The following is a 144179-nucleotide window of genomic DNA, read 5'->3' on the forward strand; positions in this document are numbered from 1 at the left end:
ACCAAGTCAGGAATATGACAGTTGTTTTCCATTCGTTTGATGTGTTTGGTCTTTTTGGAATTTTCCTTGAAGTTCGGTGTTTTTGTTATTTTACTTTTTCCTACATTACTGTTCTAACGACTTTATGTATTCTACCATTTGTTAACCGCTAACATGTGCCTCTCACCCTTTATAACATGCACTTTTATGAAGAAAAAAATATAATTACATTGTTTTTATTTTGATCATAAAAGTATTAAATTGACATATCAGTATAATACTTCAATAGCTTGACTGACCTTTATTTTTTAATGAAGATAGCGTTGGTACCTAATATAACCAATAAAAGAGTTTTTGTTGTTGTTCAAATTACATTTTAATGTGTTAGCGAGACACAGTATTACAGTATGTAATAATAACACGCTGAGACAAAATACAAAAATCATATTTGATGATACCTGCAAATTGGCCCCATGTCATTTTGAACGAAATTAATTTAACTCAGTAACGGCAATTCAGACTTAATCAACATTTCAAGTTCACATTTTAGATAAGTTAAATTATACCATTTAAACTAAACGGCCAATAAATAAAATGTAAGCTACTGGATAAACAGAAAGTCACATCTTACTTTGTTAACTAAGCGTTGTCTTAGTGCATCTTTATCTACGGACAGAAGGATGAATGTTATTTAAACATTGATATGAACTAATAAAATATGGATCTCATTTCAAAATAATTGATTTTGTCGATTTATTTGTAACAGATCATACATCATTTTGTTGTACATTCTTCGGATAAAGTCGAACGGGTTTTTTTTTTTAAATTTTTTGTTGTTCATGAACTATTTAATTTGTTCTGAATAACATTTAATTGATAATAAAGAACATTAGGCAACTTATGGCAACCTACATGTGTAGTGAAGTAAAGATGTGATATCATCCTTTTAAGTATCGAAATAAGCAATACTGTACTACATTTTATGTTGTATCGATAGTCAACTCAAAATCATATCAATTATAGATATTATAAAGGTGCACATCATCATAAACCATTATGAAATGATAAATTTAACTTGTTAAGTTGTAGTAATTGCCAGATTTATTATTAATATCTATATTTCAGGCCTATGTCACTTTCTTAAAAGCAAATTCTAAATGTCATTATGACCTAGGGATTAACTTTCACAGCTGCATTCAAACAGATGAGATATCTATAAAAACCCTTGAAATAAATTGCAATATATATTAATTTTGGTGCAGAGATATTTATGTTGAGAATTTAGGTTAAGTTGTCAAATAGGAAAATACCGATTTTGGATTGTATTCTGATGTCGTTTGTAAACTACCAGGGGTTCTCCTTATTGTAAATTTTTCATATCATTATCAGATAAGGTATTGATGTTTTCTTTGGTCTCTCATTTCTAACTATTCAAATCTTAAAGTATTCGTACGAGTTTTGGCATGGCAGTGCGTTGCATTCCTTGTGTGTATATTTTAATTTCTAGTCTTTCCATTTCTGTAGCTGTTAATGAATGTGGAAAGGGAGTTAATTTTTGTGATCTTGGAATGCATTTACTATGGACAGGGTGCAAGAGTCCTTGTGTAGGGATAAGAAAAAGGGAAACTCTAATGTGCTGTCAACAAAACAAGCAAACTTCTTTAAGTAGAAACGATTGTTTAAAAATGTGTAACAAGACATTACAAGACATAGTGGAGGAAAGACCTTGTGCACAAAGGTGTAAGCATGGTACTTACGACAATAAACAAATATGTCATTGTCAACAGGGATATGGTGGTCAATGCTGTGAAACAGGTATACATTGTAAAAAAGTAACTTTATTGAATAGAAAAAAATGAATAATTTATTAAACGTTAACTATTAGTGATAAAATTTTACTCGAACTTCATGTATGTTTTGTAATACTAAATACTAAAATCAATTGCATTCACAGCATTAATGTTATCAACAACCAAATGTCGCAAATTTGTTCAGTTACAATTAGTTTTGACAAATAGTTCTTGTATATCTCTTTTTGTGCAATTTTCTAATAACTGTATTTTTTCTTATTTTTTGCCAGGACTACATATGTATGTGTGTATTCATTGTACAGGATTTTTGGAAATATTTCGTGCCTTTTTGTAAACGTAGTATTTTACAAGCCAAGAAAAGAAACGATACAAGTCAATGCTTTTACCATTAATAATGCAATTGGTACACGGTACTCGATTGAAAAAAATGAAAAATAGGTCTTGTTTTCTAATCAGAGCCATTGATTTCAGTAAAAACGAAAAATGCTATACACGTGATTATTTTGTTAAAAGAAAAGAAATCCCACAAAATTTCAGAAACCGATTTTTGAACTTTAAACTTGTAGCATAGACATGGTCTGAATAAAATTTTAAAATCGTTCGCAGATATTTTGATACTTTATTTTCATCTCCGAAATACAGTGTCAATTCTAGTTATCCTTTTCCACAAAATAAATTTGACGTCTTTGTTCAATAACACGGTAATTTCTCTCTTTCCGATTCGGTCTGATTTTTAGAAATATATGCAAACACTTTGCAGGTGCCTGTTGTTCCTCCTTGAATTTGTTGCCCCTATATACTAGTCAAGTAACGTCTAGAGAGGTAACAGCATATAAGGAAATTAAACTTAAGATGTGAGCAGCGCACATACATGTACAAAATGTATTATTAAGTTTTTGAAATATAAATCAGCTGATGTGGAGGATTTAATATGTTGTATATATTCTTTTAAACTATTATATTGGCCGGTATGTTTTGAAAAAATGAAAAAGATTTCTAGGTCAGTAACGTTCCTGTTGAACTGTATGTCTCCGTGGGTACTATATGTCCAGTAGCAAGTACGTTAGTATTGGCATGATTCACATGATATATTTTGACTTCATTTTTCTATTGCTGTTCTTAGTCTTAATATCACAATGAAGCTTTCAACGCGGATCAAAAGCTCGCATCTCACTGCAACTTAATACCGTCACTAGCAATCAAAATTATGGTTTAAGCGGAGTTATTTCATTGATGTCGAAGACTGTTTCTTGAAAAATACTGGGAAGGGATTAACAAAATTAATATTCATTATAGGCCAAGAAATCCGAAATTTATTCATAATTCATCCTATAGTTTGACTGTACAGTACATAATCAATACAAACCTTCAGTCAAGTACTTGGCACACGAAGATATTTGTGAGAGAACCCGACAGGAAATCTTTTTATGAAAAAGATAACTATTTAAAGTTACTGAATGATATGCAAACGAAAGAGAAATGAAGAAGTACACATAGGAGATGTTACCTCAAAAATAAATACTTAATGTTAAAATTTGAAAGTGTGCACCTCTAGAAGATGAAACTTTTTACGGCCTTCATATAAAGAGATAACGTAACGTTAAGGAAAGGAAGTATTATTATAGTATATCAATTCATGACAGAAATTCCCTACACGCACTTGTAAAAGCCAAAGATCATTGCTGTTCTTCATCACATGGTTACAGAGAGGGTTGTGAGGCCCTACTGGGTTTGTTGTTAATAACTGTCTTATGATTTGGGCCTACCACCTTTGGTCTCAATCTATCAGTTGACAAACGAGTCGTATTTATATTGAAGTCTCCCTCAAACGTTTATTTTACATCGTTGTAAGATGATCAAAGTCTGAAATCAATTCAATTATGTTTTTTATAGAGAGGTGAAGTTTCGCACATTCCATGCAATGTTTTACTTTATGAACTTCAAATTGTTTAAAAAAATATATATAGCTTATTCTGATTTCTTATAGAAATGGACAGAAATTGGTGACTTCACTAAATTATTAAAATAAAAACGAATGTGAATCGTTCAATATAGACAAATAGCAAAAATGCTAAGAAGTTCACATTACCCCTTCTCAACCAAAAAAAAAATGACATGGTTATATTATTTTAGTTTTTTGAGGCAATACTCTTCGAATGAATATTTCATATTCCCCAGGTCAGTGCGGATTGTGTACTATGAAAATAAGGAGCTACAGTATGATTGGGAATGAGACAACTATCCACAAGAAACAAAATGAATGGATGTCAGCCAATCTGATTAAAATTCAAATCTATATTAACTCGCATGCTCGTACATATATGTATAATGAAATCGGAGATCTATATTTTAATTAGATTGGATGTAAGCAACTATGGGTCATCGTATGGCCTTAAAAAATTTGCAAAAATCCTGAACCGTAAAGTAAGCTATAAAAGGCCCCGACATGACAAAGTATAAAACAATTCTGGCTAATGCGAAAACCTAGACAGTTTAAGTTTTAAAGCCGTCTTTGTATGTGTCCTAATTTCATTTTAAATGTGCTTTCTTAATATTGTAAAAATCAATTTGGAGAGGACAATGATATTAGTTATCATAGTTGTTTAGAAAATTCAATACACTCCAGTAAATGGGGTACACTTCTTAATGGTTGAACAGTTAACATTTTATCTCTGTCATACTGTTTTTGGAAACTTTCGTTCGGTTTCTTAGAATTTTGTATAAAATATCCTTAAGCTCTTCTCTTTAAACGACATTTTCTCATTGAAAACGTGAGGAATAAAGTGAGCATTGTCATGACTATTTTGACTTGTGTTTTATTTAGGAATAAATCCTCGGATTTATGCTTCAATGACCAACACGACCGTTGCCACATATGGAGAAGGAACTGCTTACCCTTTCAAAGCACATGAGTTCTCCCCAGGTTTTAGGTGGGGTGTGTGTTGCTAAGTCTTTAGTACTCTGTGTAGTGTTTTATGGACATGTTCGTGTTTTCTTCGTTTATCGGTTTTAGCCTTGGTGTAGGCATTTTTTCTTCGACTTTTGAATTTTGAATGTCGCTTTGGTATCTTCCTCTTCTTTTTTTATATTCAGAAAAGTTTTGATTATAAGTTTATTTCATTATGAAGTAAATAAAAATAGTCTTAATATAATTATCTTAACATATATATATATATTGCGTCTTTTTACTCGGATGACTTTAAGGAGGTCATCCGAAGTAATGCTATGACAGTTTCTGAGTGCTCTTTTAACCACGCCTTACAGCGTAATACTTATTTGTAATCAACATGTTTTGTCTTGAGAAATATATATCAGTAACAATCATGAATATCATAATAATGAACAGGTACCTAGATAAGATGTGTCATCCTAGTACCCATAATGCACGCGGATGAATTTATAAGAATTATGTATAACAATATGACGGAAGTAATTATACAGAGTTATCAACCTTGTGAATTATACAAACTAGTTTTGTTACATTTAAATCCAGTTTCCAAGAGTTGTAGTACAGTCAGGATTTTACTTCGTCAAAATTATCTCCCCATTACGCCAGCTAATTTTTATAATCGTAAAAATGGAAGCCATTGTAGTGATGACGCGCTGTCAATTTAGCTCTTGAAAACCGATAAATATATCCACATAGCATAATTACGATCCTTATATGCAAGTTGTATTTTAAAAGATAAAAGCATCTACTATCTATTTAGCATCATTTAATGCACTTTTATGCAGCTGATCAACTTAAAACTTTTATCTGATCGGTTGTCAGGTGGAATTTTCGAAAGTTCAAAAATATTAAAAAAAATTCTAACTAAATATTTCGTGGAAGGGCAGACTAAACATTTTCAGAGGTTGAAGACTAATTATCCTAGATAACACACACAAAAAATGAAGTTTTTTTTGAAGATATGCATTTTTAAGATCCAACTGAAAAGTCTGTCGTCAAGTACTTTTAGTAAAAATTTGTTATTCGAACACATCTATTGTGCTGTTATGACTCACTAGAAAGGTATTTCACTTGACCCATATATTTTATTTTTTAGTACTGTAAATTTTTAATGTTATTATATCAACCTAGAGCCTCAAAATATAAAATTAATAGAATCTGAAGCGAGGTCATGTATGAAATATTTTTCTTTTATACGTTTTCAAGTCATAAAAGTCAACTCAAACACGCCTAAACAAAAAAAAAGGTGTACTCGACTTTCTCTTTTTGATGAAATTATTGCCCATTTTCGGGTTTTTTTTCCAAAAAACTGTCGCAGGGGCCAGAGATGCTAATTGCTGCTTTAAAAGGGTCAATCTGTTATCTTTCTTTGGAATTTTTTTCGGCGGAATTCATGCTTATGCACAAAAAAGATCCAACTGTATTTGCACCGATCACAATCGACTGTTTTGTTAAAAAATTTTCTATTATTTAAAAGTTTACAAATATCTCGAAGCTCCATACTATAATTCATGTAAAAACACGTATGTAAGATGCATAAAATCCTAAATTATGCACCTTTATTAAACTTTTAAAGCCCATAGAAACAGATGTAAACAATTAAAATATACCAATTTTGCTTTTTTACCTTCTCTAACAAAGAGTTCCATTTCTTTTGTTTAATTTCAACTGGGTTTCCGCCTGTAGTAAATCACGACTTGTTTCAATTATATTTATTTATCACTAATATCACGATGCCGTATTGGTCATACTAGAATAACAAAAGAGTATCTTCTAGAATATGAAGATGAACCACAATGTATACCTTGCAACTGAAAGTATACTATTAAACATGTTTTAATTAATTGTATTGACTTTGCTGATATTGGTAGGAAGCATTTTAATGTCAATAATATGTATGATTTATTTGATAGTGTTCCAATTACAAATATTGTTTCATTCTTAAAAGAAGTTGGAATATATTATAAAATATAAAAAAGTTGTATAAATTTAAAATGATTTTAATTTTTATCACGTTATCTTAGTGTTGAATTTTATTTGTAAATAAGCAATTTTGCTTTAGACTTGAGTTTTAGTATATTGAAGGACATTTTGTCTGATTTAAAAAAAAATACTTTAAATTGTAAAAATATTTGAATTAGCTCTCGCCGCGATATAGCATTTTTGCGCTAAGGCGGCGTAAGGCAAACACCAATCAATCAATCACTCACTGATATCACTCTCTTAATTTATCAGCATTATATACTCTCATTTCATGATTGTACATACATGTAATTAATATCTGTTTATTAGCATATGATATACACAATACACAGAGTACAATACACAGCTTGTTTATAATATCATTTTATAGAAGGAATGTTTGATAACATAAATAAAATAATTTCAAGTAAACGTTAAGAAAACAGAAGTAAAGCAGTATCACTTTCCTTATTTTGTTTTTGTCAAATGCTAGTAAGGATTAACAGGGGCGGATCAAAAATTTTGCTGGGGTCGTCCGCACAAACGAACTTTCAAAACATTTCAATTGTTTAGTTGATATTAAGGTCATTATAAGTAGTAACAAAACAAATGGTAACACATGGTTTACAAAATTGATTTTAATAATTTTATTTTTCTCTGGTCGCCTCGTGGTCTTTTTGTAGCGTGCCCCGAGATGAAAAATATGAAACAATTCAATTGAGAAAACTAACGGCCCTAATGTATAACAAAATAATTTGCGAAAAACAAATATAACAGACACAAACCAACGAAAACAACTGAACTTGTTAGTTTTTTTCATTTTTGCAATTTAAAAATTAGATTTTTTAGTTTTTATTCAAAACATGTTATTTCACTTTTTCTTGAGACTTAACCATGAAATGAAGTAAAACTATGTTACTGCAATCAAACATTTTCAGTTTCATGTAATTGAATGTAGACATTTTGGCATATAACCAGAGCTACCATTATTAAGTTTTGACGTGAGGAATAAATTGCCCTAAATTATCTGCCCTTTGTTATTTTTATGAGACACTAAGCAATACTAATTCTATTCGGCTCGATTCTTTTCTACATTATGATAAATACCAACTTAAATGCAAGTTTATCATAAGGATTGGAGAGATACTTCAATTTTAAATTAAATCGTTCAGTAGAACGAAAAAAGGAACTGATAATAATAGACAAATGTACTAATCACTCAGATAAATAAAAGTATAAAATGTAATAAAGTGATGCGAAATGTAAGTTTGAAGAAAAATGTCATTTTGATGAACATAGCATTAGGAGTGAATTAGAAAAAGCATGCACAGAATTATGTAAGTAATACCCTTCAATGTAATAATCTGCTTGGATTTCGTATGTATGCATATAGTAGAATTTTTTAGACATCCTCACTTGTTCAAGCTTTGTAAATTATTATAAAACTCACTGAACACAATGTCATATTCTCTGACTTAGTTTATATTAGTTTTAGATCATGAGTTCAATAGCTTGCTATGGATTTTATGTTTAAAATTTGATGTTACACTTTCGGGACTGAAAAGATTTAAACTTTATTCTGTTTACTTTCTCAAATTGACACACATTGGTAATCTTAAACATCATAAATACTTATCTGAGTCGTTCAATACAGAAAATAGGATATTCACAGATTATATTTACTGTTTTACAAACTGTTGTGAACCAAAAAAGAAACGAAGAGTAGAAAATAATGAACAGTTTTAAAAAAACATAATAGTTCGAAAATATGCAAGTCCCTGTCTTACTGATGCCATTTATTAACTATCCTTTCGATATCATGTTTTGGCATTATACGTCTTGCTTTCCTCATACTGTTTATGAAGCATTTACACTGAATCACCTGTGTACTGATTACTACTTTAGTCTGGGAAACATGGCTTTATCATAAATCAGGGAGTTGGTTTTCTCGTTTGAAATGTTTTACATGTCATGTCGGGACCATTTAAAGCTTACTATATGGTATGGGTTTTGCCCATTGTTGAAGGCCGTTCGACGACTATAGTTGCTGACTTTTATTTCATTTAGTCAAGTGGATAGTTGTATATTTATAAATCGTACCATATCTTATTTTTATATTATTTTGACATACCTTTCAGATACTACGAGTACTCTTAGATCGGTACTTTGTCTTTTGTCTTTTTTTTATTTGTCTTTTTTGTGCTAGGTGTCGATCTGATGAGTCATTTACTTTTCAACTGATTTTAAGCTTGTTCTACTGTTGTGCTGTTACACCACTATTACAGGTTGGCGAAATGTTGAGCGCTCGCAAACATGTTTAACCATGATATTTTCTTTTATGACTGTCCTAAATCAGAAGCCTTAAATCAGCGCTAATATTTTGTTTCCGTGTGTCAATTTGTTATTCGTTTATGGTTTTAGCGTATTACCTTGTGTTGCTTTTCTACTTTGAATTATTTCATCTTGTCGTGTTAAAACCCTTTGCGGGAAGGGTTTAGCTCATTGTTGAATGTCATACGATGACCTGCAGTATTCTTTCATCATTCACGTCCTTTGGTCTCTAGTGGCCAGGTGTTTCATTAGTTATCATACCACATCTCCTTATTTTTATAAACAGTCTCACAGGAGTCTGAATCGCTTGTTTGACAAAATATGTCAAATCAAAATTCACTTAATAATTGGGATACGCTTTTTTAATTTGTGAACCAAAAGACTAGATAAACTAGATGTGACTGAAAAGCTATTAAAAACATAATCGTTCGACAAAGATAGTCGCACTGATTACACTAAGAAACTAGAGACTCTTATGAGCCTGCAAAGCTCGTCTTACAAACATATGTCATAATAGAATTAACGTAAAAAAGAGGATAAAATACAAGTCCCTACCTCCTAAAATATTTGGCAATTTCAAAAACGTGTTTTATAATACAGACACACGGTGAAGTTACGAGAATCTGGTGGAATTTTATTAAAGGTTCAATTAAAAACAATATGAACTTCTGTGTTGACATGAATTATCATTGATATGGTCATAATTATAAATTTACTGTTTACAAAACTTTACATTTTTGAAATACTAAGGCTTTTCTACCTCAGGAATAGATTACATTAGCTGTATTTGGCAAAACTTTTAGGAATTTTTGGTCCTCAATGCTCTTCAACTTCGTCATTTATTTGGCCTTTTTAAATTTTTTTTTATTCGAGCGTCACTGATGAGTCTTGTGTAGACGAAACGCGCGTCTGGCGCAAATACAAAATTTCAATCCTGGTATCTATGATGAGTTTATTATGAACATTAATCCGTTAGAAAAAAGGGTCGGACCATTATCAGCTTTGGGGGAGCTAGGATTTTAAAGTTGAAGGTTCACTTTTTTATCGAAAAAAAGATTAAATGGCTATGAATATTTGCTTTTATGTAAGAAAAAGGCTGTAAATCCTCCACTAAGAAAGAACTCTTTGCCTTTTTTGCTATTAAATACATAGACATTCTGTTGTTGCCTTTTTAAGTTGAGTATCAAAATGCAAGGAACGATGTCCATGTATCTTAAAAACATAAAATTAAGATTTATTCAATATAAGCAGAAAATGTCAATGTTATACAAATATTTTAACATGCTACAGAGTCCAGCCCAGCAAATGCCTTCAAGAACTTTTGGGTAAAGATATTGCATAAACTGACATTGCAATACAGCGTGGTATTTCTGACTGATCGGGGTTTTTTTTGTGTTTAATTACGAGCTTTTGGATAATAAAAACGCAACAGGTAACAAAAATGAGTGAGTTTTGATTGAAAAGGGGTGGACTTTTCCCATCTGGCCGTAGAACCAACTCTACAGAGAGGGTCACTGCTATGAGGGATGCATAAATACGCAGCCAAATACGATCGGAATGGGGGCGTTAAATTCGATGACACATCTACGGACAGTACACGTTCTCTGTACGTTATAGAATTTTTACATGGAAATGTTTGATTGTTCCGTTTATGGTCGGTTGCGAGGCAACATTACTGTTCCTATTCAATACACTCGTTTTCCATTGCAGCCAACATTTTCAACTCCAAATCCCTGTCGTAGAATTTAGTAAAAAAAACCTACGTATCAGATTTATTTTTAATTCGTTCTTGTCTCAAATATGCCTCTCATTTTTACCACTGCACGTTAAGTAAACAACCATCATTAACCAATACCCAATAGGTAGGCATTTCAGCCCAATCGAAATTATTTAGCTTATATATTTTAAATATTAGATGTCAGTTATTTTTTATCATTATATAATTTAGAATGCAATATGCATTTATAAAGAACCTTCAGAATCTTTACTGTTTCCAGATTTTGATGAATGCATGTCTTCTCCGTGTAAACATGGGTCCTGCAAAGATCAGGTGAATAGTTATTCATGCACTTGTAAGGCCGGATTTACAGGACAAAATTGTGAAATTGGTAAGATATGCTATTTTCACTTAAGAACAGAATAAAATATATTCTAAAAAAGAAATACATAAATCTTGAAACTTGTCAAGATCCGGAGAGAATTTAAACCTTAATATATGGACGCTTGTCAATCGTTGATAACTTTTAAATTTCTTTCCATAATAAATATATAAGTCTAACGTTTTGTGCAACGAAACTAACGATACTCATCTCCTCATTATCATGCACTTTTCCGTTTTAGAATGACGCGCAATGAATTCAAAACCTCATAAAATACAAAGAATTGCTTTTCTCTCTAACAAACTGACACAATGTTCTATCGCTGACAAAAATAACGTTTACAAATACAGAGATCAAATATGTCTTAATCAAGTTACAAATATATAACATTTCACGTTTTAGATATCAATGAATGCAAATCATCTCCTTGTCACCAAGGTACTTGCCAAGATAATATCAATGGGTATTCCTGCACATGTAATCCTGGATACACGGGCACTGACTGTGAGCTGGGTAAGTAGTTGCTGTCGTAGAATTTCTATTTGACCCTTATCAAAGTCAAATATGTCAAATTTAATTTCCAGATAAACTACATATATCAAAAAGTACGGATTTCTGCATTTTGGTACTGTAAAATATCATAGTTAATAAGGCCTGGATATTTGAAGTCAAAAAGCTGTGATATGAAATTTTTCGAAGAGCTGTCTATAGTAGTCAACGCTTCTGTGCTGGCATGAATTACTAGTACTTCTTTTATCTGTTAATTAACAAGCTATTAATCAGATGTTAAAGTATTTCAAACATTAAGTTCTTTCTACGTTTGGCAAATATAGTCTTAGTCACATAGACACACAGGAACCTTTTTTAAATTTTTTTTTCAGTGCTCCTCAACATCGTTATTGATTTGGCCTTACAACTGTTTTGATTTATTCAATTCCCTCAGTTTTTGTGTGTTACCTTGATTTGTTTCCTACATCTTCTTATTTATATCGGTATACTAATGTTTCCGCAATGTATTCTGGGTTTAAGGCAGGGCTGTTTTTCTCCGTTATGGTAAAAATAGCGGTGACCATAGCGAAATGATAAACTTTTTTGTCGATTTTATGCCAAAAATTTATAATTTTTTTTCAAAGGAAAATACGCCTTCCACCCCATCTGATTCCGTCACTGTCATAGATTGCGATAAAGTCCACACTTTTGAAAGCAACAACAGAAATTATTAATGCCATAGAAGAACTAATATTTCAGAACCCAACCACACTGTTTGTATTCAAAGTAGGAACCACAATCAGTGACATTTTGTGGGATATGAGATTATTTCAAGGATAAGAAGAATCTTACAAAATTCTGTTTGTGATGTTTGATGGAAGGGTATATATAGCTTCATTCATTGTGAGATTTTCTAAAGTTGCTATCATGAGTTCGATATCCATTCTTATGCACATTTCTGTTTTAGCACGACACACAATGATTTGAAGAACTCATGTATACAATTCAAAAAAGTATTTGTTTCTCAATCAAACTGACACAATGAAAATAACATTTAACAAATACAGAGATCATAGATGTCTAAATCAAGTTAGAAATATATAACATTTCACGTTTTAGATATAAATGAATGCAAATCATCTCCTTGTCACCAAGGCACTTGCCAAGATAATATCAATGGGTATTCCTGCACATGTAGTTCTGGATACACGGGCACTGACTGTGAGATAGGTAAGTAATTGCTGTCGTATAATTTCAATTAGACCAACATCAAAGTCAAAATATGTCAACTTTAATTTTCAGCTAAACTACATATATCAAAAAGTACGGATTTCTGCATGTTGGTATTGTAAAATATCAGCTGCGAGGCACAGCATGAAGCTTTTAGTGATCGCATTGAACTAATTTGTTAATAAGGCCAGGACATTTGAAGTCAAAAAGCCGTAACATGCAATTGTATTTAGGACTGTGTATAGTAGTCAGTGCTAATGTTCTGAATTAAATTACTAGTACGTCATGTTCTGTTAATCAATTATTAATAAGATGTTTAAATTATTTCAAACATTAAGTTTTTTCTACTACTGGCATATATAGTCCTAGTCACATCGACAAATTGACATCTTTTTGAAATTTTTGGTTTTCACTGCTCTTGAACTTCGTTATTGATTTGGCCTTTCAATTGTTTTGATTCATTCGATTTCCTCAGTTTTTGTGTGTAACTTTGATTTGTTTGTATCTCCTTAACTAGTTTATGAGATTTGAACATCGGTATACTACTGTTGCCTTAATGTATTCAGGGTTTGAGGCAGGTCAGTTATTCTCCGCAATGGTAAAAATAGCGGGGAGCATAGCGAAGTGATTTTGGTTTTATGCCGATTTGATGCCAAAAAAATACAGTTTTCTTTCAAAGGGATTACGCCCTGTACGCCCTACCGGATTCCGTGACTGTCATTGATTGCACTAAAGTCAACACATTTTAAAGCAACAACAGAAATTAATAAATTTTTTTACCGATTCTATGCTAAAAAATGATAGTTTCTTTCAAAGGGAAATACGCCCGTCCCATCTGAATCCAGCACTAATTGATTGCGATAAAGTTTACACATTTTGAAGCAACAGCAGAAATTATTAATGCCACAGTAGAAGAAATATTTCAGAAGTCATCCAGACTGTTTGGTTGCAAAGTAGGAAACCACAATGAGAGATATACATTGTATACGTAGCGCAGTAATGTTACCGGGGGTAGTAACCATCTTTCTCTTAAATTCGAAAAATAATACTAAACCCTCACTAAAGGTAAAACCCCAAGCCAAAATACTCGCCACCCCTTCAAAGTTGATGGATCCACCGCTGAATTAAGGATGTAGGACTATTTCAAGAATAAGATGTAACTTACAAAATTCTGTTTGGGATGTTTGATGTAAGGATATATATAGCTTCAATCTTTGCGAGATCTTCTATAGTTGCTATCAGGAGTTTAATCTCCATTCTCATGCACATTTCTGTTTAAGCATGACACGCAATGAATGGAAGAACTCGTACAATACAGGAAATTCTTTCTTTTTCAATCAATCTGATACAATGTTCTATCATTGAAATAAAAATAACATTTAACAAATACAGATATCATAGATATCTAAATCAAGTTTAAAATATACAACATTTCACGTTTTAGATATAAATGAATGCAATTCATCTCCTTGTCACCAAGGTACTTGCCAAGATAATATCAATGGATATTCCTGCACATGTAATCCTGGGTACACGGGCACTGATTGTGAGCTGGGTAAGAAATTGCTGTCGTATAATTTCAATTAGACCATTATCTAAGGTATATGTCAAAACTTTGATTTTCAGCTAAACTGCATACATCAAAAAGTGCGGATTTCTGCAAATTTGTACTGTAAATATTATCTGCGAGGCACAACATGAAGCTTTTAGTGATCGCAGTGAACAAAGATACTTATTGTGTCGAGGGCAGCTAGTATTTTAAAATTTCAATGATATGACGAAATTTCTAAAAATTCGATTAGTCGGTTGTATTTGTGTGTTTTTTACAAAAGACTGGTAGGGACATTTCGTTGATAAAATTTCTCAGTTCAAAGTTGAAATTTCTCAATCATTAACAGAACGGGTCATTGTTAATAAGGCCGGGATATTCAAAAAGCCATGATATGCAATTGTATGACGAGCTGCGTATAGTAGTCAGCGCTTCTGTGGTGCAAGAATTACTAGACGTGTAATACTAATATATATACTCGACGCTGAGGTTGACAAATTAGACTTTAAATGCGGGTATCGTATCAAAACACAAAAGTGATTTCAGATTTAAATTACCTGTGAATCAATTGAATCTTGTGTTTAAACTGCATAGTACTGATGTCCACGTATATTTGTTCCTTATAAGTCGTCCCTTTGATCTCTTTATTATGGAGATTTCATTATAGATATTCATTATGGAACAAAAAGTCTGTAACAATAATTCCGTTAGGAATAAAAATGATGAATCCCATAATATTTCTTCTTTTGGAATACTAGCAGCAGGAGGCAAGAGTTTTATAGATTCTATAAAATCTAGAAGAAAAGAAAGAGACGGAAAGACGAGAAAAAGAAGTAATAGATGAGAGAAACAACCCTACCCCCCCCCTTCCCCCGCTAACGACGGACCATTTAACTTAAAGGGGTGTTTACCCGAGATCAGAACTTTTGGACGGGTTGTTAACAATGCAGAACTGACTTATTTTATAATAGGATGACGGAAGTCCAGCGGGCGGACGTACAGGCGAGCGGGAGAAGAGGGTACCCGTTTTGAGTAATAAACTCATAACGTAGGAGCTTCTGCCGCGGTATTTATATACATAGGAAATGTGCAACTCCTTTATGGATTCATTTTGGATATAGTTTGCTTTTTTTTGGAAGGTTGAACCTTCGTGAATGTTTGGCAATTGTACATCATGCATATGACCAACATGACACCTCTATAGCCTGGCTTGCCCTTATTAGATATTGGGAATGATTTTATAATATTATAATCTGTTAATGCCTACTCAGGAAATACTTAATTTCCTTTTTTTTATTTCCATGTAAAATGTTACTGGTTCGACCCAACGAAATGAAAATCTTTGGAAAAAGACATCCTTTAAATATTCAAGCAAAGTTTCAAAACATTTCGAATTGTAGTTTTGAGGTCTGAAATTGTCTTACCCGTTTGGCCAGTCTTTCAAACAGTCCGAAAAGCCTTAGGCATGGTGTTTCGCGTAACGCGTACGGGGGACATGGAAATACCGGGCGTCCGTCCGTGAACGTCCGTCCGGTCTTGTTAGCGCTCTCACGGGTACAATTCTTGCCATATTTTTATAAAACTTATACTATAGGTTATTATCAGCAATATCTCGGACAAGTTCTATGATCGTTGCCGATCGACTTTTTTTAAAAGAGTTATGCCTCTTGGAAATATTAAATTTATGGAAAATGGCTTCGTTAGCGCTCTTACGGGTACGATTCTTGCCAGATTTTTATAAAACTTATACGATAGGTTAATGTCAGCAATATCTTGGACAAGTTCTATAATGGTGGACGATCGACTTTTTAAAAAAGAGTTATGCCCCTTGTAAATATAAAATATGTGCAACGCGGGGGACATTGGAACTCTGTTCTTCTATTTATATTGTATTTATATTGTGTCCTAGATCACGAGGGGGGTTTTTAACAACATTGACTACCCATGAGGGTCTTGGACGGTCATAGATCAAACTTATTCGTTCAGTGTATATTTACTTGTTTTTATGCCCCACCTATGATAGTAGAGGGGCATTATGTTTTTTGATCTGTGCGTCCGTTCGTCCGTCCGTTCATCCGTCCGTCCGTCTGTCCCGCCTCAGGACAAAGTTTTTGGTCAAGGTAGTTTTTGATGAAGTTGAAGTCCAATCAACTTGAAACTTAGTACACATGTTTCCTATGATATGATTTTTCTAATTCTAATGCCAAATTAGAGTTTTGACCCTTAATTTAACGGTCCACTGAACATAGAAAATGATAGTGCGAGTGGAGCATCCGTGTACTATGGACACATTCTTGTTGTGTATATGTCCTTTTGATCGAGTTAAGCCATCCCAATTGATATTTTATTGTGTGTCTTTTTTTGTTGTAAAGTTACACCACAGTCGCAGATTAGGTGAAGGTTGGCGCCTGTTAAAACGTTTAAACTCGCTGCAATTTTATGCACCTGTCCTTAATCAGGAGCCTGTTGTTCAGTGATTGTCGTTTGTTGGTGTGGTTCAAAAGTGTTTCTCGTTTTCTCATTTTTTATATTGATTAGACCGTTGGTTTTCCTGTTTGAATTGTTTTACACTAGTCATTTTGGGGGGCTTTATAGCTTGCTGTTCGGTGTGAGCTAAGGCTACGTGTTGAAGGCAGTATTTCGACCTATAATTGTTTACTTTTTACACATTGTGACTTGAATGGATAGTTGTCTCATTGGCACTCATATCACATCTTCTTATTTCTATTAAGATACCGATTCTTTGTGAAATCTATACACTAAATACTTCTAAGTCGACCGTAGAAAAACTGCAACAACTATGTAGCTGGTTGCATAAAATGCCTACAGCGTTAGGGCCAATTAACGGGCACAATTTTATTCCAGATACCGGCATTGCATACACACGCAGGTTTTTGTTGACAATATATTGGAATCATATACATTATTTTTGTAAAATTCACATGCAGTATTTTTCCAGGACAACAGGATGATGTTCAAAAGTTTAATTTACTGCCTTCAATTGACCAGTAATGGAATTAGATTTCCCTAAGGATTTAGTTAATAAAAAATACCGCATGTCGTTCTCCGCTCGTTACCCTCTATAGACGTCATAAACTGAGAGCTACATGTAGATCAAAAAGAATATAATGTAAAAAACGAACTTGCGATTATCGTTCGGGTGTCGGGTATATGTGGAACTCGCTATTAGGCGCTTAAAAACTTTTAAAGTCAGTGGAAGCCTATGGAGACATCAGAAAAAAAAATCAACTAGACCAGACTGTGGAGCTTTGTGCGGGTTTAGTAGAAATTGATTGATTGTTGTTTGTTGTCCGTCCAGTGACAAATGTTTTATGCATTTTCAGGACGATGTAACAGTAATTATTATAAAAAAAATCAAACTGGCTTGTTATGGGATTTTTTATCAGATCTAGAAGTGCATAGATATAAGAAGAAGTGGTATACCTGAATTACCATCAACCCCCTCCCCTGCTTACACGTACACCTTTCCCGCCCTATAATCGTAAGCAATGATATCAGAAAATAATCATTCTAAATTAATATAATCTTAAATGAACCTAGAAGTGTGTAGGATACATGGTTAACATCACGCAAATTGAATTTGACCGGTTTAAATCAATAATCAATGTTTTGACACAGTCCCCACATTTAAAGTCTAATTTGTCAACCTCAGCGTCGAGTATATACCTTTTTGTAACACGTCTACTAGTACATCATTGTCTGTCAAATATTAATACGATGTTAAAATTATTCCAAACATTAAGTTCTGTCTACACCTGACAAACATAGTCCTAGTCACATCGACACATTGACATCTTTTTGAAATATAGTATTTTTTTTTATTAGTTGTTAAAATAATTCCAAAAAAATGTATATTGTTTTTTTAATCAAAAAAGAATTTTTTCTTTCTAGCCGATTGTAACCGGAGAAAGCAGTGACTGTGAAAATGTCAACAATTACATTTGTATCCAATATCCTGTTTCTAAGAAAAAAATACGGCCTTGTTTATATGCAATACTATAAATACGGTATAATATCTTGTGGGTGTAATTATTTCAAAAATAAGAAGTATCTTACAAAGTTCTGTTTGGGATGTTTGATATATAGAGGATATCATTTGGCTTTTTCAATATCACATCCGTATTAACCCGAGACTCCAATATAATCCCAAGAGCTCTGCTCGAGGGATTATATTGGTTGAGGGTTGATACGGTGTGTGATATTGAAAAAGCCATATCATATACACTTTATTATAAACATATACCTCACGTAGATGTTTTTTATGTGACATGACTTCATACAGATAAGGATGTTTGAAATGACGTCATACAGATTAGAGGTTTGATAAAGCCTTTGCAACAGTGACTGCAATCGATGACGTGACATCATACAGATTAAAGGTGTGATATAGCCTTTGCAACCGTGCTGATATCGATATCATCACGGGTGGCTGATACAACCCGCTTGCCCATGATTGTATTACACATACAATTTATCTGTATTTACTACTAAGTACATAATAAAAGGATATATAAAGCTTCATTCTTTGAGAGATCTTCTATAGTTGCTATCAGGAGTTCAGTCTCCATTCTCATGCACATTTCTGTTTTAGCATGACACACAATCATTTGAAGAACTCATACAATACAGACATGCTTTCTCTTACCATCAAACTGACAAAATGTTCTATCATTGAAATAAAAGTAATATTTAAGTAATACAGAGATCATGTATGTCTAAATTAAGTTACAAATATATAACATTTCACGTTTCAGATATAAAAGAATGCAATTCATCTCCTTGTCATCAAGGTACTTGCCAAGATAATATCAATGGGTATTCCTGTACATGTAATCCTGGATACACGGGCACTGACTGTGAGCTGGGTAAGTGCTGTCGTAGAATTTCAATTAGAGCCGTATCTAAGTTATATGTTTTAATTTTTATTTCCAGCTAAACTGCATATATCAAAAAGTACGGATTTCTGCATATTGTTACTGTTAAATGTCAGCTGCGAGGCACAACATGAAGCTTTTCGTGATCGCAGTGAAGTAAATTACCAATTCTGTCTATAGCAGCTAGTATTTTAAATTGTCAATGATATGACGAAATCAAAAAATTCGAAAGACTCGTAGGGACATTTCGTTGATAAAATTTCCCAGTTCAAAGTTGACATTTCTCAATTATTAACAGACCGGGTTATTGCTAATAAGGCCGGGGTATTTGAAGTCAAAAAGCCATGATAGCAATTTGATGAAGAGCTGTGTATTGTAGTCAGCGCTTCTGTGCTGGCATGAATTACTAGTACGTCATTTTCTATTAACTAACTATTAATAAGAGGTTAAAACTATCATAAAACATATTCTTTCTACCTTTTTGAAATGTTTGGTTTTCACTGGTCCTCAACTTCTTTATTGATTTGGCCTTTCAATTGTTTTGATTCATTCGATTTCCTCAGTTTTTGTGTGTAACTTTGATTTGTTTGTATCTTCTTAACTAGTTTATGAGATTTGAACATCGGTGGACTACTGTTGCCTTAATGTATTCAGGGTTTGAGGCATGTCTGTTATTCTCCGTAGTGGTAAAAATAGCGGGGAGCATAGCGAAGTGATTTTGAATAATGTCATCATAGATGGAGTTTGTTTTGCCGATTTTGTGCCAAAAATTAGAATTTTATCTTAAAGGGAAATACGCCCTGTACGCCAAAAACTCGTCATTGTTAATTGTTAATGATTGCGATAAAGTCCACACTTTTTAAAGAAACAACAAAAATATTGATGCCACAGTAAAAAGAATATTTCAGGACTCAACCAAATTGTTGTATGCAAAATAGGGGACCACAATGACTGACATACATTGAACACGTAGCGTCTACAAAAGACTCATCCGTGACGCTCGAATAAAAAAGTCAAAAGGCCAAATAAGTACGAAGCTGAAGAGCATTGAGGACCCAACATTCCGATCATTTAGAGGTATAGATTTCAGAAAGACAAATACGTGATTTGTTACAAAATGACATCGATCTCGACAGAGATAAATCAAAGACAGGGAATACAAAAATCAGATCTAAAAGGATTTGAAATCAAATTAGATGGAAAATCTTGCTCGCTAAAAACATGTCAATTGGCAGACGATACTCAATTGTTTTTAAAAACACGCAAAGAAATAAGTATAGCCCTTAATATTATTGAAACTTTTGGAAGCCTTTCTGGACTTAAATTGAATAGAAATAAAACAGAAGGTTTGTGGCTTGGGAAACTTAAACATTCAAAAGATAAATTAGAAAATACAAACTGGAAACAAGACCACATTAAAAGTTTAGGAATATATTTTGGATACAATTATCAAGAATGTCATAAATTATCACAGAAAAGCAAATAGATAAATGTGAAAAATTGATTCAAGGATGGAACAAACGAAACTTAACATTATTAGGAAAGACAACTGTAGTTAAGTCTTTAATTTTACCAAACCTAACATACATTGCATCAAGTATGATAATACCACATGAAATAAAGCAAAAGTTCAAAAATTTAATATATAATTTTATATGGAGTGGAAAAAAAGATAAAGTTAAACGTACTATATAATGTAAACCATATCTTGACGGAGGATTACAAATGATTGATTTAGACTGCTATCTAAAATCATTACAAATCGGATGGGTTTTAAAACTAATAAAAAAGGAAAATGATAACTGGAAAATTATTCCAAGATTTACCTTGATAAATTTGGAAAAGATTTTCTTTTATTCAGAATGAATTTAACAAATGTTAATTTGCTTAATAAAACAGATTATAAATCTTTACCTGAATTCTATAAACAATTAATTAAAACATGGGTAGAAATAAAAGGAGGTCAAACAATCATACCAAGAAACTTTCTTGAGGTTAAAAAACAACTTATATAGGGAAATCATCTTATCAAAGAAAATGGGGAAATGTCTGTTCTTTCAAAACTGGATTAATAGTAATATTTTGTACATCAATAATATATTAGATGAAAACGGATACATCTCATCAAAAACTGTACTAAAAAAATTAAAGAATAAACAAGACTGGATTAGAGAATTTTCATTAGTTAAAATTAGTTGATAAACCAACAGGAGTTTTAATGTGGGAAAGAATTCTTCATAAAAAAAAATGACTACAAAATTGAAGTCCACATTTAACTTTATTTTTAACTACCTTGAAAACAACAAATATAAAATGTTTAAATGGAAAATAATACATTATATATTAGCCTGTAATGATTTACTTTATAAATGGAAAAAAGTACCAAGTGGTTTGTTCTTCCGTTGTAAGCAACATGATGATTATAAACACTTCTTTTTTTCCTGTTCATATACTGTTCATTTTTGGCATAAAGTTGACCAGCTATTATCATTTTTAGGAATTGATAAGCATATACTTAGTCTTGAAAGTTTAGTAACCGGCTATAAAATTGAAGATGAAGCTTATTTTGATATGAACTATCTATTAACTATAATTTTCTTTTCCATCTATAAAGCATATTATATGTCTGACAAGAAAGATAAGGTCATTGATATCTTCAAAATCTTCAAAAATGAAATCTGGGACATTATTAACATAAATAAAATCAGAAGCAAAAAAAACAAGAAAATAATAATTAAAACATGGGAATATTTCGAATTCCTTGAAATGAAATGATAATTATTAGATACAGGTCCTAGCTGTGACCTCATTAATACATAACATTAATACATAAACTGTAAAATTGCTCCCTTTATTACTTTAAATTTGAATTTTCCTTAGAGTTCGGTATTTTTGTTATTTTACGGTTTTTTGATGAATCTGGGAAAACTTTGAATCTATCCCATTAGATCTAAAAACATAGTTTGGTACTTTCTGTCTTCTATTTTAAAACATGACCTTGTTTGATGATATAAACAATACCATTGCCTTTTGATCATCTTTAACAGCTTTACTACCACTAGGAATTGAATCAAATCGGCTGGGTTTTTTTCAGACGTAAATTTGCTAAAGCCTAAAAATGGGGGAAACAGACATTTCCGTAGTTTTGAAGTCTAAAAAATCTAATAAGTTATACCAACTCTGATGTTATTTCAAACATTACATATACTTATATATTAGCCCAATGATTTTATTTAAAGATATTGATGAGTGTGGTTCATCTCCGTGTAACCATGGTATATGTCAGGACCAAATAAATGGATATGTGTGTACTTGCACAAAAGGATACACAGGAGACAACTGTGAGACAGGTAACTGGTATGGCTCTATAAACAGTTAGATGCTAAAAGTAATTCCAACTGTCTTCCCTTGTTTCACTTTTTCAGCTGCCATTCGTTTCAAACACTGAACATGCTCAGCACAATCATCTCCAACTAAGGTTGAAAATAAAGGTTGTATTAATACAGACCCAAAAGAGGTCCAATCATTGTCTAGCTAGACAAAAAACAAACCAGCGATGATTTTAGCCTTTTTTTTACGAAATTAAACCAAATTGTCTGCTAATAGCGACACTATTTAATTATACTATTCCCGATTGTGACATTTTTACTAAGTGCAAATTCACTTGGCGGGTGATAAATGCATCGCAGGAGAAGCTTACCTTGCCAAACAAAACAAAAAATGAGTAAATAGCATGAACTCTAAAAAGAGTGAGACCAGGTGCGTCAACAGGGTAAGCGTCCCCTGTTATGCATGTATCACCCGCTATGCGTATTCACAGTCAGTCAAAATATTGTAATTGGGTATAGGACACAATCGACAATATTGCAGATTATTACAGATATTACAGACGACTATACTGGTATCTAAAGATCTAAGACCGCGAAAACGCTAGTTGAGAAATCGTCACATCGAATGTAGTGTCGATGTCAGTCGTTTTTCCTCATAACTCTGTTGGAATAGTTTTGTGTAAAGAGCACACCCCTGTTACTGTAGTTAGAACATGCACGAACGTAACGTATTAAATGTCATCTATAAACGCCATACGATGGAGCAGAGGGTATGCTATACTGTTATGTAAATTCATACTTATTTTTAAACTAGTATTCCTTATTACTAGGTGCTAAAAATTACACGTGTTTTTTTGTTGTTGTCAAAATTGAAGTCGATCAGTAAATTAAGTGGTGAGAATACTTTTTACTACACTGGACTTCATTTCATAAAAACAAAAATGTTTTTCACCTTCTAGTCACATAATAATGATTTATGTTATGTAATACATACAAAATTTGTCAATCTGAAGCTTAAAATTAAGTTCGATGACTTATATTTGTTATTATTACTTTGATCATATCACAATGAAAACTAAATTTTGGCAACGTTTGTCACGTGAACATTCGATATAGAAATATTGCTTTTTTGTGAATGCAACAATTTTAAAGTCTGTCTGTTCAGGTTCAAAAATTAGAGACAAATATTTTTATAAAGTAGGTATTTTTGTACTATTTTTTATACAATTTTAAGAAAAGTTCATCTCGATTTTTGTACATGTATTTGCGGTCTTCTCGATCTATTCAATGTTTACATCGGGATAAGGTCCGTTTGAATTTGCTTAGTTACTTAATTTCAAAAGTGCTAATCTTTGCTGCATATCAATTGATTTCTTTGGAATTTTTACCCTGAACTTCTCTGATCTAGCTGCATATATATTTTAATCCTGGTATCTATGATGTGTTTATGTAACACTCAGAAACGTGTCCGTCCCTCCAAACGTGTCCGATTCTCCAAAACGTGTCCATACGACGTCACTGAACTACTAAAACATATCTTGTTGCCAAAGGGCGCCAATATGTGTCATGAACACCCAATTGTGTCCGTTTCATTAAAAACGCCCAAACGTTTCCAATCCCGAAACGTGTCCAATTGAAACCTGAACGTCTCCTTTTAGTGAAAGCTTAGTGGTGTCCATATCTTAAAAACGCCAAAACGTGTCCTACCTATTTATTTTAATGTAAATATGTTGTCCTAAACATGCATGCAATATATGCCACTGGACGTAAAACATCCAGCAATCAATCAATCTATAGTCCTAAATATGCATGAAATAAAATTGCCACAAAATATTTAGCAAGCAATGAGTTAATTCATTATTTTCTGTTATTCGATTATTACCTTAATAACAATAAATTTAACGTAATGTGACAGTTAAAAAGATGATGCACATTTAAAATGACTGAAATTCACATCTTATAAGTTACGCATACTGTTTTTAACGTACTTTAACGTTACCTTTAAGTAATACATGTTTTTCAAACGATTATAAATTATGAGGCTGGTATCAGGGATGCTTATGATACATGCAAAGTTATTTCTTTTGTCTATGTCTTTTCAGTGAAATACCGTAAACGTTATTGACATCGCTAAGGACAGATTAGCGCTAAAAGTTTTGAGACGTTGTTGCGTTTAAAAATGGACACGTTTTGGCGAACAACAATTTATTGGACACGTTTGGGGAAGTGAAATCGGACGCGTTTGGGTGATTTGGGATTTTGATGACAAGTTTGGGCGAAATAGACACGTTTGGAGGAATCGGACACGTTTGGGGGAATGGACACGTTTGAGAGTGTTACAAAATACGGATAATTAGCATGTTCCAGAGAGGTATACATCCAGTAGAAAAATAAATTGAAGTTTGTACTCCAGGAATTTATTCGCATAGCAACATTTTAAACCAATTTTACATCAAACTCCTATAACCAGCTGTTCTCGTCGTTTGCTACTTTAGGAGGGATATGATTACATTAAATGGAAGGTTTTTTTATTTCGATTATTTCTATATTTACTATTTACCAGAGTGTTTTCCCGTGAATTTATAATTTGATAGCGTCCTTGCTAAGACGGGACAAACATTGAAAAGATCTAGTTTTCAGTGTTCACAGGGAGGTAATATTTTGTCACTAAACTTCCCACTGACATGACGCTGCACAAGCTTCATACTAACAACTTTTTACTTACAATTAACTTACTTGTTTTACCAGTTAATCAATTTGAAGAGATCAATTTAATCTGCAATTTGGTAAAGTATTTTAGAAAATTTGTATATTGAAACGATAAAGCCTTTGGAAAATGACCGTAATTACTTACAAAAATTAATGGTTTATGGAAAACTTATTGCCCTTCTGTTATTTCAAACAAGAATAAAGCAGACGGACAGGCTATACAATAAGAAAACAATAAGGTAGGGAAAAAATTATTAACAAGACATCATTAAAATCTTACGACTGAGCAGCATGAACTCCAGTTAACCCTTGTATACTATAGAAGGGCAAGTAGTTTCTGTTCCAATAGTAGTATTCGTTCGTCGTCGTTCGTGACAACTAATATCTGGTAGTAAATTGTGTTTGGTAATGTCAAAATATTGTTCTAGAGGATGAAATTCTGTCCAAAAAGAATCCAAGGACCTCTATGTATACAGTTTTCATTGTATGCATGATCTTTTATAGTTGTTATCAAGGTGTTATAATCAAAACTCGTCGTTCATCCGTGATAAATAACTGTTTTGATATGAAGCTAATTAATTAAAGAACTTATAAAGTTCAGAACATAGATAATCCTTATCCTCTCTTCGATATGCACACAACGCAACTTTAAACAAATACAGAAACCTGTGAACTTAAACACAAGACACAATGCGCTATCATCAATGAACTTATTTTGAATATCACATTTTAGATATAAATGAATGCAAATCATCTCCATGTCACCATGGTACTTGCCTAGATCATATTAATGGGTATTTCTGCATATGTGATCCTGGATATAGCGGAGGTGACTGCGGATTTGGTAAGTAATATTGATCATAAAATTTCCACTATTTAGACCCCTTCCAAAGTCAAATTGTTTAGTTCTATTTCTTGGTTAAATATATTCTGACCACCAAAATACTACTTTCAATAAATTTGATTATCTAACACCATCAAATGCTGCGCGTTAGATAGGAGTCCCCTACATGGAATATAAACACTTATAAGGTTCAACATTAGTCTAGAGGTGTTATGTTGCTTCAATATATAAACCTTAAGGCATTCATTAATTCATTCTTAACTATTCTTGATGGATAAACTCTGGTGGACAGTTGTCTCATTGGCAATCATACCACATCTCCTTATTTGTATATTGATTCAATTATAATAACTCAACACACTAAAGATGATTTAACTATCCATGATACTGATCCCTTTTCTAGACGTGTGCTTTGAGTACAAAGACTATTCAAAATCATTACTATAAGTTCCAAACGTAAAGTAAACGCAGATTATTTGGGTTTACTTTCATTTTCTCAGTAGTCAATGCTTCATTTTATATTTATTTAGCTTAATTACGTGTCTTAGTGTTCTTTTTATTTGTCTTTGTATATTTTTAACCTTTACTGTTTAGTACATTTTTGGTAATATCCTTTTGGCGTGGGTCGGTATTTATACATCCCGCCATTGTGTTATTGTGCTATGGTAATTTTTTGTGTTCTTGTCTTTCATTTTTGCTTATATGCTTTTCTATAGAGTGTCTACATGCCATTTTGTTTTCCCTTTTTGACATATAGTTGTTTGTTTTTATAGTGATTAAGATTAATTTAATGTTTTAGGTAACACCTCTTCTAGACATTATTTTGTCATGTGACCGTGACGTCCTCAACTGTCTTCATGATTTACTCCTTAAAAATGGAATTTAGAATTAAATTATAAGGAATGACTGTAAAATTTTTTCAATCTATTCGAAATAACCTCAAAAATGTGGTGCACACTTTTAAATAAACGGCAACGCGGGTTATTCAGTGTGGACCACATTTTTTTATGTTATTGCTTCATAGACAGAAAAAATATTACAGTCATTCCTTAAATGTTGACTGCTGTACACCAATTTTTGACATTTTTTACTATCATGTCTGTTTGTTTTGCTCACTCATTGTTGTCAATATAATTGAATGTTATGCGACTGTCATACAAGTGAGAGGTTTAGCTAGCTATAAAACCAGGTTTAATCCACCATTTTCTACATAAGGAAATGCCTGCACCAAGTCAGGAATATGACAGTTGTTTTCCATTCGTTTGAGGTGTTTGAGCTTTTGATTTTGCCATTTGTTAAGGGACATTCCCGTCTTGAATTTCCCTTGGAGTTCGGTATTTTTGTTATTTTACTTATTTTACTAATTTATACACTTTTTTAATTAATAATCGAATTCCCCGTTCATGAATTAAGAAGGCATTAAGAAACTAAGTGCCTTAGGAAATGTTAACCTTAGATAAATAAGTCTATTCTGTTTAGGTCCTTTTTGGTCATATGGTTCAGAATGTCGATTTGTTGGTTTAAACAATATTTTATTCAATAAAACAAATCATGATAATATACATAAGATAATACTTTATAAACAATTGGATCTAGAAACAAGCAACATTGCTTCTGGATCCAAATGTTTATAATGTATTATCTTATATATATTATTGACGTAGATTTGTTGCTCAGTCTTTAGTTTTCTATGTTGTGTTTTGTATACTGCTGTTTTTCTTTTGGTCTTTTTCTTTTTTTTTTGCAATAACGTGGTCAGTTTATTTTCGACTTATGAGTTTGAATGTTCCTTTGAAATCTTTTGCCTCTCTTTTGCAGAGTTTTTGCGTTTTTACTTTCAAATGTTTAGGTTTTAGTGTTTTTTTTTAGTCAAATCCAGAAATGCGCTTCGGACGCACGACAATTATAAAGTGTTTATTTCATTTAAACATTGTATTGAAGCAAACAGAATTTAGCAATTTCTTCGATCCGATGTCAGTAACTGACATAATTTAAAAAAGAGAAAAATTACGACAATATGTTGAACTTATCAGAGACATTTTTTTAATAGAAAAACAAAGGATATGGGGTATCCATTCATGACACAAATTCAGTACATGCACAGCAAAAAAAAACACATAATAAGCAAAGGAGTATATTTTTCTAAAACGCATTATGAAAACCATCTCATATAGAAATTTATGGTAAACAACATTAGAAGAAATCAATAGAAGTCGGCAAATTTAACATATTCTGTCATGCAATGTGAGTATTCAATCAAATTTTTAAAGGAAAAAAAACTGTTGACATAATGATAAAACATTACGCAATATATGCTAGAAAGACTGAAGGCCCAGATTATTGTCGCTTGAATAAAATGATTTGTTGATATATTTGTAATACAAAATTACATTTAGATATTAGCTTGTAATTTTGACTGATGAAGTTGGACGAAATGTAATTTCGAAATCCAGGTCAAAAGGTAGTGACCGTATAGGCAGCTATAAAAGGCCCTGACTAAGTTTGATTTGTATTAGCTATCTGTGATTTCAGAAAAGAAAATTTGTTTAAAAACGTCATTTGACAATAGACGCCAAATGCTGCCAATTGGTCAAGCTACCTCTTGGGTCAAACGAGTTTAAAAATCTTATTGCAGATAACATCATAGACGGAATTATAGATTTGCTCGACGTATCCACTATCAACCAGACCAGACCCTTAAAGGACATGGGACCCAAATTCAACCAAGATTGTTTTTTATTCAAAATAATTTTATATTGCTGATTGTCATTTTCGACTTGGATTGTAAAATAGCAGTACACAATTGGTGTAGTTCTTTGCTTAAATCTGCAAATCGTGAGACAGATTGGCAATTCATTTGAAAGACAGATAATTTGAATATATAAAAATAATTGATTAATTGCATTATTTCGACTGTTTTAACAAATACCAAACATTTGTTTTTGATCGAATCAATTTTTAAACTTAGCAATTTAAGGTGAGATAACTCTAATTGTAAAATGTTTATAAAGGAATGTTAAAGAAAGTTTCATTTTTTACTTGTAGCAAGAAAACAAGTTCGATTACACACTATTTTATTTCAATTTTCTTAAAGCATATTATAAAACCTATAATCTCATATTTTTTTTCAAAATTTTATCCCGTACATTTCTGTTTATTTACCAATGGTGATTTTTTCATGAGTAATATATGCAAAATTTGGCAATTTTGCACGACTTGTAGCGTGAAAAATAACACGGTGACCCATACTTTTTATTATATTTTTGAAAAAAGCATGGTAAAATCTACATTTTCGCAAAGTATCAGAATATTATATCTGAGGGAATATATACCGATGAAAGAAAATCAGGGCCCGTATGCATAAAACCATATAAGAAATCCAATCGTAGTACTGAGTTATCGTTGCACATGACGAAAAGTCCGTCCGTTCGGAACAAATCTTAACTTAAGTAGCTTTATTCATACGGACCCAGTATAACTCCTGTCTTTACATTGATGTACTACGATTGAGATTATGAAATGCATCACCCTTAATCCCTGTTCCTACAACCAAACCATGTCTGCCTCATGCTATGGAATGAAGTCATTCGGTAATTAAACCAACTCGAATTATGTTCCGATGGTAACTTGCTCAATTTTCTCCACCCGTCACAATGAGAATCTAAACATCTTATATAGTGCACATAAGAATTTTTACATTTCAAATGGTTGTATACATGTTGAATACATGTAATAATGTGAATAAAATTTACTATAAGGAGGGAAAAAGACACTTAAATGTAAACATTTATACCGTAGAAAGGAAGTAGAAACTTAAATTAGACAGACACTAATGTCCAAGATAAAAAGAAGTATCAATTATACAAAGACAAAAGTAAAATGCAAGTTTGAAGAATGTCATTGAGGAAAAGAATTAGAATAATCAGGAATATAATTATGACAACAATTCCCTTCAATATAGTTGGCATTTTGGTTTTCGATACCCTATCTAGTTATATACAGGTATTTTCTTCAAATCATACTCTCATTTCAAACAAGCGTTAACTATAAAAACTTATATTAAACATATAGTTACCCGAAAGGATTTACTTTATTGTGTTGACATGTTTTCTGCTAGTGCGGAAACATATGACCTTTTGATAGTTAATTTTGATAAGCTTTTAAGATATTTGCAGCATACTGTTCCATTCTTTCCGTTGGTTGATAAAGTCTAATGTTTGATTTTTACAGTTTTTATGGACTTACCAATTTTTGAATTTAACTTGGAGTTCGGTATTTTTTATTAAAACTTTTTTTTTGTAACTCTATTTGGTTGAACCGTCAGAATTTGTTGTTTCACGTGACTTATTTATGATAGCGTTAGATTAAATAAAATATTTTCAATTGTTTGTGAAGGATTAAACATTTAAAATTTGATACCACAATATCCGAACTTCATGGTGATATATGATTTACACTGACAGTCATAAACTTCAAACTCCAATTTTCCTTATATTCTCTATATGTTTCTATGAACGACATAAGTTTCGAATTATTGAAATGCTTCATTTGTTGATTGTAACTCTTTTCGTTCCTTATATTTGGTGTGATAATGAATGTTTTAAGGAAATTATTTTTTGTGATTTCGGAATTCATTTACTTTGGACAAAGTGCGCTCATCCTTGTGAAGGGGTCATAAAAAGGGCAATATTAATGTGCTGTGCTACTTTCAGTAGAAACGATTGTTTGAAAATGTGTATTAAGACATTAAAAGACATATTAGAGGAAAGACCTTGTGCACAAAGATAGGGTAAGCGTTTCCTGCTATGCAAGCATCACCCTTCGTGAGTCACAATCAAGAATAGGACAAAATCGGTAAAATTACGAGTAAGACGACTCTTTTGGTATCTAAAGATCTTAGACAGCGAAAACATGTCACTAGAGATTTGACTCAAAGACACATCATATTTGTCAACAAATCGTGATGGTGACCGTAAAACTCACATACTGATGATTTCCGTCGTTGTTCCTCGTAACTCTGTTTGAACAGTTTTTGTGTAAAGAGCACAATCCTGTTAATAAAATCCGTATAGTGTGAACATGCACGAACGTTAAGTATTAACTGAAATATGTAAACCCATACGACGAAGCAGACACATGTCATTGCTGAGAAATGGGAGGTTCACAATTTGAAAGTTGCAATCATCACGTTTGTCATAGATTCTAGTTTGAAGTCTGGGTCAGTATCGAGGAAAATTCAAGATGTGAAGCAGGTCTTCAACTTTTGGTAGTATCTCAAGTTCACTAGGATTTGAAAGGTTGGTTATTGAATGAGATAAATCATCAATAAGTCTGAAAATGAAATTAAAGAACATTGCAAGATGCCTTTTCTTTTTGTCATTGAGAAGGTTCTGTATGAATTGTGCTTCATATGCGAGTACAAAAACAAATCGGTAAGTAGTGTTGCACAATAAGTATCAATTGGAATACAAATTTTCTGCTGAAATATCAGTCCAACAAACTCAACAAATGTGTTGTCGATACAAAATTTCAGCATTTTGATCATATCATCTTCGGTATAATTGCTGTGGGAATTATTGTACTTCCTCAAAAGTCTTATATTCATTACACAAAATTTGTATCTACGTTTCCCTTTTTTGTAGCAAAAGTTCTGTTTAATCAAACGGTGTAGTCGATCTTTTCATTGCGCAAGGTAAATAGCAGCGTAAAGAGTAGAAGCATTAAAGGTTTTGATATTACTGCAAAATGATAAATATTGTAATTGAAGATTTTGAAGTAGATCTTTAGAATTTGTAAGAACCTTTGAACCGGTATTGAGCTAAGTATCTAATTCCATTTTAGTGTTTCCCACTTTAAATCAAAATGTAGATAAAAAAGAATGCAAGGTTATACTAGTCGATCGATTGAATCAAAAAGATGAACATAAGAAAGTGCATTTAAGGCTGTTCAGAAAACGCTCTTGGGTCTATATCTTGGTGTTATAGATGACAAAACTACAGGTATCAGACAAACAATGCTTGGTAATTTTGTATCAAAGACTATCCCCAGTAACTAAAAGTAAACCCAAGAATTTCTTTCAATGAGATAGCACTGACACATTTCTACACCCTTATATCCGCCGCTGTACTTCCGAATATATTTAATCAAATAACATTATGAACAGAAACTTTTGCAGCATAGAGAGTTATTTGTGATTAGAATATCAAAACAGAAAAACAAAAAATAACTTTGTGAAATACAAGAAAACAATAAATCATAGGTGTACAATACATTGGGCGTCATAGATTTTTTTACTCAGGTTCAATAAACTGAGGTCAATGATTTTATAGGAGTTTTTGGTATAAAACGTGTACAAACGTTCTGACCAGTGGTACTAAAGATTTGTTACAGCATGTATTAAGCAAAGGTGTAATAAATCATTACCAAAATTCAAGAAAAAAAAACTGTTAGCATTTTGCATGAATTAACGAATTGATTAAGGTTGAATTCTGATTTTCCGGATTTGGATGAATGCCTATCAACACCATGTAAAAATGGTTTCTGCCAAGATCACGTAAATGGTTATGTATGCACCTGCAATGCCGGGTTTACTGGAAATAACTGTAAAAATGGTGAGGATCTCTTGTTTTCCATAAATATGGACATGTACTGAAACAGACCTTTAAATCTTAAGTGGCCACTGCTGACTTAAAAGAAAATTGTATACTTTATAAATATTCCCTTAATAGGTCATCGAAGTGACGTTGTTCAAAATTTGTCATACAATTCTCTTTTTAGATACAAGGGGCATTATATGGAAGATTGAAAGCAGCCATCATCGATTATGGCGTACACATGGTTTAATACCAAAGGGGTTGCTTTAAAGACAATAAACTGAAAATACGGTTAATAAGAGATAAATTAGAAATAGCCCCTTTTTGCAATTGAAGGACTGGAAGCTTTGTAAATATGGTGACCGCTTTTGAATTTTTTAAGATTCAATCTTTAAAAAAATAAATAAATCGAGTACATTGTATGAGCATGTTCATTTATTTATAAAGATTAATTTTGCCCCGAATAACTACAATCGATAGTAAACTTATTGAGATACAGTGAAAAGCAAATCCAAATCAACTGCTTGTTCCACCTATTTGGAATATTTGGAGCTTTTGGTTCCAAACTGAAAGAAAATCAAAGTTTCGAGTAGCCTTAAATCTATCCTGGGTTTTATGCAAAACGTTTACTAAATTATAATATTACCAATTTGGAACCAAAATGTGCAAACATCATACAGAGCTTTTTCTATAAAATTGGGAATCGTAGATATAAATTTCTTGTTTTGGGTTATAATAATTCTTATTTTGTGAAGAACCACACTGATTTTATCAGAAAATATACTGAAGATGATATCATCAAAATGCTGGACTTATTGATCGACTATATATTTGTTGAGTTTGGAGGATTGGTATTTCAACAGACAGTCGGTATTCCAATGGGTACTAATTGTGCACCCCTACTGGCCGATTTGTTTTTGTACTCGTATGAAGCAGAATTCATTCAGAACCTTCTAAAAGACAAAATGAAAAAGAACCTTGCGAAATTCTTTAATTCTACTTTAAGATATATTGATGATGTACTATCACTGAATAACCCATATTTCAGTCAGTACTTACATCTCATATATCCCAGTGAACTTGAAATTAAGGATACTACTGATACTAGAACGACTGCTTCATACCTTGATATTTTCCTAGTATTGACACAGATGGACGACTTCACACTAAAATCTATGACAAACGGGACGATTTCAACTTCCCAATTATCAATTTCCCATTTCTCAGCAGTAACATACCTTCCGCCCCATCGCATGGTGTAACATATCTCAGTTGATACGTTACGCTCGTGCATGTACGGACTTCATATACAGGAGTGTGCTCCTTACGCAGAAACTGTTCAAACAAAGTTATGAGGACGAAAGATTAAGAATGACACTCCGTAAATGTTATGGAAACCATCACAAATTGATTGATCTATACGATGTGTCTGTGTCTAAACTAACTAACGACATTTTGACCACGTCTTAGATTGTGGGTTACCATCTACGTCGTCTGGTCTGCTAAGTACCGAACGTGACCTATTCACGGATATGACTGTTTTCCCTGAGTGTGAATTCGAATTGCTATTGACGTGTCTCGGTATTTAAACATCCAACATTCATGTATTTAGTAATGATGTTTCGTTTGTAATTCTGGTTGGATATTGTGTTATTTCTTATCGTTTGTGGTTTGCTTTCTAAATTTATATTCTACATGTATGTAAAAGTTAAGATAATTAATCAGCTAGTTCATTTATATGATTTTTAGTTTAAAGCTAATATAAGCACAGGATTTATTTGTTTTTATAGTTTTGATTTAGAAGAAAAACCGACATGGTTAGAAAATACAAATAATTACACCATTACTAACACAATTCTACATTAATATGCTTGTAATGGTTAGAAAATACTTAAAATAACACCACTACAAACTCAATCCCAATTTTATATTCTATTTTTAGAAATTCTCCTGTGACATCACTTTTTGTGGCGTTGATACATTCGTATGACGCACAGTTCATAATTCTATTGGGGTGTAAATGGGAGGTGGCCGTTGTTATTCTGTGGTTTACATGTTGTTATGTACTATTATATTATTTATTTATGTATGTTTCTGTCTAAAGTGTTCTTGCGTTTAGTTGTAATGTATTCCTGTCACGTAATGTTGTCATTTTAGCGGTATTTTTAACATTGCCATATAAGCGGGAGGTTTGGCTAGCCATAAAACCATGTTCAACCCAACATTTTGTCTTAAAATGTCCTATACCAAGTCAGAAATATGGCAGTTGTTATCAAATAGTCCGTTTCTATATATGTTGGCGTTTGCTTTTGTAGCAGTTCAGTGTTTATGTTGTTCTGTTCTTTTCCACTTAAAGTTGGTGTGTTTCCCTCGGTTTTGGTTTGTGACCCGGATTTGTTTCAGTTAATTCGATTTATGACTATTGAACAGCGGTATACTACTGTTGCCTTTATTTAATACTAAAGGGTTGCATTAAAGTCAGTAAAATAAGAATATGGTCAATTAGAGATCAATGAGAAAATAGCTCCTTTATGTAATTGAAGCACTGAAAGCTTTGTATTTATCATGACCGCTTTTGAATTTTTAAGTTTAAATCTCTGAAAATTTTACAAATCGTGTAAGCATGTTCATTTATTTATAGAGATAAATTTTGCCCCAAATAAATAGCACTTACACATTCTAATACCCTTATATCCTCCGCTGTATTTCCGAATATTTTAATCAAATAACATCATAAACAGAATCTTTTCCAGCGTAGAGAGTTATTTGTGATTAGAATATCTAAACAGTAAAGCAAAATATAATTTTGTGAAATATAAGAAAACAATAAATCATTGGTGACATTGGGCGTCATAGATTTTTTTAAAATGGTTCAATAAACTTCGGTCAATAATTTGTATGAGTTTTTGGTAATAAACGTGCACGAACGTTCTGACCAGCGGAACTAAAGATTTGCATACTGCATGTAATAAGCAAAGGTATTTAGCAAAGGTGTGATGATATCGTGAAATAACAAAAACATTAAGACAAGACACAAAACATCCACTTAGATAAAGTCGTCATAAATACTTAATCGGCTCCTTTCTAGGGACGGGAACTTTTTTGGAAAGCTTGCCCCCTTTTGCAATCTCTATCAGTTGACTGACAAACGTCAAATTCAAGACTATACAAAAAAAATCGTTATTAAAAAACACTTGACTTTAAACACTGGTAAATTTAAAAAAAAAGATAAACCGGTTTAAACAGTAAAAAACGATATTATGCAGGATAAAAAAACATGATCGTAGTTACAGAAAGCACATTTAAAGTATGAATCAGGTTACCTGCTGATATGTCTTTATATCGTTCTACATTCACTCTAATATCGGGGTCTAATATCATACAGAAATGTCATAAACACTTCAGTAAGACATGATCGTATACAATGCAAACAACTAACTGTAATGAATTTCAACGCAGAATAAATCATTACCATGATTCAAGAGAAAAAAACTTTTGACATTTTTGCATGAATTAACGAATTTGATAAAGGTTGAATTCTGATTTTCCAGATTTGGATGAATGCCTATCATCACCATGTAAATATGGTTCCTGCCAAGATCACGTAAATGGTTATGCATGCACCTGTAATGCCGGTTTTACTGGAAATAACTGTGAAAATGGTGAGGAACTCGTGTTTTCCAGAGATAAAGACTTGTACAAATGCAGAAATATTCCCTTAAAATAGTCATTGAAGTAAAGTGGTACTCAAATTTTACATTTCACTCTCATTGTAGATCCAGGGGGCTCAAGTTTGACAACTGAAAGCAACCATCATGTATTATAGCGTAAATATGGTTTAACACTGAAGGGGTTGCATTTAAGTCAAAATAAACACATCTATTATTAGTTGCGAAACCGTATCTCTTATGGTCATTATGATATTTGTAGACAATTTGCAGACCTAAGATGGTCCGCAAATTGTCACAAAATACCATAAGGACAAAAGAGGCTACGGTTCCGCAGCTTATCGAGTATATGCATTTTCATTTATCTATAAAGATTATTTTTGCCCCAAATAAATACACTTCATAGTAAAACAATTTAGATGCAGTGAAATGCAAGTCTAAATCAACGGCTTGTTCTGGCTATATAGATAGCCAGAGCTGTTGGTTTCCAAACTTAAAGGAAATCAAAGCTTCCAGTACCCTCAAATCTCACTTGGCTATTATGCATCAATCTTACAAAATTATAATAAATCCTCAAATTTGGAACACAATGTGCAATTTTTTCATTATTTTGTAGTAAGAATATATAAGAAAATCAGTACAGTAGAAACACTTGATTGATCAAATAAAAAACCCCGATATATTAGATAACAGAAATACTAGTCCAAAACAGTAATAAACGATATTTTACTGTATCACAAATGCTCGTAGTTAAAAATAGCAAGTTCAAAATAGCTCTGTCTTTATAATTCTTCTTTTTAATAACTATTGCGGTATTAAAAATGCTTTTATGAATAGTTATTTGTCACACCTTTATTTCTATTCTCGAATGTTAAGATAACATGTTTTTCAGCATCTTAATAGAAAAACAAAGGATATGGGGTATCCATCCATGACACAAAATCAATACATGCACAGCAAAAAAACACACAAAAAGCTAAGGAACAACGCTGGTATTGCTGTTCTTCATCTCAAAGTCACAGTGAGGCCTTCAACACGGAGCCAAAAAATTCTCACCTCACTGCAAGTTTAAGACGGCCCCTAGCACCAGCTTGACAACAATAACAAGTTCGCCTACATCGGTCCAACAACATTAATAAAAAGTCTAACTAGCCCATTTCAAAAAAACAGATTTCCCTAGTTTAGTGACACTATTTTTATAAGTGTAATTTAGATTAGTTACAACAGTTTGACGATGGAATATTTTTTCAGTTCACCTGATTAACAACTTAAAAAGATGACAATTTCACTTGACATGCAATAGATGGATATCTGGTTTTAACATAGCGAATGAAAATAGAAATATTATCATTATGCAGAATAATAACGTAGATTTTTTAATGTTGATATCAGCTTCTGGTCTTGTCTGGTATATTACCAAACACAAATTTTGAACTCGAAACTTTAGATTTTTGTGTGCTGAAAAACGGATATAGTTTGAATTGTTTATCGCACTTTCCATAAACATAGTCAAAGAAGATCTTATGAGGCCACTTGTTTTGGGCCCCTAAATATGATATGCCAATTACATATTTTGTTTCGTAAAAAAGCTAAATTTGTCGCCTCTTTTTGAGAAGACAAAAAGTTTCAAGATGATATCAGTTCTTAGAATAATTAGCATGATTTTGAAAGGCTGAAATATTTTTGTTACTTTTGCAATTTCAGGGGTCAAATAATGGCCCTTCTCATACATCTTCCTTCGATGATTGGTTGATACATTTTTTATTGTATTTATTTTATTCAATAGTTTTGAAAGGAGAAAGAAAATCAAGCTTAAATCACGGGTATCATAAACACTTAAGACATAATTGAAATATTGACTATATTTAAGGAATAAAAATATCGTTATTTTGAATGAACAAATATGAACGATTTTTATTCTATTGTTTAACGATAAGAAAATGTTGACTTAAATTGAATTGGCTATTTTTATATCTTTTTTTGTCATATAGCACCTCTAGTAATCGGATATTTACACATCTTTGACCTTCAAATTTTGGTGTTTGAGCTTCGGACGCACCAATTTTATTTAGTCTCATTTTCAGTTGGTTACTAAATTATATTTAGTTTGGAAATGCAAATAATATATGTTGCATTTTTAAGCCTGGAAATTCTATGGTTATGAGTTGGCATAGACAATATCAAGAGTAGTCATTTGCAGTACATTCATCGTCCTTGATCACCATATTGAGACACTTAGAATTGCTCTTTCCATCCCTCATTGTATAATTCTACACAACGAATTGTTATATGTCTGCTGTTACATCTTACAAAGTCTATCCAAATTTATTTTTGCAGGGAATTCCACTCGGCCGGTGCTGGAGGCCGTCTAAGGCTTGCAGTGGGGTGGGAGGTTTTTTATCTCTGTGTTAGGGCCACACTGTGACTTTGAGGTGAGGGGCGGCGGTAGGAGCGCTGTTCCTTTGCTTGTTGTGTGTGTGGTTATTTCTTTTTTTTTTTTTTTGCTGTGCATGTTCAGATTTTTGGTCATGGATTGATACCCAATATCTTTTGTTTTCCTCAATATTACCGTCAATGTTATTTGAAATAAGGATTGGAGAAAATCTTAAATATTTAAGCCAAAGTAACACGCAAGAAAAAAGAAACTAAATATACTTTTTTGTGAAATGAATATAATTATGAACGTTATGAGTAGGCCATTCTTAAACGATCTCAATAAATATTAAAGACAGAAAATATAAATTGAAAGATATACGTATGCTTCTATACACATTCAAATGTTAATCGCTAGAATTTACATTTGTTTACTCTTTCAAAATGGTAAATATTAACGTTTACCACATATATCCTTTTATTCAACATAAGGGTAATGTATATCCTCTCTGATTAGATGCCGATTTTGAATATTCGATGTCTTCATTCATTCAAAATGAAAGTGAGAGAGGTCAAAAATTTATAGCTTTAAAATGTATGTTATGGGTAGGTTTGTTACAAAGTCACTGTAAGTGATTAACTTGTTGGATAAGTAAGTGTAAGGTTTCATATTTTTTGATAATTAAATCCATAAATCTTAAATGGTTGTTTAAAGTTTAGTTTTAAGCACATAAATTGTACTGTAATCTGACGGTTTTATGCACAATTTTACATATAAACATTGTAAGGTGTTTTATTTTGAAACGTCTGCGAAGTTTCGAACAGTTGGTAAAATATTTGATGCAATTAATTTTAATATCAGTGGAATAAAACAAACAGTCTGCCAAACTAGATTTATTTCTTTTTTTTTTTTTTTTTTTTGCGTTTACGAATTTTTGGTTTGCAAAATATACAGATACAAAGTACGATTAAATTTTAACCAGGTTCTCCTTAGTATATCTCAATACATAAATGCAGAGACCCCCCCCCCCCCCCCCCCCCCCGTAAATCTCCTACTTTCTCGTTAGCAAGGATGTTATAAGCATATCATAAATATATAACAGTTATGGTGGGCTACTTTTTTGTTGGTGAAACTCGACAAACTTTGCGTAAAAGGATGAATCAACACCGGTCTGAATATAAAGATCCGCAAATCCGCAATTCGGGGTTCATTATAACCATTTTAAACAAACCGGACAATGATCCTTCCTGGCCTATGAAAGTTTATCACCACATCTATAGCACAATACTAAGTTTTCCTTTCCGAAATGATAGAGAAAATTTCTGGATAAGGGAACTAGGTACTGCAATGCCATAAAGAACATACCATTTGACATGGATGAGATTTTGGCTTCAGTGAACATTACATTGAACAGCAAATCTGAGGACTTACCTTGTTTGTATTGGATAACTGAGCTTCACAAAATTCCGTACAATCGATGGTACATTGCCGGCTCATCTGCATGTTCTACAAAGGAATTGTCCTGTAGATGGACAACAGTTATGTCCGCAGTGAAAGAAGGTCTTCAGAAATACTGTGAAACTGTTTACTCGCGTAATAGTGTTAACCATATGTGGATTCTAAAACACTCTTAAGAACTTTTGGATAAATTTAAATCTCAATCTTTCTCTGAAATTAATACATCAAATCTTTTGATTTTTAACCCTTTATACCACCATTCTCGATGTCAAATTAAAAAATCGACTAAAAGAAATAATCAACAATGCTTTCCAATATAAAAATGGTAGCAGACGCAATAAATTTATTGCTTTTTGATGCCATACGACATATTTTGTTGTTAGTGAACAAAAAGGTAAAAGAGAGACGAAAGATTCCAGAGGGATTTTCAAACTCATAAGTCGAAAATAAACTGACAACGCCATGGCTTAAAAAAGACCAACAGACAAACAATAGTACACAAAACACAACATAGAAAACATGCTGCACAGAGGAAGAAGAGTGCAGTACGCAGGTAAACTTTTTTCAACAAATTGTCTTCATTCCTATGGGAACAAAATGTGCGCCTCTCATTGCCGACCTATTCTTATTTTCATAGGAGTCGGAGTTCCTTCAGACACTGGTCAAAAAAGAGGGACGAAAGATACCAGAGGGACAGTCAAACTCATAGATCGAAAACAAACTGACAACGCCATGGCCAAAAGTAAAAAGACAAAAAATCAAAAATAGAAGATCAAAGAAGTCAGACCATTTAATTTCACATTCAGATATATTGATGATGTTCTTTCCATTAACAATTTAAACTTTTCTGGTTGGGTTCCATTAATATATCCTCCAGAACTAGAAATTAAAGAAACAACAATGACGAATATATGATTTTGAAATTTATACAATTATTTTCACAATACTAGTCCAAACAATCATCATGATTATGACGGTATTGAAAGGCTTTTTTAAATTAATGCTGTGACGACGTCATACATCTCCCAACTCATTAGGTATTCAAGATCTTGCGGCTGCTACTCAGACTTTATAAAACGTCACCAGTGTCTGAGCAGAAAGTTGATGAACCAGAGATATGTCAAAGAACGTCTCGTCCTTTTTCTAAAAAAGTTCATCGGAAGATACCAAGACCTTGTGTGATCCGTATCAATTTCACAAATAATACACGATGGTCTTGAAGTATAGATTCTAGGTACTGACGTTGTTTATCATCTTTATTACGTGTTATAGTGTTATAGTGTTCTTTTGTTTGTCTTTGTAAATTATTCACTTTACTGTTGTTATAAGCAAAAAAGAAAAACAAGTATACTACAAATTACAATAGCACATTAACACAATGGCGGGATGTATAAATACCGAGCCACGCCAAAAGGATATCACCAAAAATGGACTAAACATTAAAGGTTAAAAATATAAATAGACAAATAAAAAGAACACTATAACACTTAATGAAGATGATAAACAACGTCAATACCTAGAATCTATACTTCAAGACCATCATGTATTATTTGTGATGTTGATTCCGAATATTTATCAACAAGGTCTTGGTATCTTCCGATGAACTCTTAAAGAAAAAGGACGAGACTTTCTTTGACATAACCCTGGTTTATCAACTTTCTGCCAGGCACTGATGACGTTTTATAAAGTCTGAGTAGCAGCTGCAAGCTCTTTAATACCGAATGAGTTGGGAAATGTATATCCAATATCCAGTTGAAGGTAGTAAATTGCTGCTAAGGAGAGGGAAATCTGTAATTTCAAAATTAAAATCGTCTCGTTTGTCATAGTACTGAGATGACCGCTTATGTCGAGATATAAGTCTAAAAATGAGGTGGAGGAAGCCTTGTCTCTTGTTTCTTTAATTTCTAGTTCTGGAGGAAATATTAATGGAACCCAATCTGAAAACATCATCAAATGCCTGTACCAAGTCAGGAATATGACAGTTGTTTTCCATTCGTTTGATTTGTTTGAGCTTTTGATTTTGCCATTTGTTAAGGAGCTTGTTTTGAATTTACTTTTGAGTTCGGTATTTTTGTTATTTTACTTTTATCGTAATAAAAAACTTTAACAACAATATAAAACAATAATATTGTGTTTTGTTTCGTGTTGTGTATTTTGTTTACTGTTTGTCTTTTTATCGTTTTCGTTTTTTGCAATGGCATTGTCAGTTTGTTTTTCTTCTTATGAGTTTGAATATCCCTTTGGTATCTTTCGCCTCTCTCTTGCTTAACAAATGCTTTAATACCGCTTTGAAAACGAAGCAAATCACCTATTATGCGCAAAAAGTTCTTCAAACTAAACAAAAAGAAAAAAAAACGACATTTCAGATTGTATGAAGCATAAATTAACATATTAGTTGTAAAAAGTCTTATTTTACTTCCGTTAATCCATTTTTCTATATATTAGTGCCATCATTTATCTTTTTCTCACATTTAAAAATATCAATGAATATGGCTCTTCTCCAAGTAACCTTGGGATTTGTCTTGACCAAATAAATGGATATGTGTGTAATTGCACAAAAAGATACACAGGAGACAACAGTGAGACAGGTATTTTGTATAATTCTTAACAAAGTTTGATGTAACAATTCTTTTTTTTTTATTTGTAGCTGAATGGTAAAAAATTTATATTTTTTATCGTTGAAATTGAAAATCTATTAAGTACAAGTTAGAAACCAATTATATACCTTGTTACTAGTATTATCTGACTAAATTAATCGGATTATTGATTTCTTCAACAAATAAACATTTTTATTAAAATCGTCATGCACATATTTATAAATAATTTTGGCATTATTTTTATACTAGAGTAATTAGGTTGGTTTACTGTTTACCCCTGTTAATTCCAAATGTCAATATGCTTTTGAATTGAATCATGTAATATTCATAAATTTCTTAAATATCTGTTGAAGTCTTCCTTCAAATTCTATCATTCTATGAACGTTCTTAATGTGCTTTAAATCTAAATAACTAGTTCATGAATAAGAAACATTGTTTTCTGACAAATTTTCAGCCATAGATGAGTGTTCTTCCTCACCTTGTCAACATGGACAGTGTCAGGATAGGATCAATGGATATTCTTGTAGTTGCAGTACAGGATATGCTGGAATTCACTGTGAAAATGGTACATTGTATTTAAATGATTGTCATCACGTGTGACAATTAATCTCTCCTTCATAGATCTATTGAAATATTTTTCTTTCACGACTATTGGATGGAACGATGAAAATGTTAACATCCTAGAAGAAAGTGACCAATTAAATAGAAGAATTAAAACTAATCATATATAATGAAGTCATTTAGCATTTATATAATCAACATACTATGTAAAATATATACTTTGATAAATAATCTGGTTGAGTTGGTGAACTTCTTATGTTTATCTTGTGATTGATAATTGAAAATAAATTTCACTCATTGATTTCTTTTTGCATTCTTTATTTTCAATAGTAGTACAGACAACACAACCCTCAATAAGTACAACATTGACTGTTATAACCACAAGAGCAACAACTACTATGGTAACCAAGGTATCATATGCAGCTCAAAGTACATCGACTCGCAAAATAATGGCTACAAGTACAGCATCGTCAAATACAACAAATAATGAAACTGGTAACAACGTACTTTGGATTAACTCTGTCCACATACTTTAATGTTTTAAAGACGTTCTAGAATTATACCGTGTATAAGGAAATTTTATTTGTAGACGTCCAATTTTCCTAATATTGTAATTAACATATGAAATTAAAACCTCGATTTTTGGCAATTTTGTTTTGGCCTTTTGAGGTTTTAATATTTTTGAAATTTCATAATTAGTTTGGTTTCCTGAATTTTTGTTTCTATCGTTATTGGAGAAGCTAATTCCCAAACCACACAACATGTTTAAAAGTAATGTCAAGCAAATTGAAAATATTATTTTCACCTAACACAGTTAATGTGATCGTCATTTTTCATGAAGACTTTATGTAATTCAATCAAGCCCTTGTAGAATTAAATAAAGTTTATATTCATACTACAAATGCAAGTTATATAGCTTTATTAATGCTCAGTTTGAGGCAAATTCCCCATTAGAAATTGAATCATCACATAAGTCAAATAGTTTAGTGTAGTTCAACAATTCTCAGATGTCAATTGAAATATGTATAAGGCAACAGTAGTTTGTCAATTTTGAATGTGCAAAACAAGTGAAAACAACTTAGTGCCAAAATGAAGGAGACCGGATGCGTCGACTAAATCTAAATCCATTCAATATAGTCTCATTTTAATCGAATGTAAGTCGTAACTCTCTCACGTAAAGTTGACCTCGGATTGTTTTTGGTTGTTTTTACTGAGGTCATTCAGGTTTTATGCAGTTTTGCGCTTACTTTACTTAGTCTGGCTAAATGTACTTTAATTCAAGAACATATCATAGCAGCACATGTCGTGCGCACTGAAGTCGGGAAAGGACGTGCATGTTTCATCAATGTGTTTAAATTAATTATTACAACCAATATGCTTCTTATATTAATTGAGTAGATTTCAGACATTTAGGATTAATATCATCATTATTTCATACTTAATTTCTTTTAACTATTCAATTGCAGTATTGTATCAGTGTATTGATATGGATAACTACTGCGATCATGGTCAGTGTTACAACACATCAGAGGGTCAACTTGTGTGTCATTGTCACAATATATACACAGGATATTATTGTGATAAAAGTGAGTAAAGCAGAAATAAGACTTGAGTTGTCATACTTTCTTTCGAATAAATTTTTAAAGCTTAGAAAACAAAAAAGAACCAAAAGTAAAGCCAAACATAAAATCGTTTCTGGTTTAACGCCTGGAATATCATTCTTTTTCAATCTAATTTTTCAAAATAAGAAGTAGATATAAAAATAAAAAGATGGGGTATAATTGCCAATTAGACACCTCTTCATCAGAGACAAAATGACATAGCTATAGATCACCGTACGGTCTTCAACAATGAGCAAAACCCAAGCTGCATTGAAGGCGCAAACCCTCCCGTAACCTGGGATAGTGCTGCAACGGCACAACATAAGACCAAACCATACAAAACAACATACGAAAAACAAATATGAGAAACAGCAACAAACGACAACCACTGAATAACAGGCTCCTGGCGCCAAGCCTCTCCCTAACCTGGGACAGTGGTGTAACAGTACAACAAAAGAACACACTATAAAAATCAGTTGAAAAGGGCTTAACTAATCAGATCGATACAAAGAAGACATACACAGACAGGACGTTGCAGGGTACTTATACATCCCCACAACAAAAAAGACGCTAAGTACAGATCTGAGCGTACTCGCAGTAACTGACAGCTAAGGGGCTTTTAAAACCCTTTAGTCGAAGTGAAACTTACCGCGTCATGGCAAAATAAAATTAATATAGAAACAACAGTATACAAAACACTTCAAAGATAACTTAAAACTGAACAACACCAACCCAACCAAAAACCTGAGGTTATACCAGGTGCTCTGGAAGGGAAAAACCCTGCTCCATATGTGGCACCCGTACACATTCGCTGGTAAGTTTCATTCATTGATGTCACACTCAAAGAAATTAGAACGGAATTGTGGTTATGGCTATTAAACGGCTACAATGACAATTGTGACACAAATTCCATAACGGTCAACCAATTAATATTGACGTCTTATTAACGTATTAACGCCCGAAGAGCCGACTTAAATTTTACCACTTAAAAGTTTTGGTGAAATAGCCTCCTGGGAAATAGCAACTCTCTATCAAGGAAATCATGATAGAAAACACAAGCCCTTTGATATCGTATCAACTGCATATATACTCAAAATGCAGGTACTGCTTATATGTTGCTACATAGAAAATTGAAAGTATAGCATAGGGAAGCCGAAATAATCTCTTTTGTCGTAAAGATTTGACCGTTCACATAGTCACCAAACTTTGATTTATTGTATAGAGGAACGTAAAACATTTAAGGGTAAAGCTTATTTACATTCTTCCCGGAAAGCTGTTGTACAAAGTCTGCCTCTTATGAATAAAGACGACGAGGGGCACAGTTCTATTCCAAAGGAACGTCGATTGTTCGTCCTGCAAAACTTACAATTATGTTGTTAATCAAAAAGTCAATCATCTAGATAAAGTCATTTTCCGAGAATTTTTGTTGATTTAAAATGTTTTTTTTTTTTAGAATATATTGTTTATCCCTTCCTAAAACAAGATATTTGTATCTACGTTGGACATTCTTTTTATGAATCAAGTGTAGAACAATACAGACGATACTGATAATATAAGTGTAAAAAAATCATTATACAAACTTTAGTTTTTCTATCTTTAATTTTCCTCTAGTGAAACCATGGATTGTTGTTGTGACAACGCTGGTAGTTTTAGGTGTTTCGACTGTTGCAGTCAGTCTTCTGTGGATTTACTATCCGATGTAAGAATTAAGTAGTTTTAAAGAAAGGAAATCTCAAATCGTCCCTTGTTGAAAACTACTAGTATGCAAAAAAGAAAAATATTGCCCCTATAAAAAAAGGATATAGGCTGGGATTCCTGGAAAAGAAACTAAAATATAAAATTTCAATCCTGGTATCTATGATGAGTCTATATACATAACTTAAAACGTGTTTATTTGCTATTATATGTATGAATATCTGCCAAAACAAATCACAGTTTTTTTGTGTTTATTGTGAATGTTTTTTGTTTTTTCGAAATGATGACACTAAAGTTACTATAAACAAAACGACAGTTTTTATCAAATGTCAGACTCGATAAATAAGATGCAATAGTAGCTGACCAATGTTAAGAAATTGTAAATCAATTTTACACCAACCAAATGAGAAAAAAACTTAGGGAATCACATGAATTTCAAACGTCAACAGGATTAGCGTCTCCTGCTATGCATCCATCGGCCGCATTAATAATGTAAAATGAGTTTAAACTTTTTTATTTAATAATTTTACAGACAAATTAATATTGTATTTCAGATCTACAAAACATTAGTAGTAAACTAGTGTTCTCTTTCACAGGTTGAAATCAAAGTTTATGAACAGATTTCGCCCTAAAGTCAAGGATTCGACACAATTAAAGGATTCAGAACAAGGCAATACTGAATCGAAGAGAATTGCCTACTGCTGAAATCATAGTAACCATTTTAATTGTCTTACAACAGTGGTTGTATATTTCCTTTTCCGGTGAATTGTTTTACTCTTTTATCGTTTTGCCTTAGTGTACTGTGAATAAGAAAACTGAGAATCTCAACACCTATAAGTTCCTTTTGTTATTTATTTATTTTTCATAATGAAAATAAATTTAATTCAACCCCTACCAAGTAAACAATATTTTGATGTTGTTATTATATATTTAAAGGAGTTACTATGATGTGGATTTTAAAACTCTTCAAATATACCCGGCTTATAATTTGGTATGCTAGACACGCGTTTCGTCTACACAAGACTCGTCAGTGGCGCTCGAATCAAAACACTTAAAAGGCAACATCAAATACAAAGATAAAGAGCTTAAAAATCCGAAGATTCCGAAAAATGTGAGCCAAATACGACTAAGGCATTCTATATCTGGATTAGAAAAACCTTAGTGTTTTGAATTATTTGACATTTTATAAACAGTAAATTCAGTGAAAATTTTAGTCAGCTAGTATAGTTTATGCAGTTAGTGTAACCTTTGCAGTTGGTATATGTAGTTGAAAAGAAGGCTCAACAATCTAATTTTCGATTGTGTACCAGAATTTTAATTAACCCGAAAATTCAATACATTCAATGTGAGTTTACATACTCAACAAAAATTTACAACAAAACAACCATTCGTCGGTTAGCAACACCTCCAAAAAGACGAAAGGAAGTTTCTTGCATTTGAGAAGAGAAACTGTAACATCAATATTTTTAATGACAAAATTGAAAATCATATCAACAACACTACTTTTTTAAGTAAAAAGCTGTCTACCATATACTTATACTATATAAGCGCAGTGTACGTAATATTCGACTGACTGCTATTGAAACAGGGATTATTAAGAGTAAAATAGTAAAGTACCTCGGGAATTTGGCTATGACAAATGGAACATGTTCGTGATCATATGTGACAAAGGTGAGTCAAATCATGATGGAGTATGTAAAATGTTTGACTGTATTCATTGTATCAATAACGTTCAAAAACCCCGGTTACAAATCCCATTTCTTCTTATCCTATATCAGTTATTTCCTTTGATATTTTCCATCAATAAATTCAAACTTGTAAAAATTGAAAAAAAATGAGTCGGGATATATTTCTTTCTTTAAATTATTTTTACTTACTAAGCTCTGTGTCTAATTGATTAAGTTGTCTAATATACATTTAAATGTCAATTGAAACCAAGATTATCACATACAAATATGTGTTGAAGGATCACAACTTGAAAAAAGGAGTCACCATAGTAACTTAATTGCTGTTTGTTAAATGTGCTAGATATGAAAAAGGAAGACAACTAAGCTATATTTATGAATGTCCTGACAGTGTTCCAGCTAGGATTTCAAAAAGGCAGGGCGCCAGTCATGAAAAGGGCACTTTGGCGCGCTGATTGATAATTCAAAAAGGGCATGTCAAACATTGTCTTTTATTATTTGAACAGTTATATACATTGCATCTTTATACATAAATGTGTTACACTATCTACCAAGATAAAATTGAATTTTTCTATCCTTCAAGCTAAAAAACTTCTTCACTACATTATCTGACAGATGTTCAAAACATTGTTTGTTGCAGTTAAGTTTAACATGAAGGATGGAATTCAATGTTTCCTGATTTAGACGGTTTTTATGTTCACATTTCACCATTTTTACTTGAGAGAACACCCTTTCCACTTCTGCTGTGCTCAGTGGTAGGACAGCAGCTGTGCTCATCAGGTGAATGATATTAGGAAAAAATGCTGATAGCCCTAACTTTTCACTCAAAAAAAACTTGAGACAGGGCATAATGCTTCTGTCATTACATCCCTTGTCCCTTATAATTTCAATGAAAGATGTCCATTCATTTAAAAATATATATTTGTCAATCAGAAAATGACTGGCAAGGTCATGTATTTCTGAGATGGCATAAGTGGCTAGTACATCCGCCAAAAGTGACGTATCTAATACAGCTAGGTTATCCATTGCATCTGTGTCAGCAAACCTACAAAGAAATGTACATTGATATTATTTAGAAACATTTAGTGTGTACATTGTACATGTTGTATTTATCATCATATATTATTGGGATTAAAAATAACTTTTAACATATATATTATATATATGTACAAATTTTTGCACCTCATATTTGTGGTATACCATCTTTTCCGCAAGTTTATTGTTTTCTGTTTGGTATTAAATTAATAATTTTTAAGATCCATTTTGTTACATCTGGTGATACGTTTATTTGGCAATCGCCAATGGCAGTCAGCAGGGTTTAAGAACATCAGTTGTTCGACCTGTTAGTCAAATGCGTTTTGTTAAAATATACTTTTTCACGTTTTTGGTCTTTTGGAAAATGTTGTTTGTGCTGTATTTAGACCCCTCTACCAAGAAATTTGTTTTGCATGCACACCTATAAAAATTGCAGTTTTTATCCAACGCAATCATAGGTTTGAACGTTGTTTTCAATTTAGACATGTTAATATATATATATATATATATGTAGGACTCAAATCTATGGCGGGTTCCAAATCTATGGCAGATTCCTAATCTATGGCAAATGTGACGTAACAAATGTCAAACAAATCAAATCTATGGCATATTTTTGTTTTCTCCAAATCTATGGCAGATCTTTAAATTACGTCACAATAGAATAACGCAATATTACATCGTCGCCGCCGCAAACGTTGGCGGAACTCATAGATTTGAACACGATTCCAGATGAAGGTATTTCCCACGACAACAATTTGCGGATGGTTTAAAGGAAGATATGACCTATTATCCGGAAGAGGGACAAAATGTGCTGTACCGGCCGAAACCCGCGATGAACAAGGGCACCGCTTTTTTCAGTACCGGATATTTTAGAAAAGGAGTTATAGTAAATATTTTACTGTCTACAGCTGGCAAAGTTTATACAGTGAAAGATAAAATTACCGGATACCAATTTGATTTAAATCGTCATCAAATAAAAATGATATTAACGATGAAGTAAATATTATTTGAAAATTCAAACTGTTCATTTTTATTTATCATTTTTGTTTTATAAAAAAAACTATCCCCTTTTTTTTGTTTATAAGGGACTTACTAGTTGGTTTAATGAATGTGTTAAATAGGTAACATGCACAGATTAAAAAATGTTTATTTTTACGGTGCACATCATTTCAATCTTGAAGTCTGTATTAAGGTATATGATTTCATCATTTACGAATTTGATTGGTTGCCAACACGATTTGGTTGACCATTATGAAATGTTTATTTCACAAATACTTATATACATGCTCCCGTCGTACATGTCCACTTGTTTAAGACAAGTCATTGGTCGTATCTGTACTGCATTGTTTTCCATTTGCACAAAATTTGCCATAGATTTGAAAACAACAAAAAACCCGCCATAGATTCGGAAATTACAAAACTTGCCATAGATTAGGATTGTAAAACAATCTGCCATAGATTTAGGATGGCATGACGTCACATTTACCATAGATTAGGAATCTGCCATAGATTTGGAACCCACCATAGATTTGAGTCCTATATATATATATATATATATATATATATATATATATAAGTCTAGAGATTTGCACAACGATACTAATATAAGATGGTATTATACGAAGATGTTGTTATTAAATCGTGTTGACAACGAAGATGTTGTTATTAAATCGTGTTGACAAATATTTGTCAACACGATTTAATAACAACATCTTCGTATAATACCATCTTATATTAGTATCGTTGTGCAAATCTCTAGACTTATATATTTTTTTCCTTATCTGCACAGTATCGTCTATTGTAGACGATCCGATACATAGTAAATTTGCTGGTTGGTCCTTTTTATAGACTTTTATATACGTATAAAAATTGCGGTTTTTATCCAACGCAATCATAGGTTTGAACGTTGTTTTCAATTTAGACTTGTATATATATATATATATATACAACTCGTCTAAACATCAGTCCAACAAAGTTAGATCTGTAAATTTGCTTTCGCAAATTTTTTGTTCTTCCCTCGCCGGGATTCGAACTCATGCTACTGAGATATCGTGACAGCAAATCGCCTGCACTGTATCCGACGCGCTAGAAAACACGACCACCTAGGCTTCACAATAATAAAGCTTTCGGTGGCCGGGTGTTACCTTTCCTCGTCAGTTTTAATCTAGCGTCGTAATACAGTACATGATATATAAGGCATGAAGATGGAATTGTTACAGATCAGCTGAAATATCTATTGTAAAGGATCCTACAAATTAATGCAAGATACAGTAACAGAAATAATTATATTTATAAGTACGTCTGAACCAGTGACAACTCTACAACAGATTCATCCATCGAATCACCAGCAGTGATGGTGATACATGGCTGTGTACATTCTGTATATACAACTCGTCTAAACATCAGCCCAACAATGTTAGATCTGTAAATTTGCTTTCGCAATTTTTTTGTTCTTCCCTCGTCGGGATTCGAATTCATGCTACTGAGATATCGTGACACCAAATCGCCTGCACTATATCCAACGCGCTGTATATACTTTGTTTCAATGTTGATCTGTCAGAAATGGTTCCCTCACAGATGTATCAAAGTTTTGCATTTGTGTGATGTCAACTTTACATTCTTCAGCTAAAGTGTTAAGTTTTGTCATCCATGGACCATCATATTTGGCATGTTTCTTTTTGTTCAAGAAGGAAACAGTCTTATCAACCATGGTTTTCACCATACCTACAATAAAAAATAACAAAATATTATGTGTATCAAATTCTTTAACAAATGATTAATTTTGTATGACATGTGTATCAAATGCTCATTAACTTACCCAAATGTACATCTCTACGCTGAAAGAAGAGTGACATAGTGGTCATCTGTTGCAACACATCACCAAGTAACAGAAGTGTAAACATGATATAGGGGTCTTTCAGGTTCTTTAGCAGCCCATTTCCAACTGGATCCCCACTAATGGTATTGGATTCCAAATCTATAATAATTGCCCTGTAAACAGACATAAAAAATAATGTTCTAAACCAGCCAGGGTTTTATACCAAAAATATATTTGTACTGTATACATTCAAAAAATGTTTCAACAATATTTAATCTTTTGTTTGTTGTGCTTGCTTACAATTAACCTATTATTGATAACAAACCATTTTTAATGTGTCACAATAAAATTTGTTATATATCTAAATAATGTATTCATATCTGTATGAGGTAAGTCTAGACGTGACAGCTTGACCGTGACTCAACCATCGATGATGCTTGGCCTTTTTCATCTTCAGACATGGGTCTCCAAGTGCCTTCTGGACATCCTCCAAAGTTTTTGTATGGTTACAGCTATATTTATAATACTTATGTAGGTTTTCAAGAGTGTCGTCAAGGCGCTTAATTACCTTCACTGATTTGTAGGAATCCCTACATGCAAGGGCTAGCCTATGGTCTTTGCAGTGATTAGCTATTAAGGACGGATTAACTTCCTTGAGTTTTGCCCATACACCGTTTTTTCCCCAGTTAAAACTGACGCTCCATCAGAACAAACGCTGACATTTTGGAAATAGGCAAGTCAGCAGAATCTAGTTCCTGTTTAATTTTGTCAATGATTGTTTGAGCACGTCCATCATTTATCAGTGGGTCACTAATAAAGGCATTTTTAATGTTACATTATGAATCTATATACCTAGCACAAATTGCAAGGTGTTTATGAGATGTAATGTCCATTACTTCATCGACCATTATTGAGTAAGTGGGGCTTTTTCTCATTTCTTTTAATAGATTTTCTCGAACTTCATCACTGAGTAGTTGCAAGAGTTCTGTAACTATATCCCAACTTGTATACTTAGCATTTTTGGCTAATCGTAGATTGGCTAAATTATATGAACCAAGTTCTATATTTAAATCAACAAGACTGGAAAATAAGTCGAGTGAAAAATTGTGTTCTATTAGGTAATAAAGTACCTTCAAAGCATCTTGAATGGCATTATGTGAGTCATTTTAAAGTTTTATATTACACTTGTCTGCATTATGTTCTTCAGATTCTTTGTTTACTGACATTAAGTGTTCAGTACAGTGTTCAGTACAGTGTTCATGCTCTTTTATTTTGTCAATTCTTAAGGTTACACACCCTGAAGAGCTCCATGTTCCTAGTTTACTATGTTTTTTACATAATGTACAAATCATTTTATCATCAATATACTTTAGCCATGGTCTTCCATGCTGCCATTTGGGATCAAACAATACCCGATGTCCACTATTGTGCCTATGTCTTTTACTAGGGGTTTCATATGATGTGGTGGGACTGTTGGGTTGTTTCCTTTTAAGGGTATTTTTATCTGGACTTTCATTATCAGTTTCATTAATTTGATCACTTCCAGGATGATTTCTGAAAATGTATTAACTATCATTTAATTTTTTGTTAAGATGGAAAATTTTGAGGAAAATATATAATTTGGTTTTTTCATTTGTTTTCCCTTTATTTAATAAGTATTTTAAAATCTTTATATTATACTTGATCATTATTTTAAACATTGAATTTGAATAGGATCGTTAATAAAATATTTTCAAAAACACTCACGTTATACTAAAGAAGTCATTCAAACTTCTGTTTGTTTCTTTGCATTTTTTTAATTCTTCCTTCAAACGTCTTTCCCGCTTGGGCATTGTGATAGAAATAAGACAAAACACAGTATGTTAATTTGATTCATTTATTCATTGACGACTTTTAATCACCCCTTCAGATTTTGTCAACTTGGATTTCTAATCACCGTAAAGTAGCCTGTGCTTATCAACCGTTTCTAATAGTTGGTCAATCAGCTGTTTTCTTAATCGTCAAGGTAAATATTGATGACAATGCGTGCGCAATGTTTATGTAAAGCAAAATTCTATCCGGATGAAATATCATCCTGGGGGGGGGATGTTACAGAAGCTGTTGTTATTTTTTTATCCGGAGGAAAATATTTCACTGTGATATATTATCCATTGCCGTGAAATTCTATCTGGGAAGTTAAAATATTGAATAGTTAATAAAAAAAAAACTTAATTTTTGCAAATACTATGTACTAATAATTTTTAGTGTATTTGAATATAAGCTAAATTAGTAAATAAAAAACCAAATAAATGTATTATAATGGGAAATAATTTCACAGATTATAATTGAAAATAATATTAAAGTAAACATCATTCTTTTAAAAGACAAATATCATGAAAACATATGAAACAAAACCAGAAGTAATTTCACAGATCTTAATTGTGAAATAATATCATGATCAATTTAATATATAAAATAAGGTAAGTGAAATACAGGTCAAAGTGAGTTGTTTTCAGATTCAGATTCAATAGTTTATTAAAGTCTCACCACATACATACAAGTATAAACACATTATAATATCAAGTACACAATATAAAAATTTAGAATGCATGTGCCATTCTTAAAAGAACTATGAGAGACTGTTATATACAATTATAAAACAACAGAATTAAAACATAAAAGGAAGAGAGGAGGCGCATGCGTCAAGTCTAGATCAGCTGTTCTGAGCTCCGAGAAAAATTCTCGAATTTCGTTGTTTAATTGATCATTTTTCACAATTTGAACCGAATAGAACATTTAGAAGTATTTCTACTATTGATTTCATAGCTCAGTCTTACAAAAAAATACATTTTGACTATTTGTAGAATATCAAAGTGTCCTCAAAATTTACCGCCGAAATTGTCACATGATTTGTTGTTTATAATTGTGTTTTCATTGACTTCCGGTGTAAACAAAAACAGTCCACAGACTGACCCATCATCATTTTTTTGACACCTTGCACTGAAATATCATAGTTGCACACTAACATTGCTCATTATTCTATCATCCGAGCCCTAGGTCAGCAATAGGGACAGAAGATAACTATTCATCGGCCCATAACACTACAAAGCCCGAGTCCAGAGCACCGGTCCAGGTCCATCACATACCGGTAAGTCACTTGTATTACACCATGAACATGTTGACAATCTTGTACTACGTTGTTATCATAGTTACTATATTTATAGAAAAAAAACATCCAAATGTAGTTGAAAATGAGAAAATACCAAATGTAAACGAGTGTTCAATTTCGACCAACGGCATTAACAGAAACACTGCTATGACGCATATGAATACAGTCACCTGTGTAGTTATTGAGAACCTACATAATCAGTTTCATTGTAGTTGATCATTCATGTTTGAAATAACATCCAATCTTAAATACCTTCATAACATGCATGTTTGTCTTAGTATTCAGAACACCATATACAAGATGGCAAAGCAAGATCCTAGATGGACAAAATTAAAACCATCTAAAATGCTCTTATTTTTCCTCTTACTCATGATCGTAAAGTCGAATGATATCCAGACGAATCCTGGCCCTAGTAACGACAGCACAAAATATTTATGTGGTACTTGTGATCAGTCAATCTGGGACCACAAAGGCATTGTATGTGAGACATGTGATCAGTGGTTTCATATCAATTGCCAAGGTATCCACTCAAAAAGTTACGAAGATCTTAATGACAGCATGATAAGCTGGCACTGCATTATCTGTGACAAACCAAACTACAGCACGGTACTTTTTGATCTACATAGTCTTGACTCACCGAATCCATTTGCAAGCCTTTATATTGGTGACATCAATCACTCAAATTCTCCATCAAGTCCAGATTATCAGAATCAAAACATCAAGCCTCTTCATGCATCTACACCCATACGTAAAAAAACTCGGGTGTCATCCTTTAAAAAGCCTTTGAGAGTACTTAATATCAACTTTCAGTCAATTAAAAACAAGCAACACCTAGTAAATAACATCATTGACAGCACAAAGCCTGACATAATATTTGGCACAGAAACTTGGCTAAACCCAAAAATAAAAGATGTCGAAATATTTCCTGACAATTTCAAATTGTACAGAAATGACAGAAAGAAGACAGAAACAGACAAAGAAGGGGGTGGTGTTCTTATAGCTATAAAGAAAGAACTTATTAGCTCTGAGGTATATGAGCTTGCACCCCCGGACAAAACAGAAATGGTCTGGGCAAAAGTAGACATTGTTGGTTCGAAAACATTGTACTTAAGCTCTTTCTACAATCCAAAAACATCTGACGAAACTAGTTTCAAAAACTTTGACTTAATGATAAGAAAAGCCACACAAATAAAAAATTCCACGCTTATTATAGGGGGAGACTTTAATCTCCCTGGTTGGAATTGGAACAACAGATCACTAAAACCAAACACTAATTACCCACACCTTCATTACTTCTTTGGCAACTCACTTGACGACACATGTCTCAACCAAATTGTTGATGTCCCTACACGTAAAGACAATATTCTTGATCTGATAATTACAAACTTACCAAACCAAGTACAGCGTGTTGAAGTTATTCCCGGCCTATCTGATCATGATATTGTGTTTGCTGAATATGCTGAGCCTGACTCAGCTAGTATAACCATGTGATTGTATCGCAATCTCGGCAAATTATAAAGAATAACAACTTGTGTGTGAAGATTGTAGATTATAATTCCACCAGAAGGGATACAGGAGTTTTTACAGAGTGTGTATTGTTTGGTAAACTGAAAGAAATAAAAATACAATATTTTACAATATGCACGAAAGAAATATATGAACGTTCAAGGCAATATTAATATCAAGTCAAAAACGAAAGTAGAATTCTCAGTTCAATTCATAGAAATAAACAATTACAGTTCATATTTGTTGAATAAACGCGTTTGTCAAGTTAACGGAATTAACGGAATATATATTTAACAGTTTATAATCGATTTGAAACGTACTTGACGGTGATTTGTCACAATATCCACAGGAGCAGTTTTGTCGTGGCATCCATTTGTAATAGACAGGCGAGGAAGAGAAAGTAAACGGTAGTGAACATACGAAAAAGTCCAGATCATTTCCGGAAAATATGAATGTCTGAAAATTCAATCCAATATATGCCGTAGCAAATACAATTGAAAACGTGATGATAGAATACTCCCCGTCTGAAATCTATCTGATATCACTATTCCATAAAATATAACATAGGTGAATGTCCACGATAGGACGTGTGTAGGTTGTGGCTTTTCCATTAACGATTACTCGCACTTCTGCTTTTCGGACATGTTCGTCTGAACTTTTAAATGAATTCACTATAATTCCAACGGGCCATTGGGTACGGCAAAGGTTTTTATCCTTTAGAAGAATGACGTCTCTTTCGATGAGATCACGGCGATCTTCGGTCCATTTTCGTCGTTGTTGTAGTAACGGCAGGTACTCTTTCCTCCAACGGGACGAGAAAACACTGACCAGAGCCTGTACTCGCCTCCTTTCGGCAAGACAGAGATCTCGTTTGTCGAATTCTCCAAGATGATCTGAAAGGAAAATGTAGTCGGTTTTCTGTGTCAATAACATAGCCGGAGTTAATATTAACGGATTCTCTGGATCTGTTGATACCGGTACCAGAGGTCTAGAGTTCACTATTGCTGAAACTTCTGCCATTAGTGTGTTGAGCACATCATGTGTTAGGCTTCTTCCGGCAGCGTTTAGAAGCATAGAATCAAGAATTCTCCTGGTAATACCAATCATCCTCTCCCAGGCTCCACCCATGTGGGACGAATGCGGCGGATTGAAGATCCAAGTTGTACCAGAATTATACAGAAAGTTCTTGAAGGGTTCATCTTCAACGTTGATTGAGTCAATCTTTAAATCGTCGATTGCGCCAATAAAGTTCGTTCCACGGTCAGATCGGAAAATCTTAACTTGGCCTCTTATAGCGGCGAATCTCCTGACGGCGTTTATGAAGACTGAAGAACTCATTTCCTCGATTAATTCGATGTGAATAGCTCTTGTCACTAAGCATGTGAATAAAATTGCCCAACGTTTAGAGTTGGCGTATCCACCACGTGTTTTACGTGAAACAATTGTCCAGGGTCCAAAGGTGTCTATTCCAACGTTAGTAAACGGAGGTGACGGTTCGAGACGGTCCTCTGGCAAATCAGACATGATTTCATACTCGGTTTTTCCTCTGAGTTTGCGGCATGTTACACATTTGTGAATAATAGAAGAGATCAAGCGTTTTGCTCCAACGATCCAAAATCCTGCGGATCGAATCGCTCCATCTGTGAAATGGCGACCTTGATGTTTTATCTTGTCGTGGTAGTGTCGAACTAATAATGTCGCTATATGATGGCGTCCAGGGACGATCAATGGTTTCTTTTCACGGAAGTTTAAGTCAGATTTGACAATGCGGCCTCCTACTCGTAATAGTCCTCTTTCGTCCAAAAACGGTTTGAGGTTAGCTATCGGGCTTCGCTTATTAATTTGTTCCTGACGTTTTATACAATCTATTTCATCTCCATAAACTTCATGTTGAGCAGATATTAAGATGAAATGTTCGGCATTCGAAAAACTATCCAAAGAAGTCACTGATGATGCCTGTTTTGACCCGTGTAAACGGGAGAAACGTTCCAAAAAGGCTATCGCTCGCACAAGTGATGTCCAGTTGGAGAATCGGTTGAATCTATCAGTTCCTATACCTTTATACTCAGGTGTGGCAAATGTTTTTGCAACATTCACAGTTGCACGGATTTCTCCATCTTCTTCTGGATCTATTAGCTGATATATGTCCACAGAATTCTTCTGTTCTGAGGAAAGAAGTTGTTTTGGTCCCAATAACAATTCACTGCTATGAATTTCATGGGCTGGTACGGACCTTGTTCCCGAGTCTGCGGGATTACGGTTAGTTGGTACATAATTCCATTGACTTGGAGAGCTAAATTTCCTTATTTTCTCTACTCTATTGGCGACGTAGATAAAGAACCTTCTTGTCTCGTTACTGATGTAACCTAAAACCACTTTACTGTCTGTGTAGAATTTTACGGTGTCTATATGTAAATCTAAATTATCCATGACGGTTTGGGTGATCTCAACTGCTAATACAGCTGCTGATAGTTCAAGTCGTGGAATAGTATGACCACTTGTTGGTGCAACTTAAGCTTTCCCAAGAATGAAACCTATGTTTGGTTCACAACTACTGTCGGTCGTGCGTAGATATGCAACAGCTGCTATGGCTTTTTCTGATGCATCAGAGAAAACATGTAACTCCTTTGTGGCGGTTTTGCTGAGATATGGCACGTAGGTGCGTGGGATGCGCAATGTTTCGATAGCAATTAGAGTATCTCTCCAAGATTTCCACTCAGAGGTTGGTCCCAATCTACGGTTTCTGATACTATTTTCCTTAATAGGAGTTTCCCTTGTATAATCACCGGAGCCAAAAATCCCAGAGGATCGTAGAGACTGTTTATCGTTGATAAAATTCCTCTCCGAGTGATCGGTTTGTTTTCTGATGATAATTGAAATAAGAAGTTGTCAGTGTTTACGTCCCAGCTGAGCCCAAGACTACGTTGTATGGGTTTGCTGTCGGATTCTAAGTCTAGATCCTTTAGATTTGAAGCCAAATCACTGGCATGAAACGCAGACATAACTTCCGCACAATTAGAGGCGAACTTGTGAAGCCGTAAGTTTCCATACCTTGCCAATGCTTGCTGTGTGTCCTTCATGAGCTTAACAGCTTCCTCTTTTGTAGGACATGATGTAAGACCGTCGTCGACATAGAAGTCTCTTGTAACAAAGCTAGTCACGTGACTGCCGAACTCTTGTTCTGATGCCTGAGCTGCTTTTCTGAGTCCAAGCGTAGCAACGGCAGGTGACGGACTATTTCCAAAAACATGAACACTCATGCGGAATTCGACAAGGTTCTCTTGTAGGTCGTTGTTTTTATGCCATAAAAATCTCAGATAATTTCGGTGGTCTTTTCTTACTACAAAGCAGTGAAACATGTGTTGAACGTCTGCAGTTACTGCGACCATATCTTTCCTGAAACGCAGCAGTACTCCCAAGAGATCATTGGTCAAGTCTGGACCTGTTAGCAGGACGCTGTTGAGTGAAACTCCGTTACATTTGGCGGATGAATCAAACACACCCCTAATATGATCGGGTTTCTTCGGGTGATAAACACCCAACAATGGTAAATACCAGCACTCTTCATGTTCGTCCAACGGTGGAGCGAGCTCTGCATGATTATTGTCTAGGATCTTACTCATAAATGTGAGGAAGTGTTCCCGCTTTAGTAGGTTTCTATTCAGGTTTGCGTCTAACATATTAGCACGATGAAGAGCTTGTTGTCTGTTGCTAGGCAAAGACTGTCTTGGCACTCGGAACGGTAACGGTGCTACCCAACTTCCTTCCGAGTCTCTGACAAATTCGTTGTCCATCTGTTTCATGAACATTTTGTCTTCAAATGACATTCCGGGTTTATCATCGTCCCTAGTTTTTTCAAAGAGAGGCGATTGTAAATCCTTCTTAACGGGGTCTGTGTAGTTTTCCCGAATGTCGAATTTGCTTGTACATGGTTGAAACGTTGACGGTTGTCCTGTAGGTAAAATGTTGGTTATTTTGACATTCAATTCAAGAGGCACATGCTGCTTGTTAATGCAAGTTTCTCCTATCACTACCCAACCCAGTTTCAACTGTTGTGCATATGAAGTTCTGGGTGGTCCTATGCGCTGATCCAGGACGTGGTGTGCCTCTATAAGGTCTCTGCCAATTAAGAGAAGAATTTGGCAATTTTCCTCTATTGGTGGAATGCTACCTCTGAGTTCTTTTAAATGAGGGTGATGCATTGCGACTTCAGGAGTCGGTATTTCGTCCCTATTATTAGGAATATGATCACATTCTATCAGTACAGGCAGGTCAAATTTGTCATTGCCATTTATTGATTCCATGACGAAACCTCTTCCTCTTTTCCCGGAAGTGACTACTCTGCCGGAGCATGTTGATAAGGTATAGTTCTCCGGTTTGTCTTTTACGTCGAAAAGGTTGAAGAATTCAGGCGATGATAGTGACCGGTTGCTTTGGTCGTCAATAATGGCGTACATCCGGATAACTTTGTCCTGGTTATTTTTGTGATAAACATTCACAGGTAGTATTTTAGCACAAGATTTCCCGCTATATGTATCCTTGCAGATCTCAGTACAGGTAGAGTTCACTGAGGTTGACTTAGTTTCAGCGGATTCTGTTGGCTCCCCGCCGAAGGCTTCCTTGGGCGAGCTAGAATGAGAACTTGCAGGTTGCTGTGGTCTAGTTATGTGAAGTGCGGCAGTGGGTTGTTTACTTCCACATTCTTTACAACTTATGCGTGCATTGCATTCCCGGCTCCTGTGTTTGGTAGAATCACAACACTTGTAACAGACATTGTTTTCTTTCAAAAGACCTTTGCGTTCCTCTATTGATTTGGCTCGGAACGCTCGACATTTATTTAAGGAATGCTTTGTATTGTGCAGAATACAAAGACCTTGTTTGCTGGCGTCTCCAGATTGCTGCTCAACCGCTGTTTTATGAGTACCAACTTTAGTCTTGGGGTAAGACGTGAACCTTGGCGCAGCACCTTTTGTATTTGGTGTGACTTTTGACCCAAATATGAATCCAAGATCATTTTTAATTCTGCTGATTTCACTGATGAATGCAGATAACTCTGTAAAAGGAGGAAAGGCAACGCCGTGGTTAGATTTGTATCTAGACGCCCTTGTAATCCACTTTTCCTGAAGTCCATATGGTAGTTTTTCAATGACAGGGTTTATTCCGGACGGTGAATCAAAATAAGCTAGCAGACATCCCAGCTTGGGATTTTCCTTGTGATATTCTATTTCTGATAGAATGTCAGACAGTTCATAGAGACGTGCGTTGTCCTTATCCGTCAAGGTTGGGAATTTGGCAAGTTTACTCGTGAGTGAGGCCTCCAACATTTCTGGAGCACCATACCGCTCGTCAAGCCTCTTCCATAGTCTTTGTATACCTTTTGTAGGATTATTGGCGTTCGACGCTCTTATGCTAATGGCATGTTTAGCAGACTCTGGACCGAGCCACTTGATCAGTAAATCAATCTGTTCCGAGTCAGAGACTTGCAACTCGTCAGTCACGTTCTTAAAACTTGCTTTCCATGTATGAAAGGATTCTGCCCGATCGTTAAAGCTTGTAAGTCGGGAGAAAAGCAGGTCCTTACGCAAGAGAAATCTAGTTATCTCCGATGTAGGGTTGATTTGTTGCTGGTGTGCGACAGGGATCTCTTCTTTAATACCCTGTTTTTGGTGTTCAGCAGGGATCTCATCTGAAAGGCCTAGTTTTTGTATGCCGGTTACTATTCCCAGATCTGGGATTAAGGTAACTTCCGGTGAGTTAGTATCGGAAGGCAAGACAGCAGATGTCTGTGACGGCAAGTTCAGTGCCACGAATGGCACAAACGCTGGTGCTTCATGACTCAGCTCAAACTTAACAGGCATTCGCTTTATCTTTTGAGGTCCTGTTACTTCCCGTACAGCAGTTGGTACAGGATGCTTATTGACGAAGTCTTTCACACGCTGGAGAGGGTCTTCCGTTTCATCAGGGAGATCGCTAAATGCTTGGCTGTCGTCGTATTCCAGGATACGAGCCTCTACTTCTGCGGTTGCAGCTTCTCTCTGTGCTTCAAGAAGGTTAAATTTGGCTTTCAGCTCGGCCTTTTCCAGGCTTACTCGTGCGGCTTCTTGTTGCATTTGAGCCTTCCTGCGCATGGCCTCTTGTGCTAATTGCACTTTTCTGTGAGCGGCTTCCTGTTCTAGTTGAACTTTACGTTGAGCGACTTCTTGCTCCATTTCTGCCTTTTTACGTGTGGCTTCCTGTTCCATTTCAGCCTTTTTGCGTGCTGCTTCCTGTTCCATTTCAATTTGTCTGAACAGGGCTTGTTCCTCTAACATTGCCTCCTGATGTAGGATAAGGGCATGTTTTTCGACAAAGGCTATTTTAGACTTGGCAGCCTCTGCCTTGGCACGCTTTCTCCGTGCTAGGCTTGACATGTCTGACACGTTAGAGCTACCGCTGTGTGAGGTTTTCTTACCCTTTGAGGTCTTTGTTTTAGTGGATTTGGCCTTTGTTAGGGCGAGGCGATGCTCGTGTAGTTTTTCCATAACCAGTTCCACTTTGGACAGACGAAAATCCAATGAGAGATTACATGCTTCTATTTCTTTTTGACTCTCCGATGTTCTGGTCCTTTTCAGAAAGTCCAGGAATTCATCTGTGAGCCTACGATAATTATTACAGGCTTTAACGAGTTTGTCCTGGGCTGTTAGGAGTTGCTGGAGCTCGTTAGGAGGCGTGGTGACTTCCAATAACTGGGATTCAATGTCTGTCCAGAGAGCCTCTTGTTCCTGACAGAACTTGTCACGTTTTTCTGTGAAAGCTCCTTTTCCTTTACCGTGAGGTCACGTACTCGCCTAGTCTCGGGATTTTCATCTGAATGTGTTGTATTAGACGGATTTTCTAATAGTTCAGGGACATCTCCCTCTTTGGGCTGAACCTCTTCTTGCTGTTCCACGTGACTGTGATCCATGGTGACTCAACGTTGTTGGGTTGCTGCCTATTACACACAAGTTATGTAGTCCACTGTCAGTGTAAAGGTATTTACGTTGCTACGTAGTCGTTCCTTATCTGGATATGCAAAGACAGGTTGTCGTCAATTTACTATGCTGAGCCTGACTCAGCTAGTATAACCATGTGATTGTATCGCAATCTCGGCAAATTATAAAGAATAACAACTTGTGCGTGAAGATTGTAGATTATAATTCCACCAGAAGGGATACAGGAGTTTTTACAGAGTGTGTATTGTTTGGTAAACTGAAAGAAATAAAAATACAATATTTTACAATATGCACGAAAGAAATATATGAACGTTCAAGGCAATATTAATATCAAGTCAAAAACGAAAGTAGAATTCTCAGTTCAATTCATAGAAATAAACAATTACAGTTCATATTTGTTGAATAAACGTGTTTGTCAAGTTAACGGAATTAACGGAATATATATTTAACAGTTTATAATCGATTTGAAACGTACTTGACGGTGATTTGTCACAATATCCACTGGAGCAGTTTTGTCGTGGCATCCATTTGTAATAGACAGGCGAGGAAGAGAAAGTAAACGGTAGTGAACATACGGATAAGTCCAGATCATTTCCGGAAAATATGAATGTCTGAAAATTCAATCCAATAGATGCCGTAGCAAATACAATTGAAAACGTGATCCAGAATACTGAATTTGCAATAGCTTCATCAAAACTTAAACAAAAGCCTAGAATAATTCCATTATATAAAATAGCAAATTGGAGCACAGTTAAACAAGAAATAAACACTTCATATAAACATCTCTTTGAAAACCAGCAACATCTTTGTGTAAATGAAATGTGGAACTGTTTTAAAGCAATAATAATAAAAGCAGTGAAAGATCACATCCCACATAAAACAGCAAAAACAAAGGACGGTCATCCATGGATCACAATGGAAACAAAACGGCTCATTAGAAAAAGAGATAGACTATATAAAAAATCAAAAAAATCGGGGAATGCATCTGTTACTAAAAAATACAAAGAGGTTAAACACCAGGTACAGAAATGTATACGAAAATCATACTGGGAATACATTGAAAGCATCATATTACCACCACAAGATGGAACAAATTTTGGCACTATGAAAAAATTTTGGACCTATATTAAACATAAAAAACTGATTATAGTGGTATTACTGAAATTAAACAAGATGGCAAACTCTTAACTGATCCACTACAAAAAGCTAGGGCACAATTCCAGTCTGTATTCACACCAGCATCAAATATCTCCCATAAAGAATTTGTCAAACAGTGTAACATGCCACAGAATACTCTTTTTCCACCCATAACAAAATTAATCATAAAAACAGAAGGTATACAAAAACTTTTACATAACTGAAATCCTAACAAAGCAGCAGGACCAGACGAAATTAAACCAAGATTTTTAAAAGAACTTTCACATGAAATTGCACCAATACTTACCATTATCTTTGAGAAGTCAGTTAAAACAGGTGTTGTTCCAGATGACTGGAAAACTGCCCATGTCTCTCCTGTATACAAAAAAGGCCAAAAACATAACCCTGAAAACTACCGCCCTATATCTCTCACATGTATTTGTTGCAAACTTTTAGAACACATAGTAGTTAAACACATCATGACACATGCAGATAATCACAACATTTTATATCCCCTACAGCATGGATTTCGCAGAGGTCGATCCTGCGAAACACAACTACTTGAATTTATAGATGATGTCTCACTTAACATGGAAAACGGCAAACAAACAGATATTTTGGTCATGGATTTTTCTAAAGCATTCGATAAAGTTTCACATTCTCTTCTAACTAATAAGCTTCACCATTACGGGATACAGGGGGAATTAAATTACTGGATACAAAATTTTCTAAGCAATCGTAAACAGGCAGTAGTTCTAGAGGGGGAAAAATCTGAGTATGTTGCAGTTGAGTCAGGGGTTCCACAGGGGTCAGTTCTTGGACCAAGTCTCTTCCTGTATTATATTAAAGACATTCCAACTGGTCTTACATCTACAGTACGTTTATTTGCAGACGACACAATAGTGTATTTGGCAATAAAATCAAATTCCGAAGCATCCACATTACAAAAAGATCTTGACAAACTGGCATCGTGGGAAACTATGTGGAAAATGGCATTCCACCCAGATAAGTGTAATGTAATTTCAGTCACCAGAAATAAAAAAACCAATCAAATTTAACTACACATTACACAATCACTCATTAGAACATGTAACAACAGCAAAATATCTGGGGGTTACCATCAGTTCCAACCTTAAATGGGATGTGCACATAAACAACATATGCAAGAAAGCTAATAGCACCCTAGGCTTTCTAAGGAGGAATCTGAACATAAGCTCAACATCAATTAAAGAGCAAGCATATAAGTCCCTAGTAAGACCATCACTAGAGTATGCTTGCTCTGTTTGGGATCCATACTTACAACAAGACATAGATAGCATTGAAAAAGTTCAAAGGAGGGCTGCGCGTCTTGTTACCAACAAATACAGAAACACCTCAAGCGTTGGTAACATGTTACAACATCTTGAATGGCGCAGCCTCTCTGACAGAAGAAAAGACTCAAGATTGGTAATGCTTTATAAAATTGAACACGAAAAGGTTGCAATACCTAAAAATAATAAATTAATCCCACAAAAAAGACAAACAAGACATTCAAATTCGAACAGCTTCCAAATTCCATCCTGCAAAACACAGTACAGAAAAGAATCCTATTTTCCAAGAACTATTACCGACTGGAACAAACTACCGGACAACATTGTAAATTGCACTTCAGTAGACTCTTTCAAATCTTCAATTTCGAAGCATCAATATTAACTCAACTATTACATCATACTTTATTATACAAAGCATTTTTTTATTTTTTTTTATTTTTTAAAGATTGTATATATATCAATCTATGTCTTGTTGTAAGTTTCCTCCTGTGACATAATCTTCAATTTGTTGAAGGCGGTCACTATATGGTAGAATAGAATAGAATAATTTTGTTATTTACACAAAACATAAAAGTGCAATATCACCATGCACATTCAAGGATAAAACCTGTTACATGTACATAAAAAAAAAAATAACAATGATTTTTTAACAGTATAAGATACTATTTCGTCGCAATAAAATATAATGGCAGGTTTTGGCAACAGAACTACAAACATTTTCATTTTTGAACAAAAATATAAATTTTTTCATCATCTGACAAAGTTAAAAACATATTATTATGTTGAATTATATCAATAAATAAAGACTGCCTTAAATCTTCATATAATGGACATGTTAACAGTACATGTTTTTCAGCTTCTATATCATCACAATTGAAACATAATCTTTTATCTAAATCTAATCTTTCGTAACGACCAGTTTCAATTTTTAAAGGTGCTACTCCACATCTCAATTTCGCATATGCACTGCGATATCGAATAGGTATATTTTGCAAAAAATATTGTTCAGTAGAGTATGAAAATTTAAACAATTCATAAGTTCTCAACTAATTTCCTTGACCATAAGAATCAAGCCTTGTACTCCATTCAGTTTTATAATTATCAAAAATATTAACTTCTAACTGATAAATTATATTTTTATCCAGTATATAATCATCTACATTACAAAATCTGTCCATATTGTAAAGTTTCAACATATCTATAACTTTAGACTTTTCAGATCTCAGTACAAATAAAAAAGTAAAGGTAGAAATATAGTTTTTTTTAAGTCATGTTTTAAGTCATCTTTTTATATAAATTAATATAAAAAATTAAGAATAAAGGAAAAATTTCACTATGAAATAGATTCTGGAATATAATATCTGTAAAATATAAATGGCTCATAATTACCTCCCTTTGATTGATAAATTATGCAAATATGTTCTACCTTGGTGAAACATTTATAATTATGGTCAGGTATATATTGATTGTGAGTATCTTACATAGAAGACAGTGGGACTCTATTTCACAAGGTTCTGTGAAATATGGAACGGAAAATATATACTGGTAAATACTATCCGCATAAGACAGATAGAATTTTACTCCAGACCTCTGGATAAAATCTGCCTGTGAAATACCATGTCTGGAAAAAAATTACTGTGACAAATTATCCCCAGGATAAAATATCACAGAGGAAGAAATAAACCGTTACATTTACACTGAATTTCGAAAAATCTTAGTAATTTCGCGCCAAAAACATATAATGGTTGTATATTCAACATGAATTGTAAAACAAGGGCTCTTATAATTTTTTTGAGAAGAGTCCATTGGCTTTAAAATGTTCGTGTTTGAAAGTTTGAATGTTGCTGTATGACATTTATAAAGCGCTGTTTCCATGTTTTACAGCAGTGGGTCGATACCGCTGCTGGTGGATTATCAGTCCCCGACAGTATTATGAGTTCAGTAGTCCGTTCTTAACAAAAGTAGAAAAGTTGACCATAGATGGATTTGTCTATTATTATAGGTCATTATTGGTCATATAGCTTTTCAACTGTATACATCCTTGGCTTTCCAATATTCGGCTTTGAGCATTCCTAGTAAAGGTCAGTCCAGAATTGACGTTTTCTTTTTAAACATAATAATTTCGTTATATAGTGTCATATGAATAAAAGGGTACAAAAGGGTAGTAAGACATCAACAGAACGTCACAAAAAATTCAAAACACGTAAATCGCCATCAAGGTTACAAGTCTAAAAAAAATAAAAGTAACCATCAAAGATTTGTCGTCAACCCCAAATGCCATTGTAACAATTAAGATATAAATCAACAGAATAAAGACAGCTACTGATGATTTAACATATTGGAAAACAGCATTGCACATTGTCGTAATTTTGGAGGTCTCAAACCTAAATGTTAAACCTCAATCAGTGGAACAACGGAGGGTACACAGGAGAGTGTACAATGAATGAAAATTAGTAAATAAATAACACGTAGCCATAAAATATTGGCATTACAAAACGCATGGCCAAAACAAACAAAAAACGAGGTTATTCTCGTGATTGCTTGCTAGTCAGTATAGAGTAGTCTTAAAAATGCGTCTGAATTTTATTTTTTTGCAGATAAGGTTGCATGCACGTTTTATAAGATCATCGAATTAACTGGAAGAAAATGACATGACCAAACGTCCGTGTCATAGGTCAATAAAGATTGCTTTTTATTATATAGACTCTTTCTTGTTAGTCCTCGATTCATTGTTTGGTTGACGGTTACTTAACGTTCCGCTGAATATATTACATGCACATTTGAGACGATAAAATGTTAATTTGATAATATTTAGCCTGCTTAGTACTTGACCGACATATAACAGGGTGTGTTCCTTACACACAAACTGTTCCAACAGAATTATGAGAAAGAACGATTGAAATGGACACTGCATTAGTTCAACGGTCACCATCACGAATTCGTTGACCGATACGCTGTGTTGGTATCTCAACTTACTAGCGATATGATTTTGCGGTCTTAGATACCGGTATAGTAATATAATCTGCAATTTTACCGATTGTGTTCAATCCAATCAAACTGAACGTGGATTCGTATAGCTGGTAATGCATACATAGAATGAGACGCTTAACATGTCGACCCACCCGGTCTCGCTGTTTTTGTAGCTCTTGCGCTTCCCTCAGTTTTTGTTAGCTACTTTCATTCGACTCTGATAAGTATGTGTAGCCGGAGTTTTTACGTATTAGCTAACAATATAACATTTCGGAAAAAAGCATAAAGTTATTCGGACTCCAAGCCGACCAGTCTTTATTGTTAGTCCGTAAAACTATAACGGTGCAAGCACTAATTTAGGATACACATATCTTTTTAATCAGGACTTTTATTGTTTTGTTGTCGTTTTTTTTATATATATAATTTAGGGTTCAAGTATGATATGCGGCTGTGTAGTTCAATTGGGAGAATCGAGTAAAATCGTTTGAGAATATCGTTATATTTTTCTCAACATGTTGACCGAAATAATTGAGCAGTAATTTGGTCATAAGATATCCTCATATGTGTAACAGGCCCAAATGTTGGTAAGTCGCTAGGTTGACTAGTCGACATAATGCCCATATCGACAGGATTACTTTAAAGAATAAATTGTTTTGGTAATATAATTATATGAAGTATGTCAACAGGTCTGTTATTTGACTGATCGAAACAAAAATGATTTTACAGAAATTTGAAAGAACCCGGGAGGTGGGTAAGTCTTGAAATAAAAACATCCTATTTGATAAATTGGCAAGAGGTTTTTTTATTTCAAAACTATTAACTGAGCTTTATATTTTTAAGAACCTTATACTTTTGGAAAATTTTTACCAAAAAAAAGTACCTTAATCCAAAATAATAAAGAAAAGCAATTCATTGCCATACAAGTGGGAGGTTGAGCTATCTTGAAAACCAGGTTTGACCCACTATTTTCATTGAAAAATGCCTATACCTAGTCAGGAATATGACAGTTGTTTTCCAGTCCTTCTTTTGTTTGATATAGTCGAGCGTTTGGTTTTGTTCGTTTTAATGGACTTCACCTTTCTTAATTTTCTTTGGAGTCCGGTATTTTTTATAAATTTTGTTTGGTATACACAGAAAACAAATAGTATATCACGAATGATAATGTTTAGAAAAACACATATGGCTTATTTCTTGTTAGAAACGTGGCTATTTCGATTATATTTCAAGAAATGTCTTCTCGTAGTCTCCATGCCATGTCTATCAATACAAATGTCTCTTCAACAACTGTCGTATATTTTAAAAACAATATGAACTTTTCAAATTCACATGCTTGTAGATGGAACAAAAACAAAATAATCAATTAAATGCCCCAGCTGTAGTCTTTGATTTAAAAGTACTAAAAATTTATTGAAAGTCGTATTGCTCTTTATTTTATACATTTTGTTTATTTTTTCTAAATAATATTAATTTAAATCATACTGAATTCAACTTCTTTCAATACATTGGCGATTTCTTTTTTTAGTAGATATACGAGTATGTGGTATGAGTGCCAATGAGACAACTCTCTATCCAAGTCACAATTTGTAAAAGTAAACCATTATAGGTCAAAGTACGGCCTTCAACACGGAGCCTTGACTCACACCGAACAGCAAGCTATAAAGGGTCCCAAAAAATGACTAGTGTAAAACCATTCAAACAGGAAAACCAACGGTCTAATCTATATAAAAAATGAGAAAACGAGAAACACTTATGAACCACACCAACAAACGACAATCACTGAACAACAGGCTCCTGATTAAGGACAGGTGCATAAAATTGCAGCGGTTTTAAACGTTTTAATAGGTGCCAACCTTCACCCTACCTGAAACAATAGTGTAACATCACAACATAGAAAGACACACTATAAATTATCAATTGAAATGGCTTAACTCAATATTTATTTCAATATATACAAGACATATTAACAAAAACAAGTGAACATACACTGAACGAATAAATTTGATCTATGACACAATGTAAATACAAAATTGATAAAACAAAGGGGTTAGATGTAAAACAATATCAGAAAGACAACCATAACCTTGGACAAAATGCCGCCAAATAAAATAACGTACACAGGTAAATAAAAATAATTTTGTTGTAAGGTATACATGGAGTACGGTAATAATTTTTACAAAATAAATAATTTGTTGTTCCTAGTACGAGAACAAAAGTGAAAATTGATCGTCATACTAAACACTTATCAAAGGTGGTATATATTTAAAAAAAAGTGAGACTAGATATAACACTGGATAAGTAAACATTAAATAACAAAAATACAGATTATTTTAGTTTGCATACATGTATTTCAGAAAGGTCAAACTAAACATTTATTAAATTGAAGTTTTAATGCGGTTTTTTTTTTTCTTTACTTCTTCTTTGTATTGTAGACATTAATTATTAGGTAAGCAATAAATTTTCACTTCTGTACTCGTGTACTCGTACTGTGAACAACAAATTTATTTATTTTGTAAAAAATGTTTCCGTTCTCCTAACAACAAAACTATTAATATATAAATTTACCTGTGTACGTTATATATAGATTCTACCACTGCATCGAGTTTGATACGATATTTATCAACTCGAGACAGTTAAATTTTCAAATTTAAAACGCGAGGCTTGCCGAGCGTTTTAAATATTTAAAATTTAACTGTCGAGAGTGGATAAATATCGTATTACACGAGATTTGGTGGTGGAATCTGTTTCTCTAATGATTTTCAAACAATACGCAGGCAAATTTATTCCTTCTTTTCGACTGATCTGCAAAAAGATGTGTTCTTTCTATGTGACGTCATCAGGCATGGTCGCCTTTTTTCATGTCGTCACAATAGGAAATTCAGAGGAAAGCAAGAAAATTCGACGTCATAATCGGATTTTAACCAATGAAGAACTGAGATCAAACGAACCACACGTTGATTAAATTTTTTTCATACAATGGGTGCAGAAAGGGATAAATTGACGAAGAATTAGAGAAATTAACTTACGCCATTTTGTCCCAGGTTAGAGTTTTTTTTGTTGACATTGTTTGAACATCTATATTACTAAATGAATAGAGTTGAAATTGGGTGTCGCGTTTTTCTTCTTTCACATAAAATCCACGAATATTGTTTTATACCACAAAGGGGTAATGACCAGCGTAGTTTATTATGTGTTCATTTCAAGATCTTTTGGGGGGTATTTGGGGGTTAAAATCGGAAAAAGCCAGTTCGGATCGACCGTCCTTCACGACGTTCGGCTCTGAAATTTACGTGCCGTCATCATTTCCGTCATTGCACATCTGCCCGGCAAAATTGAATTGTATTTCGTTACAGATACGGTAAATATTGACCGTACATTGAAACACTTTGTGATACACATTCCCTTGACGCTCTCAGCAATTTAACAACAGATTTTTACACATCAAGAGCTTTTCCTTTCGGGGAACCGCATCAATTCAACATGAAAAGATTGGGGGAATTACTTCAGTTTTCGGTTAAAAGTGGGTACCGAAGTGCGGCTGGAATGTGACCCCCCCCCCCCCCCCCCCCCCCATTCATATATTAATGCATTAAATTGTCAGCCCACTCATATATGGGGGTGGTTCTGAGCACGAAAACACCAGAAATCAGGTGCGGATCCAGGATTTAATGTTAGGGGGTGCAAAAAATATTCTTCTGCGGAACAGAGCATGTTGCGAAATATTTTTGGGTGAATTAGCAAAAATTTACGTGCCGTCATCATTTCCGCTTTGTCTGCAAGTATTATGGTCTGCTCCGCAAAAAGTATACCCTAAAGGGTGGGGGGATAACTTCGGTTTTCGGTTAAAATGGGAACAGAAGTGCGGCTGGAATGTGACCCCCCATTCATATATTGATGCATAAATTTTCAGCCCACTCATATATGGGGGTGGTTCTGAGCACGGAAACACCAGAAATCGGTTGCGCAACCAGGATTTAATGTTAGGGGGGGGGGGGGTAATGTTAGGGGGGGGTGCAAAAAATAAACATATTCTTCTGCGGAAAGGAGCATGTTGCGAAATATTTTTGGGTAAATTAGCAAAAATTTACGTGCCGTCATCATTTCCGCTTTGTCTGCAAGTATTATGGTCTGCTCAGCAAAAAGTATACCCTAACGGGTGGGGGTATTACTTCGGTTTTCGGTTAAAAATGGGTACAGAAGTGCGGCTGGAATGTGACCCCCCATTCATATATTAATGCATAAAATTTTCAGCCCACTCATATATGGGGGTGGTTCTGAGCACGAAAACACCAGAAATCAGATGCGGATTGACTTTACACTGAAACACTTTGTGATACACATTCCCTTGACGCAAATTAATAACAGATTTTTACACGTCAAGAGCTTTTCCTTCTATTTATAGGTCACCGTAAGGCTTGACAAAAACTGATACCACATAGAATGCTATAAAAGATCTCGCCATGACAAAATGTAAAACAATTCAAACTAGAAAACCAGGGTATTTTTACCTTCTTTGACGCTCTTACTGTTTCTCGTGGAAGAGGTGAAAATTGGACGATGAATGTTTCTATGCATTGCCTTTCCGTAATCTAACACGTACATGTGAAGCAGGATCTGCTTAATCTTCCGGAGCACCGTGTTCGTGATGCTTTAAGTCTTGGTGTTGTCAGTTTATTTTCGACTCATGATTTGAACGTCCCTTTGGAATCTTACCCGGATTTACTACATCAAATGAGGTTATCAAAAAATATTTGATATCGTTATAAGAAATATTTGTTCGAAAATAATGCAAAATATAACATCTTTTCATTTTAAGCAAGTTGTAACATTTGTGATATGCCAAATTAGCAATCGTTTATTCATAAATAATTTCCTAAAATTTTAAAATTCAATATGCTGAAGTTATGTCAAACGTATGTCATTTGGAAGGAGCCAGATGATCTCCGTAGCGACATATTCACACTTTTTAAAGATATAAATGCAATGAATTTATCCACTAATAACCATTAAAGAATACCATCCCTCATCAGAATGTGCTATCTATAGTAAAGATGGCAATGTTGTATGTCAATAGCGAAAATCAATATGATTTCCCAAAAATATGATTTTCACTTTTTAAATTCGATTAGCTCACTTTGTGGTTTAGTTTAAACAATATATATTCAGATAAATCATAACATAACGATATAATACACTCGAAATAAATATCTAGAATTCAGAAACAGGCAATGGCTTTTACAAATCTGTCTCCTAGTGGTTTCAGAAAAGATTATGATAAGGAACTGGTGTTTAACGCCTAGTGGCAAATATAACATGCATATCAGTACGAGAATATGTTAATGAGATATGCATATGATTTTTGCTTTTGTACGAGATGAGACTTTCAGCTGGATATTAAACATGCGAATTCACAAAGTAGCAGATCTATCATTCTAACCATACATATTGTTTTAACTCCGATCCAGTTAGTCTTTGTTCTTACTCCTACAACTGTGTCATTATCGGAGAAGCAACAGATATCAATTTTGAAGTTTTTGCTTTGACCCGTTCGGGGATCGAAAAATAGGCCCCTACATTCGAGGCAAACACGGATCAACGAAGCCACCGATGCGGCTCAAAAAAGAATATGTGTTTCAAAATTCAATTGACCATAGACGCCAAGTGATGTCAATGACTCAGGCTAGTCCTGTAACTCAGGAATACTTACCAATCTCATTTAAGATTACATTGTATTTTGGAATTTTAATTTTCCTCGACAACTGAAATATCAACTAAGTTCCTATTCTTAAAGAATATAGGACCCAAATTCAAACGAAACAATGTTTAAAAAAAAATTAGTAAAAACTATCGAGAAATGATAATTTTTTAGTTGATATTACTATCGCTATGAATTATTTTGGATTTAAGCAATTTGTCGGTAGGATTATTACTGACACAGAAGGCGGGTAAACAAACAGTTAAAAGAAATACCGGAAGCTGTAATCAAATACATTTTTCATGACATTTTCTCTCCTCTTCAATTTTTCGACCTCATGAAAACGATTGCAGATCACGTAATGAATCACACCTAATTCCTTTAAGTTTATTTGAATCGGCTGTCTACTGTAGTCATCATTTTCCGCAAAATAATTTTTACCCAAGTGGTCAATAAAACAGTATTTTTTCACTTTCCGACGTGGTAAAATTTTCCGAAATATATGAAATATTGCAAATATGCAAATATTCTAAACTGTTGATCAAAGGTGTCCCACTTTTCAATGGTACTTTCAAAGGTTGCACCCCCTATATTAGCTATGTTACTACGTAATTGATTAGCTTTCATTGAAAGTTTCTGAATTAAGACTTGTGAATATGCTTAAAAGTATTTGTCCAGGTCCCGACATTTACGATTTACTTGAGTAAAACATCTTCTCTCCTCATTCATACCTAGAAAATTGTGCTTACAAATTGATTATTGAAATTGCTTTTATGCATAATTGACAAGTCAATAAAATTGAGAATGGAAATGGGGAATGTGTCAAAGAGACAACAACCCGACCATAGAGCAGACAACAGCCGAAGGCCACCAATGGGTATTCAATGCAGCGAGAAACTCCCGCACCCGGAGGCGTCCTTCAGCTGGCCCCTAAACAAATATGTATACTAGTTCAGTGATAATGGACGTCATACTAAACTCCAAATTATACACAAGAAACTAAAATCAAAAATGATACAAGACTAACAAAGGCCAGAGGCTCCTGACTTGGGACAGGCGCAAAAAATGCGGCGGGGTTAAACATGTTTTTTGAGATCTCAATGTATGTTTTTAGCAGTTTTGCTGATGAAGATGTCAGTTCCAATTATATTTGGCAATGTAATTAGGTCATCAAATATTATATTATCGACAACCTCATCTATTGGTTGGGGTACAGGTACAGCAACTTGAACATCATTGTCTTCAAATCTTGGTGGAGATTATTCTTCCTCGTGCAGTTGCTGTCCTCTCCTTCTGAAGTTGTGAGATGGTGCAGCTAGGTTATTTTCATGTCTACAAGGTGTTGGCATTTATTTTTCAAATGAACATGGACAATTATAATCAATTTTCAAATTAAATAATTATCTATTGTGTCATTTTGACTGATTTTGGATTCGCATGGAAAATGATGTTTACATAATCGACGCTTTCAAGGTCGACACACCCGGTCTCGCTTCTTTTGGAGTTCTTGCGATTCCTTCGATTTTTGTTGTTTGTTGATTTGTCTTCTAACTCGATTTTTGAGATTTGAACATCGGTAATCTACTGTTGTCTAAATTTACCCACTTATAATTAATTTATTTTACGTATAGACTATCAAGACGTGTGCCTTATAAAGGAAGTAATTGTAAGTAGACGTTTTGTTTTTGATTCAGACAACTTTTGAATATAATACAATTGAGAATGGAAACGGGGAAGGTGTCAAAGAGACAACAACCCGATCAGTTTATTTCATTATAACGTCAATCAACAATTATTTCAAAGTATTCATCTTGTACAACCCAGGATCTCCTAATACGAGTCTGCATATAATTTCGTTAAGGTGGGTTATCAGTATATATTTCCTCGGGTAGAATTTTCTTATACTTTGCTGAAATGTAGATTTTACCATGCTTTTTTTAGAATATAATAAAAAGTATGGGTCACCGTGCCATTTTTCAAGCTACAATTCGTGCAAAATTGCCCAATTTTGCATAGATTATTCATAAAAAAACACTTTTTGGTGAATAAAAAAAAAAATCTGTGAGATAGAATTTTGAAATAAAATATGAGAAGATAGATTTTATAATATGCTTTAAGGAAATAAAGACAAATGTCACCGAACTTGTTTTCTTGCTACAAGTAAATAATGAAAATTCCTTTAACATTCCTTTATGAAAAAAAATACTGCTGGGGTTAACTCCATTTAAATGGCTAAGTTGAAAATTGATTCGAACAAACACAAATATTTGGTATTTGTTCAAAAAGTCAAATTAATGCAATACATCACGTATTTTTTTCAAATAAATAGTCTTGTACATTAAAATGCTTATCTCTCTCAAAATTTGCAGATTTAAGCAAAGAACTAGACCAATTGTGTACTGCTAGTTTACAATCCAAGATGGCGGTATACAGTTTATCTACCTTAAGGAGATAATGGAAGTCCTACTGTAATTGTCATATAGATATCAGACTTTTATTATGTAGATGGATTGCCTTTTCTTTAAGGTGGTATGGGAGTATACATGAAAAATGATAGAATTTGTTCATACTTTGCCAAAATTTAGTATATATTGTTATATTTTCATAATTATAATAAAAATGATAGGTCACCGCAATTTTTTTCAAGCTACAGGTTGTGAAAAAAAGACACAGGATCCGCTTATCCTCCCGGACCACCTAAGATCACCCCAGTTTTTGGTGGGGGTTCGTGTTTATCAGTCTTTAGTTTTTTGTGTTGTGTTTTGTGTACTGTTGTTTGTCTGTTTGTCTGTTTGTCTTTTTCTTTTTTAGCCATGGCGTTGTCAGTTTATTTTCGACTTATTAGTTTGAATGTCCCTTTGTTATCTTTCACCTCTATTGTATGGATTATACAGGAAAAACATCATTATGTGAATAAAAGGTAAACTAAATGATAGAATTGTGAAATAAAATATGAGAAGATACCTCTTAACAAATGCTGTCTGAACATTAAACGAAAAGATAGAGTCACCTTACATTTTCTCCTGCTATAGCATAATACGCTAATTTCAACTGTAAAAAAATGAAAATCTAACTCTAACTAATCTTGATTTGTAAAATAAAAGTTATTATAAGTTCGAACCTTATAAATTTGTTCATTTAAATGAAATTTCACATAAGTTATTTGCATTCCTGCATCAAATTTTGCTGACTTGATTCAAAATTCAGACCTATTGTGTTCTAGTATTTTACAATCCAAGATGGCAATAGACACCCCTACTACCTTTTTAATCTAAATAAACTTACTTAAAAAAATAGAACACAATATATCCTATGGTCATTTTAACTTTTAATTATCGTTTTAGATATAAATGAATGCAAATCATCTCCATGTCACCAAGGTACTAGCCAAGATAATATAAATGGATATTCCTGTAGATGGGATCCTGGATAAGCAAACACTGATTGTGGGTTAGGTAAGTAATATTTATCGTATGCTTTCAATTGTTTAAACCCTTATCTAAGTCAAATATGTCCCCTTTATAGATATAGTTTCTATGTACTGGCTTTTTTTGTCATCTTAATTACTGTATAGTGTTCTTTTTATTTGTCTTTGTATATTTTTAAACTTTACTGTTAAGTCCATTTTTTGGTAATATCCTTTTGAAGTGGCTCGGTATTTATACATCCCGCCATTATGTCATTGTGCTGTGGACTTTTTTGTATTCTTGTCTTTCGTTTTTGCTTGTACTTTGTCTATAGAGTGTCTATATGCCATTTGGTTTTTCTTTGTTGAAATAGTTATTTGTTTTATAGTGATTAAGATGATAACACAGTGTTGACTGCTGTATCCAAATTCTTGATATGTTTACCTATTATGTCTGTTTGTTTTGCTCGCACATTGTTGTCGATATAATGGGATTCTATGCTACTGTCATACAAGTGAGAGGTTTAGCTAGCTTGTCAGGAATATGACAGTTGTTTCCATTCGTTTGATGTGTTTGAGCTTTTGATTTTGCCGTTTGATAAAGGACTTTCCGTTTTGAATTTTCCTTGGAGTCAGGTATTTTTGTTATTTTACTTTTAATTTCCAGGTTGAAAAAAATCGGCCTATCCTAACTATAGATAATATCAAGTTTTTTTTTAATAATGGTAGAGTAAAATTCATCTGTGAGTAACAAAATGAAGTTTTTAGTTGAGTGAGCTTAGCGAGCGATTTATGAAAATGCTGTATATTTTATCGAGCTGTCGTTATGTTACAGTATCAAAGTAACGACAATCTTAAAATTGATGAATCGGATTGTATTTGTGTGTTTTCCATTATAGTAAGAATAGCTTTTCTTAGTTTAACAGCAAAAGAAGAGGACTTGATATGTTTAGGTTTATATAAAAATAAGGAGATGTGGTATGATTGCTAATGAGCCATCACTCCACCAGATACCAAATGATGTAGAAGTTAACAACTCTTAACTCATCAACGATACTGAAAATACCAGGTTATAGTTATTAAGGCCAGGTTATATTTGACATCACTAAGCCATGAGATGTAATGTAATGCCGAACTGAGTAGGATAGTCAGCGCTTCTGCGTTGACATTTAATAGCATTAATACGACGTTCTGTGTAAATTTACTGTTGATAAAATATTAAAAGTATAAGTAACATTAAGGTCTTTCTACCGCAGGCATGCAATGCCTTAGCCAGATTTGGCACAAGGTGTTTTGAAAATTTGGTTGTCAGTGCTCTTCCAATTCGTTATTAATTTGACCATCTATCTTTTTTGAGTCAATTGCCACTGATGGGTTTTCGGTAGATAAATCAAACGTCTGGCGCACTAAGTTATAGGCGTTGTATCTTTGAGGAATTTTTATTATAATGTCAAAAACTAACGACTATACGAAAATTAAAGATTGAGTACAATGTGACACACCTGTCTGTTTGGAGTGAAGAAAAAAATCAACATCATATTTTTTTATAAGTTATTAAGAATAAACAGGCAGCGACCAGTCGTATATTCGTCGTACACATTTAGTCGAGTAGCATGAACCTTTTGGTTGTTTAAGACAGACAGTACACTTGAAAACAACTTGAACTGAATACAGAATAATTTTATAGCACGTGTATAAATAAAAAGCCTCTTCAACCTAAGTAATGAATAAACATGCTGTTACATTATATAGATATAAATGAATGCAGTTCATCCCCATGTCGCCATGACACTTGTCAAGACCATGTCAATGGATATTCCTCTATGTGTGATCCTGGATACACAGGAACGTACTATGACCAGGGGAAGTCAGAATATATTTAGTTATCATGTTTTTCTACGTTATTTATCTAGAATTTCGGCTTTCTGACAACGAAAAGATTTTACCAGACCATTGTAACCCGCGGTTATTAGGTGTACCATATTCTTCTAAAAAATTATAGAAAAATATTAAATCTTAGCATGGTTAATCTCATATATTTTCCTAATTTTATTCATCAATAATACATTAGCCCTCATACATGATACAACTATTTATCTTAGCAACTAGTAACGTTGTCTATTTTGAGTTCCATCTTTCTTTCTAGTGTACAAATTCATTTAAGTATAATCTAATTTTGGATGTAACGCGTCTTCTGATTGGCTGACGTTGTTTTGTTTATCAGCTCTAAGACATAATTTTGTCATGTGACCGTGACGTCATCAACGTTTTTTCATGGTTTACTCCGGTTTAAAATGGAATTTAGAATTATATTATAAGAAATGACTGTAATATTTTTTCTGTCTATTCGAAATAACATAAAAAATGTGGTGCACACTTTAAAATAACCCGCTGCGCGGGTTATTCAGTGTGCACCACATTTTTTATGTTATTTCTTCATAGACAGAAAAATATTACAGTCATTCCTTAATTGAAGGGGTTTCTACGCTACTTTTATTTAATTTACACGTAGTTTTTTTTTTTTATTTAACAAGTATGTAACACTTTCATCAAATTGCAACATTGCATGATCCCGAACGGAACTATTGTTTAATATTCAATGTCTAATAATAACTTCTATTGGCAGAGAATTTTAAAGTGCAGATTAATCCCCGCTGCCACATAATTTAGGTCGGTCTGTTTACAAAAACCATTAAACGGATATGCTTTGGTTTAATCTAACACACTTTCAGTGAACAGCGGTATGCTACTGTTGTCTTTATTCATTTTAAAATTTCAAGCAATATTAACTATTATGTTTTTTTTAAGAAAACAAAATGAGTTACCACAATAATATTTCATTCGACACTTAGGATGCATTTCGTGAATGGTTATCGTAAAGTGTTGTTTTAAAGGTTGTAAGTAATAATGGTTTCTTGGAACATAAAAAAAAACTCAATGATAAAAACATCTTACGATTTTTCTAAAAGTTTAACATACAAACTTAACGCGAAAAAATGTTAGCGAGGGGAAGGTATTTCTGGGAACAAGCAATTAATTAATTTATTTATATCGATCGACATTTTTCTAGAGTATATTCTGACACGGTTATTGTGTTGATGCTGGTAGGCATATTAAATAATTTTCTTCTGTTTACACCTACAGCCAAATATTTTAATTGCGAAAAATGATCATTATTTATGTCTATTTTTTATAGTGTGTTACTATTACATTGATAGCATACATAACCCTGTTTAGTTTGAAGTACGCTTATAGTACTTTTTTAAAGGGACCTAGTAAACAGTGCATTTTCATGATGCTAATAAAAAAGCTACTATGTGGTTTGAAACATATTTTAAGTTCGCCTTGTCAGAAGGGACAGCTTAAGACATTTTCATCACTTCGTGTTCGTGATTTACGATAAAATCAAATTTTTAAATTGAAGAAAAACTGCTATCGCAATGAAAAACCCTGCACAATATATGCTAGAAAGGCTAATGGTTAATATTATCATATAAGTTCTTTCTACTTTTAATGCATAAATGCAATTACAACTCAGCTTACGATATGGACTGAAAAAAATAGGCGACAGATTTTCTAAAGTTTTCAAAGGTGCAGCACCTAAGTCAAAAATTGATCAACTGTATGCGTGATCCGTTTGCTATCTTATGTAGCAACACATTCAGATTTAAAAAAATATATGAATTAACTAAATACGTATATGACCATTGAAGATTGCCATTTTGCATATCTTTTGCGAATCTCGTTGTACTGTCAATAGTAAAGACGGGAATGTTTTATTGTTAACACAACAAATGTGATTGTAGAAGGAATTAATTGGACTGATTTTGGTTTTTAATAAGCTTCTACTATGTTTTCAGAAAATATGGATTTTTCTCCGCCGTCTGTCGACATAATGCGAAACTTTATGTTTTCTGCTGTTTTAGGTTTTGAAATTGATAATTGTATATACATTTTAAATACATGAACATAAAGAAAATGGAAATTAAAATAGGGAATGGAGAAGACCCTTAAAATCTTTAACAAATTTTAACCGAAGAAAGAAAGTAAGAAATGGAGATAAAAGATGACATTGATATTTAATATCAATAGAAACACCAATGTTTCAAAGACGAAGGCAAAATGCGAGTTCGTTAAGGAAAGGGAATTGTAAAAGGTATATACAGATTTATAGCATAAATTCCTTTCCTTGTAAATTAAAAATAAGAAGATGTGGTATGATTTCCAATGAGACAACTCTCCACAAGAGACCAAATGACACAGAAATTAACAACTATAGGTCACCGTATGGCCTTCAACAATGAGCAAAGCCCATACCGCAGTCACCTATAAAAGGCCCTTATATAAAGTAAAAGAAATAGGACATTAATATAATGGAATATGCAGACAGCTCTCTCACAAGCAAAAAACCCTAACTATAAAAATATAAGGGCATACACTACAGACACGGGGATACATTCTTCTGCATCCACACAGCACGAGTAACAAACCCTGCAGTAAATATAAAAATAAGAAGATCCAACATCCACATTAATTCAAATACCGTAGATTTTTTTAATCATGCTCTCGTTTCAAACTTCATCATTTTAGACATATATAATTGATTACACATTGTTCAGATATAGTTTATGATAGCGTAAACATAAAAAAAACAAGTTGTTTTCTTTAAAAAAAAGAAAAGCAACACGTGAACCCGAGTCCACTGACTGGTCATCAAAAAATTGTTGTTGATATTTTTTTTTGCTTTTGATATGAAATAATTGACTGTGAATAGAATAAAGTAATGTGGATATCAAAACACCTTTATTGAAAATATGTAATTGCTTGTAGATTTTTGCACAAGTCAATTGAAAGCAATGTTGGATTTTAGTTGTGAATATTAAAGTGTATATATACAGCTATCATTTGAATTTACCTTATAAGGCTTGACTATTTTATTTATTACTTGGGAGTGTACATTATTTTTTCTTAATCCGATTGTAAATTCCAGTTTCTGCAAACCGGATGTCTAATGCAAATTGCACAAACCAATCGCAATATGAATTTAAGCACTCAGTTTGCTTCATAATCTGGATGCATTTATTTTATCTACCATATCTTCATATTATTTTGTTTCCGTGATGCCTTCAATTATTCTTATACTCGTTATTGAAGCTGTCTGTACTCATGGTAGATGTATATATAAATTTAAAGCCCAATTTCCATGTGAAGTGAAACCCTGTGGCATGCAACTTATAAGAAGGTTTCGTATATTTTTTTCTTGAGAGTAACACACCAGCTTCATTAGGACCTCTTATATACTGACAATTATTTTGGTCTCATAAAAAATCTCAAATTTTAAGAATTTCCTGAAGTTACTTAAATCAACCCAAATATTCTACAGTAAAATTTGGTTTTGAAGAATATCTTATTTTCAGAAGTTTTATGAATACCTGAACATACTCTCAAAAGGAACCAATTTATATAAAAAGAAAAGATACCAGGATTAAAATGTTGAACGCCAGACGCTAGTTACGTCTACAAAAGACTCATCAGTGACGCTCGAATAAAAAAGTTAAAACGGCCAGATAAAGTATGAAGTTGAAAGGTATTGAGGACCCAAAATTTCGAAACAAAGGTTTTGTCGAATACATCCAAGGTAATCTATTCCTGGGGTAGAAAATTCATAGCATTTCGAAAATGCCAAAGTTTATAAAAGGACAGTCACAAAAAAAAAAAGAAAAAAGAAATGAGAAACAGCTAGAGGTCAGAATACCTTAAGTAATGATGACCATGCTTGAAAGTCACATGTCAAACTCTTACTGCCGTGTCCTGAATTTAGATACTGAGAAATGCGAAAATTCACATTCGCGAGTGAAATTAATATTTATGCATGCACGTTGTTTCATGCGCAAGAAATAGTAAATAGAAAGCATACGCACTGATACTCTGTATAAAAATACGCATTTGCGTCATCACATATATTAATATAGGCTCAAATCTATTGTTTAAGGTAGCACTACAGTCAGAATTTTCTGACTCCAACCAACAGTCTTTAAAGATTAATTTCTCCAAAACTACTCAATGAATTTTTAAAATCTTTAACTCATTTTAAAGCTGAAATATTATTCTTTCTTAATCCATAAATAAATTTATTTTTGGTATAATAAATCTCAAAAATATAGCTCATTATTTGCCAAAATAGTGCTCTTCCAACTTGGATGAAAATGGCACATTCAGGTCAAATGGTAGTAAAAATTTGTTTTCATCCCTTTAATCAACCATATACAAGCTGCAAAACCGTGTCTAAGATTTTTGATATATGCCTTCAGTAAGAAGATATATTGATTTAACTGCTGGGTGCCAAACCTCATTTCACCTTTCATCTTTGGAGACCTATAAATTCATTTAGAAACAAATTATCCAAAAACTGGGACACGGTATTGTAGAAAATACTCCCTTTAATCACATATATCAAAGTCAAGCCAAAGGGGGTACCCATAAAGTTTATATTTTCATTTTTTTCATACAAATCTCATGAAAAATTGTTCTGAGAAATGACCTAAAAACGGAATTTCCCCCTTAAAACCCCTATAAATGCAACATAAATACAAAATTCCACTGGGAACACCCCAGGAGTGTTCTGACACCATTACTCTAATAATAAAACCACACACTTTGTCTCTTTGATGCTCTAATGCTGTAAATTTTGCATTATGTGTGGCACTGTGCAACACTAACTTGGCATTTGGCGGGAGTTTGACGTCACAGATTTGACCAATATCTGTGATGTAGTAATTAAATATTGACAAAGCTCCGCCTGTGTCCAGACAGTCTAAGATAAGAGAATAACAGGATTGACCAGCTGCATATAATCAATATTTTACATCATTATTCTCACTATAAAGAATAATTTTCATTTGTATTTTAAAAAGTAATATACTATTACTGAAATTAGCTTTAACATTAAAATTGTGCATCAAAAGACATGTTCATAAAAAGATCCAAGACCAACCACTTCTTTAAAAAAAAGACACTCCCACATGATTTTTGAGTTTTATGGAATTGAAAAATTTCACATAAACTTAACATTGGTTAAAATGCCTAAAATTGTATTTAAATGTAGAAGACCAAATAGAAGAAATTTAAACAGGCAGTCAGAGGCTTTCAAAGATACTTTCACACTCTTTTCCTTATTTTTTTTTTTTCATTTTTTGTAGATTTCTTCCCTTTAGATTTTTTCCTTTTCATATCTTTTTCTTTTTCTCTGTTTATAAACATGTTATAAAAAATTACTTTTGTTGCAATACAATGAGATAAGACCACAATATTTATCTTGTTGTCAGGGATTAACAGCTGGACACTGGTATCAACAGATGATTGACATATTAGCCCCTCCATAATGCCTATATATTTAGATTAATTGCCATGTGCTTTTGTTTACATAAGTTCATTATCAATTTACTCCCTGTTGTGATATGATAATGACTTTGGGATTATTACAAACTGTACAGAATAATATTTAATTCAAAATTGTGTGATAAAAAAAATATCTTCAAAAAATCATTGTTAGACTGTAGTGCTACCTTAATAGTTGAATTCGGATATCAAACAACCTACCTTAAATATTTTGACTCCGAATTCATTGCCCTTTCATCCGGAATTTGGGTGAACGCAAACCGATAGTGTGTCGTGTGAACAGGTTGATATATAATGTAAATGAATCAACGTGTGTGTAGGATAGCTGGTCAACACAATGAATACAATTTTCAAAATATTGACCATATTGCACAGATTTAGATGATATAAGGTTGAACTATTAAAAACAAAACAAAAAGATTTGAAATTTAATTAACATACATTAATGTTAATGAATCTTTTCCGAAAGTTAAGAATATAATTTCAATAAATCTGGGACTATTATACTAACGGTTAGTATAATAGTCCCAGAATAAACACAAAGTATTTACTAATGGACATTTTATTTATTAAATCAATCTCTTCTTAAAGTCTTACTTTCCACTATATGAATATATTGTTATACAAAATTAAGCAGAGACTAATAAAATCATACTAAAACAGTATACAATAATTAACGTAGTAATTAAATTTTTTAATAATTGTTGTAAAATATTAATTATGTTTTTTGTGAGATGCAAGGACTTAAATCCTTATGAGTTGAAACCATGCAAGCATGTTTCATTCACTACCGTTTAAAATTTAGATACTTACTTATGTGTACGCATCCCTGCTCATTGGTGCTCATATGTTGCATATAATTTTCATAAATGTATTCACTGTTCAAACCTGTGGGACATAATACATGTATAACATTTTTAATTATATTCTATTAAGGAAACATTTAGTCTCAGTTTAAACTTAATAATTTCAATGAATATTCTCTTGGTCTGGTAGTATCTATTAATTAGATTAATGATTTTTGACAGAAACAAATCCTTTTGTTTATTTATCTGTCTGCTTTCCGACCACTGTGTCTCCGACCTAAGATAAATATTTTTAACAGAAATATAGGTTTGTTAAATTTCTTCATGCATTCCGACAGGCTATATGATTGAAATATAAAATATCACGTGGTAAACGTTCATAAATAATCAGTTTATTCTGGGACATAATATATCAATAAATTATTCCCAGGTTTATTGTCACAATGCACAATAGCATGTTGTATTAAATACTACACACACTGCACACAACGCGTACAGGGAGCGTCTCAAAACATGAGTTATGATTGTGTTATTATTATACTTGATATTTAATAAACATTCGCATTATTAAAACACATATGTTTTGTCAAAAGGCAAATAGGTTCCAATATGTAAATGATTTTTGACTGCAACCTAGTCTTTATTTTTTTTACTTTGAGATCTACAAATGAGCTTTGATTGATGAAAAATACAATGTCACGTGGTAGCCTATCCATAGAGGGACCGTATCAAAGACATAGATAACTACCTATATAAATGATCGATAATTTTCGAGAGGTTCCGAGAATTTTGTTTGCGAAGATTTCCGAATGGCCCATATAAGCTACCAAAACTCACCAATATATAGGCGTGAACCCATCAGCGTGTTCACGCAAAAAAAGCAACACCACGTTTAGCGCAAGGTAATTACTTTATTGTGCTGACATTTTTTTACGCTACTGCGCCCTCAGCATGACCTTTAAATAAATAATGTTTTGAAAATTTCAAGACAACACAACGGCATACCTTGGTATCCATCTTAATTGGTTACTATACCTGTGTGAACCACCAGAAATTCCTGGTTCTCTTGACTTATAAATGATAGCGTTAGATTAAAAATCACGGGTTCGATAGTTTGTTTAGGATTGAAAATCTATAATTTGATTCCACAATTTCAGGACTTCTATAGTTAAATTTACATTGAAAGTCATAAACTTCTGAATATTCAATTTTCGATATATTCTCAGAACGTGTTTTAATCGTTACAATTCTTACAAACGATAAGTTTATGGGTGTTGTAATGTGTTATCTGTTGATTGTTGCCTTCTTCGTTCCTTATATTTTGTGTGATAATGAATGTGGATCAGGATTTAATTTCTGTGACCTTGGAATGCATTTACTTTGGACAAAATGCGCTCGACCTTGTGAAGGAATAAGACAAAGAGAAACATTGATATGCTGTCAAAAAACCCAGCAAACTGCTTTAAGTAGAAACGATTGTTTAAAAATGTGTAATAAGACATTAAAAGATGTAATAGAGGAAATGCCGTGTGCACAACAATGCATGCATGGTACCTATGACAATAAATTAATATGTCATTGTCAAAAAGGATACGGAGGACAATGCTGTGAAAAAGGTATAAAATATTTAGTAACTGGGTCTTTGTCAAGTTAAACTATGCTAAAGTTTTTTCAGTTACTTTCGTGAACAGATACCTAATGATGTATCAAGAATTGATTTGGTTTGCAAGTTTGGCTGTACCTGTAGAAAACTTATTTCAAACGGAATAGCACATCCTAAATTTTACGGTGATGTTGTTAACCGATCCCGGAAATTTAAATACGATCCGGGTAAACTTATCAATCCTTTAAATAAACTTATTCTAAAAGGTTACCAATTCAACACTGTAATTAAATCTTTGAATATTGTTCTTATTGGTATAAATATTGATTTTGTTTTCAGTAGATTAAAACCATACTAAATATTATTGTTATACACATATGTACTTTCACGGTACTACAATCTGTCGATACCTATATTTTGGCATTGCACAAGGTCATGTTTTTCACTGACTGTTAATGACGTCTTTACACTAAATCCATTGGATGTTTGATGTGTATTAATTGGTATTTTAGTCTAAGATAAATGATTTTTTTATTAGTTGTTATTGGCTTTGAATTAGCTGTCAGTAACTGCGAGTTCTCTCAGATCTGTACTTAGTGTCTTTTTTATTGTTAGGGATGAGGGATCGATAAATACCCTGCCACGCCCGGTCTGCGTTTTTTGTTTGGTGTTTTTCTGCTTTGTATTGATCTGATGAGTTAAGCCTTTTTCAACTGATTTTTATAGGTTGTTCTTATGTTGTGCTGATACACCACTGTCACACAGGGTAGGGGGAGGGTTGAGCAGTCACAAACATGTTTATCCCCGGCACATTTTTGTATGTGTCTGTCCCAAGTCAGGAGCCTGTAGTTCAGTAGTTGTCGTTGGTTTATGTCTAGCATATTTGTTTTTCGTAAATTGTTTTGTTATAAATTAGGCAATTAGTTTTCTCAATTGAATTGTTTCATATTTTTCATGTCGGAGCCTTTTATAGCCGCCTATATGGTATGGGTTTTCTCATTGTTTTAGGCCGTACGGTTGCTTATAATTGCTTATATCCGCTTCATTTGAAATTCGGTGGATAGTTGTGTTATTGGCAATCATACCACATCTCCTTATTTTAATATTTAGACAGACAGGAATGGAACAAATTTTCAAAAATTTAGTTATCTAAACTCTTTCCCTTCGTTGTTGAATTGGCTTTTGTTTCGATTATAGTGCCCATGGTGAGTCTTCGGTAAATGAAAAGCGCGTCTGGTGTACTAAATCATAAGCGTTGTGTTCGAGTGTAAAATATTAACAGTCATACGAAAACTGAAGATGCAGTTCGAACACAGTTAGTCTAGTATCAATATATATTTTTTTAAAACTTTTTTAAATAGTATAAGAAGCATTGTATGTTTTGATTTGCTTTAAAAGATGATGACTTAAAGAAACTAGTTAATAGTTTCTCAACTTTTTTAGTTTTTATTCAAAACATGATACTTCACTATTTCTTAAGACTAAAAATAAAGTTAAACTCTGTCACTACAATAAAACTATTTCAATTTCATGTAATTGAATGTAGACATTTTGGCATAAATCAGACCTACCAAACTTAAGTTTTGATGAGAGTAATAACTTACCCTAAATTTTCTGCCCTCTGTCACATTTATGAGACACTAAGCAATATTAATTTCATAAATCTCAAACTTTATCATGCAGTAAGAAAATAAAAGAAACTGATTATAATAGACAAAGATAGTTATCACTAAGATAAATAAAAGTATGAAATGTAATGTCAGTTTAAAGAAAAATGTCAATTTTAATGAACATAGCATTAGGAGTGAATTAGAATAAGCATGCACAGATTTATGCAAGTAATCCCCTTCAAAGTAATAATCTGTTTGGATTTCATGTGTATGCAAATAGTAGAATTTGTTAAGACATCCTTACTTTATCAAACTTTGTGAATTGTTATAAAACTGACTGAAAACATATTCTTTCGACTTAATTTATGATAGCTTTAGATTAAAAATCATTAGTTCAATAGCTACATGTAGTTATGAATTTTATATTTATAATTCGATAAAACAATTTCAGGGCTAAAATATTTAAACCTTATTCTGCTTACTTTATCAAATTGACACAAAATAGTCATCTTAAACATCATAAATACTAATCTGAGTCGTTCAATACAATAAATAGCATATTCACAGATTATGTTTACTGTCTTACAAACTGTTGTGAACCGAAAAAAAAATACTTTAAAGTAGATGCTGCTGAACAGGTTTTCAAAAAAAATCATAAATGTCCCGGTCTTACTGGTGACATTAATTAACTATATTTTTGCATTAAACAATGTCTTGCTTTCCTCGGACTGTTTATGAAGTCTTCACACTGAATCTCCTGGATATCTATTGATCATTACTTTAGTATGGGAAACATGGCTTTTCCATTAATCAGAGTGTTGATTTCTCGTTTCAATAGTTATACCTTTTGTCATGTCGGGGCCATTTATAGCCTACTATACGGTATGGGTTTTCCCATTGTTGAAGGACGTTCGGTGACTATAATTGCTTACTTCTCTTTCACTTTGTCTCTTGTGGATAGTTGTCTGTTTGGCAATCGTACAATATCATTTTTTTTATATTATTTTAAAGTACCTTTCGGTATCTACGAGTGAACTTAGATCGGTAATTTGTGTCTCTTGTCTTTTTGTTACTTGTCTTTATAGTGCTTCGTGTCGATCTGATGAGTCATTTCTTTTTCAACTGATTTTAACGGTTTATTTTTATATTCTGCTGTTACACCACTATCCTAGGTAAGGGAGTGTTGAGCGCTCGCAAACATGTTTAACCATGACATATTTTTTTATGTGACTGTCCCCAGTAAGGATCATGTAAATCTGAGGTAATCATTTGTTTCCGTGTGTCAATTTGTATTTCGTTTAAGGTTTTAGCACAGGACATCGTGTTGCTTTTCTAATTTTAAATTATTTCATTTTGTCATGTAAGGACACTTTACGGTAAGGGTTTTGCTCATTGTTGAATGTCATACGAAGACCTGTAGTTTCTTACATGCAAGTCATTTGGTCTCTAGTGGATAAGTGTTTTATTCGAAATCATACTACTCTCCTTGTCTCATAGGAGTCTGAATCGCTTATTTGACAAATTATGACATATCTTTTTTTTTAAATGTTTATAGTTTTGGCTAGCCATAAAACCAGGTTCAACCCACCATTTTTTCTTAAAATGTCCTGTACCAAGTCAGGAATATGGCAGTTGTTATCAAATAGTCCGTTTCTATGTATGTTGGCGTTTGTTTTTGTTGCATTTCACTGTTTCTGTTGTTCCGTTGTTTTCCTCTTATAGTTGATGTGTTTCCCTCGGTTTTAATTTGTAACCCGGATTTGTTTTCTCTTAATCGATTTATGACTTTTGAACAGCGGTATACTACTGTTGCCTTTATTTGGGTATCTAGGTCAAAATTCTGAACAAGATTAAAGTCCCCACAGATTAGACACAATTGATTTTCAAAATAGTCTAGGATTTCTGTTAATTTGTCATAGAAGCAGGGAGTATCAGTATTCGGCCCATACACATTTATCAAAGTAAATCTCTTGTCTTCAATATTAATATCCTATCCCAAGAGATTGTCATCCTCATCTTTTTTAACATGGTGTTTTTTATATTCAAGATTATTTTTAAACAGGATAGCAACTCCTCGCTGATTAGAAGCATAAGAATATTGAAAATGATTGACCTTTCCACTGGTTTCTTATCAGGGTTTCATCTGGTTCTACAAAGTGTGTGTCTTGAAGACAATATATAATAAAATCTTTTGAATACAGATAATTGAAAATGTCCCCCTTTTTTCTCTCATATGAAGTCCTTGACAATTATGAGACTTTATTTTAATAGTTTTACCCTCCATCAAGATAATATGTCTTCAAACTATTGAAAGTGGATATTTGCCAACACAAAGAAATGTTTAGTTTAGTTGAGATATCAGGACTGTTTACATAATATCATTTGCTTCAAGAATATATCATATATATGCCAAGTATAAAAAATCCATATTTTATATAAAATATATACATAAAATAAACAAAAATAAATGAAAAGGAAACACATTTAGAAGATATAATATGATACTAAAATATTTCATATTCTAATGCAGATTTACATTTGTGGTCAAGGGGATATAACTTTATTTTTTTTATATATTTAAGCTTTAGTTGTATATTGATCTGCATCATAATTTGTAATACATGTCATTATCTTGACACCTTTATCATATAGTCTTAATTCAAATTAATAAACTAATTATTCGTTAAATAATCAATAGGATTAATACGGCAAAAGAGAAGAGATCACACAAGAAGCACATTATCACAAAACTGTCCATTGTTTTGTGCTTCCTCATCTGATCTGGTCAAACTTGCCTAATATTTATAGCAACATCACTACAGCATGCGAGGTGTCATCTTCAATTCGCAGCTTAATGTTAACTTACACAATATGTTATAAAGAAAGATAAAAGAGATCCAAAAAAATCACCAACATATGATATGTCCAGTGCAGGATGTTTTGTCGATAATGTCAACATCGCAATGTCTACTTTATCGTGTCATTATTGTGTTTACATTGTATCCTATCTATATATATGTTCTGTACCTTTGTGTTTACATCGTTTTCATCGTATACATAGTGATGTTGATAATATCGTGTTTAAATCGTTCACATCGTCAACATCGTATTAAGGGTGTGTACCAAGTCTACACTTTTGTGTTTACATCGTTCACATCGTATACATCGCAATGTTAACAATATCGTGTCAACATCATGTTTATGTTATATATAGAGTCTATACCTTTCTGTTTACATCGTTCACATCGTATACATCGCAATGTTAACAATATCGTGTCAACATCATGTTTATGTTGTATATAGAGTCTATACTTTTGTGTTTACATCGTTCACATTGTATACATCGCAATGATAACAATATCGTGTCAATATCGTGTTTATATTGTATACAAAGTCTATACCTTTGTATTTACATCGTTCACATCGTATACATTGTGATGTTGACAATAGCGTGTCAACATCGTGTTTATGTTGTACATGACATCTGTACCTTTCTGTTTACATCGTTCACAACGTATAAGCCGGAAATGTCACATTATGTACAGTTGGAAAGCAGGTCACGGTTTGACCCCAAATCTTTCAGCAACAATAGACGTCACGTGACCGTGAAAATTCAGCAAAACTACGGATGAGACAAACATCATTTTTACTCACTGAAGTACAACTGTCATGATAAAATCTTATTGATCAAAATAATCTTGAATATACATAGTTTTATCTCGTCAAAATTTACACATCATCTCAAAGTCCTTCATTCTTCATTTTATCTTCAAACTTGAAGTTTGTATGACAATTGTCAAGTCTCCTGATCGAAAAATCTAAATATTTTCGAGGAAACTAAAAATGATGGGCTGAATTTAAATTTGATGAAGCATCTCATTAAGACAAACACTCGATATGAATATCTAGGCAGTAGAGTTTTGGATACGCAAACGTCAAGTTGTTTTCAACACGAAGCGGTGGTTTTTTGCCGATTTGTGCAAGTGGTTATCTCCACTTGATATCACTTGTCAAAAATAAAAATTCAGCAAAATGAATAAAAAGGAGTTAACTTTACACAAATTAAGAAGAAAATAAATCAAATTCGATTTACCAGTATGTTATTATAATATTGATAAGAGATACTTCCCTACTTTCAGAGAAGGATTAGAGTAAAAAAATTAAAGACAAAAAAATGGTAAAAATTCAGAAATTTAGCTGAATTGATATAAATTAGCTCTGGCTGATGAAATTTACTTTGTCATTTTATAATGGGATCTGGGACCACTCTTAGTAGATTTTTTTTAAATACTTCTAACATTGTTTAATGCAATAAAACATACTTTACACAATTTAAATAATCTTTCTGAAATAAAAATAATAAATAATACTGATATTTAAATTTAATATTCTATAAAACAGTAGTACCACGAGACAAAATTGTTTTTTCAAAGTAATAAAGCCTTTTAGCTCAACCTTATGTTTTTTTTTGTTGAACAGTAATGTACTGCCTAGAAAATATCCTACAGAAAAAGGATAAGTTTACCAAAAATATTGACAGAAATTCTGTAAAAAATAATACTTAAAATTATTTATAGTGATATAATTTTGAATTTTAAAATCATTATTATTGTAAAATTCAATTATTACATGTAGATTAACTAGCACAGCTGGTAGCCCTTGCCAAATTTCTCAGGGTATTTTCTAGATTATGAAAGTAAACTTTGAAAAGCAAAATGAGGCTTCTACTCTTCAGATTGCTGTATCAGCTGGTATATATATTTATAAAAAAAAGTAGGCCCTATTGTATATTTTACCTTAAAACTTGGATATTTATATCACAAATAAAAGTTGGTGGGAAAAATCTTTTGCCTTTTACTTAATGATCAATGGGTTGTTAAATTTGACACGAATAGTGTGCCATTTGAATAAGTTCAATTTTGTAAGAAAAAATCTTTATGAATTCAATTTCTTGTTTGACTTTATAAGCTAGTTTTTGCACTTTACTGTAGCTTATTTAGTAAAGAGATAACCATATAACCAAGGTTTTTAACTTATATTGAAATTATAAATATAATTAACTGACCTTCATTTCCTTTTTTCAAAGTAATATGATATGTTTTTTCCTCCAGAAATTTTCATTGCAAGTCATTTTCTCTTGCTATTTTTTTGTGTTTTTGGCCATCCGAAGGCTATCATTAATTTGTCAGATTTGTTTCCAGTATGAATGAACTATTCAAAGACGTACAGTTTCAAACGCAAGTTTCACTTTTCCAATGTGTAAATTTTCACAATGCACATGACCCTATGTTGAAAAAAAGAAAACAATGTCATCGTCAATTTGTGTAGGGGATCAAGAAGGGTTTTAGTTACTTTGAAATGGAGGTATCGTATGGAATTGTGAAAAACAACAGCATTTAATCACAATTATATTCATATCTCTAATAAAATCAGTATTTTAGAGTACTTTGGAAACAGGTACAATAAAAAGAAGATGGACATTCACTGTTTAAACTAGAAACGCAGCCAAAACCAGCTACACATTGGCATGACTGGTGATCACTAAAATTGTCGTATTAGAGTAAATAATGATGGCTTCATAATTGTGTAGAAATTTGAAATAGGTTACCAGGTTTCATTTAAGATTTTTACCGTCCTTTTCCGTATTTGGATACGCAAACGTCAAGTTATCTAAATTTGATGTTTTTGGCGAACAAAAAAGATGGCTTATAATCTTTAGAACGGACAGGGTAAAGATATAGCAAATAAAAGTAGTTTTGGACAATGTTTCTATGTCGTAATGAAACTATATTGCTTTCAAAACCTACAATCTTTGAAAATCAATTATGATAACAGCATGACAAGTTGAAAAAATAGTTTAAACGTCGATTTTTTAGCCGATTGATTTCGCGGAATTTTTAACGCCACCGACGACTGTAGCGCTACCTGTTCTGTTTTGTTATGTTCTGGTATATTCCTCCGTTTTATCGGAGCACTCCACTTATGGAATGAGTATTAAAATTCTAAATACTTAACCGAAAAAGCGGATATTTTTATATTTACGATATGAAAAATATAATTTAAAAATAAAATTAGTTAGTTAAAGTGAATAAATAAAATTTTAAAATGTCTTTGATGATATATTAAAAAGTATTAATAAAAAAAATATTATTCACACATCACAAATTACGGCACTTTGATTCACCAATATGAATAAATAAAAAATTTACAACCTAATGATTTCTAGTCAACTGATAGGTGCCCTGCCAAGGCAAATGTTAAAATTATATAGCATTATCTTTTATGCTGATATTTATAGACTGAACCAGTTAGCTTGGCATCCCATGCAGACTGTTCAGACTATATTTAATATTACTGTTATATTTTCATGTCACTTGATATCACATAAAAGTTGTGTACGCTTCATGTGTAAATGGTAGCATAGATCTTGTGTCTTCCTTTCTATATCTAGCAACTTGTCTATTGGTTGATTACTCATTATGTCTAGTGCTGAGCAGTCTAATATAATTTTGAGTAATAGTTCATTATTAATAACATTTGTTGTACCACACCTTTCTATTTCTCGTAGCATTTTGAATAATTTATCCATGTATCGCTGCCTAACATCAGATAGACTTAAGCAATGTAGTAGGAAATGTTCCAAGGTTTCTTCAGATTCATTGCATAGCTTGCAATTTGGATGAATAGTATTTTTACTAAATTTTGCCCTAGTACTTTGGAGCATGTAGGTACCAGTTACTAGCTTACATTTGAATTCTGCCTTTTTTTATGTCATATTGGTTATTTCTAACACATTTCCAAATGTTATGTGGATTATTGACCGGATTTTTTTGAAGAGATAAATGTTTAAGTGTTGATTTTGTGTTACATTCTATTGTCCAAATTGAAGACCAGTATTCATTTATTGATGTTTTTAAGTGTTTTTTCCACATATATTTTGATGGAGGATGTTCCATAATTTCTTCTGCTTTTGGCAATTGATATTTTTGCAAAATTTTATTTATACGACAAATAAAAGAGTTGTCAAAATTTGAACTAATTTCCAATTCTCATTCTAATATTTTACGTTCTATCGAGCTATCCAGGCGAGAGATTGAGAGACATAGTGCTAGCATGTTTTTGTCTAAAATCGACTCAATGGGCTCAGCTCCTATTAGTATATATACTGCTGCGGATGCTGTTCTTTCTGGTAGACATTGGAATTGTTTAAATATCTTCCTTTGTAATTTTTCCAGTTCAGATATATCCTTTTTTGTGCATATTTGAACCTCGAGCCCATAAAGATAACGTGGGACAGAGTAGGTTTTCCATACTTTTTTAAGCATTTGCAGCGGGTTTGAACGTTTAAATGTTACCAAACCTTCACCCTTATCTGAAACAATAGTGTAACATCACAACATAGAAAGACACACTATAAAATATCAATTGAAATGGCTGAACTCAATCAAAAGAATGTACGAGTAGTTTTGTAAACAGTTTATTTTGAATTGGAGTTGTATCGACGTTATTACATGTACTCGTTACAATGATTATATACTGCGTTTAGTACCACAAAGACTATGAATATTCTTATACTGTTATAGACAATAAATAGTTACTTCGTCATTCATGATGTATACTGACTCCGTAAGCGGCGTTCACCTCATCCTTATATGTGAATTATTTAGCTCTAAAGTAATATCGAGACCTTATATTTGTGTATATGTTATATCTAGTCATCGAAAATGGTCATCTCTACAACTTTTGACGACTCTACATCCCCATAAACTGTAAAATATCGCAAATTCTGAAACTACAAATTTTCATTCATAGGCGCAGCAATTACAGGGGAGACGGATAACTTTCTTATTATTAATTTTGTGAACAAAAAACTAGATGTCACTGAAAAGTTGTCCAAAAAAGTAATAATCTTTCGACAAAAATAAACTTCAGGTCGTACTGATGACAATAAATAACTAAAGGCTCTTATGAGCCTGCATCGATCGTCTTGTAAACATATGCCATATTAGAATTAACGTAAAAACGAGGATAACATATAAGTCCATGCCTCCTAAAATATTGGGCAATTTCAAAAACGTTTTTAGAATTACAGACACACAATGAAAGTTACGAGTTCTGTTTGAATTCTGTGGATGTTCAGAAAAGGGTTAATTAAAAAAATATGAAAGGTACTCTTGTAGAAAAATGGGTCGAACAATATTCAGCTTTGGAGGATCTAGGATTTTGAAATTGAAGGTCCACTTTTATTACAAGATATTATGCCCATGAGTATTTGCTTTTATGTAAAAAAAGGAGGGCTCTTGATCCTTCACTTAGCAAGGCTTCTTTGCCTTTTATGTTATTACATGGAGTTTTCTGGAGAAAGTAGCTTTTTTCTAAAGGGTTTCGCCTTTCCTGTTTTTATGACGGTTTAGTCAATGCATAGACATTTTGTTGTTGCTTTTTAAGTGTAGTATCACAATGCACGGAACGATGTTCATGTATTTTAAAAACATATAAATAAAATTTATTGAATATTAGCAGATAATGTCAATATGATATAAATATTTTAACATGTTACAAAGTCAAGCCCAACAAATGCCTTCAAGAACTTTTGGACAAATATTGTGCATGTATTGGCATTACAATACAGCGTAGTATTTCCTATTCATTGTTTTTTATGAGCATTTGGATAATGAAATCTCTCCAAAAAACGCAACCAGTAAAGTAAAATCGAAATTTTTTATTGAAAAGGGGTGGAAAAGAAAGCAGTCCATGCTGTGAGGAATAAAATTGAGAATGGAAATGGGGAATGTGTCAAAGAGACAACAACCCGACCATAGAACAGACAACAGCAGAAGGTCACCAACAGGTCTTCAATGCAGCGAGAAATTCCCGCACCCAGAGGCGTCCTTCAGCTGGCCCCTAAACAAATATATATACTAGTTCAGTGATAATGAACGCCATACTAAACTCCAAATTGTACACAAGAAACTAAAATTAAAAATAATACAAGACTAACAAAGGCTAGAGGCTCCTGACTTGGGACAGGCGCAAAAATGCGGCGGGGTTAAACATGTTTATGAGATCTCAACCCTCCCCCTATACCTCTAGCCAATGTAGAAAAGTAAACGCATAACAATACGCACATTAAAATTCAGTTCAAGAGAAGTCCGAGTCTGATGTCAGAAGATGTAACCAAAGAAAATAAACAAAATGACAATAATACATAAATAACAACAGACTACTAGCAGTTAACTGACATGTTGTATACATATGCAGCCAAGTAAGACTGGAATGGGGACGTTAAATCTAATGACGCATGTCGGGACAGTACACGCTCTCTTAAAGCTAGGTTCACACTGCCGATCAGATCAACTCGATCAAGCCCGATCAAGACAGATTAAGTGATCGGGAGACTGGTCTGACTCAATCGACTAGAATGTTCGGGGTTATCTACCTTGGTCGTCATCGATCTGACTTTCTACCCGAGAATTTTTGACGTAGCAAAAAAAATTGAGTAAGGATCGAGAAGCCAGTCACTCGAGAAGAGATCGAGAATTCGTCGAGTAGTGGTCGAATTGATCGGTAAAGGATCGTGTAGAGATCGAGTTTGGTCGGAATGCAAATATTTTACCGATCAGTACTCGATCATCTCGACCTTTGCTCGACTAATATCCGATCATTTCCCGATCAACGCCAACCTGTTTGATCCATGGTCCAGATTAACTCGACCAATTCCCGCTCGCTTCCAGATCACTGCGACTTCTATATTTTTTTTTATCCCAGACCAACTCGACCGATACCCGATCTCTACTTGACCACATTCGACCACTCTTCGATCTCTACTCGGCCATACAAGATAACACATGACTGCTACACGATTCTCTAAAAGTGTGTGAAGATCTGATTTAATCTCATAACTTTGCTTTCGCAAAAATATATTGTCACTATTTAATTTTAACTTGTCTGTACTTTTGCAAGGAGGGGTACAATTTTAAAAGAGAGGCAAAAGATACCAAAGGAATAATCAAACTCAAAGGTCGAAAACAAACCGACACAGCCATTGCGAAAAACGAAAACCGAAGAGGAGACAAACACCGGTCCATATAACACAACATAAAAAACTAAAAACTTAGAAAAACAAACTCAACAAAACATGGGATGATCTCAGATCTTCCGGCAGGGAAAGAGATCCTGCATTTTGGCCCCGGAGGATTTTTCAAATATAAAGTGCAATAAAATACATTATTAGACAGCAGATGACTAATTTAGCCTTCAAAGTGGGTTTATAAGAACCCACAGATTATTTTTTACCTGTTTTATGGGCTATTTTCTGTTTGACTGTCTGTATTTTCCGTATGTCCAGAAATTTTTGTAGTATAAAAATAAGAAGATGTGGTATAATTGCCAATGAGACAACTCTCCACAGGACGCCAAATGACACCGAAATTAACAACTATAGGTCACCGTACGGTCAAACGTTTACAAAAACTTTTTTCACACGCAATTTTACACAAAAATGAGACGAAAGACAAATGATTTTTATTTAATCTCTTGATAGATATATGTACATGTAAACATTTTCAGAAAAGGTATCACTCCAGGGGATTGAAATTCTACTTTTGGCCAAATTTTGGGGAAATATGTTACATCTTTACCCCCTTTTTGCAATATAGTTTTTGGAAATACATGCAGGTTGTTGCCATGGATACACCAAAAAGAAATATCTTTAACCATTCAACTACTGGATATCAAATCTATGGAAAATACTTATTACATAAATATGCACATATATGACACAACAGTACGCTTAATTTAAAAGAAAGCAAGTAAAGGGGATGGTAAAATTTATTTATATTGCTATCTAACATAAGTGCTAATCCATTGACAAATCTCATTTCCTGGTGTTATTTTCAAGAAAAGAGCAGTAAAACTTCCATAACATATCAGCGTCCACGCTGAGGAAGTTTTCATAACCATTGGGGTCCTCTTTGTTGAGCTCCTGCAAGTCTCTCATACTGCCCACACATTGGCAGCCGAATCAGCCACTGCCTCACCAAGATTTCTCGAGGCGCCCGTTCTGTCTACCGTAACGCCTTCTTGTTTGTCTTTTACGCTCTCTTCAAGCTCCGTCTCTGCTATTAACATGGCTCTCTGAGCTCTAAATACCTTGCCCACAAATCCAACTGCTTTATTTCCATGTAGATATGATAAATGTATGATTTTACTCAGACCTTCTGTGAACTACTGAATATAACCAAAGAAACGGAGATAGTGTCCATTGGACACAGATAATGCCCCAGCTTGCATGCATATAACGTTATAAAGGGTCATTACTCAAGAGAACAGTAATAGTGACGCCATCCAAATTCGCACATGATCTGTGTTTTATTTATAGGCATTGTGTATACGTTTCATAAAATTTGGTTGAGGCAAAATAAAATTAGAGAATGAAAACTAATTGTTGGGATGTACGTACGTACTTACAGACGGACAAGGGTAACACTTAATGCCCCCTCCGCTACGGCGGGGCATAAAACATCAGACGTTTTTATACTGAAATTGTACAAACCCGACCAATTCCCGACTTTCTTTACAACCCCTATACGATCAGGTCGATCTGGTCTGGTGGAGATCAGGCTGAGATCAAGTATAGTTGATTTGGTCTAGCTAGTCGAGTAAAGATCATGTAGAGATCGTGAATTGGTCGGAATTATCGAATATCTATTCAATTAGTGGTCGGGTTGGAGTCGTGATGGAGTGATTAAGGACTCGGGAATGGTCGAGTTAAAGTCGTATACAGTCGGATTGCAGTCGGGTAGAAGTCGTAAACAGGCCCGATCAAGAACTTGATTACGCTTGGTCGTGGAAATTTGGACGATCGGGATCATCGAGTTGATCTGATCGGCAGTGTTAACCTAGCTTAATGGTAAAGAATTATTGCAGGAACTGATTGAGTGCTCTGGTTATACCCGGTTGCGAGGCAAAATTTCTGCTTTCATTCAACATACTCGTTTTCCATTGCAGGCAACGTTTTCAACCCTAAATCCCGGTCGTAGCACTAAGTAAACCCATCTATTTATTTTTAATTCGTTTTTGTCCAAAATATGCCTGACATTTTACCATGGCACGTTAAACAAACAACTATCATTAATCAATCAACACCGTAGGTACGCATGTCTGCCCAATCGACATTATTTAACTTATATATTGTGAATATTAGATTGTCAGCGTTTTTAGCATTATATAATTTAGAATTCAATTTGCATTTATAAAGACCATCAAGAATCTTTACTGTTTCCAGATTTAGATGAATGCATGTCTACTCCATGTACACACGGTTCCTGCAAAGATCAGGTGAATGGTTATACATGCACTTGTAATGCCGGATTTACTGGAATTAATTGTGAAATTGGTAAAATATGTTATGTTCACTTTGGAACAGTATAAAAAAATTATATATAAGAATTACATAAACCTCAAAACGTTTTTAAGACCTTTAGAGGATTTGAAACATGATATATGGACTCTTGTCAATCGTTGAAGAACGTATGATAACCTCAAAATTTCTTTCCTAAAAATATATATATATATATATATATAAGTGCCTATAAATAGCAGCACATGACATACAAATCTATGGGAGTGTGGATTAATCAGTACAGAGATTAATTCAATTACACAAATAAAATTATAGATTGCCTAACAATGTAATTTTAACACACTATTTAGTATGTAAGAAGACCTAAAAACATCCGTGACAAATTAGTGACATCTGTATTAGCAAAGCAGCCTACTCCATCTTCCGGTTGCTACAAACAATGTGGTCGAAGGAACTGCTTGTGTTGTAAAGCTGCTAATACAAGCAGTTCTTTCATCAGCTCCGTTACTAAACAAAATTATACCATTTTCTCAAATTCCAACTGTAAAACGGAGAACTCAATTTATATATTAACATGTGACACATGTGGCATTCAGTATGTGGGAGAAACAATGGACAAATTTAATATTCGGCTCAATAACCATCGTTCATGGTACAAAACCAACAAAAACTGTCCTCTCACAAGACATCTTCGTTCAACGAAACATTCTTTTGATAATGTTACCTTCCAAATCAAAGTCAACACCGAGTGGGACACCACGGCGAGAAGGAGAAGAGAACATTTTTGGATCCACCAACTCCACACTTTAGAACCTGATGGTCTTAACGAAAAAGATGAGAAAAGATAAAGGAAAGATAAAAAAAATAATTAAGTACACAGCATCGTCCTTTTTATCCTGTAATATTGGCCAATGGACGTTGCTAACTTCAACTACCAATTTTGTAAAAATCTTGAACTTCATCCAAATTATGTATTATTTTCAAGGCAGCTAAATTTAAGTGCAACATGTACATTGAGCGGCAAAAGTTTCTTATCATCTACATCCGATTTCACCTGGATAGATGCACGCTTGATAAAGCTAGTTAGTCTAGCGAAATATTGCGTTTATTTTCATCATTTTGTAAATATTTTAAACATTTTTATATTTACATACTAAATAGTGTGTTTAAATTACATTGTTAGGCAATCTATATATATATATATATATAAACAAGTCTAAATTGAAAACAACGTTCAAACCTATGATTGCGTTGGATAAAAACCGCAATTTTTATACGTGTGCATGCAAATCAAATTTCTTGGTAGAGTGGTCTAAATACAGCACAAACAACATTTTCCAAAAGACCAAAAAAGTGAAAAAATATATTTTAACAAAACGCATTTGATTAGCAGGTCGAACAACGGATGTTCTTAAACCCTGCTGACTGCCATTGCGATTGCCAAATAAACAGATCACCAGATGTAAAAATGGATCTTAATTTATTAATAATATACCAAACAGAAAACAATAAACTTGCGGAAAAGATGGTATACCGCAAACATAAGGTGCAAAAATTTGTACACCATATCCGGATTTCGACAATAAATGTCTCTTCAGTGATGTTAGGAATCGAAACGGTATTTGGAAGGCCATATAATTTACCTCAATTTGGGATTGACTCTTGAATTTTGAAGAGTCAAAATAGGATGAACGGATCATATAAACCCGAAGGCAAATATAATACAAGCCCAAACAAAAAAATATAAACAAGTCTAAATTAAAAACAACGTTCAAACCTATGATTGCGTTGGATAAAAACCGCAATTTTTATACGTGTGCATGCAAATCAAATTTCTTGGTAGAGTGGTCTAAATACAGCACAAACAACATTTTCCAAAAGACCAAAAAAGTGAAAAAGTATATTTTAACAAAACGCATTTGACTAGCAGGTCGAACAACGGATGTTCTTAAACCCTGCTGACTGCCATGGCGATTGCCAAATAAACAGATCACCAGATGTAAAAATGGATCTTAATTTATTAATAATATACCAAACAGAAAACAATAAACTTGCGGAAAAGATATATATGTCTAACGTTTTGTGCAACGATACTGATAAAAGATAATAATATACAAATATAACATTTGATAAATACAGAGATCATAGATGTCTAAACAAGTTAGAAATATATAACATTTTACATTTTAGATATAAATGAATGCAATTCATCTCCTTGTCACCAAGGAACTTGCCAAGATAATATCAATGGGTATTCCTGCACGTGTAATCCTGGATACAGGGGCACTGACTGTGAGCTGGGTACGTAATTGCTTTCGTAGCATTTCAATTAGTTCCTTATCTAAGTAAAATATGTCAACTTTAATTTCGTATAAAATACCCTTGAGCTATAGATATATAAAGCTTCATTATTTATGAGATCTTCTATAATTGCTATCAGCAGTTCAATCTTTATTCTTCTACACATTTCTGTTTTAGCATGACACATAATGAATTTAAGATCTCATAAAATACAGAAAATTAAATACCTCTCAATCAAACAGACACAATGTTCTATCGCTGAAATAAAAATAACATTTGATAAATACAGAGATCATAGATGTCTATAAACAAGTTAGAAGAAATATATAACATTTCACATTTTAGATATAAATGAATGCAATTCATCTCCTTGTCACCAAGGTACTTGCCAAGATAATATCAATGGGTATTCCTGCACGTGTAATCCTGGATACACGGGCACTGACTGTGAGCTGGGTACGTAATTGCTGTCGTAGCATTTCAATTAGTTCCTTATCTAAGTAAAATATGTCAACTTTAATTTCGTATAAAATACCCTTGAGCTATAGATATATAAAGCTTCATAATTTATGAGATCTTCTATAATTGCTATCAGCAGTTCAATCTTTATTCTTCTACTCATTTCTGTTTTAGCATGACACATAATGAATTTAAGATCTCATAAAATACAGAAAATTAAATACCTCTCAATCAAACAGACGCAATGTTCTATCGCTGAAATAAAAATAACATTTGATAAATACAGAGATCATAGATGTCTAAACAAGTTAGAAATATATAACATTTTACATTTTATATATAAATGAATGTAATTCATCTCCTTGTCACCAAGGAACTTGCCAAGATTATATCAATGGGTATTCCTGCACGTGTAATCCTGGATACACGGGCACTGACTGTGAGCTGGGTACGTAATTGCTGTCGTAGCATTTCAATTTGTTCCTTATCTAAGTAAAATATGTCAACTTTAATTTCGTATAAAATACCCTTGAGCTATAGATATGTAAAGCTTCATTAGTTATGAGATCTTCTATAATTGCTATCAGCAGTTCAATCTTTATTCTTCTACACATTTCTGTTTTAGCATGACACATAATGAATTTAAGATCTCATAAAATACAGAAAATTAAATACCTCTCAATCAAACAGACACAATGTTCTATCGCTGAAACAAAAATAACATTTGATAAATACAGAGATCATGGATGTCTAAACAAGTTAGAAATATATAACATTTTACATTTTAGATATAAATGAATGCAATTCATCTCCTTGTCACCAAGGAACTTGCCAAGATTATATCAATGGGTATTCCTGCATGTGTAATCCTGGATACAGGGGCACTGACTGTGAGCTGGGTACGTAATTGCTGTCGTAGCATTTCAATTAGTTCCTTATCTAAGTAAAATATGTTCACTTTAATTTCAAGCTAAATTACATATATCAATAAGTACGGATTTCTGAATATTGGTACTGTAAAATATCAGCTGGAAGGCGCAACATGAAGCTTTTAGTGATCGTAGTGAACTAATTTATGTCGATGATATGACGAAAATCTCAAAATTCGTTTAATCGGATTGTATATGTGTGGTTTCTACGAAAGACTGATAGGGACATTTCGTTGATAAAATTTCTCATTTCAAAGTTGAAATTTCCCAGTATGAACAGACCGGTTCATATTTAATAAGGCCGGGATATTTAAAGCCAAAAGGCCATGATATGCAATTTTATGAAGAGCTGTGTATAGAAGTCCTCGCTTCTGTGCTGGCATGAATTACTAGTATGTCATTTTCTGTTAATTAACCATCAATAAGATGTTAAAACTATTTCAAACATTAAGTTCTTTTTACATCTGGCATAAATAGCCTTATAGTGGTTGTCGTTGGTTCATTTCTGTCATATTTGGTTTTCGTAAATTGTTTTGTTATAAATTAGGCCGTTAGTTTTCTCAATTGAATTGTTTCATATTTTTCATGTCGGGGCCTTTTATAGCCGACCATACGGTATGGGGTTTTCTCATTGTTGAAGGCCATACGGTTGCCTGTAATTGCTTACATTCACTTCATTTGAACTTTGGTTGATAGTTGTCTCATTGGCAATCATACCACATCTCCTTATTTTTATATTATAGGACGTGAATTTTTCAAAAGAAAACAAGAACATCTATACCGCTTCCGCAGACCTAAGAAATTCAAAAGTTTAATTTACCAACATTTAGAAAAACACAATCACAATAATAAATTTATAAAATCCAACCATTTCAAACCGTCCAGAAACAACCAGGACAGTCACATAAACAGTTATAAGATTTTCGAAAACTTTGCGAACTGTCTTGGATTAAACGACTACAGACAGTGTATCCCCTAGGTCTAAATGACAATATTATTGGCCAAGGGAACTTATCTAAAACATTCTCTTTTGATATCATGACCATTGTTGATAAAAGACAACGCAATCATAGGTCTCATGGCAAACGCATTAACCGCAATCAACGAAATAAACATTGTTCTAATCTTACACTTGATGATTTTTTATCTATATTTAAGTCAGGAATCTGATGTTCAGTAGTTGTCGTTTGTTGATGTGGTTTGTAAGTGTTTCTCGTTTCTCGTTTTTTATATAGATTAGACCGTTGGTTTTCCCGTTTGAATGGTTTTACACTAGTAATTTTTGGGGCCCTTTATAGTTTGCTGTTCGGTGTGAGCCAAGGCTCCGTGGTGAAGACCGTACTTTGACCTATAATGGTTTACTTTTATAAATTTTGACTTGGATAGTAAGTTGTCTCATTGGCACTCATACCACATCTTCTTATATCCAATTAAAAACAATGGTAGACATCAATTATTATGTAACCTGGGTCAAATACCAATTAGTAAATTACATAATATTTATAACGAGTGTAATACAGTATCGTTTTTCAGTCAAAAATATGAGTATACACGAATTATTACAGCCTTTTGTCACCATAGACTGTTCCCTCAAATTGACTAACCTGACGATCATAAAAAGTATTTCATAAAAATAAAATACATTAATAGAGGTATTGATTTTATTAATTTGTCTAGTATTTTCATGACTCTACCGTTCAAAACTTAATACCTCCATATTTTGATAACATAGAGCCACCTATAATTTCTTATTCGTATAAAAAAACCAGTAGAAGTTTAATTTTTAATTATACGTCAGTTACATCAGACGTCAGCATAGAAAATAATGCTCCTTCGGCATGAGACTGTAAAACATAAAAATTTATATATGATCCCTATGGCCATGTAAATACAGGGGACCTCAATATCGCCCAAGACAGAGAGGTTATAAACTTTCTGAAAAAAGGACCAAAATGTCGTCCACCGTCGAAAATAAATTGGGAAGAGTGCCGTCAGGTTATTAAAGATGCTTTTTCATTCTATTGTAAAAATGGTGTAAACGGGAGAAATCTGACAAAAAGTCACTTGATTCCTGTTTGAATAAATGTCTCAATATTGTTGATATTCGCATATCACATTTCAGAAATAATTTAGAAATGAATATAAGAATAAGTAATACGTCTATTTCTAGGATTAAAAACAAAATTCAAGTACTTGCAAAGCGTTTTCTGTTCGTACCAACCGACAAAGCAGCCAGCAATGCGGTGGTGGTATACCGTAAATACTACACGAAAGTCCTTAAGAATGAAATTATACATTTAACTACATTCAAGGCCGTACGCTCCACAGAGAGTCATATAGTAAATAAGCATGTCACAACCACAGCTCAGCTTAAGGCCTCTTCTGAACATTTGAAGGTCCTCACTATGTATTGGTTACCTAAACGACACAAAAAACCAGTAAAGTATCGTTTTATCTCGGCCTCTAGTAAGTGTTCTTCTACTAGAATTTCAGTGCTTTTAACGAGTTCATTGACTACTATCAAACAACTGATCATTATTTTTTGTAATAAAACATATGAAAATAGTGGAATTAACCATTTTTGGAGTGTAAAAAATCTTTGGATGTTTTAGATAAATTACGTGCTTTTGATGGTCCTTTTGATTCGGTTGACAGTTTTGACTTTTCCACTCTTCACACTACACTTCCACACAATCTTATTCAATTAAATGGTCGTTCGATAAATCTGATTACAAATTTATTTGCTGCAACTCATATAAAGCCTTTTTCTCAAACAAGAAAGGTAAATATGCTAGAAATACTTATTGGAGGTGTGATGATATGATTACAGCCATACATTTTCTCCTTGACAACATTTATGTACGTGTCGGCAATAAAGTTTATCGACAGATTGTAGGTATTCCTATGGGCATCAATTGTGCCCCTTTAATGGCAGACTTGTTCTTATACTGTTATGAATCACTGTTTATGGCCAAATTCAGTAAAGACCCGTATAAATTCCATTTAATTTATAAATTCAACAACACTTACCGTTATCTTGATGATATTTTTTCGTTAAATAATCAAGAATTCTCTAAATATACTGCCGAAATTTACCCACAGCAACTTACTTTGAATAAATCAAATATTAACAGCAATAAGTGTCCTTTCCTAGATTTAGATATTTCAGTTTTACACCAGAAACTCTATACAAAAATTTACGAAAAAGAGGATGTTTTTTCTCTCCCTATTGTTAATTTTCCTTTTTTGGACGGTGATGTTCCTCTGGCACCATCTTACGATGTTTATATATCCCAACTCGTTCATTATGCCCGTGTCTGTAGTGACGTTTTGGATTTCGATGAGCGTAATATATGTATTACTGGTAAATTTTTAAGTCAGGCATTTCGTTACCACAAATTACTTAAAACCTTTACCAAATTCTTCCATATATACAAAGATTTGGTTTGCAAGTTTGGTTGTATATATATTATATATATTAGTTTTATTGAATGCCCATGCATGGATGTTTATTTTTAAAATGGCGATGTCGTTATTATTCATCCAAATGAAAGTGACGAGAAGTCTAAAATGTGTAGCTGTTACAGTAAAATGTTTTATTTATGTATATGTTCGTGACAAATTTTCTGTTAGTTTCTAACTTGTTTGATATTGTACAAGTGTAAGGTTAATTATGTTCCGATAATCAAACACATCAATCGTAAATAGGTTTTAAACGTTCACATAAATTGAACTGTATCTGACGGTTTTTTGTGCGAAGATTTACATATACATTGTAAGGTATTTTATTTTGACGTTCGAACAGTTGTTGATTAGAAAATAAATGGTTTAACAGACTGTCAAACAAAATTTTCCCGCCTACAAGGTTTTGGTTTGCAGAATAAAGAAATATAAAGGGCAATTGAAATTTAACATGGTACTTCTTAGTATATCCCCATATATATGTACAGAGACGACTTAAGATCTCCTAGTTGTCAACTATGTCAAACTATGAATTTGCTCCATTTATTACTTAAACTTTGAGGAAACTGGAAAAACATGTGTGTGTGTCAATATCTAAAAAACATAAAACTAGTTTGGTACTTTCCGTCTCCTATTTCAAAACAAGACTTTGTAGTTGATATAAACAATAACATTTGATCATCTCTAACCGCTTTATTACCACTTGGAATTGAATCAAATCACCTGTTTGTGCGGACATAAAATTAATTAAGCCTAAAAATTGGAGGACCAGACATTTCTATAGTTTTGAAGTCTATGTATTCTAATAAGTTATACCAACTATGATGTTACTTCAAACATTAAATAAACCTCAATATAAGTGCCATAATTTTTTTTTAAAGATATTGGTGAGTGTGGCTCATCTCCGTGTAACCATGGGATATGTCTAGACCAAATAAATGGATATGTGTGTACTTGCACAAAAGGATACACAGGAGACAACTGTGAAACAGGTAATTGGTACGACTTAATAAACAGTTAGATGCTAAAAAATATTCAACTGTCTTCCCTAGTTTCGCTTTTTCGGCTGACATTCGTTTTAATCACTGGACATGCTCAGCACAACCATCTCCAGCTAAGAGTAAATTTAAAGGTTGTATCCATATGGACCCAAATGATGTCGAATTATTGTCTTGCAAGACAAAAATAAACAAGCGATGATTTTGAGCTTATTTTTTACAAAATTGAGCCAAACTGTATTCTAATAGCGAATTATAATGTCAATAATCCGCTTTTTTATCCTATTTCTGATTGTGACATTTTGACTGATTGCAAATTTGCTTGGCGGTTGATGCATTACTAACATGAGACGCTTACCCTGTAGGTGCACCCTGTCTCGCTCCTTTTGAAATTCATGTAAAAGACATGAATCTTTAAAAACTTGCAAGACCTGGAGAGGATTAAAAGTTTGATATATGGACGCGTGTCTTTCATTTTATCAGTTTTATTGACACTCACGTCTAATCTTGTTTTCATACTCCATATGATGGAATTTTCATTGCAAGGAAAGTTAAATAATGAAATGGATTGAAACGGCAAAGCCACAAAAATTTTGTTTTTCATAAATTTACAATAATTTTAATTCAAAGTGCCAAAATAAAACGAATTCTTCAACCACTGATGTCACGTTGAATAGATATTTTGAAAAATTAAAAAAAAACTGGATAACAAGAGAAATATGTTGTATAAGTATCTTCAAGTTTTGCCGAAAATTTGTATAAGGCCATGTTTCGTAAGGTATCTATGTGTTTAAAATTTTTTTGTAAGGTTCTATTCGTAACATAAAAGAACAAATACAATGCATTAAATTAAAGCGACAGTTATAAAACCGATTTTCAAATCTGACAAGTCGATTAAGAAGAGACAAACCAAGCAACCAAGCTAAAAATCAAAAACTGAGTGAATAGTATGAACACCAAAAATAGCGAGATCATTTGCGTTATTAGGTAAAGTAAACCCTGCTATGCATGTATCACCCTCTATGCGAATTCAGACTTAGTCAAAATCTGGAATAGGACAAATCGGTAATATTAACCATCAGACGATACTCATATCTAAAGACCTCAGACCGCGACAACATGCTGCTAGTGAGATGAGAAACTGACACATCGTATTGGGCAAGCTATTCGTGATGGTAACTGTAAAACAGATGTAATGACGATTTCAGTCGTTCTTCCTCAAAACTCTATTGGAGCGGTATTTGTGTAAGGAGCACATCCCTGTTATAGAATCAGCATAGTGTAAACTTCTACGAGCGTAATATATTAATAGTGATATGTAATACCCATAAGATGGGGCAGATGGTATGATACTGTTGTGCAAATTCATACTTTTTAAACTACTATTCCTTATTACTAGATTACATGAGTTTGTTTTTATTGAAAAAATTAAGTCGATGAGTGGATTAGGTATTGAGTCTTTCTTCATAACAACCACCTTAACTAGCAATATGATAAAGCTTTTCACCTTATATTCACATAATAATGCTTTTTAACTTTATACAAAACTAGAACACAACCGCGACATCGCGGGTCCGTGACTAAATTAAAGTACCTACGCCTTATTTTTAGCCTTGATCTTTAGTATTCGTATTGTCATCTGATAAAGTCATTTGGTTTTAAGGTGCACAGTTTTTCTGCTTTCAAAATCTTTCTATTTGAAGCCGTCCTGGTTTTCTTAGTTTTGTTATTTTGCATGCCGATGAGAGTGGACGTGAAAATTTTGCAGAGAGAATCCTTCAACAGCTTTGAAATCGTTTTTTCAAATTTGTTTCATGGATAAATTTTATTATCCCTACATCGTATATTTTATGTTTTGGATTATATTTTTTTGTTGAGGAAATTTTCTGCAGATATTTTCAGGTTTGTTTTAGACACGAGACATTTGTTCATGGGATCCATTAGTTGTTTCCATGTGGGAAACTATCTGAGGGTTTTAGCTGTCCCCCTAATGGATCGGTAGTTTCTTTCCGAGATCCTTTATCGTAGGATTTTCGGCTTTCCTCTACCAGGAAAACAGCTTGGGAATCCAAGTATGTCCTTAGCGGTTTCCCGTTCGTTGCCATGCCATTTGTGCGGCATCTAGGGTGACCTTGTCCCTTATTTTTTATATAATTGTTTTTATAATTTGCATTTTTTATACTTTGAGGATGGGCGAATCAGGTGAGTGTGTGTTCTTATGTTTTATTGCATTGTACTAATTGTTTTGGGGGAAGGTTATTTTTCTGGTAGTAAAACCCGTCACGGCCATGCTGGGAAACTGGGTAGGCAAATGCTCACATTAAATTTGAACCGAAACAGTGTGTTAAATTTCCTCTTTTACACCGTAACCCATGGTGGTGCTCATAATAGAAGAGGAAGATACAGAACATACTACAACCGGAAACTGCATGTGACATATAATATTGGTATCAGTATCGGATTCGACCCGGAACTTGTTAATTATTGGTAATATCAATTATGTGGAAAAAAAAGGCCTGGAATGGTGTAATTGTTAATCAACACCATTGTCCTATATAAGTTATATATAAAGTTGAATTCCTTGATTGGTCGTTTTTACGTCATGCCGGCTAACAAATTGGACCTCGTTATTTTAGTAGTATAGATGTGTCATTTTTCACAACATGTAGCTTGAAATCTACTGCTGCAAATTCATACTTTTTTAAACTAGTGTTCCTTATTACTAGGCGCTCAAAATTATTTGTGTTTGTTTGGGGTCAAAATTGAAGTCGATCAGTGGATTATAATGGAATTGTATGCGACTGTCATACAAGTGAGAGGTTAAGCTAGCTATAAAACCAGGTTTAATCCACCATTTTCTACATTAGGAAATGCCTGTACCAAGTCAGTAATATGACAGTTATTTTCCATTCGTTTGATATGTTTGAGCTTTTGATTTTGCCATTTGATAAGGGATTTTCCGTTTTGAATTTTCCTTGGAGTTCAGTATTTTTGTTATTTTACTTTTAAAGTGGTGAGAATATTTTTATTACACTGGACTTTCTTCATAACAACATACTTTACTAGCAAAAGAATAAAGTTTTCTCCTTCTATTCCCATAATACTGCTTTTTCGTTATAAATTTATACAAAATGTGTCATTTTTCACAACCTGTAGCTTAAAATCAAGTTCGGTGACCTATAATTTTTATTATAAATTTGAACATATTCCAATATTTACTACATTTTGGCATGGTAGGAAAAAAATCTCTCATTTTTTGTTTATACTTACATATGACCTTAAATTTTATTTTGATTTTTTGAATAGATAATTGACATTTATTTCCTAGATGAATGAAAATCATTTTAAAATTGTTGGAAACATAATATTAAAGGGTCATAATTATTTGTTTGTTTAAGATAGATATTTCAGGCCATTGTTTCGGATGGAAATTATTTATATCATTCTTTTTCATATATCAGTAGATCATTAATAAAAACATTATAGATCATTAATAATAACATTAATGGTACCAATTTTTCTGCACCAGATGCGCATTTGGACAATAAATGTCTCTTCAGTGATGCTGGAGGCCGAAATATTTTAAAATCCAAAGCTTAATAAAAAGAAGAAGAGCTATGATCCAAAATGGAAAAAAAAGTAGAGCCAAAACCGGGCAAGACATCAGAGCTTTGCATGAGGGAGATATATTCCTTAGTTTAAAATAATTTCTAGAATTTTGTAACAGCAAATTTTAATAAAAAATAATAGAAAAATCCAAAATACAAGTATACAATAATTTCTTGTTAGAAAGTAAAGTAAAAAAAATATTTAAAAATAACAACAAAATGTTTAGAACTAATTTCTTATAAATTATCACTATGATACAAGTTTCCATAGCTAAGTCAATTTTATTTACACCAGGATTCCTTATATTATATTGGGTGTTCTACAATCTTTCACGAAACAGACAATCATTCACTAGAATTGGATGGTAAAAATAATTTCCATGACGCTACACTTGCCTAACATCTTTTCAATTGCAAAGAACTTCATTGTTTTACATTTTGATCTGTTTGTAGAGATTAATTTAAACAGAAATTTGGTAAAACATTTCAGACAATGTGTATTGTGAAACGATAAAGCCGTAATTTCTTATAAAACTAATGGTTTATGGAAGACGTATTGCTCTTCTGTAATTTCAACAACAACATAAAACAGACAGACAGGCAATACAATATGACATCAATAAGGTAGGAGAATCAGTTATTAATAAAACATCTAAACATCTTAAAAATGCAAAGATTAAGCAGCATGGACTCCAGTTAACCTTTGTATACTATAGAAAGGCAAGTAGTTTTAGTTCGACTAGTAGAATTCGTGACAACTAAATATCCGGTAGTACATTATATTCGGTAATGTCAAACTATAGTTCTAGAAGATGAAGTTACGTGATAAATTACTGTTTTTGATAAAAGCTAAATGATTAAAGAACTAATACAGTTCAGAACACAGACAATCCTTATATTCTCTTAGATATGCACACAATGATCTGTAGGTGTAAAACGCGACATTAAACAAATACAGAAACATGGGATCTTAAAAATTAGGACAAAATGCGCTTTCATTTAGATCTTGTTTTGAACAACTCGTAATATTTTACGTTTTAGATATAAATGAATGCAAATCATCTCCATGTCACCATGGTACTTGCCTAGATCATATCAATGGGTATTCCTGCACATGTGATCCTGGATACAGCGGAAGTGAATGTGATTTTGGTAAGTAATATTTATCATTTATTTCAATTATTTAGACCCCTTTTCAAGTCATACTGTCCAGTTCTATTTCTTTGTTGAACACATTCTTTCCTCCCAAATACTAATATCAAGAAATATGATTATTTAACACTGTCAAATACTGCACGATCGATTGTAGTCCCCTACGTAGAATATAAGCACCCGTAAGGTTCAACATTAGTCTAGAGGTATTATGTTTCATTCAATATAAAAACCTTTAAGCATCCATTCATTCAATCTTTTTAAACTGATGGATACACTCTGGTTTATAGTTGTCCCATTGAAAATCATACCACATCTCCTTATTTTCATATTTATACAATTATAATAACTCAATATATTAAAGATGCTTAAACTATTCATGTTACTGATCCCTTCCCTAGACGTGTGCTTTGATTGCAAAGTCTATTCAAAATCATAAGTCATAAGTTTCAATTTCAAAGTAAACGCAGATGTTTTTGGTTACCTCTCATTACCTCAGAAAATGTTAACTTTAGATGAATAAGGCTATTCTGTTTAGGTCTTTTTTTTAGGTCATATAGTTCCAAACGTTGCAGCGTTTTTACTGATCAATGGCTTTTAAATGTGAAGGTTTGGGCGTTTTTGGTGAAGGTTAATCCAGAAAAGCGCTTCAAGTCACGAACTTTATAAAATGTGTATTTCAATTGCTATCAAGTGTATTGACGTAAAACAAAATTAGTAATTTCTATGATCTGGAGTCGGGACATGACGAACTTCCAAAACAAAATGAGATGATAGAAGAATGTGTCTGAGGACACGAACGCCCCCGCTCAAACAAAAATGGGACGGACGGAAGGACGGACGGTCAAGGGTAACACTTAATGCCCTTTCGCCTTGCGGTTGGGGCTTAAAAATATACGATTATTTGGTAAACTTATTTTCTGTTTTTCTCTATAATAAGCATGGTATTCTTTTTTTTAATATTCTAAAACGCTATATGAAAACTCATATTAGATTATAAGATTGTTAGGAAAATTACAATACAAGACCCTTGTAAAACTACTCAATAAAAGTCGACAAATTTATTGTATTCTGGAATGCAATACAAGAATATAATCAAGTTTAGAAATAAAACAAAACTGCTGACACATTAAAAGAACCCTGCGCAATATAAGCGAAGAAAGACTGACGGCTCACATTATCGTCGCTTATATAGAATAATTTGTTGACACTTATCTAGTTATACTTCTCATAAACGATATACGTTTCAATTTGTCGAAATGCTTCATTTGTTGATTGTTACCCTCTTCGTTCCTTATTTTTGGTGTGATGATGAATGTGGTCAGGGAGTTAATTTTTGTGATCTTGGAATGCATTTACTTTGGACAAGGTGCGCTCGTCCTTGTGACGGTATTAGAAAAAGAGAAACTTTAATGTGCTGCCAAAACAACAAACAAACAGCTTTTAGTAGAAACGATTGTTCAAAAATATGTAATAAGACATTAAAAGATATTGTGGAGGAAATACCTTGTGCAAAACGATGCATTCATGGTACCTATGACCATAAAAGCATATGTCATGTCAAAGAGGATATAGTAGTCATTGTTGTAAAACAAGTATAAATTTGTTTGAGTTGAGGGTTATGTCATGTTTAATCCTTCTCAATTTAAACATTTTGTTATTTCTTCAATTAACAAATATATAATGATGTAACTAGAATTTGTCTGTATATGTATTGAAACTTTCTGTGATTGTGAAATGTATTGACTTTACAAAAACTTTCAACGTGCAATCACAATGTCTAGGCCTCAAAACTATTTATGAGCCATAAAACTAATTATAATTTTAGTGTTTCCAACTTTTAAATAAAAATGTAGATAAAAAAAAAAGAATATAAGGTTATAGTACTCGATCAATGGAATACAAAATTCACAGAATTAAGTGCATTTAAGGCGGTTCAGAAAAACGCTCCTTGGTCTATATCTTTATATTATAGATAGCAAATTTACGGTTATCAGGCAAATAATAATATTGTATCAAAGAATATCCCCAGTTGCTAAAAGCTAGCCCGAGAACTTTTTTCAAAGGGATAACAATTACACCTTGAAACACCGTTTTATCAGCCGCTGTACTTCCGTCTATATTTAAATCAAAAACATTATGAACAGGAGCTTGTGCCGAGTACGAAGTTATTTGTGATAAGAATAATAATACAGAAAAGTAAGATAACTTAGGGAAATAGAAGAAACAAATATATAATGGTTTACAATAACATACAATAACAGTGGGTTTTTTTCTAAGGTTCAATAAACATCGGTTGTTGGTATAAAACGTGTAGGAGAGTTGTCTCATTGGCACTCATACCACATCTTCTTATATCTATTTACTCAAGGGTTTGTTGCTCGTGCTGTGTGGATGCAGTAGAATGTGTCCCCGTGCTTGTGGTGTATGCCCTTATATTTTTCAATTATGGGTTGTTTGCCTGTGAGAGAGCTTTCACATGTTTATTATATCTTTGTTTTTAATTGTTAATTATATATTATGGGGTTTGGATGTATAAATACTCATCTACGCCTGCTATTTTTATTATTGCCCCCTGCTATGGTTTTACTAAGATTACTTACAATGTTTTTGCCCTGTGTTTGTTATATGTCAGTATTGTAATACTTAAGTCTTTACGTCGGGCCTTTTATAACAGTTTTTGTAAGAGTTCTTTTACTGCTTTGCCTATTATTTCCTATTCCGTAATTGTGATCCTTATTCATTGTTACAACCTCCGGTCTTTTTTATTTTTCCTATACCCCTATTATCATGATTTTACGTAATGGAAAGAAAATTATTAACAACACTACTTCTAGGATATCCACGTGCTTAAACAAACGTATTTGTAATGCCTCTATAGCCAGATTGTTTAACAAAAATGCATGTGGATATCCACAAATTTTCCCGTACAATGCCAAAAAGTGACTAACCTGTTTTAGATTAACTTCACAAAATACTGTAAGGTCAACAGTGAATGGGAGAGCTTTTTTGCTCTCCTTTTCCTGTGACATTACCTGAAAAACTCAAAACCTAATATATGTGGTAACTTGAACCCAACCTAAGTGTGGTATTCAATATGTGGGACAGACGGGACGAGAGTATTACAAAAGAAATCAAGAACACCTTTACCGCTTTCGTAGACCTAAAAAAAATCAAAAGTTTGATATATCAACATTTAGATAAGCATAATCACAATCTAAAATTTATAAAATTCCAACCACTTGAGACCGTTCACAAACAACCAGGAGAATCACACAAGCAATTTGAAAAATCACGTGAAGTTCGCGAATTATTTTGGATAAAAAGACTTCAAACAGCTTATCCTCTCTGTCTTAATGACAAAATATTAGGACAGGGGAACATAACTAAAACTTCAATCGATGTCATTAATATTGTCGATAAACGACTTAGAAATAAAAGGTCTCATGGCAAACGCAAAAACCGTAATCAACGTATTAAACATCGTATAAATTATACACTTGCTGATCTGTTATCTATAATAAAAAATAATGGCAGACATCAAGTATTATGCAAACTGGGTAGGATACCAATAAGTAAATTATATGCTATTTTTCTGGAGTGTGATAAAATTTCTTTTTTTAGCTCAATGTATGAATACACCCGTATTATTACAGCATTTTGTCATCATAGGCTATTTCCTAGTATCGATAAACCTGAAAATCATAAACGGCATTTTCTTAAATTAAAATATATAAATAGAGGTATTGATTTTATTAACTTATCTAGTATATTCAATGACTCTACCATCCAAATCCAAATACCTCCATATTTTGATAATATAGAACCACCTATTATTTCGTATTCTTATTAAAAAAAAAACAGCAGAAGTTTGATTTTTAATTATACGTCAGTTATATCAGATGTCAATATAGAAAATAATGCTCCTTCCACTTGAGACTGTGAAACATCTAGTTTTAGATATGTTCCCTATGGTCATGTCCTTACAGGAGACCTCAACATCGTCGAAGACCGTGAGGTCATAACTTTTCTTAAGAAAGGACCGAAATACCGTCCTCCATCTAAAATAGATTGGAAACAGTGTCGTCAGGTCATTAAAGACGCTCTGTCTGTCTACTGTAAAAATTGTTGTAAACGTGAAAAATCTGATAAAAAATCTCTAGACAGTTATTTGAAAAAAATTATGAATACTGCTAATATTCGTATATCTCATTTTGAAAACAATTCTGAAATTAGTAATAGGGTCCATGATATTCCCATTTCTAGAATAAAAAATAAACTCCAAGTACTCGCAAAGCGGTTTGTGTTCGTACCAGCAGACAAAGCAGCAAATAATGTAGTGGTGGTGTGACGCATATACTACACGGAAGTTCTCCAAAACGAAATTACAAATTCATCTACATTCAGGTCCGTACGCTCCACAGAGAGTCAAATTGTAAACAAGTATATCACTGCCACTACCCAGCTTAAAGCCTCTTCCGAACATTTGAAAGTCCCTACTATGTACTGGTTACCTAAATTGCACAAAAAAACATTTAAATTCCGTTTCATCTCCGCATCTAGTAAGTGTTCTACTACCAAACTATCAGTGCTTCTAACTACCTCCCTTACTACTATCAAAGAACTTGTTATTAACTTTTGTAATAAAGCTTATGAAAATAATGGTATTAATTATTTTTGGAGTGTTAAAAATTCTTTAGAGGTTTTAGATAAAATACATGCTTTTGGTGGTCCTTTTAATTCTGTTGACAGTTATAATTGTTCTACTCTCTATACTACAGTACTACCTGTGACATAGGTCAAGGATAAAGAGAAATCATGACTGCATTGAAATGTTAAAATTACATAACTTACAGGTAAAGTGTCTCAAGGAAAATATATGACGTTTTGTGTTTGTCAAATTTAATAACTGTGATTATGACAAGAAAATTCTAAAATAAAATGAAATAATAAAACTAGTTGAACATAAAGCTTCCTAACTTTTTTTGTAAAAATTTTGTCATGACTGTTTGCAAATGTGTGTTTTGATGTTATAACTTTTAAATAATTCTATCAGTTTAAGTTATTATTTACATGTATTTTTTTTGGCAAGTGAATAATAAATGAATATCATCTTCTGATATAATGCAAACTTTCACAACGCTGGTCTTTTTCCATTGAAAAGGTGTTTCTCAAATTAATTTTCTAAAATCAAAATTGTTTATACTTACTGCATTTAACATTGTTTAACAAATGTTTAAGATTATCTTTAGGACTTATTCTAAATAAAATTTAGGCAATTCATTATTTCTCTATTGAATAAATACATGTATATTCAAAATATTCATTACAGAACAATTTGATAATTTTTTTATTCATTTTGTCATATAAACATATTACAATTTAATCAAGTTTCTAACAAAAAAAAACAAAACAAACATTATAATGCAAAGAAATAACAATTCTATAAGAAATCAAAACACATGGAAAAAAGTTATTAGGTTTCTGCCCTCAGTTCTAATGACTTTCTTTAATAAAGGAGCCAATATTTTAAAAGTTCCATGTTATAGAGGTTTAGCATTTTTTTTACTTTTTGTTCTTGGTTAAGATTTTATTCATAAGATTCAAGATTTTATTCATAAACTGGTCACAGAGACATTATTCGGGGTAAACAATTTTCAAAAAGATTATCTCTAAGTTGTTATGTTAATTTTACAAACAATTCTATCCTGTATAGGAATTTTTATTCAACATTTTCTATTTCTAAATTATGACCACTAATTCTTTACTTAGTGAAGCATTTGAGTTTACTGTTTTCATCATAAGTTTTTATTTTATTTTCAAAAATATTCTTATTTTTGTTCTTAAAATACATTTTTAATCAAGGGCTTTAAAGAATCTAATTCATTCAAGTCCCTGCAATTATTAACTTTATCTAAAAGGCCTGAGTTGAGTGAAATATTCTTTGCAAATGTATACCAAGAATATTTATCATGCATATGCCAGTCCTGCAGTTTCGACAATATAATACACAGAACAAAAAGTGATATAATTAATAGACCATAAAAATGTCACAATCTATATAGAAGTGTACTTTATTTTTTCTGGAGACAAATTTTGCCTGTTAACTGACAAAATTAGCCAAACTGAAGATAACATATTTGATAAGTTTAAAATTGTTTCAAAAAACAAGACAATTTTTTCTTTAGATAATTTCTTTGTAAGTCTCTTTAGTGATTCTCCATGCAAAACTCGTTTTGAGATTTGAAAAATATCAAAGATAAACAAAAATAGTTTATTCCTATACCATATAATGATATTTGTAGTTTTCCTGAATAATAATCATGATAACTTGGTTAACAAAATTTATTGTAAAAGGATTGATATTCATGATATTGATAATTTAAATTTGTGAATAAACTGGCTTGTTAAATTACTTGCTTCATGGTTCCTTTAAACATATCATTTGCATGATTATAAGTTATAATGAATACTAATTCATTTCATAATGCAAACGAACAATAGAATACCATGTACATCATGTACAATAACTTATTTTTTACTGAAAAAATAATTATTTAAAGGATTCTCTCTTTTGTTTTCAAATGCTAGTCAATAACTTATCTTTGAATTTTTGTCATTTCTACTCAAGATTATTTCCAAGAAGAAATTAAAAGAATAAGAAGCTAAAAAACAAATAAAAAATAATTAAAAACCAATTGTTCAGAGAACAATTGAAGGTCTTTCCACCCATAAAGATCAATTTTGATATTGAAATATTAAAACTCAGTTAGATATATCATATCCAGCGTCAAATGATAGCTTATTGACACTGATTCCAAAAATATATGGTTTCTATACATTTTTTTCTAAATAAGGGAGATAAATTGTTACTTCCGGTTTGAAAAATGTCACTTCCGGTTTTATTTGATAGTTTACTTGATACTGATTCCAAAAATATATGGTTCAATATACTTTTACATTAAATAAGTACAAAATGGCTACTTCCGGTTTACACCAGGTCACTTCCGGTTGGCTTTTCCATAGTCAAGTGGCTTGCCACGTAATGCAAAAAGTCCCATGGCTTTATCATGTATACATATGAGGTAAAAGCAAAGGTCAAAATCTAGAACGTCAATTTTACCTATGACCTTGAGCTCAATTTCAAGGTCATAAACCAAGGGCTTCAAATCAAAAGACTATAGGTCTTAATTATATATGGTTAATGAGTTATATCACTATATGCTTAACTTTTAATAAAAGAGGGGAGAAAACTTCAATTTAATGTTAGCATACTCGTTTAACCAAAATTTATGTGTTACGACATGTCGCAACTTACAATTTAGTAAAAATATGTTGTCGATATCTTATACGGTTTTTGAAAAGAATTAAAAATAAGCCAAAATCAGAATTTAAAATATGACCTTGACCTCTGACCTTGACCTAATTTTCTTATTTTTGGATCAAGGACCTCAAATCAAAAGATCCTAGGTCTCTATCACTTATGGTTTACAAAAAAGAAATGCATATCACTTATATCAAATGCATAAGGGGAAAAAACTCTCATATGGAATATTCATATCACTTCGGTCAAAATAGGAAAAATCATGCAAAGGATATAACAAGCAATTTTATAAAATAAATTTGTTGCTTTCTTTACGGTTACGGAAGAGATGCAATCACAAGGAAAACAGTGTTTGGGGAGATAACTCCTACAAAGAAAATTGTTCGGCTTAGAATGGGTGAAAATAAAAAGCGCATAAACTGTATGATACTATATAAGAAATATCTTAGCAACATCTTGCGAAAAAAATTTTTATGGGAGAATAAAATTTGGCGGAAGAAAATAATAATAATAATAATTAAAAACCAATTGTTCAGAGAACAATTGAAGGTCTTTCCACCCATACAGATCAATTTTGAAATAGAACTATGAAAATTCAGTTTGAAATAATATATCCAGCGTCAAATGATAGCTTATTGTAAACTGATTCCAAAAATATATGATTTCTATACATTATTTTCTAAATAAAGGAGATAAATTGTTACTTCCGGTTTGAAATATGGCACTTCCGCTTTTATTTGATAGTTTACTTGATACTGATTCCAAAAATATATTGTTCAATACACTTTACATCAAATAAGTAGAAAACAAAGCTATTTCCGGTTTACACAAGTTCACTTCCGGTTGGCTTTACAAGGTTATGTAAATTGCAACCTAATAAAAAAAGTCCCATGGCTTTATCGTGTTTAAATATGAAGTTAAAGCAAAGGTCAAAATCTAGAACATCAAATTTAACTTTGACCTTGAGCTCAATTTCAAGGTCATACACCAAGGACCTTTAATCATATTACCCTATATACCCGGTATCTTGTACGGTTTTTGGAAGTAAGTGAAAATAAGCCAAAATCAAAATTTAGAATGTGACCTTGACCTTTGACCTTGATCTAATTTTCATTTTTTTGGACCAAGGACCTCAAATCAAAAGACCCTATGTCTCTATCACTTATGGTTTACCAGTTAGAAATGCATATTACTTACATCACATGCATAAGGGGAAATAACTCTCATATGGAGTGTTCATATCGCTTTGGTCAACATAGGACAAATCATGCGAAGGATATAACGAGCAATTTTATAAAATAAATTTGTTGCTTTCTTTTGCCTTTACGGAGTAGATGTAGTCACAAGGAAAACACTGTTTGGGGAGATAACTCTTACAAAGAAAATTGTTCGGCTTAGAATGGATGAAAATAAAAAGCGCATAAACTGTATGATACTATATAAGAAATATCTTAGCGACATATTGCGAAACAAAAATGTTACGCGAGGATAAAATTTGGCGGAAGAAAATGATAATAATAATCAGAACAAAAACAATAGGTCTTTCCACAGAAAACTGGAAAGACCTAATAATCAGAACAAATACAATAGGTCTTTCCACAGAAAAGTGGAAAGACCTAATAATAACATAAAAAAAGAAAAACATTAGAAAAAAAGAAAATATGTAAATTTAAAGACAGAAAAATCAACAAATGATATGAATTAACAAAGACTAAAACAAACATTCTATTCTACATTTTCAAGAAAAGGTGAAATGTCAATTTGAGAAGAAACCTGAGTTACCTGTATAGGTAAATTTTAATGAAACATACAAGCTGAAAACTTCAACCCTGATTGGTTTCAACAGGTAACATAATAAGATAAAACATCAACCTATGTTTATGACCCCAATAAATGGCTAACATCTCAAGATTGAATACCCCAATAAATGGCCACCATTCGATGGTGACCATACAAGAGGGTGTACATAACTAAGAGGAAGTCACAGGTTGTACTGTACACTTCCACACAATCTTATCAAGAAAAAGTTTTCATATTTAATTAAATGGTCTTTTGAAAAATCTCAAAACAAATTTATTTGCTGTAACTCGTTTAAAGCTTTTTTCTGTAACAAAAAGGAATGTATGCTAGATACACTTCCTGGAAATATGATTGAAGCTTTAAATTTTCTCCTGGACAACATATATGTACGTTTCGGCGATAAAGTGTATAGACAGGTAGTAGGTATTCCTATAGGCACTAACTGCGCCCCTTTAATAGCAGATTTATTCCTGTATTGCTATGAATCTCAGTTTATGACCAAACTCAGTAAAAGAGGGACGAAAGATACCAGAGGGACAAAAGACACGTCATTGTTACATTTGGTTGATACATTCAACAATACCTTCCGTTATCTAGATGATATTTTTTCATTAAATAATCCAGAGTTCTGTAAATATAATACCGAAATTTACCCAAAAGAACTTACTTTAACTAAATCTAACATAAACAGCAGTAGTTGTCCTTTTCTAGATTTGGACATTTCAATCTCTAAAGGAAAACCCCATACTAAGATTTACGACAAAAGAGACGACTTTTCATTCCCTATTATTAATTTTCCTTTTTTAGACGGCGATGTTCCTTTGACTCCATCATACGGTGTTTATATATCCCAACTCGTTCGTTATGCCCGTGTGTGCAATGATGTCATAGATTTTAACGAACGTAATCAATGCATCACTGGTAAATTATTAAGTCAGGGATTTCGTTACCATAAATTACGTAAAACTTTTACTAAATTATTTTATAGATACAAAGATTTGATTAGTAAATTTGGCTTTACATGTAGAAAACTGATTAAAAACGGTATTTCACATCCTAAATTTTACGGTAATATTGTACTTAAAGCGCGGAAATCACTATGTGATCCGTGTGAACTCATCGAACCTTTAAACAAACTTATTAGGAAAGGTTATCTCACCAATGTTGTAATTAGATCTTTGAATATAGTTTACATTGGCACTAATATCGATTTTATCATCAGCAAATTAAAACATAACTAAATTTGTATTCTGTTCAAACGGGATGTATAAAGACACACCCACGTTCATTTTGATCTATAAAGAGGTTAACTATCCTACTGCCTGTCGATACATTTATTTTTGGCATTGCACAAGTCATGTCTTCTTTGAATGTCCATGACGTTAAAATACTAAATCCCTGGGATGTGGTTAAGCTGATTTTAGTCTCTGATGCATGATTTTTTATTATTAATTGTTTTTGGCTTTTAACTAGCTGTCAGTAACTGCGAGTACTCTCAAATCGTACTTTCTTGTTTATTTGACCTGTTTATACTAATTGTAATGCTTTTTTGTTATTTAATGTTATTCAGGGTTATATCTGGTTATATACCAGCTTTGATAAGTGTTTAGTATTACTATAAATTTTCACTTCTTCGTACTATGGACATCAAAATTATTTAATTTAAAAAAATATTTCCTTTCTCCATTTGAACTGTACACGTATACCTAACAACAAAATTATTTTCATTTAGCTGTGCTTAAAGTAATTGCAAATGGCTGATATTTTTGTTCAATCATATTGTTTTTCTTAAATTGTTTAACATTTCACAGCGGTATAGCATGTTACTTTAATTAGTCTTCCCTTAGTTTATTTATTTTGTATTTACATTGTATCATAGATCAAATTTATTTGTTCAGTGTATGTTCACTGGTGTTAATATGTCTTTTGATTGAGTTAAGCCATTTCAATTGATATTTTATAGTGTGTCTTTCTATGTTGTGATGTTACACTATTAATTCAGATAAGGGTGAAGGTTTGGTACCATTAAAACATTTAAACCCGCTGCAATTGTTTGCACCTGTCCTAAGTCAGGAATCTGATGTTCAGTAGTTGTCGTTTGTTGATGTGCTTCATAAGTGTTTCTCGTTTCTTGTTTTTTATATAGATTAAACCGTTGGTTTTCCCGTTTGAATGGTTTTACACTAGTAATTTTTGAGCCCTTTATAGCTTGCTGTTCGGTGTGAGCCAAGGTTCCGTGTTGAAGACCGTACTTTGACCTATAATGGTTTACTTTTATAAATTTTGACTTGGATGTGGAGTTGTCTCATTGGCACTCATACCACATCTTCTTATATCTACGAACATTCTGACAAATAGACCGAAAGATTATTGTATTGTACTGTATTATTAAGCAGGTATGTAATGATATCGTCAAATAACAAAAACATAAGATAAAACATTATTAAACACTGAAGCGGTTCCATACTAGGGAAAGAAACTTTTTTTGAAAGCTCAACTCTCACCGTTTGTCAATTCCTATTAGATAACTAACAAAAATTATACAAACTGGAAAAATAAAGAAATATGTTGTATAAGTATCTTCACGGATTGTCGAATATTTCTTTTAGGCCACGTTTCGTTAGGTCTATATGTCTTTTTAACTTTATTTTGTAAGGTGATATTCGTAACCTAAAGGAATAAATAAAATGCGATAAATTCAGGCGGCAGTAGTTGGCCGCTCTTCAAATCTCGTGAATAGATTAGGAAGAGACAAACCAAGGTAACCAATGTAACAAACAAAAACTCAGTGAATAGCATGAACTCCAAAAAGAACCAGACCGGGTGTGTTGACAGGTTTAGTGTCTCCTGCTATACATGCATCACCCTCCATGCGAATTCACACTCAGTCAAAATGTCACAGTCTGGAATAGAACAAATTCAGTAATATTTCCGATCAGACGACTATACTCGATAAAACATGTTGCTAGTGAGTTGAGAAAATGACACATCGTATCGGGCAAGCTATTCGCGATATGACTGTAAAACTGATGTAATGATGATTTCAGTCGTTCTTCCTCATAACTCTATTGGAGCGGTTTTTGTGTAAAATGTGTGTCATTCTTCACAAACTGTATCTTGAAATCAAGTGCGGAAAAGAAAACTGAAATTTATTTGCTAGATGAGTGAAAATCTTTTACAAATTTGGAAATCATTATATCAAAGGGACACACTCAAAGTTCTGTGTAACATAGATATTTTATGTCACTGTTTCTGCAGGAAATTATTTGTAGTATCTCCTTTTCATATCAGTAGATCAGTGATCACTATAAAAAATCCACAAAATTTCAAGTACACAATTATGTCTTGTTAGAGAGCAAAGTTAAAAAACATTGTTCAACAAAAGGATTATAACTAATAGCTTATAAAATTGTACTGCACCAGATGCGAATTTCGACAATAAATGTCTCTTCCGTGATGCTCGAGGACAAAATATTTGAAAATCCATACCTCATGAAGAGTTAAAATGCAATTCCGTAAAACATTTTCGAAAATGTTTATTGTAACGACAAAGCCTTATGAATATGTTCGTAATTACTTATAAAAACTACTAGTTTATGGAAGACTTATTGCACTTCTGTTATTTCAAACAAGAATAAAGCAGACGGACAGGCTATACAATAAGAAAACAATAAGGTAGGAAAAACAGTTATTAGCAAGACATCATTAAAATCCTACGACTGAGCAGCATGAACTCCAGTTAACCTTTGTATATTCCTATATTCCTATTCCACTAGTAGTATTCGCTCTTCGTCCATGACAACTAATATCCGGTAGTACATTGTATTCGGTAATGTCAAACTATAGTTATAGAAGATGAAATTCTGCCCTAGAAGAATTCATGGACCTTTATGTAGACAGTTTTATTGTATGCATGATCTTTTATAGTTGCAATCAAGGTGTCTGAATCAAAACTCGTCGTTCATCCGTGATGAATTAAGATAATATATAAAATAACTAATGCAGTTGAGAATATAGATAATCCTTATTCTCTCTTTGATACGCACACAATTTTCTGTAGCTGTAAAACGCAATATTAAACAAATACAGAAACATGTGAACTTAAACACAAGACACAATGCGCTTATTTTGAACATCACATTTCAGATATAAATGAATGCAAATCATCTCCATGTCACCATGGTAGTTGCCTAGATCATATCAATGGGTATTCCTGCATGTGTGATCCTGGATATAGCGGAAGTTACTGCAGTTTTGGTATGTAATATTGATCTTAAAATTTCCATTATTTAGACCCCTTCCCAAGTCAAATTGTTTAGCTCTTATTCGTGGTTTAATAAATTCTGTCCACCCAAATACTGCTATCAATAAATTTGATTATTTAACACCATCAAATGCTGCGCGTTCGATAGTAGTCCTCTACATGGAATATATACTCTGGTGGATTGTTGTGTCTTTGGCAATCATACCACATCTCTTTATTTGTATATTGATAAAATTATAAGAACTCAACACACTAAAAATGCTTAAACTATTCATGTTACTGATCCCTTTTTTACGTGTGCTTTGAGTACAAAAACTATTCAAAAGCACGACTATAAGTTCCGACAGAAAGGGAAACGCAGATTTTTTTTTATTTACTTTCATTTCCTCAGTAGTCAGTACTTTAATTTATAATATACTCTTTTTCACGAACTAAGACGGTACTAAGGAACTAAGTGCCTAAGAAATGTTAACCTTAGAAAAATTACTCTATTCTGTTTATGTCCTTTATAGCTAATGTAGTTCCAAACGTCGATTTATTGGTTTTATTTTATTCAATAAATCAAATTATGATAATATATATAGGATAATACATAATAAACAATTGGATCCAGAAACAAGCAACATTGCTTCTGGATACAATTGTTAATAATGTATTATCTTAATTGACATCGATTTGTTACTCAGTCTTTAGTTTTATATGTTAATATTAACAGTGCAGAGGTGTTAACAAATAATGTATAAAAATTTCGGTAGGTGTAAAGGCATAAATTGATGATGATACTTTTTATCCTAATTGATATTTTGCATCTCTAATTATCGTCAGGTATTTCACGCTTAGATTTTCTGATCTTTTAATTACCGGACGTGACTTATTCCCGATTGTGACTGTTTTGCTGAGTGTGAAACCGCATTGCTATAGACGTGTCACGATACTTTTCTATCCCAAATTCATGTATTTAATTTTGATGTTATATTTGTTATTCTCGTCGGATTTTGTCAAATGTCTTAACGTCTTTTCTGTTATATTCGTGTGTTATGGTAAAGATAATTAATCACCCCCTTCATTTATTAGATTTTAGTTTGGTTCAACGAAATTTATACGATATATTTGGTTTACAGTTTGATTCAGAAGAAACACCGACATAGCTAGATAATACAATTAATTATCTAATTACTACCACAATTTGATATTAATAAATATTGTAATTTTCATTGTTATTAATAAATGTAATGTCAGTATTACAAATCTAATCTTGAATCAATCCTAATCCTATCTTATTTTTGGGAAATATTTTTACAAATTCAAATGTGACGTCACTTTGTGTGTTTTTTTAGAATTTCAATTGTGACGTCATTTTGTGCGTTGAGGCTTTGGCTAACTCGGCTGTGTATTTTTATGTGTTGGATTGAGTTGTTTTATGTAATAGATCCGTTTTTATTCTGTAGTTAGTCCCCACTTCGGTTTTATCATGTATATCTATTATATAGTCATTTTATAAAATTTACTGTTTGCAAAATTATAAATTATTCTAAATAATAAGGATGTTCTTGTCCCAGGCAGAAAACCCTGGCCGTGTTAGGCGCAACTTTTTGGAAGTTTTGGTCCTCGGTGCTCTTCAGCTTTGTACTTGTTTTGGCTTTCAAACTTTTTTCATCTGAGCGTCACTGGTTGGTCTTGTGTGGACGAGACGCACGTCTGGCGTATTGAATTTTAAGTCTAGTACCTTTTGTTAGCTATTATTCGTGTGTTTCTTTGTCCTATATGTTCTCCCATTTGTTTGTATTGTGGTCCTGTCATGTGATGTTGTCATTTTGGTGTTGTGTTTGACGTTGCCATAAAAGCGGGAGGTTTGGCATGCCACAAAACCAGGTTCAACCCACCATTTTTTTCTTAAAATGTCCTGTACCAAGTCAGGAAAATGGCCATTGTGATATTATAGTTCGTTTCTGTGTGTATTACATTTTAATGTTGTGTTTTTGTAGTGTCGTTGTTCTCCTCTTATATTTGATGGGTTTCCCTCAGTTTTAGTTTGTAACCCGGATTTGTTTTTATCTCTATCGATTTATGAGTTTCGAACAGCGGTATACTACTGTTGCCTTTATTTAGAGGTGTTTTTATTTTATTTAAAGAAATCAGTATTACACCAGTCTTTATATTGATATACTACGATTGATAGCCTGTAAGGCAGCACCCCTTATCCCTGTTCCTACAACCAAACCATCTCTGCTACATTTTATGGAATGACGTCATTCGGTAATTAGACCGACTCGAATTATGTTTCGGTGGTAACTTTCACTATTTTGTCCGCCCTTTGTCTTCATAATAAGAAAACCAAACATTATGCATCGTGCTTTTTTTAAATTTTAATATTGAAAATTGGTGTATACTTGTTGAAGACATGTAATAATGTAAATAGAATTTTTACCATAAGGAGTGGACAAGACCCTTAAATGTATTTAACCAATTTATGCCATAGAGGGAAGTAGAAACTTAAATTAGACGGAGATGAATAGATAAAGATAAATTGAAGTATCCATTATACAGACACAAAAGTAAGATGCGAGTTCGAAGAATGTCATTGATGAAAAGAATCCGAAAAAGCAAGCATAGAATTATGATAATAATCTCCTTCAATTGAGTAAGCTGTTGTGGTTTCGATAGCCCACCTATTTTTATACAACATTGTTTTTACAACCATGCTCTCTTTTCAAACTTGATTAAATTTTACATAATAGATTAATCACATTTTCCTCTCATTTAGTTTATGATGATAGCGTTAACAATAAAAACTAAAAGAAAACATCTAGTTACCGGAAAAGAATTATGGTATTGTGTTGACATGTTTTTTCTGCTTGTGCAGCCACATGAGGACCTTTTCATAGTTAATGTTGATAAGCTTTTAAGACAACTGTAGCCTACCTTGGAATCCACCTTGGTTACTCTATCTGTTCGTACCGTTAGAAGGTGTTGGTTCACTTGACTGTTTATTGATAGCGTAAGATTAACTAAAATTGTTTCAGTTGTTTGTGAAGGATTAAACCTTTAAAAATTGATACCACAATATCTGGACATCATGGTTATATATAATTAACAGTGACAGTGATAAAACTCTAAAGTCCAATTTTACGAATATTCTCTATATATTCTCGTTATAATTCGATAAACGACATAAGTTTTTATTTGTTTAAATGCTTCATTTGTTGACTGTTACCCTCTTCGTTCCTTGTATTTCGTGTGATCAATGAATGTGGATCAGGAGTTAATTTTTGCGACCTTGGAATGTATTTACTTTGGACAAAATGCGCTCGACCTTGTGAGGAAATAAGAAAAAGAGAAACTTTAATGTGCTGTCAAAAAGTAAGCAAACCTCTTTAAGTAGAAACGATTGTTTAAAAATGTGTAATAAGACATTAAAAGATATAATAGAGGAAAGGCAGTGTGCACAACTATGCACGCATGGTATCTATGACATTAAAGGAATATGTCTTTTTTCAAAAGCGATACGATGGTCAATGCTGTGAACAAGGTATAAATATTTAGTTACTGTGTTGCAACAATTTGGATCATATTCAAGTTAAACTATGCTTACAAGTTTTAATTTTTTGGCAGTTCTTTCAGTGAACAAATACCTAATGATGTATCAAGAATAGACCGGCATGTGTAATGAAGTTATGTGTGATTGGAGAAATTTAACTTTAAACAAACTTTCCCCATGTGAATTCGCAATGTATCAGCCTCAAATCGTGGTAAAACTACCTTTGTTAAAGCTGAAACATCCTCCATTTGAATCGGTCAGTTTTCTTGTATCTTTAGATTGACGATTCTATATATATATAACAAAAATACCAGTTAAAAATAATAATAAACAATATTATCAAAAGATCAAGATGGAGAAGATTAATGAATATTCGTATTTCCTGAAAGCAAGTTCAACTGATTTAATCTTCTTTTATGAAATCATATCGTCCAACATACACTCTTAAATTGGGGATTGTACTTCATATACAGCATTGTAATAATTACTACACGACGACAATGTCATAAAACAAATCATACATAATTTCAATGCAGAATAAAAAAAAAACAATTACGATTGTGACATCACCAAATTAGAATGTTCACTAAAATTTTACTTACCATGAGCAACATGGCTTGTGCCAACAGTGGAGCAAGATGTGCTCTCCCCTTCCAGAGAACCTGAAATCACCCCAGTTCTTATTTGGGTCAGTGTTTCTTATACTTGAGTTTTCTATATAGTGTTTTGTGACTTGTTCGTCTTTTTAATTCAATTGTCACTTCCGATTCAGGGCCTACATTATAAATGACTTATGGAACCATCAAAGTTTATTTGAGATTCACCCGATAAACAACATATTATAAAAATGACAATGATACTTGCTTTACAATTGACGTAAATCTGTTTTATACATCCATATTCACACTGTATAACAAATTATCTCTATTTGGCTGGCCAAAGCAACGCTATACATAGCTTTCACTTTGAATATTATTTATAAATCTAAGACCAACAATCAGCTATACCTATACCGTATAGTCAGCTATAAAAGGCTCCAACATGACAAAATGTGAAAGAAAATCAAACGAAAAGACCAATGTACTTGTTTTATGACAAAACAATAAATTAAAACCAAATATGACAAGACAGCAAACAACGAACAACAGAGTTAACAAAAAAATGTTGTTTGAAAATACGGATACCAGTTTCGCTATATGTTGATGCCTTGGTATATTGTGTAAAGTTGATGTTTATCATGTGATTGTCAAATGAGAAAAAAATGCACCCAAAAAACATTTCATTTTGCAATATTTTTTTTTCAATAGCAGTACAGACAATACCAACCTCAATAAGAACAACATTAAATACCATGGCAAGCAAATTATCCTCTGCGGCTCAAAGTACTTTCAGCGAAGGTTCTCGGACATCAACGACTCCTAAAATAATGCAAACAAGTATAGCATCGTCATATTCAACAAATAACGAAACTGGTAAGTATATTTTCAAACAATGTTTTTTTTTTATTAAATCTGTCCACATATTTGTTATGTGTTGAAAACTATCAATTTTATATCATTATATTGTTTTTTATATGATCCTTTTTATTCCTAACTATCTAATTTTGCTAATATCGTTGAAGACATATGTCACCATTGTTCTTATATGTCAACATTGTTCTAAAATTTAACCATTGTTCTAATATGTATATCTAAAATGTTTTTATTTGTCATCATAAGTTCATTTCAACTGTTGTTTCATCATATTCATAATGACGTTTGACTGCGACTGACGACAGTTCAAATACACGGCATTGCACAATATCAAATACACGTCACTGCTCAATGTCAAATACACAGAACTGCACAATATCAAAAACACACTTTACAATATCAAAAACACGTCACTGCCTTATACACGACACTATACGATATCAAAAACACGTTACAACACAAACAAAAGCTTCAGCTATGATGTAATTATTATTGCACGCACGCGATAAAAAAATGCTAAAAATATGTGCTTCTGTATTTCATTAACTGATTAACTGACTTACTTAGCCGACGCTTTAAAGATTTACAGAATTTGCAGGTATGTTAATTTCATTATTTGTAGAAGTCATATTTACGTTTTTCTAAAGGAATTTCATTCAGTTAAATTCATGTGGATCAATATATTTTATAGTTTTTATCGCCAAAATTTATGATACAGTTTGATACAATTTTTCCATACTTTATCATTTAGCCAGAGAGAGGAGAGTAGTGAATCGTATCCCTTGGCTAGCGAAGATGGTACGTTATACATAATTCTCTATTAAAAGCTCAAATAAATTAGTTAACTGCAATCATAGTTTCTCGTATCTGTATATTTAGTTTTCGGTGTAATTGTCAGTGCTTAGCCTTAATTATCAATTATGTTGAATCAATGCAATTGTTTTCCGAATCTGTGGATTTATATCAGTTTGTTGAAACAAACATGTTTAGTAGTTAATAAAAGTGGCACAAAGTCGCAATCGGCTATTTGCCAACAAATTATTGGTATGAGCTCCCTCCTTTTATATTTAACATGTCTAAAAGATGGTTATATAATAAAATTATCAATTGCAACGAATAATTCAAAACTAAATCGGCCCTTTAATTTCGATGAACCAGAAACTAAACTTAGAATATGCGTCAAAGTCCTTCTACTACTGCTTAATGTTGTTGCTTCTACATGCATTTCAAAATAAGAAGTATCCTTCGTACTGTCTTCTGTTTGGTTCAGTATTTCTGTAAGTGTTCTATTTGATCAAAATTTACTTTCCTCGATTTTTTTCTTCCAAAAGTAAAATCTATACGTAAAGACAATACCAATTTCAAGTTTTTGTTGGCGACAATAATCGTCAATACTCATTAAAGGTGTAATACCTAAGTGGCATTCAAAACTTATAAGTCGAAGTGAAACTGACAACGCTATGGTAAAACACGAAAATTGAAGAAAAGACAAACAACAGTCTGCTCTACATGTGGCATCCGTACAAAATCATTGATAAGTCTCATTCGGTGATCGATGAAAAGAAGACGGGTTAGTGGTTGCTACATAGAAATGGAAAGTTCACAATTGGGAAGCTGAAATCAACTGTTTTGTAATATATTTTTGTTCTGATTTGACCCTCATTATCTATTACTAGATGTAAGTCAGGCTATGAGGCAGATGTAACTGTATGGGTGTTGTATTAGCTGTATTTTGTAAAACTTTTTAGGAATTTGTGGTCCTCAATGCTCTTCAGCTTAGTACTTTAGTTTATTTGGCCTTTTTTTTACTTTTTTTTCGAGCGTCACTGATGAGTCTTTTGTAGACGAAACGCGTGTCTGGCGTACAAAATTTCAATCTTGGTATCTGTGATGAGTTTATAATCCTATATTTAAAGTTCAATGGGATATATGTGTTCAATATAGTCAACAAAACTTTGAATTATTAAGTGGATGGACATCATCTATTTAAAGGAACGTGAAGTTAAAGGATAATGCTGGCTTCTTTTCATTCTTTCCTAGAATTTAATGTATGAATTCTGCCTCATATGAATAAAAGAAAAAGTCGGCAAGAAGATTGTTTGATTGATGTTTGCTTTACAATGCATCAGCGCAAAACGGCTGTATAGTGGCGATCGGCAAGAAAATGAGCACGGTTGGTTCCCATAGGAATGTCGATTTTGTTTGTCCTCCAAACGTAAGAAATATGTTGTCAATCATAAAGACAAGAATCTTGATAATGTCACCATTTTCAGAGATTTTTTTTGTTAGATTAAGAGATATGATTAATCCTTTCCTAAAACAAGATATTTGTATCTAAGTTGGCCATTCTTTTTATGAAACAAGTGTAGAACTATACTAATTTTATTTCTAGAATAGGTCAATAAGTGTAGAAAAATAAACAGATTTAGTTTTTATCTCTCATTTTTCTATGGTGAAACCATGGATTGTTGTTATGATAACGTTGATAGTTTTAGGTGTTCAATTGTTGCAGTTGGTCTTCTATCGATTCACTCTCTAGTGTATGGATTTTGTAGTTATAACTACTCTAAAATCTTAAATACCACGGCCCTATATGCTGTGATTACTGGAAAAGTAAATTAAAGTACAGAACTGGAAAAGTGCTGGTTAACTATTGTATGTTTGAATATTTTCCAATACAAATCACATAAAGACTGTTTAATCCAATTTGTATACACAATCCAAGAGAAAAAATATTAAGGAATCATACGAATCCCAAACGTCGACAGGGTTTGCGTCTCCTTCTATGCATGCATTTCCCGCATTGAGAATCCAGATTGCTTCTAAACTTTTACAGATAAGTATAGTATGTAGGAAAGATCTAATAAGTAAACTAATGTTCTCTTTCATAAATGGAAATTAAAATTTGTGCCGGAGCAGATTTCGCCTTTAAGTCAAGAATTACACACCACTGGAGGATTCGGGACAAGGCAATACTGAGTTGAAAAGAATTGCCTACTACTTAAATATCACAGGTACGTCTTTCCACATGGAAAACAGGGAATCTCAACACCAATAAATTCCCTATGTTACGGTATTTTATTACTTTTCACAATAAAAAATAAATCTATTTAAAACCAAGTAAACAATATTTTGATTTTGTAATTAAATATATTTAAACTACTTCTCTGAGTGATTACTATGTAGTGGGTTGTAAGTCAGCTTACATAGTATATGGATTAAGTGTAACGTTTGTGGTTGGTATACGTAGTTGAACAGACGGCTCCACAATCGAACTTTTGATCAAAATATGACATTGTTTACCCGCAATCCAAACATTCAATCTTTTCAATGTGAGTTTACATCATCAACAAAAATATACAACAAAACAATCCTTCCCCGCCTGGCAACAACTCCCAAAAGACAACAACAAAAAAGAATTCGAGAAGAAGGGTCTGCAGTATCTATGGGTTATGACAAAATTGAAGATAATATCACCAATACCACTGTTATCTAACATATATAAAGGCAACAGTAGTATACCGCTGTTCGAAATTCATAAATCGATTGAGAAAAAACAAATCCGGGTTACAAACTAAAACTGAGGGAAACACATCAAATATAAGAGGAGAACTACGACACAACAGAAACACAACATTAAAATGTAACACACACAGAAACGAACAAAAATATAACAAGGACCATTGTCCTGACTTGGTCCAGGACATTTTAATAAAAAAAATGGTGGGTTGAACCTGGTTTTGTGGCTAGCCAAACCTCCCGCTTTTATGGCAATGTTAAATATAACATTAAAATGACAAGATTACATGACAGGACTACAATACAAATAAATGGGAGAACATATTGGACAGAGAAACATACGAATAATAGCTAACAAAAGGTACCAGGTTTAAAATTTAATACGCAAGACGCGCGTTTTGTCCACACAAGACTAACCAGTGACGCTCAGATAAAAAAAGTTCGAAAGCCAAAACAAGTACAAAGTTGAAGAGCATGGAGGACCAAAAGTTCAAAAAAGTTGTGCCAAATACGTCTAAGGTTATATGTCTGGGATGAGAAAATCCTTAGTATTTAGAATAATTCATACTTTAGCAAACAGTAAATTTATAAAAATGACTATATAATAGATATACATATACTTATAATAAGTGCGGTATACGTAATATTTGACGGACCGTTGTTGAAATATGGATTCTTGGAAGTAAAGTAAAAGAATAAAATACAGTACGTTTTAGAGTATAAAAACTAAAATGGTTAATTTATACCCCAATGAGTTTTTAAAGAGTTTGTTGTGGCTTTTGATTGATTATAATGAAACAGGTGCCAAAATCTAATTGTAACTATCAATATTTACAATGATCTATTGACGAAGCAACATATATAGGGAACCGTAAATTAACAGTAACATTCGGTAGTTTTCCAGGTTATTAATTGAACTTTCTCTCGGTCCCTAATAGATATGTCTACCACTAGTTTGTTTAAGAGACCTAGTTATCTTCAATCCCATGCCAGAAGACTTTGGTAATGAATACCATGACTTTCTCATGGAAAATGATGTCAAATTACTTCTTTTCGCCAACTCACCTTTTCTACATAATATTTCAAAAATTAATAAAGAATTGTTGTAACTCTAGGTAGTTTTCTCTCATGCAAAACTGGTTATTCCCTTGAGACAGGACATTCTCTCTTAGTTCAAATGAAAGTAGTTTTAATAAAGTTAAAAGAAACTACACATCCGCAAGTATCATAAAGAAAAACTTCACTCAGACAAGTAACTAATTCATCTCTAGAGTGGTTAGACAATCAATGGGGGCAATTTATGACTTCAAATGATCGATCTACATCATAACTGCTCAGCAGCCCTTGTTGTTTTTAAGACAAATGATAAATTCTTGGGCTGTTCTGATTTTTTTTAATAGTAAGTTTGTTTGCATCTGTCTTATATATAATGGTTTTCCTCCACCCTTAGCCGTATTTGGCACATTTTTTTCGGGAATTTTGGCTTGCAATGCTCTCCACCTTCGTGTTTGATTTGGAATTCCACATTTTTTTTATTCGAGCGCCACGGAAGTGTTTCATGTAGACGAAACGCGCGTCAGACGTTACAATTAATCACCCCTGTATCTTTGATGATTTTATATACATGTAGTTTTCATTTAGCTACAAGTTGCAAAAGCGGTAAACATCATAGTTCTGTGTTTGGGTCCTTTGTTCCTTTAACGATATAGACACGGCTTCAGTTAAGAGGGTGGTAAAGGGTTATTTTTGTGCAGCGTGTTTTGCCATTTTTATTTCACGTGCAGCCGTGAAAAAGGTTCGTTATTCACCGTGTTTCGTGAAATCGGTAAAAAGATCAACGTGCAAGAAATTTTCAATTGTTCGTTCATCGTGAAATGGCAATTTTATTTCGCGTTTTTTCGTGCAGATACCCCCCCCCCCCCCCTTTACGCCCCTCAGTTAACATTTTGACTATCTGAAATTCAATGGTCAAAAGAGTTACTCAAGTTATTGCTATCTGGTTGTACATAAATAATACATTTTTGTAATATTTGTATTATGTGCTTATAAGTTTACTGTCAAGTAACTAGTGATAGAAGCTGAAAGAGATTTCAAAAAGTTTTATGTACAAAATATTGAATACTACCCACAGTTGAGCGTTTTTATAAATATCAAATATAATCACTTACGTTGATACTTAAGGCGATAACAAATAACAGATGGAATTACTGTAACGATGACTCCAGCAGCGAACGTTTTAATTAGTGAGTAGTAAAATGTAGGTTTTAGATTTTTTTTAATGGCATTAATATCATTTATCCTATAATCCCAAACATTTCATTAAATAAAGATGACTCTGTGTAGGCTGGTGAAATATAGCTTTCTCGACTGGGTTTCACAAATGTCAATTATCGTTAAACGTCGTTTATATTTTTAATAATGTTAATTAAAAATCATTAATACCTATTACTGTCAGAACAGGAGATGTCTCCTTAGAACACTGACAAGTCTCATATACCATACCATATAGAACAGTAGATATCTTCTAAAGAACACTTAGAAGTCTCATATACTATACCACATAGAAACAGTAGAAGTCTCCTAATAAAACCTAACAATTCTCATATACCATACCACATAGAACAGTAGATGTCTTCTAAAGAACACTAACAAGTCTCATATACCATACCACATAGAAACAGTAGAAGTCTCCTAATAAAACCTAACAAGTCTCATATACCATACCACAAAGAACAGTAGATGTGTCCTAATAGACAATAACTAGTCTCATATACATACCACATTGAACAGTAGATGTCTCCTTATAGACAATAACTAGTCTCATGTATCATACCACATTTATCTATACTAATATAGATACTAAGAGTAGAAAAGGAAATGTTTTACTTGAATGGAACACTTATCCTGCCATACTGGATACTTGATATCATACGAAAAACTTTATAATAACTATTCTAATTTTAATAACATATTAATATACTACGACACCATTGTGTACACAGTATACTAGTATCATATTCACAATCAATTCTAAATCTATTATACTGAATACGTATGAAAATAATAATAAATGTATCATTTGGCTTTCTAGGGGCTACTAATTAAAACTTACAATAATACTAATTAAAATACCCAAATCAAAAACACTACCTACTCAACATAATTTTAAATTAATTGAAAAATAAATTGCCTACATTATGCAATTTTAAGAACCTGAAGTAGAGCCCTGACAGGTGAAAAATTTATTTTAGATCCCAACAGGTACTTTTAGAACCTGAGTGGTAGAGCCCAGACAAGTATGAATTTTGAAAACTGAGAATTCCTGCGGTAGATCCCAACAGGTACTATTAGAACCTGACTGGTAGAGCCAAGACGGGTATAAATTGGAAAAAAGAGAATTCCTGCGGTAGATCCCAACAGGTACAAAAACTAAATTAATTATCACCCTTAAATTAAGTAGGCCAAATTGAACGAGTAGCATGAGTGAAAGCCCCCAAGAAATGATACATGTAAAAAAAAATTAAAAATAATTCAATATATCATTAGAAAGAAAAAGTACTTGAATATAATGTCATGTATGAAAATGAAAACAAACAAAAAAAATAACTACAATACTAAAATAATTAACAAAATGTAGTTCTTATAACTCCTCTAATATAGAACAAAACATGTATAAAAAATTAGGAACGACACATTCTGCTTTGTGCTTTACAAACAGTTTTTGGGTCAGTTCGAATGTAACGTATATAACAATCGGATGACCATCTACCTAATGTCTGGATAATATGATCCTCAACCCCTGCCGCTGCTGCTGGTGTAGCAGCACCAATTCGAAAAGAATGACCACAAAATTTACTATCATTATACCCTAATCTGAACAGCAAATCTCGAAGCAGAGATATAAATGTATCTCTAGACAAAGGAGCGTTATTATACTCATCACTAACAAATAAATAGGAATCTGGTCTAGCTCCATAATTTTTTCGTACTTGTATATACCTTTTCATCAAATCGACTGGGTTAAAAATATCATTTTCAAAAATAGTAATGTTAATACCTTCTCGAAATGGGTCACATTTGGAGGAATTCAGATGTAATGTGAAATTTTGAAAATTTATGTCTAAATTAATATTTTGAATTAAAAGTGTGTCCTGCCTTGCAATTTTACTACTATACGTAAATTCACCACATCGGTGAAATCCAAAAAAAGCTAGATTAAATGCGCACTGCAACATTAAGTCAACGAATGGAGAAAAAACTCCTTGCTTAAACATACAGCACAATTGTTTCAAAATTTGAGATGTTATAGGTAATCTCTTTTGTTTAACATTACTCAGAGACTTTTTAATACCTCTTAATATACACTCTAAGCGTGCACAATTTGTCAAAGGGTCAGGATGCCCTATTCTTAAGTTATTATGCCTAGTTCCTGCTCAATACAATTTAATTGTAGCATGGGCTAGCTTAAGAGAATTCTTGCAATAGGTTACAAAATAAATTAAACAATTTTCATCTATTATTGGCACACTATTTATATGATTCTGATTAGTCATAGTCATAAATGTTTTAAAACATAGAAAGCCAGAATTATAAGTCTTTCTAGTACTTATACACAAGGATGCCTCCCACAGTTCCTCAACTTGCTTAGTTAGACCATCATCAAAAGGGCTGGTGCTAGGCAAGGTGTGGGTTCTTGATCTGCTTTTGGTGCCAGCTTTCGAAATTTCTCCATCTGATAACGAGAAATTGAATCTGCTATTGAATTTGTGTGCCAGGAATATGTCGTACATGAACCACATAATTGTGCATTGCGGAATGAAACGTTAGCTTCCTCATTAACTTCATTATACTTGGAATCTTTGAACGACCTTTAGTAATAATTTCAACAACACTTAAGTTATCACAATAAAAAAGAATACGGTTCCTAGGCCAATTATGCCCCCAAAGTACACAAGCCATAACGATTGGGTATAAAAATGCAATAGAGGATTCTTCTGTCAATATCAAATCTTCCGGGAAATTGCCTTGAAACCAATGATTTTGGTAAAATCCGCCAAAAGAAGTTAATGTTGCATCTGTAAATAGTTCAATGTCTGCAGCCTTAACAATGTTGTCATTCAGAAAAAATGAAACTCCATTCCAATTATTCAGGAACTTGGACCGCATAACTATATCAAGCCATGATATGCACGTGATGTGATAGTTTTTTAACCCTAGTTGACAACTTAATCAGATGTGATACGAAAGATCCCCCAGGTACAATTATTATGCAAGCAAAGTTCAAATGTCATAAAAGGCTCAAAAGTTCTCGTTTTGTGCATTTGTTACGCTTACTAAAACTGTCAATTATCTCTTTAATTCTAACGATCTTTTCTCTAGGTAGACGAGCTTCCATTTTGTTTGTGTATAAGGATATACCCAAATACTCTAAGACTACGCAAGGACCTTCTGTTTTCTTAGCTGACAATGGTATACCCAATTCTTTGAACATATATAACACTTTGGTCATAGTTGCTTGTGCATTTACTTCTTTATGTTCGATGACCAGAAAATCGTCTAGCAGATGTAGTATAATTTTTAATACCATATTTATTTTGGGCAATCCAGCATATAGCTGTGGAAAGTGTGTCGAATATTTTTGGACTAGATCTGCATCCGAAGACTAACCTTTTGAAAAAATAGAACTTATCATCCCACTGTATTCCATGAAAAGGCCATAAGTCCTGTTTTAGAGGCATAATTTTAAATGCGTCGGTTATATCCGTTTTGATAAGCCATGATTTAGAAACTAATTTCTTAATTAAATGTATTGCATCATCAATAGTAACGTATTGTAAAGAGAATTCTTCTTTGTCAATCAATTCATTAAGACTAGGGTGATTTGCATTTTCGTGTGGTGCTGACAAATCAACTATAAAACGCTTCTTTTTATTGTATTTGTGTTCGGCAAGGCCAATAGGATTAATACGAAAGTTTGTGAATGGAATACTATCAAAAGGTCCCAGCAAATAACCCTTAGATACCTCAGAATGTACTAATTCAGATACACATGCTGGGTTTGATAAAGCTGATTTCAGATTTTTACAAATAATCGAGCTAGACGGTAGAGTCATCAATCCTGTATGAAATCCTGAACTTAATCCCTCAATTAAATACTGCTTAAATTCATAGTCTGGATGGTCAATCAAATATTCTGATAAAATGTTAAATCTAATAGGTGTAGATACTGTAAAGTCAAAGTTGATTTGTGGATCTAAAATTTCTTTTGATTGTTGGACCCGATCCTCTGAAGCCCATTGTTCCCGTTTTTTTACTGTATACACATTGATTTTGGATGCTCCCCTTGACAGTTCAAACAAATATGATTATTGCGACATCTTATAGCTGCACACCCTTTAATGCCATTGAAATTGTTACAAATTTCCCGACCTAAATGAAATGATCTGTTTCTTTCATAGGAGTCCACAGATTCGTCATTCCTTACTCTGCTTTTCTGACTGTTACAAAAACCAGAAGTGTGAAAAGTGCTACCACAAAGGTTGCAGCTGTTAGGACGTGTATTTGCAAATATGTTACAAAAGAGAGTATTGTTTCGAATAGACCAATCGACTGCTATGTTGTTAAAACGCATATGAGCTGCGGCATCTAAAGAAATTCTTCTGTGGTATTCGTAGAAACCCTTACCTGGGTAGCGAGTGGCCGTATCGACGATATCCCTCTCATAAGAATCAAGTTCACTTCTCCGGTGGGGGAAGGCAGAGCACATTACACTTTTATATATACTAAACGCCTGGATGAACTCTCCAATGGAAAGAGATCTAGTGAGCCTAGGGTCAGTTTTGTAATTTTTATCATCCCCATCAAACATTTCATTAGTCCAAGACCCCACATAATACGGAATAAGTACGGAGGCAAGGTTAATATCCAAACCTGAAATGATGTTCTTCCTCAGCTGGGGAGAAATTGCCTCCACGAATGGCAGTGTTTCCGCCGAATATCCCCTTGCCGTTCTCACACTTCTCGCTTCTTGGTTTTGCCGCTGCTGGTATAGTATTCCTATTGAAGGATGCGTATGCAGACTCCAGGTTATGGGAATTCCCCGAGTTGTTTACATCTTCACCACGATGACTTCCGGTTGAAGTGAAAGTAGAAACAGCTACCTCTTCCTGT

The 144179-nt window shown here is 32.9% G+C and overlaps 3 protein-coding genes, 1 long non-coding RNA gene and 1 pseudogene across 4 annotated transcripts; 2 read left to right on the forward strand and 3 right to left on the reverse strand.

The window, feature by feature from the left end:
• The first annotated feature begins 10474 nt into the window (after nt 1-10474).
• Nucleotides 10475-45022, forward strand: LOC127738334 (fibropellin-1-like). The gene is made up of 11 exons (XM_052249536.1): nt 10475-10478; nt 11031-11141; nt 11535-11645; nt 12741-12851; nt 14296-14406; nt 19176-19286; nt 22535-22645; nt 26067-26177; nt 43322-43432; nt 43759-43923; nt 44895-45022. Exons 1-11 carry the CDS (start codon nt 10475-10477, stop codon nt 45020-45022), a joined length of 1185 nt encoding a protein of 394 aa, XP_052105496.1.
• A 6962-nt stretch (nt 45023-51984) lies between these two features.
• On the reverse strand, nt 51985-53419 carry LOC127738346 (uncharacterized; annotated as a pseudogene).
• Nucleotides 53420-56946: 3527 nt separating this feature from the next.
• LOC127725824 (uncharacterized) lies at nt 56947-59368 on the reverse strand. The gene is made up of 2 exons (XM_052233121.1): nt 57237-59368; nt 56947-57017 (listed from the first exon to the last, which is right to left on the reverse strand). Exon 1 carries the CDS (start codon nt 59344-59346, stop codon nt 57448-57450), a length of 1899 nt encoding a protein of 632 aa, XP_052089081.1. The 5' UTR covers nt 59347-59368; the 3' UTR covers nt 56947-57017; nt 57237-57447.
• Nucleotides 59369-64072: 4704 nt separating this feature from the next.
• LOC127725828 (uncharacterized) lies at nt 64073-64534 on the reverse strand. The gene is made up of 2 exons (XR_007993218.1): nt 64363-64534; nt 64073-64143 (listed from the first exon to the last, which is right to left on the reverse strand). It is a non-coding gene; the product is annotated as an uncharacterized LOC127725828 (long non-coding RNA).
• Nucleotides 64535-80135: 15601 nt separating this feature from the next.
• On the forward strand, nt 80136-119885 carry LOC127738351 (fibropellin-1-like). Its single transcript, XM_052249553.1, has 11 exons — nt 80136-80251; nt 89407-89414; nt 102106-102216; nt 104374-104484; nt 104830-104940; nt 105281-105391; nt 105732-105842; nt 110216-110326; nt 114982-115092; nt 115644-115660; nt 119826-119885. The coding sequence occupies exons 1-11, from the start codon at nt 80136-80138 to the stop codon at nt 119883-119885; spliced, it is 978 nt and encodes a 325-aa protein (XP_052105513.1).
• The last annotated feature ends 24294 nt before the right edge of the window (nt 119886-144179 follow it).

This window comes from Mytilus californianus, unplaced genomic scaffold (assembly GCF_021869535.1).
Source record: "Mytilus californianus isolate M0D057914Y unplaced genomic scaffold, xbMytCali1.0.p SCAF_1, whole genome shotgun sequence".
Taxonomy (NCBI): domain Eukaryota; kingdom Metazoa; phylum Mollusca; class Bivalvia; order Mytilida; family Mytilidae; genus Mytilus; species Mytilus californianus.

What these genes read in the sequence shown, in the direction of transcription:
- LOC127725824 (XM_052233121.1), bottom strand. Translation starts at nt 59,346, where the DNA reads ATGGATAATTTAGATTTACATATAGACACCGTAAAATTCTACACAGAC.
- LOC127738351 (XM_052249553.1), top strand. Translation starts at nt 80,136, where the DNA reads ATGCTGTTACATTATATAGATATAAATGAATGCAGTTCATCCCCATGT. An exon ending in GGGCACTGACTGTGAGCTGG is followed by an intron (nt 104,485 to 104,829) that starts GTACGTAATTGC and finishes TTCACATTTTAG; the next exon opens with ATATAAATGAATGCAATTCA. An exon ending in GGGCACTGACTGTGAGCTGG is followed by an intron (nt 105,843 to 110,215) that starts GTACGTAATTGC and finishes TTTTTTTTAAAG; the next exon opens with ATATTGGTGAGTGTGGCTCA.
- LOC127738334 (XM_052249536.1), top strand. An exon ending in GGGCACTGACTGTGAGCTGG is followed by an intron (nt 11,646 to 12,740) that starts GTAAGTAGTTGC and finishes TTCACGTTTTAG; the next exon opens with ATATAAATGAATGCAAATCA. An exon ending in GGGCACTGACTGTGAGCTGG is followed by an intron (nt 19,287 to 22,534) that starts GTAAGTGCTGTC and finishes TTTTATTTAAAG; the next exon opens with ATATTGATGAGTGTGGTTCA.